Source organism: Coregonus lavaretus, assembly GCF_964263955.1.
Source record: "Coregonus lavaretus genome assembly, chromosome: 32".
NCBI classification, from domain to species: domain Eukaryota; kingdom Metazoa; phylum Chordata; class Actinopteri; order Salmoniformes; family Salmonidae; genus Coregonus; species Coregonus lavaretus.
In genome coordinates this window covers 39,283,183-39,427,361 of record NC_140019.1, presented here as the reverse complement: position 1 = coordinate 39,427,361, position 144,179 = coordinate 39,283,183, and the positions used below count along the sequence as shown (strand labels likewise).

Genomic DNA, 144,179 nt, shown 5'->3' with positions numbered 1-144,179 from the left:
TGTAGTCCAATCGCAAAATAAAGACGAAATCACCTTGTAAAAGGTGATGTTTGTTCCTGTTAAATTGGTACAGTTCACCGCAAACACGGCATTGCACCTTCTCTTTTTTTTCCCTAAGAGTGTGGCGGGAAGTTTGAATGATGAGAAGTCGCTCTGGTGTGATGCGATTGGCTGGTGGTGATACATTGATATCCTACATGTCTGAACTGATGCAAACATAAAGGACAGACAGAGATACATTAATTCGTTAATTCACACAACTCCTGCTGTAGATATTGGTGCGAGTGGTGTTTTCTTTGCCATTTCGTGTGTCCTAGCAAGTGTGACAGTGCATGATGTCAAAATCCATCCATGCGGCTTAGAAATGTGTTTTTGTTCCACAAAAATGCATGAAAGAGACATTTCTACGCATTAGGATGATGAATAAAGATGCATAAAAATATTTACAAGTGTTCTAATGACATTTCCATACTTAAACTATAGAAATGTCTGATAAATGCAATTCAAAATGTCAAAGTAAAATCTAACTCATCAAAGGAATATTGTCCATAAATCAAAACCAACATTTAGGCAGCTTTATGAAACAAAATATAAACCAGTCTAATTACAGGTTGCCTGACAGAAAACAAAAAATTGTTTAGCAACCTAACGGCTAGAATTGTTTACAATTTACCACATCTCTGGTGAGCACATCGGAGAAATGTTATATTGTTTAGAAAAGAGATAGGCCTCTAAATTCGTAGAGTTATTGTACAGCCTACCTGAAAAATACCAACGATTAGCTAGACACATGGAGACTTCCACCGTGTTTTCGCATACATCAAACAAAATACAGAACTATTTGATTGAAGCAGTCAATGACATAAGGATGAACGATTGGACTTCATTTAAAAGTTCAGGTAGGCCTAAATGCATTTTGTTTTGCAATTTGCATGATAATAACTGTTTATTCAAATGTAGGTCTAATCGGTTCGTGTTTTTTTTTTTTTTTTTTTTTTTTTTTTTTTTTTTTTAGTCATTTAGCAGACGCTCTTATCCAGAGCGACTTACAGGAGCAATTAGGGTTAAGTGCCTTGCTCAAGGGCACATCGACAGATTTCACCTAGTCGGCTCGGGGATTAGAACCAGCGACCTTTCGGTTACTGGCACAACGCTCTTAACCACTAAGCTACCTGCCGCCAGTGTTTAACAAACTGTGCCAACAAACCGTCTCCTGGCCTGTACACAAACGGTAAGAATTACAGCCGGTAACAGGGACATGAAAAACACAAGAAGGATGCAATTCTGGCAGAAATATGTTTTCATTTATGGTCACAGATTTTACATGTCCCTGTCACCTGTTACGTTAGGCAGGCGTTCATAGTCCAGCACAGTGGATGCGTCGCAATACCCATAAAAACACTAAATGGTTTTTTCCACCATTTCATTTTTCACATCGTGAATTTTTCAAGTGTGTGTTTGGTGTAGGTTTACCTTGGCGTTTTGATCAACGTGAAATTCTCGCTAGGACAAGGTGAGTTTTATCAATGTATTCGCCTCAATTTACTCTAAATGCTAATTAGCAACAGAGAAAGCCCACACTTGAAATGAACTGAATGAAGTGTTGAAAATCAATGACATAATCATTAACCAGATTACCCCGGATACCAGACTTCGATGAGTGATACCTCAGTTCTAGAATGTTGTCATTGATGAGAAAGAATCTAAAAATCTATTGACATTCAGAATAAGACTTCGTTGAGACATCCAACCTGTATTGTAGTTTCATGACCAGAGACAAATCTTCAAAGGCACAGTATTTATTTATTCGGAGTGGTGCATGCATTCACACAGTCTTGATTTATAGGATCCTTTCCACTATATGATTGATATGTCAAGTGATAAAATACCAAGTTATCAATTAAAAGTTTATGGAAAATTGCACGTCCTCGTAAAAATGACACTTTATTAAATATTTTACAGCTGTAATGTCATCAATCAAATCAAACTTAATTGACAGTGCATTTGGAAAGTATTCAGACCCCTTCACTTTTTCCACATTTTGTTACGTTACAGCCTTATTCTAAAATTGATTAAATTGTTTTTTCCCCCTCATCAATCTACACACAATACCCCATAATGACAAAGCAGAAACAGGTTTCTAGACAAAAGTATTAAAAATAACAAACTGAAATATCACATTTACATAAGTATTCAGACCCTTTACTCAGTACTTTGTTGAAGCACCTTTGGCAGCGATTACAGCCTTGAGTCTTCTTGGGTATGTCGCTACAAGCTTGGTACACCTGTATTTGGGGACTTTCTCCCATTCTTCTCTGCAGATCCTCTCAAGCTCCGTCAGGTTGGATGGGGAGCATCGCTGCACAGCTATTTCCAGGTCTCTCCAGAGAAATTCGATCGGGTTCAAGTCCGGGCTCTGGCTGGGCCACTCAAGGACATTCACAGACTTGTCCCGAAGCCACTCCTGCATTGTCTTGGCTGTGTGCTTAGGGTCGTTGTCCTGTTGGAAGGTGAACCTTCGCCCCAGTCTGAGGTCCTGAGCGCTCTGGAGCAGGTTTTCATCAAGGATGTCACTCTACTTTGGTCCGTTCATCTTTCCCTCGATCCTGACTAGTCTCCCAGTTCCTGCCGCTGGGGGGGTTGATCACCTTTAATATTGCAGATAGATTGTAACTTCCATCAATGTAATTGTCTGCATCACTTCCAATCCCCCATATATATTTTTCTCTCTCGCAAATAAATAAATATATATATATATACACACATTACATTTACATTTTAGTCATTTAGCAGACGCTCTTATCCAGAGCGACTTACAGTTAGTGAATACATACGTATTTTATTTTATGAAAAATAAAAATAAATCATAATGGCCCCCCGTGGGAAACGAACCCACATCCCTGCCGGCCAAACCCTCCCCTACCTTGGACGACGCTGGACCAATTGTGCGCCGCCCATGGGTCTCCCGGTTGCGGCCGGCTGCGACAGAGCCTGGACACGAACCAGGATCTCTAGTGGCACAGCTAGCACTGCGATGCAGTGCCTTAGACCACTGCGCCACTCGGGAATATACATTTATATGTACTGTATGTATGTATATATATATATACATACATGCATACATACATACATACAGTACATATACATACATATATATATACATATCCTTAAAAAAATATATATATCCCTTAATTCCTTTCCAACCCCACCACCCCTCCCCTAATTGGAGTAATGTCACGATCGTCTAAGGAGGAGGACCAATGCGCAGCGTTGAAGGTGAACATATTTATTATATAAATGATCACACGATCAAAAACAACAGACGATAACGTGATGTCTACGGTTGAACACAAACCAAATAAGAACAAGAAACCACAAACACAAAGGGAAAGACAGACAGTTTAAATATGGCTCCCAATCAGAGACAACCAGCTGACACTCGTTGCCTCTGATTGGGAGTCACTCAGGCCAACATAGAAATACAAACTAGAACTCCCAACCTAGAAATAGAATACATAGAACTACACACCCTGGCTCAACATAACAGTGTCCCCAGAGCCAGGGCATGACAAGTAAACTAGTGAACAACAACGCTTAGGCCTCTACTTCCAGCTTATACATACTATATACATTTTATGGACACAGTCAATTTTACAATAATTATTTTTTGTTTGTTTTTACTCCTGAACTTCCTCTACCCTCACTCTCCGATCATTTTGCTTCTATATGCCATATCGTTCTAACTGTGCTCTTTCACAAAAGCTCTCAACCTATAACCTATATACTTATTATGGACACAGTATGCTTTACATTAGTTATCTTGTTGTTATTAGTTGTTGTTATTAGTCCCATCCTTCAGCTCCATTCAACACCTCCCATCTATCTCTTAACACCATCCATATTGGATTTCTATTTGCCATATATTTTTCAACTGTACTGTGATGTTTTACAAAAGTTCTGAACCTTTCAATTCTCATTGTTTCTACAGATTGTAGATTGAAAATAAACATTTTAGCTAAAAGTATTATTATATTATTGATCGATTGACTATGACTTTTCAGGTCACCCAGTAGTGCTATCTGCAGGGTTAGCTCCAGGTAAATATTGCAATCCTTCAGCCATTCCTGGACCTGTGTCCAAAAACAAGCTACAAATGGACAGTACCAAAACAAATGATCTAATGATTCTGTCTCTTCACAGCCAAATCTGCAGAGCTGGGAAGATTGTATCTCCCATATAAATAACATTCTATTGGTAGCAAGAATTTTATATAATAATTTAAATGGAAAAATTCTAAGTTTTGAATCCGGCGTATCAGTTCATAAACACTATGCCATGGAATCGGTACGTCAAAAATCTCTTCCCAACTATTTTGCAATCTATATGGGACGGCTGTCAATCCTTTGGTCCTTAAATGAAACTGGTATACTTTTTTATTTATCACAGTTTTCCTTAACCAATTATGTTCGTTAATGCAAGGCCGACAGACAAGTTCCTTACTTTTTCCTCCTTCCACTTTCCTCTTCCATTTTTGCGGTAATGCTGCAATTATTTGGTTGTAATTTTGGGAAGAGCAGACATTTCCATATGTTTTTGTTAGCTGCATGTGCGACATAACTCCACCAGTCCTACCTATGATATCATTTACGAAGATTATACCTTTTTTAAACATTTTGTCAAAAAATTATGTACTTTTATCAATTAGTATATTTGAGTTTAACCACAACGCAAATTAGTTGTGCGATTGCAAACGTAATAAGATGGTGGTCCGATAGTCCAGGATTATGAGGAAAAACATTTAGATCCACAATATTTATTCCATGGGACAAAACTATATCCAGGGTATGACTGTGGCAATGAGCAGGTCCCGAGACATGTTGGACAAAACCCACTGAGTCGATGATGGCTCCGAAAGCCTTTTGGAATGGGTCTGTGAATATTGAAGTCACCAAAAATGTGAATATTATCTACCATGACTATGAGGTCCGATAGGAATTCAGGGAACTCAGTGAGGATGTTGCCCAGGAGGCCCAGGAGGCCCAGGAGGCCCAGGAGGCCCAGGAGGCCCAGGAGGCCCAGGAGGCCCGTAAACAGTAACTATAGAAAGTGATTGAGTAGACTGCATAGATATGTAATGACTAGAACCTCAAAAAGACGAAAACGCAGTCATTATACATTTTATTATTTATCAATTTACATTTTCTGTCATGAATGTTAGCAACACCTCCGCCTTTGCGGGATGAGCAGGGGATATGGTCACTAGTGTAACCAGGAGGAGAGGCCTCATTTAACACAGTCAATTCATCAGGCTGGAGCCATGTTTCAGTCAGGCCAATCACATCAAGCATTAGTTCATTGACTATGATGCCTTGGAAGTGAGGGATCTAACAATAATATTTTGAGCTGTGAGGTATTATCACAGTCTCTTTAAAAAATGACAGGAATGGAGGAGGTATTTATTCCAGTGAGATTGCTAAGGCGAACACTGCCATGTTTAGTTTTGCCTGACCAAGATCGAGGCACAGACGGTCTCAATGGGGATAGCTGAGCTGACTACACTGACTGTGCTAGGGGCAGACTCCACTAAGCTGTCAGGCTGGCTAACAGCCTGCTGCCTGGCCTGCACCCTGTCTCATTGGGCTGGCTAACAGCCTGCTGCCTGGCCTGCACCCTGTCTCATTGGGCTGGCTAACAGCCTGCTGCCTGGCCTGCACCCTGTCTCATTGTGGAGCTAGAGGAGTTAGAGCCCTGTCTATGTTGGTAGATAAGATGAGAGCACCCCTCCATCTAGGATGGAGTCCATCACTCCTCAGCAGGCCAGGCTTGGTCCTGTAGCACCCCTCCAGCTAGGATGGAGTCCATCACTCCTCAGCAGGCCAGGCTTGGTCCTGTAACACCCCTCCAGCTAGGATGGAGTCCATCACTCCTCAGCAGGCCAGGCTTGGTCCTGTAGCACCCCTCCAGCTAGGATGGAGTCCATCACTCCTCAGCAGGCCAGGCTTGGTCCTGTAACACCCCTCCAGCTAGGATGGAGTCCATCACTCCTCAGCAGGCCAGGCTTGGTCCTGTAACACCCCTCCAGCTAGGATGGAGTCCATCACTCCTCAGCAGGCCAGGCTTGGTCCTGTAGCACCCCTCCAGCTAGGATGGAGTCCATCACTCCTCAGCAGGCCAGGCTTGGTCCTGTAGCACCCCTCCAGCTAGGATGGAGTCCATCACTCCTCAGCAGGCCAGGCTTGGTCCTGTTTGTGGGTGAGTCCCAGAAAGAGGGCCAATTATCTACAAATTCTATCTTTTGGGAGGGGCAGAAAACAGTTTCCAACCTGAGATTTGAAACACTCTCACTAAATGGGAGGAGGCCAGAGACAATTACTCGATGCCGCCACATCTTTCTAGCTAAGTTACACGCTGAAGTTATGTTGCTCTTGGTGACCTCTGACTGTTTCATCCTAACATCGTTGGTGCCGACGTGGATAACAATATCCCTATACTCTCTACACTCACCAGTTTTAGCCTCACCCAGCACCCTCTTCAGATTAGCCTTTATGTCGGTATCCCTGCCCCCTGGTAAACAGTGTATGATCACTTGATGATTCTTTTTAAGTCTAATATTGTGGGTAATGGATTCACCAATGACTAGGGTTTTCAATTTGTCAGAGCTAATGGTGGGAAGCTTCGGCGGCTCAGACCCCGTAACGGAGAGACCTGAGAAGGCTCTGCCTCTGACTTAGTGGGGAAAACCGGTTGAACGTTTCTATTGGTTGAATGAGTGACACCGTTTGAGCATGCCTTCTTTCCAGAAGCCGTGAGAAAACTGTCCGGCTGCGGGGAATGTGCAGGGGGATTTATACTACTATCTGTACTTACTGGGGACACAGACGCTGTTTCATCCTTTCCTACACTTAAATTGCCCTTGCCTAACGATTGCATCTGAAGCTGGGCTTGCAACTCGGCTATCCTCACCATAAGGCGATAGTTCGCCTGCATATTAAGTACAGCGACTGAAGGCATAATGACTGGTGGATCCTGTAGGTCCATGTCCAGATGAAGAGTTCGGGGTGTAAAAGTTGAATGAAAAAAGTTGAGTGAGGAGAAAACTAAGATATTGGTAAATGTGTTAAATACAGAATTAGATTAAGCTGCTATTAAAAGTAAAACATTAGGGAGTGAGAGAGCAGAGCATGTGAGCGGAGTTGAGCGGTTGTAAACCCAGCTCATCGGTCACGGAGGCGCTCCATGTCCTTTCCTCCGCTAAAAACCGCTATGCGCTCCAAATTCACTCCATTCATTAAAATCACAATTTAACCAACACCCATCTATTTGTGTGACTACCTGGACCTACCAACTGGATTTCAAATACTGAAACCAAACCATTGTCATGACTTCGGCCGGGGCTGCCTCCCCTCCTTGTTCGGGCAGGCTTCGGCGTTCGTCGTCACCAGAGTACTAACCACTGCCGCCCCAGTCATCATCACAATTGTCTTGTCTCTGCCCACGTTCACCTCCAGCGCGCAGTGCGTCGTCAGAAGGCCAACGCTGACCGTCACCGCAGTGAGGCCCCGGTCTTCGTACCGGGTGATCGGGTCTGGCTCTTGACCTGGAATCTGCCCCTCCGCCTGCCCTGCCGGAAGCTGAGCCCGCGGTTTGTGGGGCCGTTCAAAGTCCTGAGGAGAATCAACGAGGTTACGTATAGGTTGTTACTTCCCCCTGATTACCGTATTAACTCCTTGTTTCATGTGTCTCTCCTCAGGCCGGTGGTGTTTGGTCCACTCCAGGAGTCTGAGGTGCGGGAGGTTCCTCCACCTCCTCTGGACATCGAAGGGGCCCTGGCGTACTCTGTCAATGCCATCCTGGATTCGAGGCATCGGGTGGGGGGCCTTCAGTACCTCGTGGAGTGGGAGGGGTACGGTCCGGAGGAACGGTGCTGGGTCCCGGTGAGGGATTACCTCGATCCCTCCCTGTTGCAGGATTTCCACCGTCGCCATCTGGCTAGCCCTGCTCCGCGTCCTCCTGGCCGTCCCCGAGGCCGGGGTCGGCGCGCTGCTGGAACTGCGCGTCAAGGGGGGGTACTCTCACAACTTCGGCCGAGGCTGCCTCCCCTCCTTGTTCGGGCAGGCTTCGGCGTTCGTCGTCACCAGCTTACTAACCACTGCCGCCCCAATCATCATCACAATTGTCTTGTCTTGTCAATCACACACACCTGGTTCCTATCCCCTAATTAGTCTGTGTATAAGTGTTCCCTCTGCCCCCCACATACAGGCTGTGACTTATTTAAAATTAAATACAAATTAAACAAAAAATGAATTCATTTTTTAGAATTCATTTTTAGAAACACGAGTTTGTCCAGTCTGTGGCTTCAGGCTGATGCGATGGTGCCTGGAAAGCAGCAGAGAATATCCTCTCCTCCCTTGCAGAGCCACTGGGGTAGGCCTAAAGGTTTTTAGGCAAAATAACCCAATGAGAACAGAAAGCTCCTTGAACGTGGGAATATGCCAGGCCTATTGGGACAAAATCAATGATGGCCTATTGTATAGATAATAGAACGAAAATGAACGAAACGTTTAAGAGATCTGATTTTTTAGTTTATAAATACTTTGCTACAATGACACACTTAGTTATCTACCCACCTCGTTCCTTTCTCTTAGCATGTCCACGTAGTACACCATCATGCTTTCAGGTTACGTGTCTTTTCAGATTCCACAGTGATTCTTTAGTTGTGGACACTACATCACCACACTCCCTCTCTTGCTCTTGGTCCTCATCTTTATAAGTCACCTTGATTTAGCACCTGTGTGTTTTATCCGTTTTCTTTATGAAAATACTTAGCGAACTCCATGACAGCAGCTAAAGCAAGGGGCTATTATCAGCACACAAGTAGACTACAAATGCATGCTGGGACGGGCTCATGGAGGGAGTGCTACTGGGGCTCTGCGAGATTCGCTCCATGCTCCGGTCAAATTGGGCTCTGCTCTGCTCTTTCTCCACTCCAGCTCCTCTCACTCTGGCAGGTAGCCAAGTAGCCACAAGAGACAACGTGGTAGTCAGGTTCAGAGCGTAGTAGGATTAGATCGTAGTCTTATATTAACACTTTGCCTGTTTTGATGGCTCGGCGGAGGTCGTAGCGGGATTTCTTATAAACGACCGGATTTCGTGTCCCGCTCCTTGAAAGTGGCAGCTCTGGCCTTTAGCTCGGTGTGGATGTTGCCTGTAATCCATGGCTTCTGTGTCAGGGATGTAGTAGGTGGGTGTGGTGGTGGAATCAGGCGCAGGACGCAGAAGTATATTCCAAAGACTTTAGTGAATACTCACAGTGCAAACACTAAATAGCCCGAAGGCGAAACTCTGCACGCAGGCGAAACAAATACGCGCGCACAAACAGGTGCGACAAAAACACTCCAAACTATGGAGGAACAGCTCAACCGAGCAAAATGCAAAATACGTCTAGCAACAACCACGACAGTGAAAACAATAACACACAACACTAGACAAAACACAACGAGAACTTATAGGACACTAATTACACTAAACGAGAAACAGGTGTACAACAATCAGACAAAAGCAAACGAACATAGAAACATTCAACGGTGGCAGCTAGTATTCCAGAGACGACGAACGCCGAAGCCTGCCCGAGCAAGGAAGAGAGGCAGCCTCGGCCGAAACCGTGACATTCTGGTTGGGATACGTTACAGTTCCTACGGTCACTGTGGGGAAGACATCGTCGATGCCTTCAGAAAGTATTCACACACCTCAACTTTTTCTTCATTTTGTTGTGTTACAAAGTGGGATTAAATTGTATTTAATTGTCTTTTTTTTCTTCTTTTTTTATCTACACAAAATACCCTGTGATGTCAAAGTGGAAGAAAAAGTCTAACATTTGTAAAAAAATAAATATATATGAAAAAAAGCACTAATATATCTTCATTAGATAAGTAGTCAACCCACTCAGTCAATAAATGTAAGAATTACTTTTGGCAGCGGTTACAGCTGTGAGTCTTTCTGGGTACGTCTCTAAGAGCTTTCCACTCCTGGATTGTGCATCATTTGCCCATTTATTATTTTCTAAATTCTTCAAGCTCTGTCACATTTGTTGTTGATCATTACTAGACAACCATTTTCAGGTCTTGCCATAGATTTTTAAGCAGATTTAAGCACCACAAAACTGTAACTCAGCCACTCAGGAAACATTCACCATCTTCTTGGTAAGCAACTCCAGTGTAGATTTGGCCTTGTGTTTTAGGTTATTGTCCTGCTGAAAGGTGAATTCACCGACTGAACCAGGTTTTCCAATACCATTTTTCCTGTGCTTAGCTCCATTCCGTAAATTGTGGTGGACAGACAGTGGCTATGTGATCCAATCAATGGAAGCAATACTGCTGTTGTGTCAATCCCAGATAGAGACAGTACTCTCTGTACAGGACCAGCGGCCCAAAATGCACCCTACAGTCGTGGTCAAAGGTTTTGAGAATGACACAAGTATTGGTCTTCACAAAGTTCGCTGCTTCAGTGTTATGAGATATTTATGTCAGATGGTATACTGAAGTATAATTACAAACATTCCATAAGTGTCAAAGGCTTTTATTGACAATTACATTAGGTTTATGCAAAGAGTCAATATTTGCAGTGTTGACCCTTCTTTTTCAAGACCTCTGCAATCCGCCCTGGCATGCTGTTAATGAACTTCTGGGCCACATCCTGACTGATGGCAGCCCATTCTTGCATAATCAATGCTTGGAGTTTGTCAGAATTTGTGGGTTTTTGTTTGTCCACCCGCCTCTTGAGGATTGACCACAAGTTCTCAATGGGATTAAGGTCTGGGGAGTTTCCTGGCCATGGACCCAACATTTCAATGTTTTTTCCCGAGCCACTTAGTTATCACTTTTGCCTTATGGCAAGGTGCTCCATCATGCTGGAAAAGGCATTGGTCGTCACCAAACTGTTCTTGGATGGTTGGGAGAAGTTGCTCTCGGAGGATGTGTTGGTACCATTCTTTATTCATGGCTGTGTTCTTAGGCAAAATTGTGAGTGAGCCCACTCCCTTGGCTGAGAAGCAACCCCACACATGAATGGTCTCAGGATGCTTTACTGTTGGCATGACACAGGACTGTGTCACGTTCGTTGTGTAAAGGATCGGACCAAGGTGCAGCGTGGTATGCGTACATAGTCGTTTATTCTAATAAACACTGACAAAATAACAAAATCCAACTGAACGTGAAGTTCAAGAGGATAAACATCCAACAAGCCAAACAGAAATAGAAACAAGATCCCACAACTAAAGGTAGGCAAACTGGCTGCCTAAGTATGATCCCCAATCAGAGAAACGATCGACAGCTGCCTCTGATTGGGAACCACACCCGGCCAACATAGAAATATATAACATAGATCTGTCAACATTCACACGCTGACCAAACTAACTAGACAATAACAGGGTTCTCAAGGTCAGGGCGTGACAGACAGATGGTAGCGCTCACCTTGTCTTCTCCGGACAAGGTGTTTTCCGGATGCCCCAAACAATCGGAAAGGGGATTCATCAGAGAAAATTACTTTACCCCAGTCCTCAGCAGTCCAATCCCTGTACCTTTTGGAGAATTTCAGTCTGTCCCTGATGTTTTTCCTGGAGAGAAGTGGCTTCTTTGCTGCTCTTCTTGACACCAGGCCATCCTCCAAAAGTCTTCGCCTCACTGTGCGTGCAGATGCACTCACACCTGCCTGCTGCCATTCCTGAGCAAGCTCTGCACTGGTGGTGCCCCGAACCCGCATCTGAATCTACTTTAGGAGACGGTCCTGGCGCTTGCTGGACTTTCTTGGGCGCCCTGACGCCTTCTTCACAACAATTGAACCTCTCTCCTTGAAGTTCTTGATGATCCGATAAATGGTTGATTTAGGTGCAATCTTACTAGCAGCAATATCCTTGCCTGTGAAGCCCTTTTTGTGCAAAGCAATGATGACGGCTCGTGTTTCCTTGCAGGTAACCATGGTTAACAGAGGAAGAACAATGATTTCAAGCACCACCCTCCTTTTAAAGCTTCCAGTCTGTTATTCTAACTCAATCAGCATGACAGAGTGATCTCCAGCCTTGTCCTCGTCAACACTCTCACCTGTGTTAACGAGAGAATCACTGACATGATGGCAGCTGGTCCTTTTGTGGCAGGGCTGAAATGCAGTGGAAATGTTTTTTGGGGATTAAGTTCATTATCATAGCGAAGAGGGACTTTGCAATTAATTAGACCTACATCCATCCTGCCTTGCCTTTCGAAAGTATTTGAAAGCCAAGTTAACAAACAGATCACCGACCATTTCAAATCCCACCGTACCTTCTCCGCTATGCAATCCGGTTTCCGAGCTGGTCATGGGTGCACCTCAGTCGCGCTCAAGGTCCTAAACGATATTATAAACGCGATCGATAAAAGACAGTACTGCGCAGCCGTTTTCATCGACCTGGCCAAGGCTTTCGACTCTGTCAACCACCGCATTCTTATTGGCAGACTAAATAGCCTTGGTTTCTCTAATGACTGCCTCGCCTGGTTCACCAACTACTTCTCAAATAGAGTTCAATGTGTCAAATCGGAGGGCCTGTTGTCTGGACCTCTGGCCGTCTCTATGGGCGTGCCACAGGGTTCAATTCTCGGGCCGACTCTATTCTCTGTGTATATCAATGATGTCGCTCTTGCTGCTGGTGACGCTCGGATCCACCTTTATGCGGACGACACCATTTTGTATACATCTGGCCCTTCATTGGACACTGTGTTAACAAACCTCCAAACGAGCTTCAATGCCATACAACACTCCTTCCGTAGCCTCCAACTGCTCTTAAACACTAGTAAAACTAAATGCATGCTCTTCAACCGAACGCTGCTTGCACCCGCCCACCCGACTAGAATCACTACTCTCGGCGGGTCTGACCTAGAGTATGTGGACAACTACAAATACCTAGGTGTCTGGTTAGACTGTAAACTCTCCTTCCAGACTCACATTAAGCATCTCCAATCAAAAGTTAGATCTAGAATCGGCTTCCTATTTCACAACAAAGCCTCCTTCACTCATGCTGCCAAACATGCCCTCGTAAAACTGACTATCCTACCGATCCTTGACTTCGGCGATGTCATTTACAAAATAGCCTCCAACACCCTACTCAGCAAATTGGATGTAGTCTATCACAGTGCCATCCGTTTTGTCACCAAAGCCCCATATACTACCCACCATTGTGACCTGTACGCTCTTGTTGGCTGGCCCTCACTACATATTCGTCGCCAAACCCACTGGCTCCAGGTCATCTATAAATCACTGCTAGGCAAATCCCTGTCTTATCTTAGCACACTGGTCACCATAGCAACACCCACCCGTAGTCTGCACTCCAGCAGGTATATCTCACTGGTCATCCCCAAAGCCAGCACCTCCTTTGGCCGCCATTCCTTCCAGTTCTCTGCTGCCAATGACTGGAACGAACTGCAAAAATCTCTGAAATCAGTTGTCAGAGCACCTTACCGATCACTGTACCTGTACACAGCCCATCTGAAATTAGCCCGCCCAACTACCTCATCCCCATATTGTTATTTATTTTGCTCATTTGCACCCCAGTATCTCTATTTGCACATAATCTCTTGCACATCTATCATTCCAGTATTATGCAAAATTGTAACTATTTTGCACTATGGCCTATTTATTGCCTTACCTCCATAACTTACTACATTTGCACACACTGTATATATATTTTCTGTTGTATTTTTTGACTTTATGTTTTGTTTACCCCATATGTAACTCTGTGTTGTTGTTTTTATCGCACTGCTTTGCTTTATCTTGGCCAGGTCGCAGTTGTAAATGAGAACTTGTTCTCAACTGGCTTACCTGGTTAAATAAAGGTGAAATAAATAATAATAATTGCAATTCATCTGATTCCTCTTCATGACATTCTGGAGTATATGCAAATTGCCATAATCAAAACTGAGGCAGCAGACTTTGTGAAAATTAGTATTTGTGTCATTCTCAAAACGTTTGACCACGACTGTATTTCCTACATAGTGCACTGCTGTAGTTTTGACCAGAGCCCATAGAGGGAGTAGGGTGCTGTAGTTTTGACCAGAGCCCATAGAGGGAGTAGGGTGCTGTAGTTTTGACCAGAGCCCATAGAGGGAGTAGGGTGCTGTAGTTTTGACCAGAGCCCATAGAGGGAGTAGGGTGCTGTAGTTTTGACCAGAGCCCATAGAGGGAGTAGGGAGGCATTTGGGATGCAGTCTTTACACTAAAGGGATCTTAGTACATCTCAGTACACTGGATTCAGCCATGTTTCACGTTGTAATGTAGACAGCAGTCCCAAATGGCACCCTATTCCAGACCCAAATGGCACCCTATTCCAGACCCATTCTGAACAGGTGAAGGTGAGGTGGATAACACCAGCATCTGATGTTTACTGTTTCCCAAATGGCACCCTATTCCTTATGTAGTGCACTACTATTGACCCTATTCCCTATGTAGTGCACTATTTTTGACCCTATTCCCTATGTAGTGCACTACTTTTGACTCTATTCCCTATGTAGTGCACTACTATTGACCCTATTCCCTATGTAGTGCACTACTATTGACCCTATTCCCTATGTAGTGCACTACTATTGACCCTATTCCCTATGTAGTGCACTATGTTTGACCCTATTCCCTATGTAGTGCACTACTTTTGACCCTATTCCCTATGTAGTGCACTACTATTGACCCTATTCCCTATGTAGTGCACTACTATTGACCCTATTCCCTATGTAGTGCACTACTATTGACCCTATTCCCTATGTAGTGCACTACTATTGACCCTATTCCCTATGTATTGCACTATTTTTGACCCTATTCCCTATGTAGTGCACTATTTTTGACCCTATTCCCTATGTAGTGCACTACTTTTGACCAGGATGATCTTCTGAGAGCTCACTATATCTTTATGATCTTGTTATATTACAATGTACTGGTCTAGTGACTAATTTGATCAGAGATCGCAGGGTCAAGATTCCCGAGCTAAAACAGACAATGACCTTCGGTGACACTAACAATTCCAGAAATGATCCTGTTTTGGTGCTAGTTTACACTTTACACAACAAGGTCCATGTTGTAGTAAATGACCAGCAAGGTAAATGACTCCACTAAGGGGCTATTGTGTGGGAAAACACTGTACCCATCTGTGTGCCATAACAATGTGGACCCAGAAACCTGAAGAAGAAGAGTGCCTGCTTGTTAGGTTGAATTATGCATCAACCACAGTAATGGAAAAACTGTTGACCACTTTGGTGATGAAAACACCAGCAAGGTGAACCTGAGGATGAGAGAGAGAGAACTACCATTGAAAGAAGCAGTGGGCATAATTTGATTTGGGTTCTTCTAATTTGACATGGGTTCTTGTTTAAAATCAACAGGAAAATAATGTATTATTGTTATATAGTCAGGGCAATCTATCTACTATATACGGGGTCTGCGTGTGTTCCGTGTGTGGCTCCAGCACTGTGCATGCTTCTATACAGTGGGGTGCGCTGGAATAGCAGAGCGAACATAACTGCTAGAGAGAGAGAAGAGAAGAGAAGAGAAGAGAAGAGAAGAGAAGAGAAGAGAAGAGAAGAGAAGAGAAGAGAAGAGAGAGAGAGAAGTCCACAGGGGAGAGAGAGAGAGAGAGAGAGAGAGAGAGAGAGAGAGAGAGAGAGAGAGAGAGAGAGAGAGAGAGAGAGAGAGAGAGAGAGAGAGAGAGAGAGAGAGAGAGAGAGAGTGTAGTCCACAGGAGAGAGAGAGAGAGAGAGAGAGAGAGAGAGAGTGAGAGTGAGAGTGTAGTCCACAGGAGAGAGAGAGAGAGAGAGAGAGAGAGAGAGTGTGAGAGTGTAGTCCACAGGAGAGAGAGAGAGAGAGAGAGAGAGAGAGAGAGAGTGTGAGAGTGTAGTCCACAGGAGAGAGAGAGAGAGAGAGAGTGTGAGAGTGTAGTCCACAGGAGAGAGAGAGAGAAGAGAAGAGAAGAGAAGAGAAGAGAGAGAGAGAAGTCCACAGGGGAGAGAGAGAGAGAGAGAGAGAGAGAGAGAGAGAGAGAGAGAGAGAGAGAGAGAGAGAGAGAGTGTGTAGTCCACAGGAGAGAGAGAGAGAGAGAGAGAGAGAGAGAGAGAGAGAGAGAGAGAGAGAGAGAGAGAGAGAGTGAGAGTGTAGTCCACAGGAGAGAGAGAGAGAGAGAGAGAGAGAGAGAGAGAGAGAGAGAGAGTGTGAGAGTGTAGTCCACAGGAGAGAGAGAGAGAGAGAGAGAGAGAGAGAGTGTGAGAGTGTAGTCCACAGGAGAGAGAGAGAGAGAGAGTGTGTGAGAGTGTAGTCCACAGGAGAGAGAGAGACAGAGAGAGAGAGAGAGAGCAATATGTGCGCTTCACTTCACTCTGCTCCGCTCTCTGCTTAGGAGGAGCTTCAGGATTTTCACTTGTTCCGTACAACATTTCATTTGAAGACCCGTTTACCAAGGAGCTATAGCCAACCACTAAGGGGGTAAGGGTGAGTATTTGAATGGGTTGATAGGTTACTGAAGATTCACCTGTACATTTAATATGGAACTGATTTGGAGCATGCATTGACATTATTAAAAATGACTTGATTGTCCGGTTCATAATGTGATGATCAAAGTGTGACGGTATATATCATGGGTCATATTTTAATGTGATGATCGAGGTGTGACGGTATATATCATGGGTAATATTTTAATGTGATGATCGAGGTGTGACGGTATATATCATGGGTAATATTTTAATGTGATGATCGAAGTGCGACGGTATATATCATGGGTAATATTTTAATGTGATGATCGAGGTGTGACGGTATATATCATGGGTAATATTTTAATGTGATGATCGAGGTGCGACGGTATATATCATGGGTAATATTTTAATGTGATGATCGAGGTGCGACGGTATATATCATGGGTAATATTTTAATGTGATGATCGAAGTGTGACGGTATATATCATGGGTAATATTTTAATGTGATGATCGAAGTGCGACGGTATATATCATGGGTAATATTTTAATGTGATGATCGAAGTGCGACGGTATATATCATGGGTCATATTTTATGGATCAAAAATTCCATCTGTAGCTTAACACACACACTTTGATCACCTCCTATTTCAGTGATACAGCGTGATGGATTCTGATTAAATGCATTAGCACTGCCTTTGGTAAATATAGGCTACTGAGACATTTACGATGGTGAGTTTACTTTAGTGTCGTATATAAATCATGAGATTTATATATCAATAGTAAAAGTCTACAGCATACAATGCAGTAGTTGTTTTTTGTGTGGGTTCATGGCAGGTTACAGCTTATTGGAGTCAAATGCCTGCTCTTTACAAAGCCCTGGAGACAATCACTAAGCACCTAGTACTTCTGATAAACAGCACCTGTTTTCTATCCTTCTGTCTGTCTGTCTGTCTGTCTGTCTGTCTGTCTGTCTGTCTGTCTGTCTGTCTGTCTGTCTGTCTGTCTGTCTGTCTGTCTGTCTGTCTGTCTGTCTGTCTGTCTGTCTGTCTGTCTGTCTGTCTGTCTGTCTGTCTGTCTGTCTGTCTGTCTGTCTGTCTGTCTGTCTGTCTGTCTGTCTGTCTGTCTGTCTGTCTGTCTGTCTGTCTGTCTGTCTGTCTGTCTGCCTGCCTGCCTGCCTGTCTGTCTGTCTGTCTGCCTGTCTGCCTGTCTGCCTGTCTGCCTGCCTGCCTGCCTGCCTGCCTGCCTGCCTGCCTGCCTGCCTGCCTGTCTGTCTGTCTGTCTGTCTGAATGCTATCACCATATGTCTGCTGACAGCGACACATTGACACAGAGTGATTAGAGCTGAGAACGAAGGAAGGTTGTTTTATAACGCTAAGTGTAGGTAGGCAGTTGTTATAGTCCCAATCTCAGTACAGCCTGATAATAAACACAAAGCCACGAACCCAGATAGATGTATTCATCGACAAGCCTTCTTTCTGTGACCCAGACACATGCAGTATGCTTCTGCTTTCATAGTTCAGTCTGAATTCCTTCTGGCCTTCCATTTGTATCTGTGTTTGGATGAGGTGCTGGGAGGGTTGGAGATGGGGCTAGGAGGGATGAGGTGCTGGGAGGGTTGGAGATGGGGCTAGGAGGGATGAGGTGTTGGGAGGGTTGGAGATGGGGCTAGGAGGGATGAGGTGTTGGGAGGGTTGGAGATGGGGCTAGGAGAGATGAGGTGCTGGGAGGGTTGGAGGCTGAGAATGGGGGGGGGGGTGAGGTGTTGGGAGGGTTGGAGGCTGAGAGGGATGAGGTGTTGGGAGGGTTGGAGATGGGGCTAGGAGGGATGAGGTGCTGGGAGGGTTGGAGATGGGGCTAGGAGAGATGAGGTGCTGGGAGGGTTGGAGGCTGAGAATGGGGGGGGGGTGAGGTGTTGGGAGGGTTGGAGGCTGAGAGGGATGAGGTGTTGGGAGGGTTGGAGATGGGGCTAGGAGGGATGAGGTGCTGGGAGGGTTGGAGATGGGGCTAGGAGGGATGAGGTGCTGGGAGGGTTGGAGATGGGGCTAGGAGGGATGAGGTGCTGGGAGGGTTGGAGATGGGGCTAGGAGGGATGAGGTGCTGGGAGGGTTGGAGATGGGGCTAGGAGGGATGAGGTGCTGGGAGGGTTGGAGATGGGGCTAGGAGGGATGAGGTGCAGGGAGGGTTGGAGATGGGGCTAGGAGGGATGAGGTGCTGGGAGGGTTGGAGATGGGGCTAGGAGGGATGAGGTGCTGGGAGGGTTGGAGATGGGGCTAGGAGGGATGAGGTGTTGGGAGGGTTGGAGGCTGAGAATGGGGGGGATGAGGTGTTGGGAGGGTTGGAGGCTGAGAGGGATGAGGTGTTGGGAGGGTTGGAGATGGGGCTAGGAGGGATGAGGTGCTGGGAGGGTTGGAGGCTGAGAATGGGGGGGATGAGGTGTTGGGAGGGTTGGAGGCTGAGAGGGATGAGGTGTTGGGAGGGTTGGAGATGGGGCTAGGAGGGATGAGGTGCAGGGAGGGTTGGAGATGGGGCTAGGAGGGATGAGGTGCTGGAAGGGTTGGAGGCTGAGAGGGATGAGGTGCTGGGAGGGTTGGAGATGGGGCTAGGAGGGATGAGGTGCTGGGAGGGTTGGAGGCTGAGAGGGATGAGGTGCTGGGAGGGTTGGAGATGGGGCTAGGAGGGATGAGGTGCAGGGAAGGTTGGAGGCTGAGAGGGATGAGGTGCTGGGAGGGTTGGAGGCTGAGAGGGATGAGGTGCTGGGAGGGCAGATAAGTTAGCTCACACCTACAGATAATATATAATCTCACCCCTACATATAATAGATATGGTATTATCAGATAATAGATCATATCAATTAACAGATCATATCAGATAACAGATCATATCAGATAACAGATCATATCAGATAATATATCATATCAGATAACAGATCATATCAGATAATAGATCATATCAGATAACAGATCATATCAGATAATAGATCATATCTAAAGTAGTGCACTGTATGTGGAATAGGGTACCATTTGGGCCTCAACCTTCCTGGATTGTTTTTGAGCCAGTAATGATTCTGTTTTTCCTCAAGCTCACGGTCCAAGAACACCCTCAAATTTGCACAAAATGTAAAGTGTACATTTTCATTTGACATCATCACCTATTGCGCAAGCTAGCTGGCAGGAGGAGGGTGAGTGCACTATCCTGACAGTCTGAATCCTGTATGATCCAGAGCAGCATGCGTGTGGTGTGCACTGAATTTAAATTAATAGATGCTATTTAGCGACCATCTACAGAGTTTTTCTTGTGCAAATAATCAAGGTGCTTTCTTCACACTGTGTTTGTGCATTCCAAATGGCACCCTATCCCCTATGTAGTGCATCGATTTTGACCAGAGACCGTATTTAGGGGATAAGGTGCAATTTGGGATACAGCTTGGGTTCGGCTTAAAGTTACTTTGAAGTGCACAACTGTTTTAGATTGGAAATGTAATCCCAGCCCCCGTCCCTAGTTAAATAAAAGTTCAATAAAAAATACAATAATTAACTCCTCTCCTGGCTAATTTAGTGCTGATCAAGGGGAGGTGTGAAAGTTCTAAAATAGCACCCTACTTGGGCTTGAAAGTAGTGCACTATATAGGGATTAGGGTGTCATTTGGGCTTTCAAAATATCAGTAACTTTCCTAAAATTCCCAGGTTTTCCAGAAATGGGAGTATTCTGGATTTCATGCTTACTCCCTTCTGATTCCGGGGAATCAAGAATCTTCCAAACTAACCAAGATTTCTGGACCTGGGAATTTTGGGAATGTTACCGGAGGAATTTTGCAGCCCTAGTGTCATTTCAGTGTCCTGGTTTTGTGGTGGAGACACAGGACACAGAAACAGTAAACAGTGTTCTGGTTTTGTGGTGGAGACACAGGATACAGAAACAATAACAGTGTTCTGGTTTTGTGGTGGAGGCACAGGATACAGAAACAATAACAGTGTTCTGGTTTTGTGGTGGAGACACAGGACACAGAAACAGTAAACAGTGTTCTGGTTTTGTGGTGGAGGCACAGGACACAGAAACAGTAAACAGTGTTCTGGTTTTGTGGTGGAGACACAGGACACAGAAACAGTAAACAGTGTCCTGGTTTTGTGGTGGAGGCACAGGACACAGAAACAGTAAACAGTGTCCTGGTTTTGTGGTGGAGGCACAGGACACAGAAACAGTAAACAGTGTCTTGGTTTTGTGGTAGAGACACAGGACACAGAAACAGTAAACAGTGTCCTGGTTTTGTGGTGGAGGCACAGGACACAGAAACAGTAAACAGTGTCCTGGTTTTGTGGTGGAGACACAGGATACAGAAACAATAACAGTGTTCTGGTTTTGTGGTGGAGGCACAGGATACAGAAACAATAACAGTGTTCTGGTTTTGTGGTGGAGACACAGGACACAGAAACAGTAAACAGTGTTCTGGTTTTGTGGTGGAGGCACAGGACACAGAAACAGTAAACAGTGTTCTGGTTTTGTGGTGGAGACACAGGACACAGAAACAGTAAAGAGTGTCCTGGTTTTGTGGTGGAGGCACAGGACACAGAAACAGTAAACAGTGTCCTGGTTTTGTGGTGGAGGCACAGGACACAGAAACAGTAAACAGTGTCCTGGTTTTGTGGTAGAGACACAGGACACAGAAACAGTAAACAGTGTCCTGGTTTTGTGGTGGAGGCACAGGACACAGAAACAGTAAACAGTGTCCTGGTTTTGTGGTAGAGACACAGGACACAGAAACAGTAAACAGTGTCCTGGTTTTGTGGTGGAGGCACAGGACACAGAAACAGTAAACAGTGTCCTGGTTTTGTGGTGGAGACACAGGACACAGAAACAGTAAACAGTGTCCTGGTTTTGTGGTGGAGACACAGGACACAGAAACAGTAACAGTGTCCTGGTTTTGTGGTGGAGACACAGGACACAGAAACAGTAAACAGTGTCCTGGTTTTGTGGTGGAGGCACAGGACACAGAAACAGTAAACAGTGTCCTGGTTTTGTGGTGGAGGCACAGGACACAGAAACAGTAAACAGTGTCCTGGTTTTGTGGTGGAGGCACAGGACACAGAAACAGTAAACAGTGTTCTGGTTTTGTGGTGGAGGCACAGGATACAGAAACAGTAAACAGTGTCCTGGTTTTGTGGTGGAGACACAGGATACAGAAACAGTAACAGTGTCCTGGTTTTGTGGTGGAGGCACAGGACACAGAAACAGTAACAGTGTCCTCCATGCAGCAGTATACAGTGGGGGGGAAAAGTATTTAGTCAGCCACCAATTGTGCAAGTTCTCCCACTTAAAAAGATGAGAGAGGCCTGTAATTTTCATCATAGGTACACGTCAACTATGACAGACAAAATGAGATTTTTCTTTTCCTGAAAATCACATTGTAGGATTTTTTATGAATTTATTTGCAAATTATGGTAGAAAATAAGTATTTGGTCAATAACAAAAGTTTCTCAATACTTTGTTATATACCCTTTGTTGGCAATGACACAGGTCAAACTTTTTCTGTAAGTCTTCACAAGGTTTTCACACACTGTTGCTGGTATTTTGGCCCATTCCTCCATGCAGATCTCCTCTAGAGCAGTGATGTTTTGGGGCTGTCGCTGGGCAACACGGACTTTCAACTCCCTCCTCATGCTGAAAGACCCAGCCACGTTTCATCTTCAATGCCCTTGCTGATGGAAGGAGGTTTGCACTCAAAATCTCACGATACATGGCCCCATTCATTCTTTCCTTTACACGGACCAGTCGTCCTGGTCCCTTTGCAGAAAAACAGCCCCAAAGCATGATGTTTCCACCCCCATACTTCACAGTAGGTATGGTGTTCTTTGGATGCAACTCAGCATTCTTTGTCCTCCAAACACGACGAGTTGAGTTTTTACCAAAAAGTTCTATTTTGGTTTCATCTGACCATATGACATTATCCCAATCCTCTTCTGGATCATCCAAATGCACTCTAGCAAACTTCAGACGGGCCTGGACATGTACTGGCTTAAGCAGGGGGACACGTCTGGCACTGCAGGATTTGAGTCCCTGGCGGCGTAGTGTGTTACTGATGGTAGGCTTTGTTACTTTGGTCCCAGCTCTCTGCAGGTCATTCACTAGGTCCCCCCGTGTGGTTCTGGGATTTTTGCTCACCGTTCTTGTGATCATTTTGACCCCACGGGGTGAGATCTTGCCCCGTGGAGCCCCAGATTGAGGGAGATTATCAGTGGTCTTGTATGTCTTCCATTTCCTAATAATTGCTCCCACAGTTGATTTCTTCAAACCAAGCTGCTTACCTATTGCAGATTCAGTCTTCCCAGCCTGGTGCAGGTCTACAATTTTGTTTCTGGTGTCCTTTGACAGCTCTTTGGTCTTGGCCATAGTGGAGTTTGGAGTGTGACTGTTTGAGGTTGTGGACAGGTGTCTTTTATACTGATAACAAGTTCAAACAGGTGCCATTAATACAGGTAACGAGTGGAGGACAGAGGAGCCTCTTAAAGTAGAAGTTACAGGTCTGTGAGAGCCAGAAATCTTGCTTGTTTGTAGGTGACCAAATACTTATTTTCCACCATAATTTGCAAATAAATTCATTAAAAATCCTACAATGTGATTTTCTGGATTTTTTTTTCTCAATTTGTCTGTCATAGTTGACGTGTACCTATGATGAAATTACAGGCCTCTCTCATCTTTTTAAGTGGGAGAACTTGCACAATTGATGGCTGACTAAATACTTTTTTCCCCCCACTGTATCTCTCTCCTCTATCCCTCTTCTATAAACACACAGTAAGGAAGGATAGAAGAGATGCCTACTGATCATGAATTATATAGACTTCCACAAATTACAACCTAGAAACAACAGCACAATATTGGAGGGAGAGAGAGAGAGAGAGAGAGAGAGAGAGAGAGAGAGAGAGAGAGAGAGAGAGAGAGAGAGAGAGAGAGGTTGTATATCAGGGTATATATTGAGAAGCCAGGGTTATCTAGGAACCTCCCTAAGTTATCTGTATCCTCCTCCAGGGTTATCTAGGAACCCCCCTAAGTTATCTGTATCCTCCTCCAGGGTTATCTAGGAACCCCCCTAAGTTATCTGTATCCTCCTCCAGGGTTATCTAGGAACCCCCCTAAGTTATATGTATCCTCCTCCAGGGTTATCTAGGAACCCCCCTAAGTTATCTGTATCCTCCTCCAGGGTTATCTAGGAACCCCCCTAAGTTATCTGTATCCTCCTCCAGGGTTATCTAGGAACCTCCCTAAGTTATCTGTATCCTCCTACAGGGTTATCTAGGAACCTCCCTAAGTTATCTGTATCCTCCTCCAGGGTTATCTAGGAACCTCCCTAAGTTATCTGTATCCTCCTCCGGGGTTATCTAGGAACCCCCCTAAGTTATCTGTATCCTCCTCCAGGGTTATCTAGGAACCCCCCTAAGTTATCTGTATCCTCCTCCAGGGTTATCTAGGAACCCCCCTAAGTTATCTGTATCCTCCTCCAGGGTTATCTAGGAACCCCCCTAAGTTATCTGTATCCTCCTCCAGGGTTATCTAGGAACCCCCCTAAGTTATCTGTATCCTCCTACAGGGTTATCTAGGAACCCCCCTAAGTTATCTGTATCCTCCTCCAGGGTTATCTAGGAACCCCCCTAAGTTATCTGTATCCTCCTACAGGGTTATCTAGGAACCCCCCTAAGTTATCTGTATCCTCCTCCAGACTCAGAGAGCTAACAACCCTTATTAGGCTCTTGTTTTACCCTGACCCCTGACCTCTGCGTTATCACTGAGAATGTTCCATCTGTTGTTTCTCCCACTGCAGGTATCTGGACTTCCCAGCTGACTGACCAGACCAGACAGTGTTGTCTTCCCTACCAGTAGACTGACCAGACCAGACAGTGTTGTCTTCCCTACCAGCAGACTGACCAGACCAGACAGTGTTGTCTTCCCTACCAGCAGACTGACCAGACCAGACAGTGTTGTCTTCCCTACCAGCTGACTGACCAGACCAGGCAGTGTTGTCTTCCCTACCAGCTGACTGACCAGACCAGACAGTGTTGTCTTCCCTACCAGCAGACTGACCAGACCAGACAGTGCTCCCAGTCTATCTGGACTGGACCAGGGACTATTTGGCCTCAGTGACTGGACTCTGCAGTGTTACAATCAGTATTGGACTATATAGACTGTATTTGGACTGACTGACCAGCTCCAGTGATCCTCCCTCCCTCCCAGCAGACAACATGAGCCCCCTGGCCCCCCCAGACCCCTCCAACAGCACGTCCGACCTAGCACCAGGCCTGCCAGTCCACATGGACACCAACACCACCCACATGCAGCAAGACATCCTGGGGAACGACAGTCTCAACCTCCACTTCGACCGGCCGGGGTTCCACTCTGACATCACCAAGCATGTAGGAGTCCAGGCTGCTCTGATCACAGCGTACAGTCTGATCATCCTACTGGGCCTGGTAGGCAACGCCCTAGTCATCTATATGATCATCCACTTCCGGAACATGAGGACAGTCACCAACTTCTTCATAGCTAACCTGGCCCTGGCCGACCTGTTGGTGGATACGTTGTGTTTACCGTTCACACTGGTTTATACATTGCTCGACGAGTGGAAGTTCGGCGCGGTGCTGTGTCACATGGTCCCGTTCGCCCAGGCGCTGAGCGTGCACGTATCGATCCTGACGCTGACCGTCATCGCTCTGGAGCGCTACAGGTGTATCGTGTTTCACCTGGGCCAGCGCCTCACCTGGCGAAGCAGCCTGTTCATCATGGCTCTCACCTGGACGCTGTCCGCCATGCTGGCCGGCCCGCTCGCCATCTTCAGAGAGTACCGTCAGGAGGAGATCCCGTCCATCAACCTGAGCATCTCAGTCTGCTATGAGAAGTGGCCCCACGGCAGCAGCAGAGATGGAGTCATCTACAGCCTGTCTATGTTACTGCTGCAGTACGTGCTGCCACTATCCATCATCAGTTACGCCTACATCTGCATCTGGGTGAAGCTGAAGAACCACGTGAGTCCATCGAGCCGCATCAACGCCGTCCAGCGCAGGAAGAAGACCACCAAGATGCTGGTTATGGTGGTCGTAGTCTTCGCCACATGCTGGCTGCCCTTCCACGTGTTTCAACTGGCCAGCGACCTAGACCTGGTGCTCAGCTTAAGACAATACAAGCTCATCTATACTCTCTTCCACATCATAGCCATGTGCTCCACCTTCGCCAACCCGCTCCTGTACGGCTGGATGAATAAGAACTACAGGAATGGGTTCCTCATGGTGTTCAGGTGTGAGGATAAACCAGACAGTATTCACCCTGAGGGATCCTTCAGGACCCGGTCACTACGGAGGATGTCTCTGAACGGTAGGAACGGCGGACACCCTCCTACTGCCGTCTGATTGATTGACTGAACTGCCATCTGATTGAGGCTGCTGTATGGAGTGATATTAGTACTAATAGAAAGGGAATCTGAGGCTGCTGTAAAAAAAAAAAAAAAAAAGAAATCATTGTCCGAGCCAAAATGGCCCATAGGGCAGGAGTTGATCTCCTGTTTCTGTAGAGTGAACCAGAACGGCCCATAGGGCAGGAGTTGATCTCCTGTTTCTGTAGAGTGAACCAGAACGGCCCATAAGTCGCTTTGGATAAAAGCGTCTGCTATTATAATATATTGATATATAAGTACACCCCCTGGACAGAAAAATATACTGCTGTATGGAGTGATATTAGTGACAACAGAAAGGAAATCTGAATCGCTAGACTTATTATTATTAAAGCAGAACATCAATGATGATGACTAGGACTAGGAGTTTTTCCTGACCTCCCAACCGACCTGAGCAAGAAAAACTCTGGACCCTATAGTTACCAGACCGTATGGTATGACTAGGATAAACACTGGACCGAGTGGCGCAGTGGTCTAAGGCACTGCATTGCAGTGCTAGCTGTGCCACTAGAGATCCTGGTTCGAATCCAGGCTCTGTCGTAGCCGGCCGCGACCGGGAGACCCATGGGGCGGTGCACAATTGGCCCAGCGTCGTCCAGGGTAGGGGAGGAAATGGCCGGCAGGGATGTAGCTCAGTTGGTAGAGCATGGCGTTTGCAACGCCAGGGTTGTGGGTTCGATTCCCACGGGGGGCCAGTATGAATAAAAATAATAATGTATGCACTCACTAACTGTAAGTCGCTCTGGATAAGAGCGTCTGCTAAATGACTAAAATGTAAATGTATGACTAGGATAAACCATGGACCCTGTAGTTACAGTGGGGGAAAAAAGTATTTAGTCAGCCACCAATTGTGCAAGTTCTCCCACTTAAAAAGATGAGAGAGGCCTGTAATTTTCATCATAGGTACACGTCAACTATGACAGACATATTGAGAATTAATTTCTCCAGAAAATCACATTGTAGGATTTTTAATGAATTTATTTGCAAATTATGGTGGAAAATAAGTATTTGGTCACCTACAAACAAGCAAGATTTATGGCTCTCACAGACCTGTAACTTCTTCTTTAAGAGGCTCCTCTGTCCTCCACTCGTTACCTGTATTAATGGCACCTGTTTGAACTTGTTATCAGTATAAAAGACACCTGTCCACAACCTCAAACAGTCACACTCCAAACTCCACTATGGCCAAGACCAAAGAGCTGTCAAAGGACACCAGAAACAAAATTGTAGACCTGCACCAGGCTGGGAAGACTGAATCTGCAATAGGTAAGCAGCTTGGTTTGAAGAAATCAACTGTGGGAGCAATTATTAGGAAATGGAAGACATACAAGACCACTGATAATCTCCCTCGATCTGGGGCTCCACGCAAGATCTCACCCCGTGGGGTCAAAATGATCACAAGAACGGTGAGCAAAAATCCCAGAACCACATGGGGGGACCTAGTGAATGACCTGCAGAGAGCTGGGACCAAAGTAACAAAGCCTACCATCAGTAACACACTACGCCGCCAGGGACTCAAATCCTGCAGTGCCAGACGTGTCCCCCTGCTTAAGCCAGTACATGTCCAGGCCCGTCTGAAGTTTGCTAGAGTGCATTTGGATGATCCAGAAGAGGATTGGGAGAATGTCATATGGTCAGATGAAACCAAAATAGAACTTTTTGGTAAAAACTCAACTCGTCGTGTTTGGAGGACAAAGAATGCTGAGTTGCATCCAAAGAACACCATACCTACTGTGAAGCATGGGGGTGGAAACATCATGCTTTGGGGCTGTTTTTCTGCAAAGGGACCAGGACGACTGATCCGTGTAAAGGAAAGAATGAATGGGGCCATGTATCGTGAGATTTTGAGTGAAAACCTCCTTCCATCAGCAAGGGCATTGAAGATGAAACGTGGCTGGGTCTTTCAGCATGACAATGATCCCAAACACACCGCCCGGGCAACGAAGGAGTGGCTTCGTAAGAAGCATTTCAAGGTCCTGGAGTGGCCTAGCCAGTCTCCAGATCTCAACCCCATAGAAAATCTTTGGAGGGAGTTGAAAGTCCGTGTTGCCCAGCGACAGCCCCAAAACATCACTGCTCTAGAGGAGATCTTCATGGAGGAATGGGCCAAAATACCAGCAACAGTGTGTGAAAACCTTGTGAAGACTTACAGAAAACGTTTGACCTGTGTCATTGCCAACAAAGAGTATATAACAAAGTATTGAGAAACTTTTGTTATTGACCAAATACTTATTTTACACCATAATTTGCAAATAAATTCATAAAAAATCCTACAATGTGATTTTCTGGATTGTTTCCCCTCATTTTGTCTGTCATAGTTGACGTGTACCTATGATGAAAATTACAGGCCTCTCTCATCTTTTTAAGTGGGAGAAGTTGCACAATTGGTGGCTGACTAAATACTTTTTTTCCCCACTGTACCTGACCGTGTGGAATGACTAGAAAAACTATGGGTCCTAGTTATATAGCCTTGGTCAGATCATGTGGTCTGGATCAGGAAAAACTCCTGGCCCTATTTGAGGATTAATATGAGACTTTATAAAGGACCTTAATAAGGTTGTGGTGAAACTGAACTGTCTGGCTTGAATGGCCTTACCTTGAATACCTGGCGTGTACCTTGAGATGAGAAGCCAGGTTAGGAGAAGGCATTGCACCTTGAGATGAGAAGCCAGGTTAGGAGAAGGCATTGCATGTGTAACCGTTTTATGTGTCGCTGCTTCTTCTAACTGTCTATGGTACTTCTGAATAATGAACTACTCTTGTCCAGTGAATTCAAAGACGTGTTGATTGATCAAGCCGTTATCTTTGGTTGTTACAGGATGAGCAGAGAGAAGTCATTTACACGAATGGAAAAAATAGACTTATCAGTGTCTCCGTCCAAAATAGCACCCTATTCACTATATAGTGCACTACTTTGACCAGAGCCTTATGTGCAAAAGTAGTGCACTATATAGAGAGTATGGTGTCATTTGGGAGATAGTCACTGTTCGCTAAGGGACACAAAGTACAGATGTTCACCCCCACTCTAGTTGGAGTGGATCGTTAGACAAACTAATGTAATTGGCAGCATAATGATGTTGATTTGCTATTCACTGTATCACTGTGTCTGCTTCCCAAACTACACCCTATTCCCTATGTAGTGGACTTTAGACCAGAGCCTGGTCATTAGCAGTGCACTATAAAGGGAATAGCGTGTCATTTGAGACAGCGCCAGTGTCAACACTCTAGAACATTCACAACAGGATGTAGCTCATATGTTGGCCAGCGTCGCAACCTTCAGCGTCGTTGGCCTCCAGCGTCGTGGGCCTCCAGCGTCGTGGGGCTCCAGCGTCGTGGGCTCCAGCATCGTGGGCCTCCAGCGTCGTGGGGCTCCAGCGTCGTGGGCTAATAACTCTAATGAACTTATCCTCTGCAGCAGAGGTAACTCTGGGCCTTCCATTCCTGTGGCGGTCCTCATGAGAGCCAGTTTCATCATAGCGCTTGATGGTTTTTGCGACTGCACTTGAAGAAACTTTCAAAGTTTCTTCAAGTTCTCCAGCGTCGTGGGCCTCCAGCGTCGTAGGCCACCAGCGTCGTGGGCTTCTTGCATTGCAAACATTAAGAATTAATTGATATTATTTGAGTAAGTCATCAGGATACAACTAGGTCCTTCATTCATTGAACTCAGTGCTGTGCAGTATCCTCAGCTGGATGTACTGGGAATCTGGAATAATGGAGATCAGCGAACTATCTGTAGCACTAACAGTGCTGGGAGGAACAAGCACGCCAGTAGGACATCTGCAACAGATAAAGAGACATTCTGAGGTGGTTTGGTGGTCAAATGTAGTTGTCCTCTTGAACGTTGCTAGTCACATCAACTCTACAACATACACTACCAGTCAGAAGTTTGGACACACCTACTCATTCAAGGGTTTTTCTTGATTTTTTTAAACAATTTTTTACATTGTAGAATAATAGTGAAGACATCAAAACTATGAAATAACACATATGGAATCATGTAGTAACCAAAAAAGTGTTAAACAAATCAAAATATACTTTATATTTGAGATTCTTCAAAGTAGCCACCCTTTGCCTTGATGACAGCTTTACACAATCTTGGCATTCTCTCAACCAGCTTCATGAGGTAGTCACCTGGAATGCATTTCAATTAACAGGTGTGCCTTCTTAAAAGTTAATGTGTGGAATTTCTTTCCTTCTTAATGCATTTGAGCCAATCAGTTGTGTAGTGACAAGGTAGGGGGGTATACAGAAGATAGCCCTCTTTGGTAAAAGACCAAGTCCATATTATGGCAAGAACAGCTCAAATAAGCAAAGAGAAATGACAGTCCATCATTACTTTAAGACATGAAGGTCAATCAATATTGAACATTTCAAGAACTTTGAAAGTTTCTTCAAGTGCAGTCGCAAAAACCATCAAGCGCTATGATGAAACTGGCTCTCATGAGGACCGCCACAGGAAAGGAAGACCCAGAGTTACCTCTGCTGCAGAGGATAAGTTCATTAGAGTTACCATCCTCAGAAATTGCAGCCCAAATAAATGCTTCACAGAGTTCAAGTAACAGACATATCTCAACATCAACTGTTCAGAGGAGACTGTGTGAATCAGGCCTTCATGGTCGAATTGCTGCAAAGAAACCACTACTAAAGGACACCAATAAGAAGAAGAGACTTGCTTGGGCCAAGAAATACGAGCAATGGACATTAGACCGGTGGAAATCTGTCATTTGGTCTGATGAGTCCAAATTTGATATTTTTGGTTCCAACCGCCTTGTCTTTGTGAGATGCGGTGTGAGTGAACGGATGATCTCCGCGTGTGTAGTTCCCACCGTAAAGCATGGAGGAGGTGTTGTTATGTTGTGGGGGTGCTTTGCTGGTGACACTGTCTGTGATTTATTTAGAATTCAAGGCACACTTAACCAGCATGGCTACCACAGCATTCTGCAGCGATAATACATCCCATCTGGTTTGGGTTTAGTGGGACTATCATATGTTTTTCAACAGGACAATGACCCAACACACCTCCAGGCTGTGTAAGGGCTATTTGACCAAGAAGGAGAGTGATGGAGTGCTGCATCAGATGACCTGGCCTCCACAATCCCCCGACCTCAACCCAATTGAGATGGTTTGGGATGAGTTGGACGGCAGAGTGAAGGAAAAGCAGCCAACAAGTGCTCAGTATATGTGGGAACTCCTTCAAGACTGTTGGAAAAGCATTCCAGGTGAAGCTGGTTGAGAGAATGCCAAGAGTGTGCAAAGCTGTCATCAAGGCAAAGGGTGGCTATTTAAAGAATCTCAAATATAAAATATATTTTGACTTGTTTAACACTTTTTGGGTTACTACATGATTCCATATGTGTTATTTCATAGTTTTGATGTCTTCACTATTATTCTACAATGTAAAAAAATAGTACAAATAAAGAAAAACCCTTGAATTAGTAGATGTCCAAACTTTTGACTGGTACTGTACTTCAACAATAAAGTGATTATGAAATAAACTTTTCTAGCCAACATTCCACACAGTTTGACACAGCAGACAAGGAAGAGGTACATATTTTTTATTCTGAACTGAAGTAGCTATATACAATAAGAGAGATTCGGTTCATTATGGTTGGGAGGATGATCCTGACTTTGATCCTGTCTCATTGTTTTATTGCACAGTCATGGTCATATCTTAAACCTTTAATTAGCCAGGTAAGACAGCTAGGTCACTGAACTCTAGCGCTGGATCTTCCAAACACCTTGAATGATTGATCTGTACACACCCAGGTACTGAAGGTCAAGGCTCATCTATTTTCCTCCAATAAAATGCTTGTTAAGGTCAATTTCAAAACCAAACCATTGTTGGGGTAATAGGGAAATGTTATAATAGTCTGTGAAATTAAATATATTTCCTTACTAGGTATAAACCCCAAATAAACAGAAATTGGTCTACATTTGGATTCACAGCTCAGTCATTCTATAAAAGTGTGGCCGTTCTGAAATGTTAACAGGTCATGTATTTCCACCTGGCGGTCAATATGAGGATACGAGCTGTAAACACGGTCATATACAGCCACCTGGCGGTCAATATGAGGATACACAGGGATGGCTTTTGACACAGGTCATGCATTATATTGACCAGGTAAAAGCATTTTAATGCTGCAATATGTCATTTTTTGGCCGACCGAAAAAATTCGCATGGAAATACCTAAGAAGCAGTAGATCTGTTATTCTCATTGAAAGCCAGTCTAAGAAGCGGTAGATCTGTTATTCTCATTGAAAGCCAGTCTAAGAAGCGGTAGATCTGTTATTCTCATTGAAAGCCAGTCTAAGAAGCGGTAGATCTGTTATTCTCATTGAAAGCCAGTCTAAGAAGCGGTAGATCTGTTATTCTCATTGAAAGCCAGTCTAAGAAGCGGTAGATCTGTTATTCTCATTGAAAGCCAGTCTAAGAAGCGGTAGATCTGTTATTCTCATTGAAAGCCAGTCTAAGAAGCGGTAGATCTGTTATTCTCATTGAAAGCCAGTCTAAGAAGCGGTAGATCTGTTATTCTCATTGAAAGCCAGTCTAAGAAGCGGTAGATCTGTTATTCTCATTGAAAGCCAGTCTAAGAAGCGGTAGATCTGTTATTCTCATTGAAAGCCAGTCTAAGAAGCGGTAGATCTGTTATTCTCATTGAAAGCCAGTCTAAGAAGCGGTAGATCTGTTCTATGTGCTCTATTTCTATACTTCCCGTTTTTAAGTTTCGTTTTTGAGTCTTTTACTTTCGGCTTTGTACACAAGGTTCAAACAGCTGAAAATACAATATTTTTGGTTATGGAAAATATATTTCACAGCGGTTTAGATGGTTCAATGATTCTCTACAACAGAGATGGACAACTTTGATGGGGGTGAGGGCCACAAAAAACGGAACTCATCATTAGGGGCTGCAGTGATTCGTGGGTCTGTGTACCCACATCCATAACCCAGTTACTCAAGTGGCCGCTCTAACCATGAAATGAAATGTCTTCATAAATGGAAGGCAGTCAGGAAGCAAGATGAGGTAGGACCATTCTAGCCAATGAGAGGGCAGACACGCATGTGAATAACAGGCGTAATCAGAGATATTAGCAAAAGGATCTCTGGCTCAACTTCTATATGTGTTTTTTCTCAAAGTTGCCGGGGTGTCACGTGTCCTACTTATATCAGTACACTCGTAACAACTTAAGCATTCCGAAACATTTATTCGATCAAATAAGCCTCACGTAGCACATAAGATATTCATTTTTTTGTTGATAGAATTCAACACTCATTGACCTCCATACAACAACAAAACACCTAGCTTGGTGAACGAAACGAAACAACGCCACCTTCTTCTTCTTCGGGTTTAATGGCGAACTACACGCAAGGTGTAATGTCGCCACCAACTGGACGGGGGTGAAACAATTCACTAAAAGAAAAGTAAATTCCACTACGGGGAAGAGAAAATGAACATTAATCCACACAAACTACGAAAGAATTTCAGTCATTCGAAACCTCGAATCCCCTGTTCAGGCTCTGGGGGCCTGAGAGGGTGGGTCTGCATGAGTCAATAAATGTGTAGCTCAGATGGTAGAGCATGGCGCTTGCAACGCCAGGGTTGTGGGTTCGTTTCCCACGGGAGGCCAGTATGAAAAAATGTATGCACTCACTAACTGTAAGTCGCTCTGGATAAGAGCTTCTGCTAAATGACGTAAATGTAAAAATAAAACAAGTTATTCACTACCATCAGTCCTTCAGCTCCTTCAGCTCCTTAGATAATAGGAGACAGACTGAAATGCCCTGATTTTGGCCACCTCCATCTCTTTCACCCTATTTGGGCATTCCAAAGATGTCGCCTCAGGTTCGCCACCACAGTTACTACACTTTATTCCTCTCTTCTTCTACACAGTCTCCATCAAAGTGATCTTCCTTCACATCTGGGCTCCTTCCGTCTGCAGACACTCTCTACATGACCCAAATGTTCACGTCTTACACCGCAATGGCCTGGATACAAAAGCTCTGACAGGGTAGTACACATATCCCAGCTGTCCTCGGTTTGGGGGGGGGGGGGACGACGACTCCACGTCGAAAAACAGAACAGACGACGAACATCGAAAACAGAACAGACAAACTCTTCTCCTTCCCAGTGTTGCCAACTTAGCGACTTTGTCGCTATATTTAGCGACTATTCAGACCCCTCTAGCGACACATTTTCAAAAAAAATGGACTGCCGACAAATCTATCGACTTTTTCTGGTGTTATTGGAGACTTTTGGAGACTCTGACGTGAAAGCACGTATCGTTCTTACTCTTCTCAACGAGCAGTGGGTGCTGCCGTGGGCATCGGGCCCCACCCCCGTCCCAAAGCACTCACAGGCGGCCCAGTCCCTCCCAGCTGCAGTCAGAGCAGGAGATGTTCACCCCTCCGCGTACAGACTGCAAATGAATCGCGCATGCGGGAAGACGCCGCTGGCTGATCCCACCCTGGCTGATCCCACCCTGGCTGATCCCGCCCTGGCTGATCCCGCCGCTGGCTGATCCCACCCTGGCTGATCCCACCCTGGCTGATCTCTCCCTGGCTGATCCCGCCCTGGCTGATCCCACCCTGGCTGATCCCGCCCTGGCTGAACCCACCCTGGCTGATCCCACCCTGGCTGATCTCTCCCTGGCTGATCCCACCCTGGCTGATCCCTCCCTGGCTGATCCCACCCTGGCTGATCTCTCCCTGGCTGATCCCGACCTGGCTGATCCCGCCCTGGCTGATCCCGCCCTGGCTGATCCCACCCTGGCTGATCCCACCCTGGCTTACATTCAGGGTGGGATGTAAATGTAAAATGTTCTTTGTCTAAAATAAATCACTGCACAAAAATAAATCACTGCATTTGACTCCCACAGCCTCAGTCCACTGTGTGTGTGACTCTCTGTGACATCAGCTAAACACCTAGCTGGCTAGCTCATCATGTCTCAGTCTAAACTGTACACTCAAAAATACAGAAAGGAGTGGGAATCAAACCCTGAATTCAAAGGCTGGTTGAAGCCGTTTATTGGAGATGATACACGGGCATACTGCCTGTATTGTAAGGCTGATTTCTACGCCAAACTTAGTGATGTAAAAAAAACACATGACAACTCAAAAACATACTCAAAAGGCAAAGCCTTATAACAGTTCCACCCAAAACAAGCTGCCATTTATGGTTTAAAAAATTGACTCTGCAAAAAAGACTGAGGCCACCATGGCATTAGCTATCGCTGACCACTGTTCCATGCTGGCATGTGATCACATTGGAGAAGCATGTAGAGCTGCTTTCTCAGACTCCACTGCTGCTACCCACTTCAAAACGCACAGGACAAAGTGCACAGAAATGATTAATGGTGTTCTAGCACCATACTTTCTGAAAAAGTTGGTCGCAGATGTGGGTGACCAGCGTTTCAGCCTCCTCCTCGATGAGTCCACGGATGTAAGTGTTTCTAAGTACCTGGGGGGGTTGTGATAAGGTACTTTAGTGACACCAAGCAGACAATTGTATCAACAAATTTTTTTTTTGACTTCTAGTGACTTTTAGGACAGCCAATAGCTCCTTTCCTTACTGGGGAGTTGTCAAGACTGCCCACTGCTCCTTCCTTCCATTAACCACACGATTCATCCTATGAACGTCGACCACTCCAGGATTTTTTGGGTGCCCTGCTCCGTAGCTCAAAACACAACACAGGATAATAATTAACTAGAGGGAGGCCAACAAACGTTCCTTTTGATCAGCTGAAAAACACGAAATCAATGCAAGCGCACTCCTCTTGTATTTCACTGACTACTGTACCCAAGGCTTTTTTCACCATTTTGGATCCTGTCCACGATCCACCAAATCGGGCCCCGATTCACTGAGGTATAATAAGAACAGCACCAATACTCCCAGAAAACGAACTCTTACCAGATACCATGGGGTAAAACCAACTCTAGACGTTTCCTTTCCCCACAATAATTGTACTTAATTTTCCATCCTTTTTGGACAAAAGTCCATTCATCCTTATTTCCACCGCCATCAGATTCAAGCGCCTTCTCCGCTTCCGCCATCGTCCTTCCCCCGAAACAACGCCACCTGCTGGAGAAGCCAGATGTTGGCCCCAGGTATCCCTCTCGCTACGCCTCTTCCTCTCTGCTTTTTGGTCTACTCGCACCGGATATGACGTTGTTCTTGAACTTCCCATTCAATCGGCCCGAATCAGTCTTTCATGTAGTTGCAAGCTACATTCTTCTAAAAGTAGTAGAAAATGCACTTATCTCCGCTGTAAATGGTATTGCCAACGAGGTAAGTGGCTTTCTTACCGTTTCAGATTCAAGCGGAAAGATGTGTAGATTTTTTTCTCATATGAAAATGGGTCAAGGTAGCTAATAAATACATGGCGTTGACTCCCACGCTATGCTAAGCTAACTAGCTAGCTCGTTACCTTAGCATTCTAGCAAGACTAGAGGGACTGCGTGCAGACGTGACCGTTTCAGTTTTTATCCCATGACCTGTCAAACTGTCACTAACGATGTCGTTAGCAGAACTGGGTTGCACATCGAGCAGTATATGGACATACATATAGCGATATTATGGACAGACAGGTTAACGTTAGCTATGGCTAGTGTGCAGGTTACTGCTTTAATTTCACTGAAGTTGATTGACAGCTGTCATTTAAAGCGCAGCATTCCACTTTCTATGCTTATCTAGGAGTTTCGGTATTTAGTGCAGCCTTCTAATAGGCATGTAATTGATCATATCCTAGCTAATTTGAGCTCACGCACGTGTACTATTCTTCTAACAGGTATTTACCAAAGTGTAACGTTACAGATAAAGTCATCTTTTTACGGGAACAATGGTGAAGTACTTTGCCTGCGTGGGTCTTCTGAAAAGTTCCTGGGACCAAGTCTGCACTGCTTTCTGGGAGCGATATCCCAACCCCTACAGGTAAGAAAGATACCCTTAACCTAGCCCAATACTGGACAAAAGGAGCCTAAAGTTAATCCTTAGTCCAGCGTTTCCCAAACTCGGTCCTGGGGACCACAAGGGGTGCACGTTTTAGTTTTTGCCTTAGCACTGCACAGCTGATTTAAAAATAATCAAAGCTTGATGGTGAGTTAATTATTTGAATCAGCTGTGTAGTGCTAGGGCAAAAACCAAAACGTTCACCCCTTAGGGTTTGGGAAACGCTGCCTATGTCCAAGAACCTTACATGTTCTGTTTATAGGGCGAATTGGCTCTGGAAGCCAAAACAGCCAAATACTCCATCTAAACGTGAATCGATTCTCAACTGCTGTACTGTCCTAGAAACACAAAGCCCTCTACTTTCATATCACATCAAAATTATTTCACAAAAGCAAAATACACATTTACTGTACACAGTTGCTGCCAGCAGTATTTTTCAGTGACAATACGTTTGTGGCGTCTGTCTGTCCATTTACACACAGGAAACGCAGATAGCTAATTAGCACAGGTATTAGCACAGCTAATTAGCACAGGTAGTCCACTCTGTCTTCCATCTGTAAACGAGCGCTGTAACATGGAGAGATGGCCGGGTGGGAACCCTATAATGGTGTGTATCAATTTAGCATTTCGATTTTTGAGAATTATTTCTCGCCGGTATGAAAGATAAGGTCCTTATGGTTCCAAAACCATACCGCAAGCGATGCGTGTTAATGGTCAGACCGAGCATCGCGGCTCTAAACAAAACTCCTCCCTACAGAAGACGCCTTCGTCCAATGACTCTTATGTGTAATGTAATGGAACTTTCCTGTGGATATTCTGTCTAAAATTTTGAGTGAATGAAGGACCAATCGCACAGACAACCGGTAGAGTAAGTTCAAATGTAATTTTATTAAACAGTCTGGCTTGTAAGGAACACTTCAACAATTTTGCAGAGATACGTTTTAGACTGTATATCAAGCATTGCTTGAATAATTAGGCAACCCCTACAGGTAAGAAAGATAGTGTAGACATCACAACGTTGTAGCATAGAGATGGATAGACATCACAACGTTGTAACATAGAGATGGATAGACATCACAACGTTGTAACATAGAGATGGATAGACATCACAACGTTGTAACATAGAGATGGATAGACATCACAACGTTGTAACATAGAGATGGATAGACATCACAACGTTGTAGCATAGAGATGGATAGACATCACAACGTTGTAACATAGAGATGGATAGACATCACAACGTTGTAGCATAGAGATGGATAGACATCACAACGTTGTAACATAGAGATGGATAGACATCACAACGTTGGAGCATAGAGATGGATAGACATCACAACGTTGTAACATAGAGATGGATAGACATCACAACGTTGGAGCATAGAGATGGATAGACATCACAACGTTGTAACATAGAGATGGATAGACATCACAACGTTGTAACATAGAGATGGATAGACATCACAACGTTGTAGCATAGAGATGGATAGACATCACAACGTTGTAACATAGAGATGGATAGACATCACAACGTTGTAGCATAGAGATGGATAGACATCACAACGTTGTAGCATAGAGATGGATAGACATCACAACGTTGTAGCATAGAGATGGATAGACATCACAACGTTGTAGCATAGAGATGGATAGACATCACAACGTTGGAGCATAGAGATGGATAGACATCACAACGTTGGAGCATAGAGATGGATAGACATCACAACGTTGTAGCATAGAGATGGATAGACATCACAACGTTGTAGCATAGAGATGGATAGACATCACAACGTTGGAGCATAGAGATGGATAGACATCACAACGTTGGAGCATAGAGATGGATAGACATCACAACGTTGGAGCATAGAGATGGATAGACATCACAACGTTGGAGCATAGAGATGGATAGACATCACAACGTTGGAGCATAGAGATGGATAGACATCACAACGTTGTAGCATAGAGATGGATAGACATCACAACGTTGGAGCATAGAGATGGATAGACATCACAACGTTGGAGCATAGAGATGGATAGACATCACAACGTTGGAGCATAGAGATGGATAGACATCACAACGTTGGAGCATAGAGATGGATAGACATCACAACGTTGGAGCATAGAGATGGATAGACATCACAACGTTGGAGCATAGAGATGGATAGACATCACAACGTTGGAGCATAGAGATGGATAGACATCGCAACGTTGGAGCATAGAGATGGATAGACATCGCAACGTTGGAGCATAGAGATGGATAGACATCGCAACGTTGGAGCATAGAGATGGATAGACATCGCAACGTTGGAGCATAGAGATGGATAGACATCGCAACGTTGGAGCATAGAGATGGATAGACATCACAACGTTGGAGCATAGAGATGGATAGACATCACAACGTTGGAGCATAGAGATGGATAGACATCACAACGTTGTAGCATAGAGATGTGTAGACATCACAACGTTGGAGCATAGAGATGGATAGACATCACAACGTTGGAGCATAGAGATGGATAGACATCACAACGTTGGAGCATAGAGATGGATAGACATCACAACGTTGTAGCCTAGAGATGGATAGACATCACAACGTTGGAGCATAGAGATGGATAGACATCACAACGTTGGAGCATAGAGATGGATAGACATCACAACGTTGTAGCATAGAGATGGATAGACATCACAACGTTGTAGCAGTCCCGTCACTGCGTCTGTCACGGGGCAGCGCCATTGAGACAGATACAATGTTGCGACCTCTAATCTTGCAGTATCCCTAATCTTGCAATCATACCTAATTCACCCCTTCAGTCTCCTCTTCCCCAGCATGTCTTCACCCCTCCCATCTCCTCTCTTGCTCCAAAGTCTCTGATAGTTTTTCCAATTCAATCATCTCTTCTCTGCCCACAGTAACCATGTCCTAACGGAGGACATCATCTTCAGGGAGGTAACCCCCGGTAACTGTCTGGTCTCTAGACGACTGCTGACCAAAACGAACCGCGCCCCTCGCTGGATGGAGAAGTACCTGCCGGTTACCATGGCGAGGCACGCCTACATCATCGAGGATTCCATCGTGGACCCCCAGAACAGAACCATGACAACGCTGACTTGGAACATCAGCCACGCACGCATGATGGTACGTGTGACCCCACTGGGATTCGAACTGTGACTGTGTTGGCCCGCTGAGCTAAAGCCTAGGCATTAGCTCAGGGAGCCAACGCAAGTCTTCATCTTTGAATTTACACTACGTGGTCAAAAGTATGTGGACACCCGCTCGTCGAACATCTCATTCCAAAATCATGGGTATTAATATGGAGTTGGTCCCCCCCTTTGCTGCTATAATAGCCTCCACTCTTCTGGGAAGGCTTTCCACTAGATGTTGGAACATTGCTGCGGGGACTTGCTTCCATTCAGCCACAAGAGCATTAGTGAGGTCGGGCACTGATGTTGGGCGATTAGGCCCGGCTTGCAGTCGGCGTTCCAATTAATCCCAAAGGTGTTCGACGGGGTTGAGGTCAGGGCTTTGTGCAGACCAGTAAAGTTCTTCCACACCAATCTCGACAAACCATTTCTGTATGGACCTCGCTTTGTGCACGGGGGCATTGTCATGCTGAAACAGGAAAGGGCCTTCCCAAAACAGTTGCCACAAAGTTGGAAGCACAGAATCGTCTAGAATGTAATTGTATGCTGTAGCGTTAAGATTTCCCTTCACTGGAACTAAGGGGCCTAGCTCGAACCATGAAAAACAGCCCCAGACCATTATTCCTCCTCTACCAAACTTTACAGTTGCCACTATGCATTGGGGCAGGTAGCGTTCTCCTGGCGTCCGCCAAACCCAGATTCGTCCGTCGGACTGCCAGATGGTGAAGGGTGATTCATCACTCCAGAGAACGCGTTTCCACTGCTCCAGAGTCCAATGGTGGCGAGCTTTACACCACTCCAGCCAACGCTTGGCATTGTGCATGGTGATCTTAGGCTTGTGTGCGGCTGCTCGGCCATGGAAACCCATTTCATGAAGCTCCCGACGAACAGTTGTTGTGCTGACGTTGCTTCCAGAGGCAGTTTGGAACTCAGTAGTGAGTGTTGCAACCGAGGACAGACGATTTTTACGAGCTACGCGCTTCAGCACTCAGCGGTCCCATTCTATGAGCTTGTGTGGCCTACCACTTCGCGGCTGAGCCGTTGTTGCTCCTAGACGTTTCACTTCATAATAACAGCACTTACAGTTGACCGGGGCAGCTCTAGCAGGGCAGAAATTTGACCAACTGACTTGTTGGAAAGGTGGCATCCTATGACGGTGCCACGTTGAAAGTCACTGAGCTCTTCAGTATGGCCATTCTACTGCCAATGTTTGTCTATGGAGATTGCATGGCTGTGTGCTCGATTTTATACACCTGTCAGCAACGGGTGTGGCTGAAATAGCTGAATCCACTAATGTGAAGGAGTGTCCACATACTTTTGGCCATGTAGTGTATTTGAATTTGAGCAGTATTTCCCTTTCACTATGAAGAACCAGGTCTTTATACTGCTCTGCACTGTATATCTCCTACTGCAGTTCATAAATCACATTATAGACTCCATCGGCTATGTACAGTGCATTCAGAAAGTATTCAGACCCCTTGACTTTTTACACATTTTGTTACGTTACAGCCTTATTCTAAAATGGATTAAAACATTTTTTTCCCTCATCAATCTACACACAATACCCCATAATGACTAAGCAAAAACAGTTTAAAAAATATATATATATATTGAGACATCCAACCTGTATTGTCGTTTCATGACCAGAGACAAATCTTCAAAGGCACAGTATTTATTTATTCGGAGTGGCACATGCATTCACACAGTCTTGATTTATAGGATCCTTTCCACTATATGATTGATATGTCAAGTGGTAAAATACCAAGTTATCAATTAAAAGTTTATGGAAAAACTGCACTTGTCTTTGTGAAAATTACAGTTCATTAAATATTCTACAGCTGTAATGTCATCAATCAAATCAAACTTTATTGATAGTGCATTCGGAAAGTATTCAGACCCCTTCACTTTTCCACATTTTGTTACAGCCTCATTCTAAAATGGATTAAATTGTTTTTTTCCCTCATCAATCTACACACAATACACCATAATGACTGAGCAAAAACAGGTTTTTAGACATTTTTGCAAAAGTATTAAAAATAACAAACTGAAATATCACATTTACATAACTATCCAAACCCTTTACTTTGTTGAAGCACCTTTGGCAGCGATTACAGCCTTGAGTCTTCTTGGGTATGATGCTACAAGCTTGGCACACCTGTATTTGGGGAGTTTCTCCCATCATCTCTGCAGATCCTCTCAAGCTCTGTCAGGTTGGATGGGGAGCGTCGCTGCACAGCTATTTTCAGGTCTCTCCAGAGATGTTCGATCGGGTTCAAGTCCGGGCTCTGGCTGGGCCACTCAAGGACATTCAGAGACTTGTCCCGAAGCCACTCCTGCGTTGTCTTGGCTGTGTGCTTAGGGTTGTTGTCCTTTTGGAAGGTAAATCTTCGCCCCAGTCTGAGGTCCTGAGCGCTCTGGAGCAGGTTTTCATCAATGATCTCTCTGTACTTTGCTCCGTTCATCTTTCCCTCGATCCTGACTAGTCTCCCAGTCCCTTCCGCTGAAAAACATCCCCACAGCATGATGCTGCCACCACCATGCTTCACTGTAGGGATGGTGCCAGGTTTCCTCCAGACGTGACGCTTGACATTCAGGCCACAGAGTTCAATCTTGGTTTCATCAGACCAGAGAATCTTGTTTCTCATTGTCTGAGAGTCTTTAGGTGCCTTTTGGCAAACTCCAAGCGGGCTGTCATGTGCCTTTTACTGAAGAGTGGCTTCCTTCTGGCCACTTTACCATAAAGGCCTGATTGGTGGAGTGCTGCAGAGATGGTTGTCCTTCTGGAAGGTTCTCCTATCTCCACAGAGGAACACTGGAGCTCTGTCAGAGTGACCATCGGCTTCTTGGTCACCTCCCTGACCAAGGCCTTTCTCCCCCAATTGATCAGTTGGGGCCGGGCGGCCAGCTCTAGGAAGAGTCTTGGTGGTTCCAAACTTCTTCCATTTAAGAATGATGGAGGCCACTGTGTTCTTGGGGACCTTCAATGCTGCAGACATTTGTGGTACCCTTCCCCAGATCTGTGCCTCGACACAATCCTGTCTCGGAGCTCTACAGACAATTCCTTCGACCTCATGGCTTGGTTTTTGCTCTGACATGCACTGTCAACTTTGGGACCTTTTATATAGACAGGTGTGTGCCATTCCAAATCATGTCCAATCAATTGAATTTACCACAGGTGGACTCCAATCAACATCTCAAGGATGATCAATGGAAACAGGATGCACCTGAGCTCAATTTCGAGTCTCATAGCAAAGGGTCTGAATATTCATGCAAATAAGGTATTTCTGTTTTATATTTTTAATACATTTGCAAACATTTCTAAAAACCTGTTTTTCACTTTGTCATTATGGGGTATTGTGTGTAGATTGATGAGGAAAACAATTAATTTAATCAATTTTAGAATAAGGCTGTAACACAACAAAATGTGGAAAAAGTCAAGGGGTCTGAATACTTTCCGAATGCGCTATATACACTATACTGTAGTCATAATAAGGTCTTGTTATGTTTTGATTCCCCTGTCAGTCTGTGGAGGAGCGTTGTGAGTACAGAATTAACCCTGACAACACCAGCTGGACGGAGATTAACAGAGAGGCCTGGATCTCGTCCAACGTCTACGGGCTCTCCAGAGCTATACAGGTGTGTGCAGTCCGAAACCCACCCCGCCAGGGGGAAGTGGTACTGGTACTATATAGCTATCCATGTAGATATATGAGTTACAGAAAGACTGTCGTAAAGGAACCACAAGCTGGCCATTTGCCTGTTCAGCCTGTGTAGAAGTTGTTGAATGATTGACTGTCTGGTATCTGACTTTGATAAACCCAGTTGGGTTCTAACTCTGAAAGTTAAGACATGTCCACACTAACTGCCAGCAACTACTAACATCATTCACTGTCTGTCGTTAGATCTGTTTGCGCCGTCAATTGTCAAGCTTGTCCAGGCTATTCTGTCACACCGTAACCACCACATGGTAAGAAATGTGACCGTTCCTGGTGCAAAAACACTGTGCTATCCCGGAGCTCGAGTAAATGACATTACTAAGCTGCTCCAGAATGTTCTCCGCCAGGACATGGACATCGATTCTATCGTAGACCATGTGGGGTTTTAATTACATTATGAAGCGCAGCTCTGAACAGTTGAAACTGGATTTTAAAGAGCTGATTGACTCTCTTCTAGACACTAATAAAAGACCCATCATATCTGGCCCTGTACCCTCTCTGAATCATGGCATCATATCTGGCCCTGTACCCTCTCTGAATCATGGCATCATATCTGGCCCTGTGCCCTCTCTGAATCGTGGTATTTAACGCTTTAGCAGGATTCTTTCTCTTCACAACTGGCTATGTGATTATTGCAGCTCAATGGGTGTAACTTTTGTTGACAATTTCGATACCTTTTGGAAACAAAACACGTTTTATGAGGAGGATGGGATCCACCCAAATAATTTGGGTTCCTGGATCCTTTCAAAGCATTATAAGGCTGCGTTGAGACAATGACTTATCAATGACCCAAGCCCAGCTCAATTAAACCCTACAATTGTGTCACTGAGTTGTCATAATGCTTCAGCAAATGTACATTATCCTAAGGGCGTTGGAAGACATCATGTAACTAACCTAATTTATGTCCCTCTAACTGCCCTGAATGCCTCTGCTGATCCTACAGCTGTTGTATGCAGTAATCATGTGCCTATGAACCAGATTTATGCTGTTAGCACTGAGGCTGTGTGCCCTAGTAGGAAGTCCACTGTGTGCAGCTCACCCTGCACTAACATAAATAACATGAGAATATCTACTTCTGCTAAGCTTCCCAGAAAAGCAATGAAAACAAGCAAGCATCCCAGAAAAGTGCTCAAAATAGCCCACGTTAACATATGTAGATTAAGAAACGAGGTTCATGAAATCAATAACTTGCTAGGATCAGATTACATTCATATTCTGACTATCTCTGAAACTCACTTAGACAATACCTTTGATACAGTGGTAGCAATACAAGGTGATAACATTTACAGAAAAGACAGAAATGCCAGTGGTGTTGCTGTTTATATTCAGAACCACATTCCTGTAAAGCTTAGAGAGGATCTCATGTTAAATACTGTTGAAGTAATATGGCTACAGGTTCATCTGCCTCACCTAAAGCCCATTCTGGTGGGAAGCTGCTATAGACCACCAAGTGATAACAGTCAGTATCTGGATAACGTGTGTGAAATGCTTGATAATGTATGTGATATCAACAGAGAGATATATTATCTGCGTGATTTAAAATATTGACTGGCTTTCATCAAAGCTGCCCACTCAAGAAAAAGCTTCAAACTGTAACCAGTGACTGCAACCTGGTTCAGGTTATCAGTCAACCTACCAGGGTGGTTACAAACAGCACAGGAATGAGATCATCAACATGTATTGATCACATCTTTACTAATGCTGCAGAAATGTGCTTGAAAGCAGAATCCAGATCCATCGGATGTAGTGATCACAATATAGTAGCCATATCTAGGAAAGGAAAGGCTGGGCCTAATATAGTGTATAAGAGGTCATACAATACGTTTTGTAGTGATTCCTGTGTTGTTGATGTAAAGAAATTGTTGTTGTTTTGTTATTGTTTGTAGTGATTCCTATGTTGATGATGTAAAGAATATATGTTGGTCCGTGGTGTGTAATGAGGAGCAACCAGACACTGCACTTGACACATTTATGAAATTGCTTATCCCAGTTACTAATAAGCATGCACCCATTTAAGAAAATGACTGTAAACAATCCCTGTGGATTGATGAGGAATTGAAAAATTGTATGGTTGAGAGGGATGAGGCAAAAGGAATGGCAAATAAGTCTGGCTGCACAACTGATTGGCAAACGTATTGCAAATTGAGAAATCATGTGACTAAACTGAATAAAAAGAAGAAGAAACTACACTATGAAACAAAGATAAATGACATAAAGAATGATAGTAAAAAGCTTTGGAGCTCCTTCAATTACATTTTGGAAAAAAAGGCAAACTCAGCTCCATCATTCATTGAATCAGATGGCTCATTCATCACAAAACCGACTGATATTGCCAACTACTGTAATGCTTTTTTCATTGGCAAGATTATCAAACTTAGGCATGACATGCCAGCAACAAACGCTGACACTACACATCCAAGTATATCTGACCAAATTATGAAAGACAATAATTTTAATTTTGAGTTCCGTAAAGTGATTGTGGAAGAGGTGAAAAGTATTATTGTCGATCAACAATGACAAGCCACAGGGGTCTGACTACTTTGATGGAAAATTACTGAGGATAATAGCAGACGATATTGCCACTCCTATTTGCCATATTTTCAATTTAAGCCTACTAGAATGTGTGTGCCCCCAGGCTTGGAGGGCAGCAAAAGTCATTCCCCTACCTAAGAATAGTAAAGACCCATGGGGCGGCGCACAATTGGCCCAGCGTCGTCCAGGGTAGGGGAGGGAATGGCCGGAAGGGATGTAGCTCAGTTGGTAGAGCATGGCGTTTGCAACGCCAGGGTTGTGGGTTCGATTCCCACGGGGGGCCAGTATGAAAAATAAAAAATGTATTCACTAACTGTAAGTCGCTCTGGATAAGAGCGTCTGCTAAATGACTAAAATGTAAAGCCCTCTTAACTGGCTCAAATGGCTGACCAATCAGCCTGTTACCAACCCTTAGTACGGTTTTGGAATAAATTGTGTTTGACCAGATACAATGCTATTTTACATTAAACAAATTGACAACAGACTTCCAGAACGCTTATAGGGAAGGACATTCAACAAGCACAGCACTTACACAAATGACTGATGATTGGCTGAGAGAAATCGATGATAAAAATATTGTGGGGGCTGTTTTGTTAGACTTCAGTGCGGCTTTTGACATTATCGATCATAGTCTGCTGCTGGAAAAACGTATGTGTTATGGCTTTACACCCCCTGATATGATGTGGATAAAGATTTACCTGTCTAACAGAACACAGAGGGTGTTCTTTAATGGAAGCCTATCCAACATAATCCAGGTAGAATCAGGAATTCCCCAGGGCAGCTGTCTAGGCCCCTTACTTTTATTCAAACTTTACTAACGACATGCCACTGGCTTTGAGTAAAGCCAGTGTGTCTATGTATGTGGATGACTCAACACTATACACGTCAGCTACTACAGCGACTGAAATGACTGCAACATTTAACAAAGAGCTGGAGTTAGTTTCAGAGTGGGTGGCAAGGAATAAGTTAGTCCTAAATATTTCTTAAACTAAAAACATTTTATTTGGGACAAATCATTCACTAAACCCTAAACCTCAACTAAATCTTGTATTATATAATGTGGAAATTGAGCAAGTTGAGGTGACTAAACTGCTTGGAGTAACCCTGGATTGTAAACTGTCATGGTCAAAACATATTGATACAACAGTAGCTAAGATGGGGAGAAGTCTGTCCATAATAAAGCACTGCTCTGCCTTCTATCAACAAGGCAGGTCCTTTTTACATTTACATTACATTTTAGTCATTTAGCAGACGCTCTTTTCCAGAGCGAATTACAGGAGCAATTAGGGTTAAGTGCCTTGCTCAAGGGCACATCGACAGATTTTCACCTAGTCGGCTCGGGGATTAGAACCAGCGACCTTTCGGTTACTGGCACAACGCTCTTAACCACTAAGCTACCTGCTGCCCCATCAACAAGGCAGGTCCTACAGGCTCTAGTTTTGTCGCACCTGGACTACTGTTCAGTCGTGTGGTCAGGTGCCACAGAGGGACTTAGGAAAATTGCAATTGGCTCAGAACAGGGCAGCACGGCTGGCCCTTGGATGTACACAGAGAGCTAATATTAATAATATGCATGTCAATCTCTCCTGGCTCAAAGTGGAGGAGAGATTGACGTCATCACTACTTGTATTTGTTTAAACGACTAGCACACAGCTCAGACACCCATGCATACCCCACAAGACATGCCACCAGAGGTCTCTTCACAGTCCCCAAGTCCAGAACAGACAATGGGAGGCACACAGTACTACATAGAGCCATGACTACATGGAACTCTATTCCACATCAGGTAACTGATGCAAGCAGTAGAATCAGATTTTTTAAAAATAAACCAGATAAAAATACACCTTATGGAACAGCGGGGACTGTGAAGCAACACAAACACAGGCACAGACACATGCATACACACACACGATAACATACGCACTATACACACATACACACGGATTTTGTGTTGTAGATATGTGGTAGTATAGTAGAGGCCTGAGGGCACACACTTAATGTGTTGTGAAATCTGTTATGAAGGTATTGTAATGTTTTAAAATGTATAACTGCCTTAATTTTGCTGGACCCCAGGAAGAGTATTAATGGGGATCCATAATAAATACAAATACAAATACACCACAGGAACTAACGTTACTCAATGTCAGTCATACCACACAACAAGACCAGACCTCCCCATCTGTCATACCCTAACCATCATTCATCTCTGGCCTCACTTTACAGGAATTCGGCCTTGCCCGGTTCAAGACCAGTGTTACAAAGACCATGAAAGGGTTTGAATACGTCCTGGCCAAAATGCAAGGTAAGATGGATGGCAGTAGTTTTATTACGCTGTAAAATAAGGTGGGCCGATCAGTTCAGGTCCTTATTATTAGCGGTACTGTGTTTGTGGTGGAGAGGTAGAAACACTTGGATCAGATGGATGAACTGTTGTAGGAGGGTCGTTTTTATTAGTTCAATACAGAGAGGGACTGGCTATACTATATAGTTTTACAGTTTAATGTGCTATAAAAGGAACGGTCTCTTTGCTTGAATCTTTCATAGCAACAAGACATGCTGGAGTCTAGTCTCATCAGTTACAATCATATTCTACCAAGGACTACATTTAGGTTCAGACTACTGCTGCTTATCTGGTCTAAACCAGTCCCTGATTACAGGGGACCAATGACTGGTGTCCCAGGTCTAAACCAGTCCCTGATTACAGGGGACCAATGACTGGTGTCCCAGGTCTAAACCAGTCCCTGATTACAGGGGACCAATGACTGGTGTCCCAGGTCTAAACCAGTCCCTGATTACAGGGGACCAATGACTGGTGTCCCAGGTCTAAACCAGTCCCTGATTACAGGGGAGTAATGACTGGTGTCCCAGGTCTAAACCAGTCCCTGATTACAGGGGACCAATGACTGGTGTCCCAGGTCTAAACCAGTCCCTGATTACAGGGGAGTAATGACTGGTGTCCCAGGTCTAAACCAGTCCCTGATTACAGGGGACCAATGACTGGTGTCCCAGGTCTAAACCAGTCCCTGATTACAGGGGACCAATGACTGGTGTCCCAGGTCTAAACCAGTCCCTGATTACAGGGGAGTAATGACTGGTGTCCCAGGTCTAAACCAGTCCCTGATTTATAGGGGACCAATGACTGGTGTCCCAGGTCTAAACCAGTCCCTGATTACAGGGGACCAATGACTGGTGTCCCAGGTCTAAACCAGTCCCTGATTACAGGGGACCAATGACTGGTGTCCCAGGTCTAAACCAGTCCCTGATTACAGGGGAGCAATGACTGGTGTCCCAGGTCTAAACCAGTCCCTGATTTATAGGGGAGCAATGACTGGTGTCCCAGGTCTAAACCAGTCCCTGATTACAGGGGACCAATGACTGGTGTCCCAGGTCTAAACCAGTCCCTGATTACAGGGGAGCAATGACTGGTGTCCCAGGTCTAAACCAGTCCCTGATTACAGGGGACCAATGACTGGTGTCCCAGGTCTAAACCAGTCCCTGATTTATAGGGGAGCAATGACTGGTGTCCCAGGTCTAAACCAGTCCCTGATTACAGTGGAGCAATGACTGGTGTCCCAGGTCTAAACCAGTCCCTGATTTATAGGGGACCAATGACTGGTGTCCCAGGTCTAAACCAGTCCCTGATTTATAGGGGAACAGTGGAACAAAGCAGTGGAACTGGCTTCCAGGTTGGGTTTGAATTTGAGGGATCTAAACTCTCCTTCCAAGGAAACCAACCATGTTCTAACCACCATGTTTCCTCTCGCTCTCTTTTCTCTAACCACCATGTTTCCTCTCGCTCTCTTTTCTCTAACCACCATGTTTCCTCTCGCTCTCTCTTCTCTAACCACCATGTTTCCTCTTTCTCTCTTCTCTAACCACCATGTTTCATCTCGCTCTCTCTTCTCTAACCACCATGTTTCCTCTCGCTCTCTCTTCTCTAACCACCATGTTTCCTCTCGCTCTCTCTTCTCTAACCACCATGTTTCCCCTCGCTCTCTTCTCTAACCACCATGTTTCCTCTTTCTCTCTTCTCTAACCACCATGTTGCCTCTCGCTCTCTCTTCTCTAACCACCATGTTGCCTCTTTCTCTCTTCTCTAACCACCATGTTTCCCCGCCTCTCTCTTCTCTAACTGCCACGTTACCTTTCTCTCTCCCCTCTCTCTCTCTCTCTCTCTGTCTCTCTCTCTCTCTCTCTCTCTGTGTCTCCCTCTCCCTCTCTCTCTCTGTGTCTCTGTGTCTCTCTGTCTCTCTGTCTCTCTCTCTCCCTCTCTCTCTCCCTCTCTCTCTCCCTCTCCCTCTCCCTCTCCCTCTCCCTCTCCCTCTCTCTCTCTCTCTCAATTCAATTTAAGGGCTTTATTGGCATGGGAAACGTGTGTTAACATTGCCAAAGCAAGTGAAGTAGATAGTAAACAAAAGTGAAATAAACAATAAATATTAACAGTAAACCTTACACTCAGAAGTTCCAAAAGAATAAAGACATTTCAAATGTCATATTATGTATATATACAGTGTTGTAACAATGTGCAAATAGTTAAAGTACAAATGGGAAAATAAATAAACATAAATATGGGTTGTATTTACAATGGTGTTTGTTCTTCACTGGTTGCCCTTTTCTTGTGGCAACAGGTCACAAATCTTGCTGCTGTGATTTCTCCCAATATATATGGGAGTTTATCAAAATGGGGTTTGTTTTCGAATTCTTTGTGGATCTGTGTAATCTGAGGGAAATATGTCTCTCTAATATGGTCATACATTTGTCAGGAGGTTAGGAAGTGCAGCTCAGTTTCCACCTCATTTTGTGGGCAGTGTGCGCATAGCCTGTCTACTCTTGAGAGCCAGGTCTGCCTACGGCCGCCTTTCTCAATAGCAAGGCTATGCTCACTGAGTCTGTACATAGTCAAAGCTTTCCTTTAAATTTGGGTCAGTCACAGTGGTCCGGTATTCTGCCACTGTGTACTCTCTGTTTAAGGCCAAATAGTATTCTAGTTTGCTCAGTTTTTTTGTTAATTCTTTCCAATGTGTCAAGTAATTCTCTTTTTGTTTTCTCATTATTTGGTTGGGTCTAATTGTGTTGCTGTCCTGGGGCTCTGTGGGCTCTGTGGGGTCTGTTTGTGTTTGTGAACAGAGCCCCAGGACCAGCTTACTTAGGGGACTCTTCTCCAAGTTCATCTCTCTGTAGGTGATGGCTTTGTTATGGAAGGTTTGGGAATCGCTTCCTTTTAAGTGGTTATAGAATTTAACAGCCCTTTTCTGGATTTTGATCATTAGCGGGTATCGGCCTAATTCTGCTCTGGAAATGATTGATTTCCCCCTCCAGGATGGAGAAGCTGTCTTCATTAAAGTATGGGGATTCTAGTGGGGGGATATAGGTAGCACACAGGAGGACATTTTTCTCTGTTGAGATAATTTCCTTTTGAATTTCTACCCAAATGTAAAATGTTCCTGTTTTGATTAATTTAATAGAGTGAGTTAGGTCTGCTCTATACCAAATTAGCATACCCCCTGAGTCCCTTCCCTGTTTCACACCTGGTAGTTTGGTGGATGGGACTACCAGCTCTCTGTAACCTAGAGGGCAACCAGTGGGTCCATCTCCTCTATACCATGTTTCTTGTAGGATGACAATGTCTGTATTTCTGATTTCTTTGGTGAAGTCCAGGTTCCTGCTCTTTAGGCCAAAGGCAGATGACCTCAGGCCTTGGATATTCCAGGATGAGACAGTGAAGGCTTTGTGTTCCATAAAGTGTCCAATGTTGTTAGTCGTGTGGTTTGGCCTCAGGCCAGTAATTGTGAGCAGAGCCTGCTGAGCATCTGGTACATGCCATTGGCTTGGGCTAGTGTAAGAGTGGGGGTTGGGCCTGTTTGCCTGCTCACGGCCTGGGCGTATGTGTGACTTTCATGTTGAGGCCCTCTTTGCGGGAGTGGGGGGCTTGGGGTGGGTAGGAGGGGCATAGGTCTGATCTGATGGGGCCTAAATGGGGTGTGGGCATGGTTGACATGGGGGGGGGGTGTTAATTGGTGGGGGTGGGGGTGTGGATGTGGCTGGTGGTGCTGTGGTCTGGATGTAGGTCCTCTCGGCGGGGATCCTCTGTGTGTGTAGGTCCGGGGGGGGGGGGGGGTCTCGCTGGCCTGGGCGGGGTGTCTGTTAATCTGTTGCTCCTGTGTGAGGTGTTGGGTCTGCGGTTGAGGGCGATATCCTTTAGGGTCCGGGCGAAGGTGGGCACTGCTGCCTTGTATAGGTGGACCTGGTCGTAAAGGCTGTTCAAGTCCAGGGTGGAGTGGAGGGCCAAGTAGACATTAGGGTTTGAGGCACAGTGACGGGAAATGCATTCTCCCGCTGTGTGGTGGCAGGGTGGAAGTATTTTCGTGGTAGCAGGGTGGAGATAACCACTTGGGGAAAGTAGAAGAAGCTTTTTCTATCACTCCCTTGAGTGATGTGGCCACCCTTTCCTGCTGTGTTCTCAGGTCATTTGTGCCTGTGTGTATTATTATGTGGCTGGGTGATCCTAGTCGGTCCTCAGACAGAAGGTCAAGGGCGCGCTGGGTGTTTGGACACCAGAGTTTAGACACTGTGTGTTCGGGAAAAAGTTTATTTTCTTGTATGTATTTCCCGTTTGAGTCCATAAGGAGTACAATCTGTGGCTTGTGTATGTCCTCAGTGGGTGTGGGGGGGTCGTCAGGAGGGCTCTCAGGGTGGCTGACAGGGGGGGTGATCAGAGGGGTTGGGATCCCCTGGGCTTGGGGTTCTTCATTTGTTTGTCTGGCTGTGATTTCGAGACTATGGTCAGGGTCTAGGGTGTACTGTTCTGCTGCGGTGTCGAGACTTTGGTCAGGATCTGAGGTGGGCTGTTCTGCTGGCTTCTCTGCGGGGGTGGCCAGCTCTCTAATGGGTTGTTCTCTGTCACCCGTCATCGTTCTCACCTTCTCCTCCAGCACTCTGATCCTCTCCTCTAGTGCTCTGTTCTTCTCCTGCTCCTGCTCTTTCTCCTGTTGATGTTGTCTCACCACAGTCCAGAGTGCAGACATGTCTCTCTCCACCTCCAGCTCTTCAGGTCTAGTTAAGGGGGTGTTGTTGTGCTGGACTGTTGTCTGGGTCTGTGCTGACTGGAGTGTGTTCACCTGCTGTTCCAGCTCCACCTGCCTTACCTCCAGCTGGGTGAAGTTATCCTTCATTTCAGTGAGGGAGTAGTACTCTGTGCTGGGAAGTTGACTTTCCGCTTGGGGATGCTCTGTGGGGTTATTTAATGAAGAGTTCTGGTCTGACCCGCTCGGGGTAGGGGTATCTTTCTCAAGGGAGAGCTTCTCCTGCTGAGCTATTTCTTTGATTAGGTGAAAGTCCAGCTGGAACTGTTTGGGGTTGCCCTGTACCATTACTGTTCCAGATTTATAGAGATTTATATTAGCTGACTCAGAGTCCTCGTTGTCTAGTATCCTGAGTTTCCACCCATCGCTAACACCCCCCCTCTTAACAGAGGGGTAGTGTGCTAATATAGCACTGTGCCATGCCAGGGGATGGTCTGTGTGGAACATTAAGTTGCTTATGTTCCCATTTTTATAAAAGTCAGCAAAAAGTGTCTCCTGATTTCCCATAAGGAGCTTCATTTTGTACTCTTTTCGTGTCTTATCATTCTTTACATTCAGAGGGTGTATTTTAATGACCTCTGAACAGCGGGGGGGTGCTTCTAAGGCCTCTCCATTTGGTTGGGGTAGACTGTACGACTCTCCTGCCATTGTTGGGCTCAAGGGCTTTGACACCTCTCACTTCACACCTCAGTGCTAATTGAAGTTGTATCTCTTTGTACAAGCAAGCTTAAGCTTGGTAGCCTTCGCATTCAGTCCTTATAAAGTAAAATATATCACTGTAATGTATTTTTCTTCTTGGTTTTTGAAAGTGAAAAATAGCTTCAGACTAAACATTACTCACTCAATTCCAGGTTGGATGGTGTTTTCAGGTTTCAGTTTGTTTGCCAGAGCATTTGCTGTATAGTTTGGGAATAGTCATCCTTGGTAGTAGAAAGCCTTCCAGGTAATTCCGTCCAAAATCAGGGTGTAGGTTTGGAGTGAAGGTTATGTTGTGGAGGGTAGCATCCTGTATATGTCCCTGCCAAAAAATCCTACTTTATCTAACTCTAAATCTATATTTTTTGAAAAAACATCCTAAAAAATGCAAGAGCAATGTCTTTGAGCTCTCTCTCTGTCTGTCTGTCTGTCTGTCTGTCTGTCTGTCTGTCTGTCTGTCTGTCTGTCTGTCTCCCTCTGTCTTCTCTAACCACCATGTTTCCTCTGTCTTCTCTAACCACCATGTTTCCTCTGTCTTCTCTAACCACCATGTTTCCTCTGTCTTCTCTAACCACCATGTTTCCTCTGTCTTCTCTAACCACCATGTTTCCTCTGTCTTCTCTAACCACCATGTTTCCTCTGTCTTCTCTAACCACCATGTCTCCTCTCTCTCTCTTCTCCTCCAGGTGAGATCCCCTCCAGGACCCTGGCTGAGCATGCTACAGAGAGGGCCAGGGAGACTGCTCTGGCAGCTAAAGAGAGAGCCAAAGACCTGGCCTCACAGGCTCACAAGAAACAACAGTATGTCTGAGCTGCCAGCGTAGGGTGAAGTTGTCCCTAGATGCTGATATGGTTAGGATTGGGGCAGGGGAAGCTGATCCATGATCTCTTCCAAGAAAACTTCAACCCGGAGCGCGAGGTGCCAGTGGGAGGAACATTGGCCAGACCTGCCTGGATTCAAAGACTATTTAGAAATAATTTCAAGTACTTTATCTGGGATTGATTAAGCATGCCTGGCATAATGGGAACCAATAGAATACTGCAAACCCATGCTCATCCGGCGCTCCAGACAGGCTCAAGCAAATACAAAAATGGATTTCAAAAATGTTGAATAGTATTTGAACTCAGGTCTGGTTGGCTCTAACTTGCTGGTCCAGAATCAGATTTTATTCAACCCCCCTAATGATTACCTTTGGAGGTAGGGGAATCTGATCTGTGATTAGGGTTGCAAAATTCCGGTAACTTTTCACAAAATTCGCAGGTTTTCCAGAAAAACCAGTTGAAAGATTCCCGGACCAGGAGGGAAGCAGGACGTCTGGAATCCTCCAACCAGGATTTCTGGGTATTTTGTGAATGCTTTAGTAATTTTGCAACCGTAGGTGTGACCGTGAGCTAGGGGATGGACCATTAGTAAAATTTAGCTTGATCTGAAAATGTGGTCGGAGGCTTCGTATGGAGGGTGTGACGCAATTCCGAAGCCTCCGGAGGCATGCAGAGGCCAAATCAAGCTCCGTACCGAATCGCCGTGCGACTCCCAAATTTTGTAACAATGCAGAGGGCTCCGTATAGCTCCGCAGTGACTTGATTGGTTGATTTTAGGTGAGGGAGGGAGGTCCTGTGTAAACACAAACTCACTTCCTGGACATCTTCCCTCACAACAGCTCTGCGAAGCGCCCAAAAAAAAGTATGTTTGCTCTGACTTCTGCAGAGGCTGCAGCGTACTGCTGTCTGGCCTGGGTCTCAATAGCCCTCACTAGCTTCCTTTCCCTGTCTCCTTTCCTTCGGCACAGTACTCTTTTAACAGGTCGGTGAAAGCACTGGACTAGTTTCCATTGTACTCCCTCCACCTGTCATGGTCTTATCAGTTAGTGTGTAGATGCTGATCTCAATGAGACAAACCCTGCATAAATGAAGGCTACATATTAGTAGTGAAAGTGAAAGGAAGCGATGAGGCTAAACGCTATGGAAGTGGTTACTGTACGTCACATCATTTTTAAACTTGAGTAACTAGATTGATCTTGTTATTGTTGGGAGGTATGCGGCGGCATTAGGGATCCCACCCAGCAGGTGATCTACTTACTGCGGCATTAGGGATCCCACCCAGCAGGTGATCTACTTACTGCGGCATTAGGGATCCCACCCAGCAGGTGATCTACTTACTGCGGCATTAGGGATCCCACCCAGCAGGTGATCTACTTACTGCGGCATTAGGGATCCCACCCAGCAGGTGATCTACTTACTGCGGCATTAGGGATCCCACCCAACAGGTGATCTACTTACTGCGGCATTAGGGATCCCACCCAGCAGGTGATCTACTTACTGCGGCATTAGGGATCCCACCCAGCAGGTGATCTACTTACTGCGGCATTAGGGATCCCACCCAGCAGGTGATCTACTGTGATCTACGACGTTGGTGTTTGTCTGTCTTGTCCTTTATGGGAAGCTAGTACAAGAGACTGGTTCATGTCTCCAGAAATGACTTGTGACTCTTGTTAGGTTTCCATCTTGCTGTCCACCTACTGAACACTTTCATAGCCACCATGAGGATGATAAGAGTTTCACGCGGTTGGGTGAAGCTGTCCCTAGACGCTGATATTGGGTCAGTTTAGCATTTCCCCCACTAATGGTTAGGATTGGGGGAGGGGGAGCTGATACTGGATCTGTAAACCTACCCACCATTCCCTCCAACTCAGTGGGTGCGTCCCAAAATTGCACCCTATTCCCTATATAGTGCAACTACTTTTGACAAGAGCCCTATAGACCCTGATCTAAAGTAGTGCCCTAAATAGGGAATGGGGTGACATTTTTGGGAGTCAGCCAGCCTCGGTGCCCTTCTGTCTTTTACCAGTACAAGAGTCAACGGTGTAGTTCCTTTACGTCATATGGTCTGTTTCTCACCCTGTAGATGACTGGCCACATGTCTTTATTTACGTTTTGTGTTTTAGGCTTACTAGTGTAAATGTTTCTGCTAGCTAGACTGCTCAAAAAGCAAATCTCAAAGAAGTCTCACTCAGTCTTGATTCATCACTCTTTGCTATAAGAGTTATGGCGCTTAATTTAATTTTTTGATTCAGAATGATATTTCATTTGCTTAAAATTGAAGTTGTTACTAGTGTGATGATGGGGGTCCACATTGCTTGAACGTGATCGGCCTGGGCTGCTGCTGGGCTTTCTCTTGGCGTTGTGAAAAGACAGGATTGCTGAGGATGTCGTCGTCTGTCTGCTTGAGTCTTTTAAAGACACGCTCTGGAACTGTATCACATCCAGGGTGTGACTGTCGTTTTTCAACCTCCCGTTTTGGGCTGGATGTGTCAGTGTGTAGTTCCTTTAACCAATAATGCTCGAGGGGGTGTGGCATGTGGCCAATATACCGCGGCTAAGGGCTGCTCTTATGCACGACGCAACGCGGAGTCCCTGGATACAGCCCTTAGCCGCGGTATATTGGCCATATACCACAAACCCCTGAGGTGCCTTATTGCTATTATAAACTGGTTACCAACACAATTAGAGCAGTAAAAATGTTTTGTCATACTCGTGGAATACGGTCTGATATACCACAGCTGTCAGCCAATCCGCATTCAGGCTTGAACCACCCAATTTAGAAACATGCATAATCTATGAGCAGAATTACTGTCTCACCTCAATTAGCCATGAGATCCCTAGTTTGAATGAGACTGTTTTTCTAACACTTTTCCCCCCACGTGGGCCAGCCCTCAAGCAATTAGTTCTAGCCAGTGAGCTTCAGCCCCTCGACATTTGAGTGACAGCTAGCAAGATTACAGAGAGAGAGAGGGAGCAATGACATGGTGCACATCTGCACATATGTGACGTAGTACACGATATTCGGGGACCACTTTTGGCTCGTGAGCTCTACTTTCAGAACTACTGGCTAAAAAGTATACAAAAGTACTGGATAATCTCTTTTAAAAAATGAATGAATACAAATTATGAATGTGCTATGTTTGAGCAACAGTATCGGCTTATTGATGAATACCAATAAATATTTTCTGTTTGTTTTCCTCAATCTCATAGTACCTTGTGTCTGCCTTGAATAAGAAGGAAGTGATTATTTTTCAATATTACAAATATGTATTCATATATAAAAGGCCCTAGTATAGAAATGCTACATGAGAGTACTGGGACAGAGAAAGACTGGTGACTGCATACAGACATTTTCTTGTTGCAATGACAAGGTCATAAGGCAGGCAGTCAGTCACCTCAGTGGGTAACATCCTGAAGGCAGTCAGTCACCTCAGTGGGTAACATCCTGAAGGCAGTCAGTCACCTCAGTGGGTAACATCCTGAAGGCAGTCAGTCACCTCCAGTGGGTAACATCCTGAAGGCAGTCAGTCACCTCAGTGGGTAACATCCTGAAGGCAGTCAGTCACCTCAGTGGGTAACATCCTGAAGGCAGTCAGTCACTTCAGTGGGTAACATCCTGAAGGCAGTCAGTCACCTCAGTGGGTAACATCCTGAAGGCAGTCAGTCACCTCAGTGGGTAACATCCTGAAGGCAGGCAGTCAGTCAGTCACCTCAGTGGGTAACATCCTGAAGGCAGGCAGTCACCTCAGTGGGTAACATCCTGAAGGCAGTCAGTCACCTCAGTGGGTAACATCCTGAAGGCAGTCAGTCACCTCAGTGGGTAACATCCTGAAGGCAGTCAGTCACCTCAGTGGGTAACATCCTGAAGGCAGTCAGTCACCTCAGTGGGTAACATCCTGAAGGCAGTCAGTCACCTAAGTGGGTAACATCCTGAAGGCAGTCAGTCACCTCAGTGGGTAACATCCTGAAGGCAGTCAGTCACCTCCAGTGGGTAACATCCTGAAGGCAGTCAGTCACCTCAGTGGGTAACATCCTGAAGGCAGGCAGTCACCTCAGTGGGTAACATCCTGAAGGCAGGCAGTCACCTCAGTGGGTAACATCCTGAAGGCAGTCAGTCACCTCAGTGGGTAACATCCTGAAGGCAGTCAGTCACCTCAGTGGGTAACATCCTGAAGGCAGTCAGTCACCTCAGTGGGTAACATCCTGAAGGCAGTCAGTCACCTCAGTGGGTAACATCCTGAAGGCAGTCAGTCACCTCAGTGGGTAACATCCTGAAGGCAGTCAGTCACCTCAGTGGGTAACATCCTGAAGGCAGTCAGTCACCTCAGTGGGTAACATCCTGAAGGCAGGCAGTCACCTCAGTGGGTAACATCCTGAAGGCAGGCAGTCACCTCAGTGGGTAACATCCTGAAGGCAGGCAGTCAGTCACCTCGGTGGGTAACATCCTGAAGGCAGACAGTCAGTCACCTCAGTGGGTAACATCCTGAAGGCAGTCAGTCACCTCAGTGGGTAACATCCTGAAGGCAGTCAGTCACCTCAGTGGGTAACATCCTGAAGGCAGTCAGTCAGTCAGTCAGTCACCTCAGTGGGTAACATCCTGAAGGCAGTCAGTCACCTCAGTGGGTAACATCCTGAAGGCAGTCAGTCACCTCGGTGGGTAACATCCTGAAGGCAGACAGTCAGTCACCTCAGTGGGTAACATCCTGAAGGCAGACAGTCACCTCGGTGGGTAACATCCTGAAGGTAGTCAGTCAGTCACCTCAGTGGGTAACATCCTGAAGGCAGACAGTCAGTCACCTCAGTGGGTAACATCCTGAAGGCAGTCAGTCACCTCAGTGGGTAACATCCTGAAGGCAGACAGTCAGTCACCTCAGTGGGTAACATCCTGAAGGCAGACAGTCAGTCACCTCAGTGGGTAACATCCTGAAGGCAGACAGTCAGTCACCTCAGTGGGTAACATCCTGAAGGCAGGCAGTCACCTCAGTGGGTAACATCCTGAAGGCAGGCAGTCACCTCAGTGGGTAACATCCTGAAGGCAGTCAGTCACCTCAGTGGGTAACATCCTGAAGTCAGTCAGTCACCTCAGTGGGTAACATCCTGAAGTCAGTCAGTCACCTCAGTGGGTAACATCCTGAAGGCAGACAGTCAGTCACCTCAGTGGGTAACATCCTGAAGGCAGACAGTCAGTCACCTCAGTGGGTAACATCCTGAAGGCAGTCAGTCACCTCAGTGGGTAACATCCTGAAGGCAGGCAGTCACCTCAGTGGGTAACATCCTGAAGGCAGGCAGTCACCTCAGTGGGTAACATCCTGAAGGCAGTCAGTCACCTCAGTGGGTAACATCCTGAAGGCAGGCAGTCACCTCAGTGGGTAACATCCTGAAGGCAGGCAGTCACCTCAGTGGGTAACATCCTGAAGGCAGTCAGTCACCTCAGTGGGTAACATCCTGAAGGCAGGCAGTCACCTCAGTGGGTAACATCCTGAAGGCAGGCAGTCACCTCAGTGGGTAACATCCTGAAGGCAGTCAGTCACCTCAGTGGGTAACATCCTGAAGGCAGGCAGTCACCTCAGTGGGTAACATCCTGAAGGCAGGCAGTCACCTCAGTGGGTAACATCCTGAAGGCAGGCAGTCACCTCAGTGGGTAACATCCTGAAGGCAGTCAGTCACCTCAGTGGGTAACATCCTGAAGGCAGTCAGTCACCTCAGTGGGTAACATCCTGAAGGCAGTCAGTCACCTCAGTGGGTAACATCCTGAAGTCAGTCAGTCACCTCAGTGGGTAACATCCTGAAGTCAGTCAGTCACCTCAGTGGGTAACATCCTGAAGGCAGTCAGTCACCTCAGTGGGTAACATCCTGAAGGCAGTCAGTCACCTCAGTGGGTAACATCCTGAAGTCAGTCAGTCACCTCAGTGGGTAACATCCCGAAGGCAGACAGTCACCTCAGTGGGTAACATCCTGAAGGCAGTCAGTCACCTCAGTGGGTAACATCCTGAAGGCAGTCAGTCACCTCAGTGGGTAACATCCTGAAGGCAGGCAGTCACCTCAGTGGGTAACATCCTGAAGGCAGTCAGTCACCTCAGTGGGTAACATCCTGAAGGCAGGCAGTCACCTCAGTGGGTAACATCCTGAAGGCAGGCAGTCACCTCAGAGGATCAAATCCACAGTGAGTTTAGTTTAGTAGACGGGTACTTGTAAGACAGTTGCATTAGTCTCACAGAGCCATCCTTTCAAATCTAGTCTCATTGGCTAAGCCTGGCATCCAAGGCTACAGTTGCATACATGTAAATGGTAAGTACTGTATTACATATCAAAATAATGCTTTTTGGACAAACATTTTCTACTTTCCTAACCTGGTGGCATATATTGCATGTATAATCAAGATATACTGAGTAATGTACTTTAAATTCATACTAGCAATTGTTAATAAAATGTTTGCAAAATATTCATTATTAAAGCACCCCTATTGGACGCTTAGCAAAGACTACTGCATTTCCTATGAGTTCCATAATGGTTATGTCAGAAACATCAATTGTTCAAACTAATGAAGCACAAAGTATGTTACAATATGACTAGGTAGGTTTAAGCTGTGCAAATATGGTGGTTTCCTGGACACAGATTTAGACAACATGATGGTGGTTTCCTGGACAGATTTAGACAACACGATGGAGGTTTCCTGGACACAGATTTGTGTAGAATGTGTAGAATTGCAGGAAATGTACTTGAAAACTGCTAAATGTTCTCTCCGATGCCAAGAGATGGGCCTTTAAAATGTTCCTTCCCAGGGCCCGAGACTTGGTTCGTCGGGTCATGCACTGCCAAAGTCATAGTAGAACTACTTGTATGCTATAAAAAAAAAAACATCTCTCTCCAGTTGTGTTCTGATTATAAGGGGGTTCCTAATGACATGTGAGAATCTCTGCCCTATATAGTGCACTACTTTGACCGAAGCCCTATGGGTCCTGGTCAACAACAGTGCACTATAAAGGGAATTCTGGTGCCGTTTGGGACACGAAGAAGTGCTGTGTGGATGGTTTTGTGCAACAGAACAAAACAACACATTTATGAAATCAAATAAAGGACAGACTCGTAGTCACATTAACAACAGATCAGACAGACTCGTAGTCACATTAACAACAGATCAGACAGACTCGTAGTCACATTAACAACAGATCAGACAGACTCGTAGTCACATTAACAACAGATCAGATCAGACAGACAGAGTTGGGATATGCAAAAAAAACTATTTCCAATTCACTCATGCGTTTTAAAACACATTTGTACATGTGAGAAATATGACAAATGTAAGCACTCACCAAATTATTATTATTATTATGTTGGACTGTCCTTGGCTGGCTGTTTCAGATGTCAGACTGAGAAAAAAACTGTTAAGATACTTGAGCAAAATATATATTTTTAAACACATTCAGCTCACAGTAAGTCAGAGCTAAATGAGAAGAAGTTATAGAGGGGAAAAAAGTATTTGATCCCCTGCTGATTTTGTACGTTTGCCCACTGACAAAGACATGATCAGTCTATAATTTTAATGGTAGGTTTATTTGAACAGTGAGAGACAGAATAACAAGAAAAAAATCCAGAAAAACGCATGTCAAAAATGTTATAAATTGATTTGCTTTTTAATGAGTGAAATAACTATTTGACCCCATCTCAATCAGAAAGATTTCTGGCTCCCAGGTGTCTTTTATACAGGTAACGAGCTGAGATTAGGAGCACACTCTTAAAGGGAGTGCTCCTAATCTCAGTTTGTTACCTGTATAAAAGACACCTGTCCACAGAAGCAATCAATCAATCAGATTCCAAACTCTCCTCCATGGCCAAGAACAAAGAGCTCTCCAAGGATGTCAGGGACAAGATTGTAGACCTACACAAGGCTGGAATGGGCTACAAGACCATCGCCAAGCAGCTTGGTGAGAAGGTGACAACAGTTGGTGCGATCATCCGCAAATGGAAGAAACACAAAATAACTGTCAATCTCCCTCGGCCTGGGGCTCCATGCAAGATTTGACCTCGTGGAGTTGCAATGATCATGAGAACGGTGATGATCTCAAGGCAGCTGGGACCATAGCCACCAAGAAAATAATTGGTAACACACTACGCCGTGAAGGACTGAAATCCTGCAGCGCCCGCAAGGTCCCCCTGCTCAAGAAAGCACATATACAGGGCCGTCTGAAGTTTGCCAATGAACATCTGAATGATTCAGAGGAGAACTGGGTGAAAGTGTTGTGGTCAGATGAGACCAAAATGGAGCTCTTTGGCATCAACTCAACTCGCTGTGTTTGGAGGAGGAGGAATGCTGCCTATGACCCCAAGAACACCATCCCCACCGTCAAACATGGAGGTGGAAACATTATGCTTTGGGGGTGTTTTTCTGCTAAGGGGACAGGACAACTTCACCGCATCAAGGGGACGATGGACGGGTCCATGTACAGTGGGGGAAAAAAGTATTTAGTCAACCACCAATTGCCAGTCTCCAGACCTAATCTGTGGAGGGAGCTGAAGGTTTGAGTTGCCAAACGTCAGCCTCGAAACCTTAATGACTTGGAGAAGATCTGCAAAGAGGAGTGGAACAAAATCCCTCCTGAGATGTGTGCAAACCTGGTGGCCAACTACAAGAAACGTCTGACCTCTGTGATTGCCAACAAGGGTTTTGCCACCAAGTACTAAGTAATGTTTTGCAGAGGGGGTCAAATACTTATTTCCCTCATTAAAATGCAAATCAATTTATAACATTTTTGACATGCGTTTTTCTGGATTGTTTTGTTGTTATTCTGTCTCTCACTGTTCAAACAAACCTACCATTAAAATTATAGACTGATCATGTCTTTGTCAGTGGACAAACGTACAAAATCAGCAGGGGATCAAAAACTTTTTTCCCTCACTGTACATTACAAAAAAGACCATATTCAAAAGTGATCACTTTGCCATGGTTGTTGTTTGTTCCTCATCCTCTAATTTCCTTATTTTCTTGTCGTTTGTCTTCTTTGGAATGTTTTTCCTCCTGTGTGTCCCCATTGTCTTACGTCAGGTGGCGTCACTTCAACGCGGCGCTCGTCCCTCAACCGACAGCGCAGGTGGAATCGTCTCACTATCTGACGTAAGACAATGGTGTGTCCCTCCAGGGGTGTATCTCGTGTACGGCGGTAGGTAGGTCATAGCCCGGTCCGGTCGGGGCTGCTGGAGTAACAGTGATCTATGCCTGCGTGGGGGACCGTCCCCAGACCATCAGCGTCCAGACACTCAGACACCATACTCTCCACATCAACCTCCACGTCTTCTGCAATAACAAAAACAACACATCGGGTTAGCAAAAGACAAACTACAATCTGTCATATGACTGAAAATAGCAAATCTGTGAAATTGCAGACTCAAAATTTATCCTAAAATCTAATGGTAAAATCAATGTGTCCTTTAGTTCTACATAAGATACTGGATTTCTCTGATATGGTATTTCATATCCCTGATAAGAGAGTGTGAAAACACTGTCAACAAAACCTGAAGATGTCCTCCCTAACAAATGGATATCCCCAGGCGTCGTTACATGTCCTCCCTAACAAATGGATATCCCCAGGTGTCGTTTTGAGAGAGTTACTAAACATGGGTAAGAGAGCTGTGATTGGAGAAGAGCGCTGTGTTTGAGAGACTCAGCGCTGTCAGTCAGACCTCTCTGAAGAGGACATGGCTGCTGATCCCAGACTGTCGTTCCTCATCCTCTCTGAGACCACTCCTGTTCCTCCCAGACCCTGACCAGTCAGACCCCATGGCCCAGACCCTGACCAGTAAGGTGAGACCTCCATGTCCCGGTGGCTGCCAGGTATCCATGTCCCGGTGGCTGCCAGGTCTCCGTGTCCCTGTGGCTGCCAGGTCTCCGTGTCCCGGTGGCTGCCAGGTCTCCGTGTCCCTGTGGCTGCCAGGTCTCCGTGTCCCTGTGGCTGCCAGGTCTCCGTGTCCCGGTGGCTGCCAGGTCTCCGTGTCCCGGTGGCTGCCAGGTCTCCATGTCCCGGTGGCTGCCAGGTCTCCATGTCCCTGTGGCTGCCAGGTCTCCATGTCCCTGTGGCTGCCAGGTCTCCATGTCCCTGTGGCTGCCAGGTCTCCATGTCCCTGTGGCTGCCAGGTCTCCATGTCCCTGTGGCTGCCAGGTCTCCATATCCCTGTAGCTGCCAGGTCTCACCCTCAGCTCTCTCTGCTCCCAACGCAGACGACCCTTCAACTGCTCTGCACGTTCATCCTGCTCCTGCAGCTTCTGATGGGGACAAAGGAGAGAGAGATGAGTACAGTTATACACAGAGAGAGATGAGTACAGTTATACAGAGAGAGATGAGTACAGTTATACACAGAGAGAGATGAGTACAGTTATACAGAGAGAGATGAGTACAGTTATACAGAGAGAGATGAGTACAGTTATACAGAGAGAGATGAGTACAGTTATACACAGAGAGAGAGATGAGTACAGGTAGGCTACCAGCAGTGGTGTAGTCCTAGTAGAGGGTAGGATACTGGTAGTGGTGTAGTCCTAGTAGAGGGTAGGTTACCAGCAGTGGTGTAGTCCTAGTAGAGGGTAGGATACTGGTAGTGGTGTAGTCCTAGTAGAGGGTAGGTTACCAGCAGTGGTGTAGTCCTGGTAGAGGGTAGGTTACTGGTAGTGGTGTAGTCCTAGTGGAGGGTAGGATACTGGTAGTGGTGTAGTCCTGGTAGAGGGTAGGTTACTGGTAGTGGTGTAGTCCTAGTGGAGGGTAGGATACTGGTAGTGGTGTAGTCCTAGTAGAGGGTAGGATACCAGCAGTGGTGTAGTCCTAGTAGAGGGTAGGATACTGGTAGTGGTGTAGTCCTGGTAGAGGGTAGGTTACTGGTAGTGGTGTAGTCCTAGTGGAGGGTAGGATACTGGTAGTGGTGTAGTCCTAGTAGAGGGTAGGTTACCAGCAGTGGTGTAGTCCTAGTAGAGGGTAGGATACTGGTAGTGGTGTAGTCCTAGTAGAGGGTAGGTTACTGGTAGTGGTGTAGTCCTAGTGGAGGGTAGGTTACCAGCAGTGGTGTAGTCCTAGTAGAGGGTAGGTTACTGGTAGTGGTGTAGTCCTAGTGGAGGGTAGGTTACCAGCAGTGGTGTAGTCCTAGTGGAGGGTAGGTTACCAGCAGTGGTGTAGTCCTAGTGGAGGGTAGGTTACTGGTAGTGGTGTAGTCCTAGTAGAGGGTAGGATACTGGTAGTGGTGTAGTCCTAGTGGAGGGTAGGATACTGGTAGTGGTGTAGTCCTAGTGGAGGGTAGGATACTGGTAGTGGTGTAGTCCTAGTAGAGGGTAGGATACTGGTAGTGGTGTAGTCCTAGTGGAGGGTAGGATACTGGCAGTGGTGTAGTCCTAGTGGAGGGTAGGTTACTGGTAGTGGTGTAGTCCTAGTAGAGGGTAGGATACTGGTAGTGGTGTAGTCCTAGTAGAGGGTAGGATACTGGTAGTGGTGTAGTCCTGGTAGAGGGTAGGATACTGGTAGCGGTGTAGTCCTAGTAGAGGGTAGGTTACTGGTAGTGGTGTAGTCCTAGTAGAGGGTAGGATACTGGTAGTGGTGTAGTCCTGGTAGAGGGTAGGATACTGGTAGTGGTGTAGTCCTAGTGGAGGGTAGGATACCAGCAGTGGTGTAGTCCTAGTAGAGGGTAGGTTACCAGCAGTGGTGTAGTCCTAGTGGAGGGTAGGATACTGGTAGTGGTGTAGTCCTAGTAGAGGGTAGGTTACCAGCAGTGGTGTAGTCCTAGTGGAGGGTAGGTTACCAGCAGTGGTGTAGTCCTAGTGGAGGGTAGGTTACCAGCAGTGGTGTAGTCCTAGTGGAGGGTAGGTTACTGGTAGTGGTGTAGTCCTAGTGGAGGGTAGGTTACCAGCAGTGGTGTAGTCCTAGTAGAGGGTAGGATACTGGCAGTGGTGTAGTCCTAGTAGAGGGTAGGATACTGGTAGTGGTGTAGTCCTAGTGGAGGGTAGGATACTGGTAGTGGTGTAGTCCTAGTAGAGGGTAGGATACTGGTAGTGGTGTAGTCCTAGTGGAGGGTAGGTTACTGGCAGTGGTGTAGTCCTAGTAGAGGGTAGGTTACTGGTAGTGGTGTAGTCCTAGTGGAGGGTAGGTTACCAGCAGTGGTGTAGTCCTAGTGGAGGGTAGGTTACCAGCAGTGGTGTAGTCCTAGTGGAGGGTAGGATACTGGTAGTGGTGTAGTCCTAGTGGAGGGTAGGTTACCAGCAGTGGTGTAGTCCTAGTGGAGGGTAGGATACTGGTAGTGGTGTAGTCCTAGTGGAGGGTAGGATACTGGTAGTGGTATAGTCCTAGTGGAGGGTAGGTTACCAGCAGTGGTGTAGTCCTAGTAGAGGGTAGGTTACCAGCAGTGGTGTAGTCCTAGTGGAGGGTAGGCTACTGGTAGTGGTGTAGTCCTAGTGGAGGGTAGGATACTGGTAGTGGTATAGTCCTAGTGGAGGGTAGGTTACCAGCAGTGGTGTAGTCCTAGTAGAGGGTAGGTTACCAGCAGTGGTGTAGTCCTAGTGGAGGGTAGGTTACTGGTAGTGGTGTAGTCCTAGTGGAGGGTAGGATACTGGTAGTGGTGTAGTCCTAGTAGAGGGTAGGTTACTGGTAGTGGTGTAGTCCTGGTAGAGGGTAGGATACTGGCAGTGGTGTAGTCCTAGTAGAGGGTAGGTTACTGGTAGTGGTGTAGTCCTAGTGGAGGGTAGGTTACCAGCAGTGGTGTAGTCCTAGTAGAGGGTAGGTTACTGGTAGTGGTGTAGTCCTAGTGGAGGGTAGGTTACCAGCAGTGGTGTAGTCCTAGTGGAGGGTAGGATACTGGTAGTGGTGTAGTCCTGGTAGAGGGTAGGTTACTGGTAGTGGTGTAGTCCTAGTAGAGGGTAGGTTACCAGCAGTGGTGTAGTCCTAGTGGAGGGTAGGATACTGGTAGTGGTGTAGTCCTGGTAGAGGGTAGGTTACTGGTAGTGGTGTAGTCCTAGTAGAGGGTAGGTTACCAGCAGTGGTGTAGTCCTAGTGGAGGGTAGGATACTGGTAGTGGTGTAGTCCTGGTAGAGGGTAGGTTACTGGTAGTGGTGTAGTCCTAGTGGAGGGTAGGATACTGGTAGTGGTGTAGTCCTAGTGGAGGGTAGGTTACTGGTAGTGGTGTAGTCCTAGTGGAGGGTAGGTTACTGGTAGTGGTGTAGTCCTAGTGGAGGGTAGGATACTGGTAGTGGTGTAGTCCTAGTAGAGGGTAGGATACTGGTAGTGGTGTAGTCCTAGTAGAGGGTAGGATACTGGCAGTGGTGTAGTCCTAGTAGAGGGTAGGATACTGGTAGTGGTGTAGTCCTAGTGGAGGGTAGGATACTGGCAGTGGTGTAGTCCTAGTAGAGGGTAGGATACTGGTAGTGGTGTAGTTCTAGTAGAGGGTAGGATACTGGTAGTGGTGTAGTCCTAGTGGAGGGTAGGATACTGGTAGTGGTGTAGTCCTAGTGGAGGGTAGGATACTGGTAGTGGTGTAGTCCTAGTGGAGGGTAGGATACTGGTAGTGGTGTAGTCCTAGTAGAGGGTAGGATACTGGTAGTGGTGTAGTCCTAGTGGAGGGTAGGATACTGGTAGTGGTGTAGTCCTAGTAGAGGGTAGGTTACTGGTAGTGGTGTAGTCCTAGTAGAGGGTAGGATACTGGTAGTGGTGTAGTCCTAGTGGAGGGTAGGATACTGGTAGTGGTGTAGTCCTAGTAGAGGGTAGGATACTGGTAGTGGTGTAGTCCTAGTAGAGGGTAGGATACTGGTAGTGGTGTAGTCCTAGTAGAGGGTAGGATACTGGTAGTGGTGTAGTCCTGGTAGAGGGTAGGTTACCAGCAGTGGTGTAGTCCTAGTAGAGGGTAGGATACTGGTAGTGGTGTAGTCCTGGTAGAGGGTAGGTTACCAGCAGTGGTGTAGTCCTAGTAGAGGGTAGGATACTGGTAGTGGTGTAGTCCTAGTAGAGGGTAGGATACTGGTAGTGGTGTAGTCCTAGTGGAGGGTAGGATACTGGTAGTGGTGTAGTCCTAGTAGAGGGTAGGTTACTGGTAGTGGTGTAGTCCTAGTAGAGGGTAGGATACTGGTAGTGGTGTAGTCCTAGTAGAGGGTAGGTTACTGGTAGTGGTGTAGTCCTAGTAGAGGGTAGGTTACTGGTAGTGGTGTAGTCCTAGTAGAGGGTAGGATACTGGTAGTGGTGTAGTCCTAGTGGAGGGTAGGATACTGGTAGTGGTGTAGTCCTAGTAGAGGGTAGGTTACTGGTAGTGGTGTAGTCCTAGAGGAGGGTAGGATACTGGTAGTGGTGTAGTCCTAGTGGAGGGTAGGATACTGGTAGTGGTGTAGTCCTAGTGGAGGGTAAATGCAAGGAAACACCTTTTCCAGATAAATGCCTTGACAGTAGAGGGAGTGTTGCTTTTTTCACTGCGACCGGCAATCAGAATGACCCACCTATTTAGTTACCACTACATCACCGGTTACCGGCAGGCCTGTTGGAAGTTCATGGTAATACACATTGCAGCCTAGTCTAGTTAGTTGACTGTGTGTTAGGGTGATCATCCCTTCCCCCAGGACTGTTTCAGACCCATTTCAGGCACACACACAAAATAAAGGTACATTTGTCAGCAAGACGCATCAATTAATGTAAGCCTAATCAATGGCAATCGTAAATGTCATCAGGAACACTTTTTGGTGTTTTGTTAACAGATGCCTATTTCCATTCATCAAATGGTGCTCATGTGCATGCAGTGCACTCAGAAAGACTCACAGCTGTAATCCCTGCCAAAGCTGCTTCTACAAAGTATTGACTCATGGATGTGAATACTTATGTAAATGTAGATATTTCTGTATAAAATAAATGTGCTAACATTTCGAAACGTTTTCACTTTGTCATTATGGGGTATTGTGTGAGATAGATGAGAGAATTGTTTCAATCCATTTAGAATTCAGGCTGTAACACAACAAAATGTGGAATAAGTCAAGGGGTATGAATACTTTCTGAAGGCACGGTGAGTAGTAGGACGTTTCAGATGACAAAGCTACCGGTAGAAGTCCACACAACATAACTGCTACATGGGATATTGAAAAAAACAATCAATAACAAGTAAAGTGAGAGAATAGCTGTGATTGCAAACACAAAGATACATGTTAGGCGGCAGGCTATTGTGCAGAAGAAGAAAGAAAACCGGTTGTAGCCTCTTCTATTCTCCCGTCCAAATGTCAGAAAACAGATGCTGCAGACGTTTTTTCGGGTTTTGGCGCAACCCCAGCAATTTCATCACAGAACAACGTCACAAGCCGTAGACTATTTTGGTTGTTGGTGCCAGTTGGCTACAAAGAACAACAGCTGGAGTTGTTGACTCGCAACATCTGTATTAGCTCATTCATAAAGTGTATCGCTGCAGTGGTAACCTTGTGTACAATGATGATATGAAGCACCGAATAAAACTAGCTAGGCTACTTTAACTGCTTATTGCATCGATCTATTACTAAATAGCAACGATCTTAACGGTAACATCCCACCATTTTCTGTGAAATATTTGCTGTTAATTATTAGATATTCGCTATATGTGTACATTTGGTTATTGTGCTCTAGCTGGTTGACAGACAGAACAGAAACCTACCTCGTTCTCTTCTCTCCAAGAATTCAGCAGCTTGCAGAAGAACCTGAATGTTGCAAGTGTTCGCGTCCATTGTAAATAGTTGAAATAAAGGTACAAATACCAAGCAAGATGTATCTCAACGACAGACTGCTGGAATAGTACATGCTACGTCTTCTGCACTTCAGCAAGAAATCACCTTCTTTGGCGACGTAATTGACGTCAGTCTCCCCGTCCACACTACGGCTCCATGTTTTCCAGCCGCCTCCGTCCGAGTGGGCGAGATTTGGACTTTGACTTAGGAACAGCCTAACAATAGAACAGAACTGATCGACTAATATTTTCCAAATATGACCTTGAACGATAATGTTTAAAAAAAAATCTAGAACATGTTGTATTGACATCAAAAAAAAAAAAGCAGTTTTCAATGTTTTGTTCTTTATAGTGAGACTTTGTACCTAGTATGCATATTGAAACGGAAAACAACTTCAAGAAAGAAATTGTTATTCCCGGTCAGTCGTTTTGTTTTCTTCTGAGTTGGTGTTCAAGAGGATTGTGTCTTTATATCAATAATCATTCCACAATATAGGCTAGGGCAGGGATCATCAACTAGTTTCGGCCGCTGGCATATTTTTAATTAAATAATTACAAATAATTTGTAGACTGCAAATTGACCGCAAGAAGCACAAACAGATATAATGTTTGACTAAAACATTAATCATTTAAAACCTTTCTTACATTTGTATACGATCACGTGTCTCTCTATTATGCGTGGGAATACTTGGGAACAGATTTCTTAAATGAAAATCACTTGGAGCTGATTTTACAGTATTTTGTGTCCAACAGTGAAAATAAAAAGAATATATTTTATTTTATTTATTTTTGCTCAGAAAACTTGGGGGTCCAAATAAAACCGCCAGTTGGGGAACCCTCGTCTAGGGCTACCATGGTCGTCCAAAGGACAAACAAATCTGTGCATTATTGCAAAGAAGATGCAAAGTATGTGATTGTACACTGACGTCAATAGCGTGCTACAAAATGTTCTGCAAATGCAAAATTGAATGACCTTTAGATACACCCAATGTTCCCTCAGCCCGAGGGAACATAGGGCTGAGGGAACATAGACATGGCCCCAACTCTATGGTTTGAACAGCATGTGCAAAATGTATGGCTGCATCAATCAATGCTTCAAAGCACTGTGGTCCTCCGTAGTTCAATTGGTAGAGCATGGCGCTTGTAACGCCAGGGTAGTGGGTTCGCCCCCGGGACCACCCATACGTAAAAATTTATGCGCACATGACTGTAAGTCGCTTTGGATAAAAGCGTCTGCTAAATGGCATATTATTTTTATTATTAATCTGAATTATGTTATTTTTTTGTTTACATTTAGATTTTAGACAACATTTAGATATCTTAGACGTATAATGCAATTAATATAATGAGTGTGTAATAATATGACGTTAAATGATGTGGTAGCCAATCATTGATAGATTCATTATGCCAATAAATACAAAATGTGAAATGCACCAATTTGCGGCTTGTAACCAGAGATTTTGTACAAAATGTTATACTGTGCGAGTTACCTGGAACGGTTGCCCTCACTCAACATGGCGACTGCTTAGCTTCATCACGGTGAAGCCATTTTGCCAGCAATATCTTTGACCTATGAACCCCAGAGTGTGGCAGCGCGCCGCCATATTGACTGTTGTCTTGACTGAAGAAGATAGGGGGAAACATTTGTGATCCTAGAATAATCGAAACCCGTGCTTTTAAACATCTCTAAACTGGTGCAACATTGGCCAAAGGATATCTCCGACACCTGCGTGATGACGAGGAAGAAAAGCAAACAGCAAGGAGTCGGGAGCAAGGAGCTGGTGGCCGTACAACAGAACATACCGAAGAGCCCCGTCTCTCCCGGAGATGCAGCTGGCGGAGATGCAGGGCTGGATAGACTGGCCGCCAGGGCGAACCAGGTAACTAGCCTAGCAAGCAGCGAAAAATAACTAGTGGGCTAGCTAAAAGGTTAGCTCAACTACCAATCAGTTAGGGTCTGCTAATTCCTTGGGGTTTTTTGGATGGTTGATTGGTGATTCTAGCTAGCTAAGTTGCATTAACTAGCTAGTGCTCCAGGTTTGTATTTTCGTTCATTTACAATTTCTGGTCGGGGCGGAGTGATAGCTAGCTCCACTAGCTTAATGCATAATTACATTTTAGCCAGCGTTGTAAATTGTGCAAGCCGGCAATAAATACCCATCCGTTTTAGCCAACCAGGCTAGCTACAGCAACTAACGACATCCAGTCTGCATTTACTGGTAGTAGTTAATGTCAGCCAGCAAGATTAACATTGTTGCAAGCGCATGCCACGGACACGTAAAGTGTTGCCATCGAATTTCTATCTAGCTTGTTAGCTCCTAGCTCACGGTGGTATTGCAAGTTTGCTGACATTTAATCTCACTTGGCAGCTAGTACACAATATACTGTGCACCGGTGCTGTAACTACATGTGTTAGCTAGTTGGCTAACAAACTACATCCCAGGGATAGTCATCTTGCTAACTGTAAATAGTGTTAACGTTTGGCTAGCACCATGCATGGCTTGCTTTGTTATGTTTGCACTTTGCATGCGAGATCAGCGTCTATAGTATTCGTGTACACTTTCTCTGCGCACATTTATACTCTCAAGTGTCATATGCATGTGTCGAAGTTGTTACCTAAACATTACATGGACGCCCTTGTAGGTGTATGGTGTTTTGTGGTCAACAAAGCTTACTTTACCAGCAGACCACTAGTTAGTGTGGACTACAATCACTACAAACTAGCCGCTGTGCATGTGCCAAGCTGCCTCCATGGTCAACTTTTACTTCCTCTTTACAATACAGATGTTGTTGTGATCATTGTCAACATGGTCAGATCTTACTTGTGAAATTCTAATCTCTGTGTTAAAAACCTGAGCTTAGATCAGTATCCAGGGGGCAACTTCATCATGCTCCATGTTCATCTCACTAACCACCTCTCCTCGGATCCCATCCTTTCCTCCTCTCCTCTCCATCCTCCTCCTCTCTTCCTGTCCTTCACCTAGATTGACCTCTCTCTCCTCCTCTCTTCCTGTCCTTCACCTGGATTGACCTCTCTCTCCTCCTCTCTTCCTGTCATTCACCTAGATGATTGACCTCCTCTCTCCTCCTCTCTTCCTGTCCTTCACCTAGATTGACCTCTCTCTCCTCCTCTCTTCCTGTCCTTCACCTGGATTGACCTCTCTCTCCTCCTCTCTTCCTGTCCTTCACCTAGATGATTGACCTCCTCTCTCCTCCTCTCTTCCTGTCCTTCACCTAGATTGACCTCTCTCTCCTCCTCTCTTCCTGTCCTTCACCTAGATTGACCTCTCTCTCCTCCTCTCTTCCTGTCCTTCACCTAGATGATAGACCTCCTCTCTCCTCCTCTCTTCCGGGTTTCACCTAGATGATTGACCTCTCTCTCCTAATGTCACTGACTCACCTCTCTGTCGCTCTCCCCCAGCCGATGCACACCTGCTGCCTCCTGTGTCATCGTGAGTTTAAGGACTGGGGGGCGAGCTCTGCCAACGGTCTGCCTGGGGGCCACGGGGCGAAGCTAGCCGATGCTGTCCCAGCCCTGTCCCAGGCCCTGCTCAGAGAGGTGCCGGGTCGGAAGTTGTCCGACACCGTGCCGTCGCTGAGCCAGTCTCTACTGGGAGAGGTGCCGCTATGGATCTGCCAGAGCTGCCGGAAGAGCGTTGAGGAAGAGGAGCGACAGAGTGCCCAGGAAACGCCTGCACCGGTAAGAAGGGGAGGGGAGGACAGACGGAGCGTCCAGGAAATTCCCACACCCGTAAGAGAGTGAGGGAGGAGGAGGAGGAGTAGGGGGGAGGAGGAGGTGGTAGGGGAGAGTGAGGGAGGAGGAGGAGGAGGAGGAGGAGGAGGAGTAGGGGGGAGGAGGAGGTGGTAGGGGAGAGTGTGGAAGATGAGGAGAGGCAGAGCGCCCAGGAAACGCCTGCACCGGTAGGAGGGGAGGGGAGGTAGGGGAGTGGAAGAGCAGAGAAGGGAGGTGAGGAGATGTCTGCACTGCTGAATATGACGACCATGCACCTCAAGCTATCCAAGCATCAGCACTATCTACAGGTACATTTTACAATAGCCATGTAACAGCTTGCTAGCTATGGCTGTTTTCTAAAGGTCTCAAAAAACCGTTACAATAGGGTGTAGCTACATCTGGTCACCTCGTCCACCAACAAGCTGAAAGGCACTGGATCTGTTGATGATGGTGACGAGCAGCTTTAGGACTGTTATCCTGTGGCAGTTTGTGGTGTCACAGTGCTGTATGGCTAAATTAATACCACATCTAAGGATCCTGTCATAAGATTCGTCTCTCTTTTAAAGCTGTTTGTTCTCTGTCAGTCTTGGCCTTCTCTCGTCACGAGCAGAGGCACTGAGGTAGTCTTATTCGTGTGGATTCTTGAGAAAATATACTTTTCGTCTTAGAGGTGTTTTTATGTAAACTATTTCCGTATTTAAATGCGATGCAAATCCAGGAGATTGCTCTGTGCTCAAGGTGATGTAATGCAAGTCATTCGTTTTGTCAGAGCCAGAACGGCCCGTAGGGTTGGAGTAGAGCTGGGATGATAAACCCAAAATGATCCACACCGACCGATCACTTATCACAGGCATTTAGCGGATATTGTTCATTATGATAAGTAGCCTATACAAGAGAAATGTGAAGTTTGAAATGAAATAAGTTTGCTAATATGGGTGATTTGTTAATGGGACAATTGATGTCTTCAACCATCAAACTAGTAGTAGTGGTTTAAAATATTATATAAAAACAACTGTGGTGCACATGAACGTTATAAACGGTGGAAATAGTCTGGGTAGCCATTTGATTAGCTGTTCAGGAGTCTTATGGACCTAGACTTGGCGCTCCGGTACCGCTTGCCGTGCGGTAGCAGAGAGAACAGTCTATGTCCAGGGTGGCTGGAGTCTTTGACAATTTTTAGGGCCTTCCTCTGACACCGCCTGTTATAGAGGTCCTGGATGGCAGGAAGCTTGGCCCCAGTGATGTACTGGGCCATACGCACAATCAATCAATGACATTTTATTTATAAAGCCCTTTTTACATCAGTAGATGTCACAAAGTGCTATACAGAAACCCAGCCTAAAACCCCAAACAGCAAGCAATGCAGATGTAGAAGCACAGTGGCTAGGAAAAACTCACTAGAAAGGCAGGAACCTAGGAAGAAACCTAGAGAGGAACCAGGCTCTGAGGGGTGGCCAGTCCTCTTCTGGCTGTGCCGGGTGGAGATTATACCAGTACATGGCCATTAAGGCCAGATTGTTCTCCAAGATGTTCAAACGTTCATAGATGACCAGCAGGGTCAAATAATAATAACAGTGGTTGTAGAGGTTGCAACAGGTCAGTACATCAGGAGTAAATGTCACTTGGCTTTTCATAGCCGGGCATTTAGAGGTTGAAATGGCAGGTGCGGTAGAGAGAGAGAGTTGAAAACAGCAGGTCTGGGACAAGGTAGCACGTCCGGTGAACAGGTCAGGGTTCCATAGCCGCAGGCAGAAGAGTTGAAACTGGAGCAGCAGCACAACCAGGTGGACTGGGGACAGCCAGGAGTCATCAGGCCAGGTAGTCCTGAGGCATGGTCCTAGGGCTCAGGTCCTCCGGGAGGGGAGGGAGAGAGGGAGAGGACTGGGGACAGCCAGGAGTCATCAGGCCAGGTAGTCCTGAGGCATGGTCCTAGGGCTCAGGTCCTCCGGGAGGGGAGGGAGAGAGGGAGAGGACTGGGGACAGCCAGGAGTCATCAGGCCAGGTAGTCCTGAGGCATGGTCCTAGGGCTCAGGTCCTCCGGGAGGGGAGAGGGAGAGGACTGGGGACAGCCAGGAGTCATCAGGCCAGGTAGTCCTGAGGCATGGTCCTAGGGCTCAGGTCCTCCGGGAGGGGAGGGAGAGAGGGAGAGGACTGGGGACAGCCAGGAGTCATCAGGCCAGGTAGTCCTGAGGCATGGTCCTAGGGCTCAGGTCCTCCGGGAGGGGAGAGGGAGAGGACTGGGGACAGCCAGGAGTCATCAGGCCAGGTAGTCCTGAGGCTTGGTCCTAGGGCTCAGGTCCTCCGGGAGGGGAGGGAGAGAGGACCAGGTGGACTGGGGACAGCAAGGAGTCATCAGGCCAGGTAGTCCTGAGGCTTGGTCCTAGGGCTCAGGTCCTCCGGGAGGGGAGGGAGAGAGTAGTGCCATGCGGTCGGAGGCCAAGCAGTTGCCATACCAGGCGGTGATGCAACCAGTCAGGATGCTCTCGATGGTGCAGCTGTAGAAGCTTTTGAGGATCTGAGGACCCATGCCAAATCTTTTCAGTCTCCTTAGGGGGAATAGGTTTTGTCGTGCCCTCTTCACGACTGTCTTGGTGTGCTTGGACCATGATAGTTTGTTGGTGATGTGGACACCAAGGAACTTGAAGCTCTCAACCTTTTCCACTACAGCTCCGTCGAAGAGAATGGGGGCGTGCTCGGTCCTCTTCATTTTCCTGTAGTCCACAATCATCTCCTTTGTCTTGATTACGTTGAGGGAGAGGTTGTTGTCCTGGCAACACACGGCCAGGTCTCTGACCTCCTCCCTATAGGCTGTCTCTTTGTTCTCTGTGATCAGGCCTACCACTGTTGTGTCATCGGCAAACTTAATGATGGTGTTTGAGTCGTGCCTGGCCATGCAGTCATGGGTGAACAGGGAGTACAGGAGGGGACTAAGAACGCACCCCTGAGGGGCCCCAGTGTTGAGGATCAGCGTGGCAGATGTGTTGTTGCCTACCCTTACCACCTGGGGGCGGCCCGTCAGGAAGTCCAGGATCCAGTTGCAGAGGGAGGTGTTTGGTCCCAGGATCCTTAGCTTAGTGATGAGCTTTGAGGGCACTATGGTGTTGAACGCTGAGCTGTAGTCAATGAACAGCATTCACACATAGGTGTTCCTTTGTCCAGGTGTGAAAGGGCAGTGTGGAGCGCAATAGAGATTGCATCATCTGTGGATCTGTTGGGGCGGTATGCAAATTGGAGTGGGTCTAGGGTTTCTGGGATGATGGTGTTGATGTGAGCCATGACCAGCCTTTCAAAGCACTTCATGGCTACAGACGTGAGTGCTACGGGCAGGTTATCTTAGTGTCCTTGGGCACAGGGACTATGGTGGTCTGCTTGAAACATGTTGGTATTACAGACAGGGACAGGTTGAAAATGTCAGTGAAGACACTTACCAGTTGGTCAGCGCATGCTCGGAGTACACGTCCTGGTAATCCGTCTGGCCCTGCGGCCTTGTGAATGTTGACCTGTTTATAAAAATCTTACTCACATTGGCTACGGAGAGCGTGATCACACAGTCGTCCGGAACAGCTGGTGCTCTCATGCATGTTTCAGTGTTACTTGCCTCGAAGCGAGCCTAGAAGTGATTTAGCTCGTCTGGTAGGCTTGTGTCACCGGGCAGCTCGCGGCTGTGCTTCCCTTTGTAGTCTGTAATAGTTTGCAAGCCCTGCCACATCCGACGAGCGTCGGAGCCGGTGTAGTACGATTCAATCTTAGTCCTGTATTGACTCTTTGCCTGTTTGATGGTTCGTCTGAGGGCATAGCGGGATTTCTTATATTTCTCTAACATTTACTCAGGTGTTTGCTGTAAAACAGAATGTGTTCTGGTAAAACAAGTGCCATTATTTCCTACGTAGCAGTGTTTTGACCAGAGCCCTATAGGCTTCCCTTTGGGCTCTGGTTAAAAGTAGTGTGCTATACAGAGAAGTGTGTCATTTAGACACAGACATAAATAATGACCGGGCTCTGAACTAGCATCTCTTGTTTCTTCCGGTGTCCTCCTCTCCCAGGTACCAGTCAGACAGCTCCAGTAAATGTCAATTAATACATCGTCTTCCTCCATTTCTGCTCTGTCTACAGCATCAAATGTTTAGTGTGAAAAAAGGCTGTACCTATCAACCATGTCCTGAACCACCATCTTCCCTTTCCCTCCTCCGCCAGGTTCCATTGTCCCACTCATCGTCGTGTAAGGCCCAGAGTTGTGATAACGGTTACCCAGAGCAGAGCTCCGTAGACTGGGACCCATCCTCCTTCCTCTCAGCCCACAAGCTTTCTGGTCTCTGGAACTCGGCTCACAGCAACGGAGGGGTCCACTGCAACCACAGCACTGCCTTGCACGCACAGCAAGGTAAACACACACACACACACACACACACCATGACCTCTCTCTCTCCCACAGCACTGCCTCGCACGCACAGCAAGGTAAACACACACACCATGACCTTGACCCCACACCTCTCTCCCACAGCACTGCCTCGCACGCACAGCAAGGTAAACACACACACACACACCATGACCCCACACCTCTCTCTCACAGCACTGCCTCGCACGCACAGCAAGGTAAACACACACACCATGACCTTGACCCCACACCTCTCTCCCACAGCACTGCCTCGCACGCACAGCAAGGTAAACACACACACACACACCATGACCTTGACCCCACACCTCTCTCTCTCTGCTCAGATCTCTCAAGGTGAAGTCGTACACAGATGCAAACTACTTTAGACATTCATTATTTGTTTTCAATTAATTTACTTTAACAAGATGGTAATATTTGCAGACATTTGCACTGACAAAATTGAGGGAACTGTACTCGTGTGTAGCTAGCTACTGGTTACCTTGAAACAGCAACACAACCTGTTACTCCTCTGAGTAAAACTTTATTCCTTCTCCCTTCCTTCCTTCCTTCCTTCCTTCCTTCCTCCCTCCCTCCCTCCCTCCCTTCCTTCCTTCCTTCCTTCCTTCCTTCCTTCCTTCCTTCCTTCCTTCCTTCCTTCCTTCCTTCCTTCCTTCCTTCCTTCCTTCCCTCCCTCCCTCTGGTCCAATAGGAACAGGGGGACCAGCGTGTCACGAGAAGCGAGGCTCTCACGAGGCTCCTGGGAAATCTGCTAAAACCCCTGGGGCCAAGGTGTGCCCCTACAGTCACCCTTCCCAGAATTCCAGTGGTTCGTCCCCCGGGAACCCGCTCTCTACCTCCGGGGACCTCTGTAAGAACACCCCCAAGCACTTCAAGACCATGTGCCGACGACCAACTCCGCCTGGTGAGGTCTTTTTTTCTCACCCTTTTTAGGACACAGAGAACTCAAGACATACCGGCGTCTAACTTGAATTACTGTTCACATGTCCCATTGACAATAGTGCATTATTAATGGATACACACGTAGAACTCAAGGAAGGATTGTGCCCATAGATTACACCTCTAGAGAGAAGCAGAGATATGTAACCACTGGGAATCACAACTATGTTTGTCAAATATTCCACTCAACACTTTTGTCTCTCCTCCAGGCGAAGCGTTCCACCCCAGCGACCACCACCAACACTCGGACCTGTCTGTCCCCCCCAACAGCCCCACTGGCCTCTCCTCCTCTCAGCATTCCTCTCTCCTGCCCCTCAAGCAGAGCTCTGGAGGGCAGCAGCACGGCCATGTCTCCTCATCCTCCTCCTCTCCCAGTCTAGCTGCTCCCGCTCCCTTCTCCCCGCTGGTACCAAACCTCCACGGCCCCCCGGCAGGGGCCAAGCTGGGGACCCTGGGTGGCACTGACTGCCCAACAGGGGCCCTCCATAAGCCCTTGGCATGTAAGAACTCACACATTCCTCCTGTGAACGGTCAGCACAGCAAACTGGGCCCCTCCCTGATGGGCTGTAATCACCCCTGCAACGGCCACAGTGGGGGGGCACTGCCCTCTTCCAACGTGGGACACCTGACCGCTGGGCAACACCTGACCTCTGGGCAACACCTGACCGCTGGGCAACACCTGACCGCTGGGCAACACCTGAGCGCTGGGCAACACCTGACCGCTGGGCAACACCTGAGCGCTGGGCAACACCTGACCGCTGGCGCCTGCAGGTTGGTAGTTTGGTAGATAGTTTCACAGGAATCTGATGGAGAAGAACAATGTAGGTTCATAACATGTAGTGATAGCTACTATCTAGTGATGAGACGGGTCTATCTAGTGATGAGACGGGTCTATCTAGTGATGAGACGGGTCTATCTAGTGATGAGACGGGTCTATCTAGTGATGAGACGGGTCTATCTAGTGATGAGACGGGTCTATCTAGTGATGAGACGGGTCTATCTAGTGATGAGACGGGTCTATCTAGTGATGAGACGGGTCTATCTAGTGATGAGACGGGTCTATCTAGTGATGAGACGGGTCTATCTAGTGATGAGACGGGTCTATCTAGTGATGAGACGGGTCTATCTAGTGATGAGACGGGTCTGTCTAGTGATGAGACGGGTCTGTCTAGTGATGAGACGGGTCTATCTAGTGATGAGACGGGTCTATCTAGTGATGAGACGGGTCTATCTAGTGATGAGACGGGTCTATCTAGTGATGAGACGGGTCTATCTAGTGATGAGACGGGTCTATCTAGTGATGAGACGGGTCTATCTAGTGATGAGACGGGTCTATCTAGTGATGAGACGGGTCTATCTAGTGATGAGACGGGTCTGTCTAGTGATGAGACGGGTCTGTCTAGTGATGAGACGGGTCTGTCTAGTGATGAGACGGGTCTGTCTAGTGATGAGACGGGTCTATCTAGTGATGAGTCTATCTAGTGATGAGACAGGTCTATCTAGTGATGAGACGGGTCTATCTAGTGATGAGACGGGTCTATCTAGTGATGAGACAGGTCTAGTTTGATGTTTCTACAGTAGTGTTCCGTAGATAGTTTGATGTTTCTACAGTAGTGTTCCGTAGATAGTTTGATGTTTCTACAGTAGTGTTCCGTAGATAGTTTGATGTTTCTACAGTAGTGTTCCGTAGATAGTTTGATGTTTCTACAGTAGTGTTCCATTGATAGTTTGATGTTTCTACAGTAGTGCTCCGTTGATAGTTTGATGTTTCTACAGTAGTGCTCCGTTGATAGTTTGATGTTTCTACAGTAGTGTTCCGTTGATAGTTTGATGTTTCTACAGTAGTGTTCCGTAGATAGTTTGATGTTTCTACAGTAGTGTTCCGTAGATAGTTTGATGTTTCTACAGTAGTGCTCCGTAGATAGTTTGATGTTTCTACAGTAGTGTTCCGTAGATAGTTTGATGTTTCTACAGTAGTGCTCCGTAGATAGTTTGATGTTTCTACAGTAGTGTTCCGTAGATAGTTTGATGTTTCTACAGTAGTGCTCCGTAGATAGTTTGATGTTTCTACAGTAGTGTTCCGTAGATAGTTTGATGTTTCTACAGTAGTGCTCCGTAGATAGTTTGATGTTTCTACAGTAGTGTTCCGTAGATAGTTTGATGTTTCTACAGTAGTGTTCCGTAGATAGTTTGATGTTTCTACAGTAGTGCTCCGTAGATAGTTTGATGTTTCTACAGTAGTGTTCCGTAGATAGTTTGATGTTTCTACAGTAGTGCTCCGTAGATAGTTTGATGTTTCTACAGTAGTGCTCCGTAGATAGTTTGATGTTTCTACAGTAGTGTTCCGTAGATAGTTTGATGTTTCTACAGTAGTGTTCCATTGATAGTTTGATGTTTCTACAGTAGTGTTCCGTAGATAGTTTGATGTTTCTACAGTAGTGTTCCGTAGATAGTTTGATGTTTCTACAGTAGTGTTCCGTAGATAGTTTGATGTTTCTACAGTAGTGTTCCGTAGATAGTTTGATGTTTCTACAGTAGTGTTCCGTAGATAGTTTGATGTTTCTACAGTAGTGTTCCGTAGATAGTTTGATGTTTCTACAGTAGTGTTCCGTAGATAGTTTGATGTTTCTACAGTAGTGTTCCGTAGATAGTTTGATGGTTTCATGGAATGTGCAGTAAACGAGAGTTTTATTATAGAATCTAGTAGGGATGGCGCAAGTACTCAAGTCAAGGTTTGTATTTGATTGCTAATAATCGAATACAAGTACTCCAAATGTCCAAACTATTTAGCAGGTTAAATTGATAAGCACTTACTGTTTTATTTTTTGGGGAGTATGCCAAATGCAGTGACATTGTTTTAATTCCGTTGTAGATTTCAGCCCCATTTCACGCTAACGTGCCAGGACTCAAATTTGCATGAGATACTGGAACACAGACATACTTTCAGATGGAATCAAGTAGTGATAGGACATGGTCGTGGTTCTGTCTGTCATCACATGGTTTCTCTCTGTCTCTGTCTGTTCATCTGTCTGTGCTACCTGTTGTCCCCATCCTGTGTCCACTGTCTGTGCTACCTGTTGTCCCCATCCTGTGTCCACTGTCTGTTCATCTGTCTGTGCTACCTGTTGTCCCCATCCTGTGTCCACTGTCTGTCCATCTGTCTGTGCTACCTGTTGTCCCCATCCTGTGTCCACTGTCTGTCCATCTGTCTGTGCTACCTGTTGTCCCCATCCTGTGTCCACTGTCTGTCCATCTGTCTGTGCTACCTGTTGTCCCCATCCTGTCTCCACTGTCTGTCCATCTGTCTGTGCTACCTGTTGTCCCCATCCTGTGTCCACTGTCTGTTCATCTGTCTGTGCTACCTATTGTCCCCATCCTGTGTCCACTGTCTGTTCATCTGTCTGTGCTACCTGTTGTCCCCGTCCTGTCTCCATGCTCCAGGGACCAGGCGTGTAAAGGACACAAGCTGTCTAACGGGGCGGGGGGGTTGTGTCACCCCCCGTCGGAGCTGGACGAGGGAGAGGATGAGGACTCTAGTTCTGAGAGGAGCTCCTGTGCTTCCTCCTCAAACAACCAGAAGGATGGGAAGTACTGTGACTGCTGCTACTGTGAGTTCTTCGGACACAACGCGGTATGTATAGGAGGGGGGGGGGGGGGGGGGCGCGGTATGTACAGGAGGGGGGGGGGGCGGTATGTACAGGAGGGGGGGGGGGGCGGTATGTATAGGAGGGGGGGGGGACGCGGTATGTATAGGGGGGGGGGGGGGCGGTATGTATAGGAGGGGGGGGGGACGCGGTATGTACAGGAGGGGAGGGGGGGGGCGGTATGTACAGGAGGGGAGGGGGGGGGCGGTATGTACAGGAGGGGAGGGGGGGGGGGGCGGTATGTACAGGAGGGGTGGGGGGGTGGTATGTACAGGGGGGGGCGGTATGTACAGGAGGGGAGGGGGGGCGGTATGTACAGGAGGGGAGGGGGGGCGGTATGTACAGGAGGGGAGGTGGGGGGACGCGGTATGTACAGGAGGGGGGGGGGGAATAGATACAGTTACATATCAGATATTATACAGTTACATATCGGCGCTAGTCTGTATCTACACCAAAACTCCAGTATTTTTCATAACTTGTTCTTCATCTTTTAAATATTGAGCCAATTTGTTTTCAACACTTATTTCCATGACTGATCAAAACTTGCTTTATCATGGCTCTCTTGTTATTTCGCAACTGCTGGTATTGTTTGCATTAAATAATAATTACTAGAACAAATTATTATACTGTACAATAATAGATACATTATCGGAAAGTTTTCAGACACCTTGACTTTTTCCACATTTTGTTTCGTTACAGCCTTATTCTAAAATGGATTAAATTGTTTTTCCCTCATCAATCTACACACAATACCCCCATAAGGACAAAGTGAAAACAGGTTTTTAGAAATTTTTGCAGACGTATAAAATAAATGATAATAAAAATATCTTATTTACATAAGTATTCAGACCCTTTGCTATGAGACTTGAAATTGAGCTCAGGTGCATCCTGTTTCCATTGATCATCCTTGAGATGTTTCTACAACTTGATTGGAGTCCACCTGTGGTAAATTCAATTGATTGGACATGATTTGGAAAGGCACACCTGTCTATAAGATCCCACAGTTGACAGCGCATGTCAGAGCAAAAACCAAGCCATGAGGTCAAAGGAATTGTCCGTAGAGCTCCGAGACAGGATTGTGTTGAGGCACAGGTCTGGTGAAGGGTACCAAAAAATGTCTGCAGCATTGAAGGTCCCCAATAACACTGTGGCCTCCATAATTCTTAAATGAAAGAAGTTTGGAACCACCAAGACTCTTCCTAGAGCTGGCCGCCCGGCCAAACTGAGCAATTGGGGGAGAAGGGCCTTTGGCAGGGAGGTGACCAAGAACCCGATGGTCACTCTGACAGAGCTCCAGAGTTCCTCTGTGGAGATGGGAGAACCTTCCAGAAGGACAACTATCTCTGCAGCACTCCACCAATCAGGCCTTTATGGTAGAGTGGCCAGACGGAAGCCACTCCTCAGTAAAAGGCGCATAACAGTCCCCTTGGAGTTTGCCAAAAGGCACCTAAAGGACTCTCAGACCATGAGAAACAAGATTCTCTGGTCTGATGAAACCAAGATTGAACTCTGTGGCCTGAATGCTAAGCGTCACGTCTGGAGGAATCCTGGCACCATCCCTACGGTGAAGCATGGTGGTGGCAGCATCATGCTGTGGGGATGTTTTTCAGCGGCAGGGACTGGGAGACTGAACGGAGCAAAGTACAGAGAGATCCTGGATGAAAACCTGCTCCAGAGCGCTCAGGACCTCAGACTGGAGCGAAGGTTCACCTTACAACAGGACAACGACCCTAAGCACACAGCCAAGACAACGCAGGAGAGGCTTCGGGACAAGTCTCTGAATGTCCTTGAGAGGCCCAGCCAGAGCCCGGACTTGAACCCGATCGAACATCTCTGGAGAGACCTGAAAATAGCTGTGCAGCGATGCTCCCCATCCAACCTGACGGAGCTTAAGAGGATCTGCAAAGAATGGGAGAAACTCCCCAAATACAGGTGTGCCAAGCTTGTAGCGTCATACCCAAGAAGACTCAAGGCTGTAATCGCTGCCAAAGGTGCTTCAACAAAGTACTGAGTAAAGGGTCTGAATATTTATGTAAATGTGATATTTCAGTTTTTAAAAATGTATATTTAATTTGCTAACATTTCTACAAACGCTTTGTCATTATGGGTAATTGTGTGTAAATTGGTCGGGGGGGAAAAACAATTTAAACCATTTTAGAATAAGGCTGTAAAGTGACAAAGTGGAAAAAGTCAAGGGGTCTGAATACTTTCTGAATGCACTGTATTTGAATTGGAGCGAAAATAATACATTTCAGTGCGATTTATGAACCGTCAACAACAAATCCTTAAAAATGAAAAACATTAAAGAAGGATCTGTTTTGATTTTGCTAAATACAACACTGGATGGCATGAGAGATGAGTTGGTCATGCAACACTACAACACAATACCACGAAACATAAATAACTAGAGAGAGACATCTAAAATAGTACAGTACTATTTGTGCAAAAGCAAATAAAGTCACTTGGTAGTATGGTGTGTTGTCCGCGACCTGGTGTTGTTGAAGGCTCGGCTGGCAATGGGGAAAGAAGGATTTAATTCATATTGATATGAATTAATTTGACACACTCTGACAAACTAACACAGAAATCACTAACACACACACAAACTATTAGGTCATCACCTCTTACCTTAGCTGAGTGCCCCATGGTGACGACCACCTTGGATCCAGCTCTGGAAACCAGATCCACAAGCCTGCCCATTCCCTTCACCATCTAACCCTCAGGGAAGAAACGCATGTTTCAGCACTTTATCGGTCTTATTTATTTGGGTCTACAAATAAAGTCAGTTGTCATGGAGACCTAAATGTTTTTCAAACACACACACACACAAAGAAGGGTTTGTTCTTCATATCTGTCTCTCCCTCAATGAATTAACATTCACTTGCTCATTTAGTTTTGTGGGATACGGGGATGAAGAATAGCTGTCTGGTTAATGTTAGCTATAGCAGCTTGTCTTTTTAAACTTCTCTTCAATAGTACTGTCATTCCAGTAACATTGGCTATAGCCTACCTTGAACAATAGAAAGGACAGGCAGGTTGTGAAGGCTTGAATTTTTAGTTGATCAAGTTTAACTAATGCATTGTGTGACGGGCTTAACAAGAACAACTTCCAAAGGGCTAATTTGAGGTAGAAATGAGTTGGAGCGCTCAACAACAACAAAAAAAGCAGAGCTAGAATGCCTCTTTTTTAGTTAACGTACAATGTCCCCTCCTCTTGGTGAAATGTGGACATCTTCTATGGTTGCAAAGCGCAGGGAGAAAGGTGAGCCATGGTTGGCATCTACAGTGGTGCGCAATAGCATAGTCCGTGTTTCCATGATGTTCTGCGACGCGACGTTTCCATGCTTGTTTAGTTTGACCAGGAGAAGCAGCCCCACAGATGTATATGACGTGGTGTACTTCACTAGCTAGCTGACTTGCGTAACGAACCTTGCTTGTTCCTCGTTGAAGATGCTCTCATCTCTCCATCCATGATGAGGTGACAGACGATCGTAAAATAGTCCTTGATTAGCGGTAATCCAGAGCATACTGTTAACTTTTCACATTGGGCATGCTAGCTAATGTAAAAAAAATCTTCTAAATGAACTATTTTCCTTAAGTAAAAATACAAATATTTTCACATTGCAATAAAGTAAAGGTTTTAAAGTATCCAAAACAACCAAAATCGCAATTTCCACAAAAACAGATTTTCGTTACATTTTGGCAATTTTCCCAACAATTAGTCGGTGCGACATCCCGACGGGTTCTCGTAGGCCGCTTCACATATGGTGAGCAATATGTTTGGAACATCGAATCGCAATAAAATTGCAGTATCGAATTGCAATACATATAGAATCGTGATATCGTGAGGTCCCTGGCAATTCTCAGCCCTAATGTATAGGATGGTACAATTAATCATTTATTGAAATAGCATTAAAAGCATGAACAATATAAACGTTGAGTGACAAAAGTAATTTTTGACTACTGTGAATTCTTCTGACACAACGCAGTACATCTCTTTGACACACTTAGTAATGGCTTGTAATTGTAATAGCATTTATGGAGCACTTTTCACTTGGCCACATTGCGTTCATGTTGGGGCCGAATGTAAACCCCATTGGTTGTTAAATGTGAAATCAGGTGACCTGGGAGTGGTCTAGCGGTCCAAGCCGCCGCCTCTGGAGCACATGTAAGATGTACCGCTGCCAGCATGGGTTGGAATCCCACCCACTGCTCTTTCAGCACTCTCTCTCTCCTACCTTTCATCTTGGTCTCTCTCTAGTCAATGAACATACAACAACAAAAAGAGAAATCAGATTGTGTCTGGGTTTCAATCCACAAAGACGCTCCCTCCATTCTGCCGTCCTTCCCCTAAATCTGAGATGGCTGGATATGCGTAAACTCCCAACTAGTTTCTGCCTCCTGTCCAGCCTTCTCAGATGTCTGAAGGGGAGTGAACAATGGCAAAGGAAGGGAGCAAGTTATTGAAATGAAAATCTCTCCTCTGATCATGTCCTCTCTTCCCTCCAGCCCCCGGCGGCTCCGACCAGCCGCAACTACACAGAGATCCGTGAGAAGCTCCGGTCCCGTCTGACGCGTCGTAAGGAGGAGTGTCTTCCCCAGAGACGGGACTCTGACCCGGCCGTGTCCACCTCCATCGACCACCGAGACGTGGACGAGCTGCTGGACTTCATCAACTCCTCAGAGCACAAACCGACCAACAGTGCTAAGGCTGCCAAGCGGGCGCGACATAAACAGAAGAAGAAGGTGATGTCAAATGACCTGGTGGGAATACTGCAATACAGACAGCTGGATGTACAGTACACCCCCTGGACAGGACACTAGTCTATCTCCTGTTTCTGTAGTGAGACAGCTTGATGTACAGTACACCCCCTGGACAGGACACTAGTCTATCTCCTGTTTCTGTAGTGAGACAGCTGGATGTACAGTACACCCCCTGGACAGGACACTAGTCTATCTCCTGTTTCTGTAGTGAGACAGCTTGATGTACAGTACACCCCCTGGACAGGACACTAGTCTATCTCCTGTTTCTGTAGTGAGACAGCTGGATGTACAGTACACCCCCTGGACAGGACACTAGTCTATCTCCTGTTTCTGTAGTGAGACAGCTTGATGTACAGGACACCCCCTGGACAGGACACTAGTCTATCTCCTGTTTCTGTAGTGAGACAGCTGGATGTACAGGACACCCCCTGGACAGGACACTAGTCTATCTCCTGTTTCTGTAGTGAGACAGCTGGATGTACAGTACACCCCCTGGACAGGACACTAGTCTATCTCCTGTTTCTGTAGTGAGACAGCTTGATGTACAGTACACCCCCTGGACAGGACACTAGTCTATCTCCTGTTTCTGTAGTGAGACAGCAGGACACCCCCTGGACAGGACACTAGCCTATCTCCTGTTTCTGTAGTGAGACAGCAGGACACCCCCTGGACAGGATGCTCTGTGTTCTATATGCTAATAATGAATTAACAATGGAAAGTAACCACATTTCCATAGTTGTAATTAGAAGTATTATCTGTCGGTACTCGTCTGTCTGTCTAACCATCTGGCTGGCTGTCTATCTAACCATCTGGCTGGCTGTCTGTCTAACCATCTGGCTGGCTGGCTGTCTGTCTAACCATCTGGCTGGCTGGCTGTCTAACCATCTCTGTCTAACCATCTGGCTGGCTGGCTGTCTAACCATCTGGCTGGCTGGCTGTCTAACCATCTGGCTGGCTGGCTGTCTAACCATCTGGCTGGCTGGCTGTCTAACCATCTCTGTCTAACCATCTGGCTGGCTGGCTGTCTAACCATCTCTGTCTAACCATCTGGCTGGCTAACCATCTGTCTGTCTAACCATCTGGCTGGCTGTCTGTCTAACCGTCTGTCTGTCTAACCATCTGGCTGGCTGTCTATCTAACCATCTGGCTGGCTGTCTGTCTAACCATCTGGCTGGCTGTCTGTCTAACCGTCTGTCTGTCTAACCATCTGGCTGGCTGTCTGTCTAACCATCTGTCTGTCTAACCATCTGGCTGGCTGTCTGTCTAACCATCTCTGTCTAACCATCTGGCTGGCTGTCTGTCTAACCGTCTGTCTGTCTAACCATCTGGCTGGCTGTCTGTCTAACCATCTGTCTGGCTGTCTGTCTAACCATCTGGCTGGCTGGCTGTCTAACCGTCTGTCTGTCTAACCATCTGGCTGGCTGTCTATCTAACCATCTCTGTCTAACCATCTGGCTGGCTGTCTGTCTAACCGTCTGTCTGTCTAACCATCTGTCTGTCTAACCGTCTGTCTGTCTAACCATCTGGCTGGCTGTCTATCTAACCATCTCTGTCTAACCGTCTGTCTGTCTAACCATCTGGCTGGCTGTCTGTCTAACCGTCTGTCTGTCTAACCATCTGGCTGGCTGGCTGTCTAACCATCTGGCTGGCTGGCTGTCTAACCATCTGGCTGTCTAACCATCTGGCTGGCTGGCTGTCTAACCATCTGTCTGTCTGTCTAACCATCTGGCTGGCTGTCTGTCTAACCATCTGGCTGTCTAACCATCTGGCTGGCTGGCTGTCTAACCATCTGGCTGTCTAACCATCTGGCTGGCTGGCTGTCTAACCATCTGTCTGTCTAACCATCTGGCTGGCTGTCTGTCTAACCATCTGTCTGTCTAACCATCTGGCTGGCTGTCTAACCATCTGTCTGTCTAACCATCTGGCTGGCTGTCTAACCATCTGTCTGTCTAACCATCTGTCTGTCTAACCATCTGTCTGTCTAACCATCTGGCTGGCTGGCTGTCTAACCATCTGTCTGTCTAACCATCTGGCTGGCTGGCTGTCTAACCATCTGTCTGTCTAACCATCTGGCTGGCTGTCTGTCTAACCATCTGTCTGTCTAACCATCTGTCTGTCTAACCATCTGGCTGGCTGTCTAACCATCTGTCTCTGTCTAACCATCTGGCTGGCTGTCTAACCATCTGTCTCTGTCTAACCATCTGTCTCTGTCTAACCATCTGGCTGGCTGTCTAACCATCTGTCTCTGTCTAACCATCTGTCTGTCTCTCCCCACCTCAGGAGAAGCAGACCCAGGCGGGTAGTGGTGATGGTGAGGAAGCTGGCAGCGACCCCCCCTCCACCTCTCCAGACCCAGACCACCCCAGCCAGGAGGAGGGGGATGTGGACGGGGAGGAGGGTGAGGACCCAGACCACCCCAGCCAGGAGGAGGGGGATGTGGACGGGGAGGAGGGTGAGGACCCAGACCTCCCCAGCCAGGAGGAGGGGGATGTGGACGGGGAGGAGGGTGAGGACCCAGAGGCTAGTCGGCTGTTGGAGTGGCCTCAGCTGGAACTAGAGAGGGTCAACTCCTTCCTGACCTCTCGGCTAGAGGAGATCAAAAACACCATCAAGGTAAGGATAGATGCGTCCCAAATGACACCCTATTCCCTAAATAGTGCACTACTAGGGCGGCAGGTAGCTTAGTGGTTAAGAGCGTTGTGCCAGTAACCGAAAGGTCGCTGGTTCTAATCCCCGAGCCGACTAGGTGAAACATCTGTCGATGTGCCCTTGAGCAAGGCACTTAACCCTAATTGCTCTTGTAAGTCGCTCTGGATAAGAGCGTCTGCTAAATGACCAATTATTATTATTATTATATTATTATTATATTATTATTACTTTTAACCAGCGCCCATGGGCAAAAGTAGTGCACTATATAGGGAATAGGGTGCCATCTGGGACTCAAATGATCACTGTCCATATATAGGGCACTATAAAATCCGCGATGCGGAGAAGTTGGACGGAATTCAACAATATACAATTGGGGATCGAATTTTGTAGGAAATCAACTATACTGGTCAAAAATATTAACCGCAACATGTGAAGTGTTGGTCCCATGTTTCATGAGCTGAAATAAAATATCTCAGAAATTCCATATGCACAAAAAGCTTATTTCTCTCAAACTTTGTGAACAAATGTGTTTACCTCCCTGTTAGTGAGCATTTCTCCTTTGTCAAGATAATCCATCCACCTGACAGGTGAGACATATCAAGAAGCTGATTAAACATGATCATTACACAGGTGCACCTTGTGCTGGAGACAATAAAAAGCCACTCTAAAATGTGCAGTTTTGTCACACAACACAATGCCACAGATGTCTCAAGTTTTGAGGGAGCGTGCAATTAGCATGCTGACTGCAGGAATGTCCACCGTAGCTGTTTCCAGAGAATTTAATGTTAATTTCTCTACTATAAGCCACCTCCAACATCGTTTTAGAGAATTTGGCAGTACGTCCAACCGGCCTCACAACCTCAGGCCATGTGTAACCACGCCAGCCCAGGACCTCCACATCAGGCTTCTTCACCTGCGGGATCGTTTGAGGGGGAGGGTGGGGTGCTGAGGAGTATTTCTGTCTGTAATAATGCCCTTTTGTGCAGAAAAACTCATTCTGATTGGCTGGGCCTGGCTCCCCAGTGGGTGGGCCTTTGCCCTCCCAGGCCTACCCATGGCTGTGCCCCTGCCCAGTCAAATGAAATCCATAGATTAGGGCCTAATGCATTCATTTCAACTGACTGATTTCATTATATGAACTGTAACTCAGTAAAATCTTTTTAAATTGTTGCATGTTGCGTTTTATATTTTTGTTCAGTATAAATGTATTGAACTTGTTAGAAAATGTATTAATAATAATAATAATAATAAGCCATTTAGCAGACGCTTTTATCCAAAGCGACTTACAGTCATGCGTGCATACATTTTTTTGTGTATGGGTGGTCCCGGGGATCGAACCCACTACCTTGGCGTCCAAGATTATGATAAGACATGGACAAAATTCATCAGTGATGCGTATTGGCCTTCAGCTTTCCGAAGAGGCAACACAGGAATGTCCGTCTGTCTGTTTCTCTACCACTTTGTGTAGCCGTTAGCAATGATGCTAATTACAACCATCTTCTGGTAGATGGAAAGGCTTTCCCAAAAACCTTCTCAATTAAATGTTAACTACAAAGTAGTCTATGCCAACCTGGCAGAATGACATCATGATTATTTGAATCAATCCAGTGGTGATTTGTTTAGCTAACTCTGCAATCACCACAAAATACAAATGTAGTAGATTTCTCCCAGACCTCAAAAGTGGTCTTCTGATGTTGTTTACGCATTGTTGTGGATTTAGAACATCCAATTTGGTTGTTTTTCTATAAAAAATAAGTGTGATTTTGAGGGACTAAAACCTGAACAGGGAAAAATCTGAACCTGGAAAAACTAAACGGAGAAAAGGGAATTAGGCAAAAAATAAAACCGATTTTAATTGGCCCACTGATAACATGTAGTTATTGCCTAATGGTTGTCTCTTGTTGTATTGTATTAAGTAAAGTAAGTAGTCTTGTCTGAGCCTGAAATGGTATCTCCTGTTTCTGTAGTGAGGAGCTTGACACCCCCTGGACAGGACACTAGTCTATCTCCTGTTTCTGTAGTGAGGAGCTTGATGTACAGGACACCCCCTGGACAGGACACTAGTCTATCTCCTGTTTCTGTAGTGAGGAGCTTGATGTACAGGACACCCCCTGGACAGGACACTAGTCTATCTCCTGTTTCTGTAGTGAGGAGCTTGACACCCCCTGGACAGGACACTAGTCTATCTCCTGTTTCTGTAGTGAGACAGCTTGATGTACCAGAACACCCCCTGGACAGGACACTAGTCTATCTCCTGTTTCTGTAGTGAGGCAGCTTGATGTACCAGTACACCCCCTGGACAGGACACTAGTCTATCTCCTGTTTCTGTAGTGAGGAGCTTGACACCCCCTGGACAGGACACTAGTCTATCGCCTGTTTCTGTAGTGAGGAGCTTGACACCCCCTGGACAGGACACTAGTCTATCTCCTGTTTCTGTAGTGAGGCAGCTTGATGTACAGGACACCCCCTGGACAGGACACTAGTCTATCGCCTGTTTCTGTAGTGAGACAGCTTGATGTACAGTACACCCCCTGGACAGGACACTAGTCTATCTCCTGTTTCTGTAGTGAGGAGCTTGACACCCCCTGGACAGGACACCCCCTGGACAGGACACTAGTCTATCTCCTGTTTCTGTAGTGAGGAGCTTGACACCCCCTGGACAGGACACTAGTCTATCTCCTGTTTCTGTAGTGAGGAGCTTGACACCCCCTGGACAGGACACTAGTCTATCTCCTGTTTCTGTAGTGAGGAGCTTGACACCCCCTGGACAGGACACTAGTCTATCTCCTGTTTCTGTAGTGAGGAGCTTGACACCCCCTGGACAGGACACTAGTCTATCTCCTGTTTCTGTAGTGAGGAGCTTGACACCCCCTGGACAGGACACTAGTCTATCTCCTGTTCATCCTGTCAGAGGAAAGGCCATAAAATTGTCAAAGACTCCAGCCACCCTGGTCATAGACTGTTCTCTCTGCTACCGCACGGCAAGCGGTACCGGAGCGCCAAGTCTAGGTCCATAAGACTCCTGAACAGCTAATCATGGCTACCCAGACTATTTGCATTGTTGGTTAAGGGCTTGAAAGTAAGCATTTTACATTTACATTTTAGTCATTTAGTAGACGCTCTTATCCAGAGCGACTTACAGGAGCAATTAGGGTTAAGTGCCTTGCTCAAGGGCACATCGACAGATTTTTCACCTAGTCGGCTCGGGGATTAGAACCAGCGACCTTTCGGTTACTGGCACAATGCTCTTAACCACTAAGCTACCTGCCACCCTATTTCACTGTAAGGTCTACACCTGTTGTATTCGGCGCATGTGACGAATAAAGTTTGATTTGATTTGTTTTTGTATTGAGGCAGCTTGACACCCCCTGGACAGGACACTAGTCTATCTCCTGTTTCTGTAGTGAGGCAGCTTGATGTACAGGACACCCCCTGGACAGGACACTAGTCTATCTCCTGTTTCTGTAGTGAGACAGCTGGATGTACAGGACACCCCCTGGACAGGACACTAGCCTATCTCCTGTTTCTGTAGTGAGACAGCAGGACACCCCCTGGACAGGGCACCAGTCTATGGCAGGGCCTATTGTATTGATGTTGTTTGTCTATCTATTTGTGTTTATTTGATTTTACATATTATTAGTTGCACATTGTCTAGTGAATATAATCTGGAGGTAGTCTTTTAGGGGTGGTTTCGCTGACATAAATTAAGCATAGTCCTGGACAAAGAAATCTAGCTCAATGGAGCATCTCCATCGAACAAAATGTAGTCCAGGACTCGGCTTAATCTGTCCATGAAACCGGTCCTAAATCTGTTAATATCAGTGTTTCCTCTTTTTTCTAAAATAAAAACGTTGACCTTTGACCTTGCAGGACTCTATCCGGGCCTCGTTCTCCATGTACGACCTCAACCTGGATGTGAATGACTTCCCTAAGAAGGCTGCTACTCTGGAGGGCAACCATCTTCTCTCCCACCTCAACGGCTCCTCCTGCTCTGACCTGCAGCAGATAGACCTAGACCTGGCCCCTCTCTCCCTGGGTACCTTCAAGAGTCATCTGGACCTGGTCAAAGGCTGGGAGGAGGCCCATCCCCGGGACCACTCCCCCATCGGACCCATCTCACCCCTGGCTAGTGATACTGTACCTGGGGTAGGGGGACCAGGGGCTGCGGCTGGTACTGGGGTGAAGGATGTTCAGAGGCTCCACACCACCCCCAGCCTCTCCAAGCTGATCCGGGTGCGCACCCCAGAGAGGTGCCGCTCTGCTAGGCCTGAGAATAAACACCAGGCCCCTGCTTCGACCCAGACCCAGGCCTCCACCACGGCGGCTAAGCCTAAAGAGGAGGCCCCAGCGGAGCCCAACAACATTACTCCTGGGGCTAATGCTGGGGCTGGCAAGAACATTAATACCCCTACTCCTGGGGCTGGGGTTAATGCTGGGGCTGGCAAGAACACTTCTACTCCTGGGGCTGGGGTTAATGCTGGGGCTGGCAAGAACACTTCTACTCCTGGGGCTGGGGTTAATGCTGGGGCTGGCAAGAACACTTCTACTCCTGGGGCTGGGGTTAATGCTGGGGCTGGCAAGAACACTTCTACTCCTGGGGCTGGGGTTAATGCTGGGGCTGGCAAGCTGAAGAAAGGCAAGAAGCAGCAGCAGCAACGGCAGGACCAGCTACCTCCAGAACAGAACCAGACCAGACCCGGATCCAAAGCAGCTGCAGAGTCTCAGAAAACTGGTTCCAACAGTTCTGATGCTGTGGGCTCTAACGGTTCTAAGGCTGGTTCTGGTTCCAAACCACCACCTCACTCAGCTGAGAGCCAGAGAACCGGGCCAAGGAGGGCAGAGGAGACCAGGCCCACCCGGCAGCAGGCCACCAACGGGACAGTGAGTAGCGGGGGTGCTCCCAGCGCCCAAAGAGGGAAGGGGGAGGAGCAAGAGGCCAAAGGTCACTCTGTCACCTCAGCCAATCACAACCAAGCCCAGCAGCAGCAACCCAAGGGGAAGACTAAGAAGAACAAGAACAAGGGGGAGAAAACCAGCCGCAACATCGGTACGTTAGTTTAGATAACCCTCGTTGACTGTTTCTTGTGTTATACATGTTGTAGGATGGGAGACATGTCAGGTACGTTAGTTTAGATAACCCTCTAGTTGACTGTCTCTTGTGTTATACATGTTGTAGGAGGGGAGACTTGTCAGGTACAGTTGAAGTCGGAAGTTTACATACACTTAGGTTGGAGTAATTTAAAACTCATTTTTCAACCACTCCACAAATGTCTTGTTAACAAACTATAGTTTTGGCAAGTCGGTTAGGACATCTACTTTGTGCATGACACAAGTCATTTTTCCAACTATTGTTTACAGACAGATTATTTCACTTATAATTCACTGTATCACAATTCCAGTGGGTCAGAAGTTTACATACAATAAGTTGACTGTGCCTTTAAACAGCTTGGAAAATTCCAGAAAATGATGTCATGGCTTTAGAAGCTTCTGATAGGCTAATTGACATCATTTGAGTCAATTGGAGGTGTACCTGTGGATGTATTTCAAGGCCTACCTTCAAACTCAGTGCCTCTTTGCTTGACATCATGGGAAAATCAAAAGAAATCAGCCAAGACCTCAGAAAAACAATTGTAGACACCTCCACAAGTCTGGTTCATCCTTGGGAGCAATTTCCAAACGCCTGAAGGTACCACGTTCATCTCTACAAACAATAGTACTCAAGTATAAACACCATGGGACCACGCAGCCGTCATTCTGCTCAGGAAGGAGATGCGTTCTGTCTCCTAGAGATGAACGTACTTTGGTGCGAAAAGTGCAAATCAATCCCAGAACAACAGCAAAGGACCTTGTGAAGATGCTGGAGGAAACGGGTACAAAAGTATCTATATCCACAGTAAAACGAGTCTTATATCGACATAACCTGAAAGGCCGCTCAGCAAGGAAGAAGCCACTGCTCCAAAACCGCCATAAAAAAGCCAGACTACGGTTTGCAACGGCACATGGGGACAAAGATGGTACTTTTTGGAGAAATGTCCTCTGGTCTGATGAAACAAAAATAGAACTGTTTGGCCATAATGACCATCGTTATGTTTGGAGGAAAAAGGGGGGCGCTTGCAAGACGAAGAACACCATCCCAACCGTGAAGCACGGGGGTGGCAGCATCATGCTGTGGGGGTGCTTTGCTGCAGGAGGGACTGGTGCACTTCTAGATGGCATCATGAGGAAGGAAAATTATGTGGATATATTGAAGCAAATCTCAAGACATCAATCAGGAAGTTAATGCTTGGTCGCAAATCGGTCTTCCAAATGGACAATGAGCCCAAGCATACTTCCAAAGTTGTGGCAAAATGGCTTAAGGACAACAAAGTCAAGGTATTGGAGTGGCCATCACAAAGCCCTGACCTCAATCCTATAGAAAATGTGTGGGCAGAACTGAAAAAGTGTGTGCGAGCAAGGAGGCCTACAAACCTGACTCAGTTACACCAGCTCTGTCAGGAGGAATGGGCCAAAATTCACCCAACTTATTGTGGAAGGCTACCCAAAACGTTTGACCCACGTTAAACAATTTAAAGGCAATGCTACCAAATACTGATTGAGTATTCTGACCCACTGGGAATGTGATGAAAGAAATAAAAGCTGAAATAAATCATTCTCTCTACTATTATTCTGACATTTCACATTCTTAAAATAAAGTGGTGATCCTAACTGACCTAAGACGGGGACTTTTTACTAGGATTAAAAGTCAGGAATTGTGGAAAAACTGAGTTTAAATGTATTTGGCTAAGGTGTATGTAAACTTCCGACTTCAACTGTACGTCAGTTTAGATAACCCTCTAGTTGACTGTCTCTTGTGTTATACATGTTGTAGGATGGGAGACATGTCAGGTACGTTAGTTTAGATAACCCTCGAGTTGACTGTCTCTTGTGTTATACATGTTGTAGGAGGGGAGACATGTCAGGTATGTTAGTTTAGATAACCCTCTAGTTGACTGTCTCTTGTGTTATACATGTTGTAGGATGGGAGACATGTCAGGTACAGTTGAAGTCGGAAGTTTACATACACCTTAGCCAAATACATTTAAACTCAGTTTTTCACAATTCCTGACTTTTAATCCTAGTAAAAATTCCCTGTCTCTTGTGTTATACATGTTGTAGGAGGGGAGACGTCAGTGTGACTGATAAAGTGACAGTCAGCGTTAGCGTTCTTTGGTTGTGATGTTTCTGTCACGTTTCTTTCTTCCCCAGACGATGTGTTTCTCCCTAAAGACGTAGACCCAAAAGAAATGGATGAGATTGATCGTGAGGTGGAGTACTTCAAAAGGTAACGCTCAGCCTCTGTGACAATCCAAAACATTTAGGGCCGCTTTACCAAACAGACAAAGATTCTCCATTTAAAAGTGATTCTTAATCTAAGACTAGACTTAGTCTTTGTCTGGGAAACTGGCCCTTGTTTTTAGTGATATTTCTCTCTCCCTCCATCTCTCTCCTCTCTGTAGGTTTTGCCTTGACTCTGCTAAACAGACCCGCCAGAAGGTTGCAGTAAACTGGTCCAATTTTAGCCTCAAAAAGGTTCCTTCCAACGCAGCCCAGTAACTGACGGGTTGTAGAATGCAGAACCCCGCCCCCCCCCCCCCCCAACATAACTATGTCCAAAGGCCTGAGGTCTCCTATTTTTCCTCACCAAGCCAAGGGACCCTGGTGCAACACCATTTTCCATTCGTCAGGACTGCAATACTGCGACGCTATTGGCTCACAGCCAGGGATCATTCACACACGGGGCCGACTGAGACTCCTCTCTGCGATCCAGGTTGAAACATGGAGAACCAACACCCTTCTGTCTATCAGATCTGATCTACTGTGTACTTCACAAAACAGTTACCTTATACAATAAAAAGTGTTTTTATTGCAATTGTGGCACATTTTAACATTGTTGAAAACCCTCTTGGATTGTTATTGGTTGGTGCTTCTGTTCTCCAAAGGTACTGACCGATGATCCCACGACTAACTTTTAGTGTCTTTAGTTTACGGTATCTGCCCCCAGCTCTCCCTCAACACACACAACCCTCCGTGGTCCTCTGTAGCTCAGCTGGTAGAGCACGGCGCTTGTAACGCCAAGGTAGTGGGTTCGATCCCCGGGACCACCCATACACAAAAATGTATGCACGCATGACTGTAAGTCGCTTTGGATAAAAGCGTCTGCTAAATGGCATATTATTATTATTATTATGGATAGGCACTGTTTTAGATGATGAATTGGCTCAGAATAGGTGTTTATTACATGTTTAGTCATTTAGCAGACACTCTTATCCAGAGCGACTTACAGGAGCAATTAGGGTTAAGTGCCTTGCTCAAGGGCACATCGACAGATTTTTCACCGAGTCGGCTCGGGGATTAAAACCAGCGACCTTTCGGTTACTGGCACAACGCTCTTTACCACTAAGCTACCTTATGGTTTGGAGGACACAGGCATTAAAAAAAACAACAACAGAAAACAGTTAAAACGCATTATACTGTCAAAGACCACCGTCATGTGGGGGCTGGTTATCTTTACTATGGAGGAATCAACGGCATAAAACCCCATGGATCAATAGATTCAATACCCCGTTGTACAATGCTATTATTTTGTATGAAATTGTGACAAGAAAAGGTTTTGTTTTTTTTAAACAAAATGAACGTTTGCAAAGTAATCAACGACACTAATATATAAACTAGATTTTTTTTTCAACAAAGAAACAAATATTTATCTGACTACTGTGTTTAACACTTCGAATCACATCTTTACAAGTTGTGTTTTAAATGAAACCAGATTGATTTCTCCCCTGTGTAATCTATAAAAGTCATGGTGATCTTCAGTGGTCAGCTTCCCCATGTTTTTAGATATCTGATATCGGGCCATGCTCCATATTTCTCTTTATGCTTCAAAGTTACATTTCCCATCTATGTATCTGCTATCAGAGTTGATGTCTCCCATTGGTTGTTGGTGATGTAACTGCTATCAGAGCAGATACACTACATGAGCAAAAGTATGTGGACACCTGCTCGTCCAACATCTCATTCCAAAATCATGGGTATTAATATGGAGTTGGTCCCCCCCCCTTTGCTGCTATAACAGCCTCCACTCTTCTGGGAAGGCTTTCCACTAGATGTTGGAACATTGCTGTGCTTCCATTCAGCCACAAGAGCATTAGAGGTCGGGCACTGATGTTGGGCGATTAGGCCTGGCTCGCAATGTCATGCTGAAACAGGAAAGTGCCGTCCCCAAACTGTTGCCACAAAGCACAGAATCGTCTAGAATGTAAGATTTCCCTTCACTGGAACTACTGAGCCTAGCCCGAACCATAATTTCTCCTCCACCAAACTTTACAGTTGGCCCTATGCATTGGGGCAGGTAGCGTTCTCCTGGCATCCGCCAAACCCAGATTCGTCCGTCGGACTGCCAGATGGTGAAGCGTGATTCATCACTCCAGAGAACACGTTTCCACTGCTCCAGAGTCCAATGGTGGCGAGCTTTACACAACTCCAGCCGACGCTTGACATTGCTCATGGTGATCCAGGCTTGTGTGCGGCTGCTCGGCCATGGAAACCCATTTCATGTAGCGCCCGACTAACAGTTATTGTGCTGACGTTGCTTCCAGAGGTAGTTTGGAACTCGGTAGTGAGAGTTGCAACTGAGGACAGACGATTTTTACGAGCTACGCGCTTCAGCACTCGGCGGTCCCGTTCTGTGACCTTGTGTGGCCTACCACTTCGCGGCTGAGCCGTTGTTGCTCCTAGACGTTTCCACTTCACAATAACAGCACTTACAGTTGACCGGGGCAGCTTAAGCAGGGCAGAAATTTTACGAACTGACTTGTTGGAAAGGTGGCATCCTATGACGGTGCCACGTTGAAAGTCACTGAGCTCTAAAGTATGGGCCATTCTACTGCCAATGTTTGTATATGGAGCTAAATTATGTGCTCGATTGTATACACCTGCCAGCAACGGGTGTGCCTGAAATAACCGAATCCAGTTGGAGTGTCCACATACCTTTGGCCATTTAGTGTATCTCCAATTGGTTGTTGATGTATCGGCTATCAGAGCTGATATCTCTCATTGGTTGTCGGTGGTGTACCTGCTATCAGAGCTGATATCTCTCATTGGTTGTCGGTGGTGTACCTGCTATCAGAGCTGATATCTCTCATTGGTTGTCGGTGGTGTACCTGCTATCAGAGCTGATATCTCATTGGTTGTCGGTGGTGTACCTGCTATCAGAGCTGATATCTCTCATTGGTTGTCGGTGTACCTGCTATCAGAGCTGATATCTCATTGGTTGTCGGTGGTGTAGCTGCTATCAGAGCTGATATCTCATTTGTTGTCGGTGGTGTACCTGCTATCAGAGCTGATATCTCATTGGTTGTCGGTGGTGTACCTGCTATCAGAGCTGATATCTCATTGGTTGTCGGTGGTGTACCTGCTATCAGAGCTGATATCTCTCATTGGTTGTCGGTGGTGTACCTGCTATCAGAGCTGATATCTCATTGGTTGTCGGTGGTGTACCTGCTATCAGAGCTGATATCTCATTGGTTGTCGGTGGTGTACCTGCTATCAGAGCTGATATCTCATTGGTTGTCGGTGGTGTACCTGCTATCAGAGCTGATATCTCATTGGTTGTCGGTGGTGTACCTGCTATCAGAGCTGATATCTCTCATTGGTTGTCGGTGGTGTACCTGCTATCAGAGCTGATATCTCATTGGTTGTCGGTGGTGTACCTGCTATCAGAGCTGATATCTCATTGGTTGTCTGTGGTGTACCTGCTATCAGAGCTGATATCTCTCATTGGTTGTCGGTGGTGTACCTGCTATCAGAGCTGATATCTCATTGGTTGTCGGTGGTGTACCTGCTATCAGAGCTGATATCTCATTGGTTGTCGGTGGTGTACCTGCTATCAGAGCTGATATCTCATTGGTTGTCGGTGGTGTACCTGCTATCAGAGCTGTACTGTGGCCATGTTCTCAACATTGTTTGCGTCTCAAATGGCTCCTTATTCCCGATGTAGTGCACTACTTTAGACCAGAGAATGGCTCCTTATTCCCGATGTAGTGCACTACTTTAGACCAGAGAATGGCTCCTTATTCCCGATGTAGTGCACTACTTTAGACCAGAGAATGGCTCCTTATTCCCGATGTAGTGCACTACTTTAGACCAGAGAATGGCTCCTTATTCCCGATGTAGTGCACTACTTGGGGAATAGGGTGCCATTAGGGACGTTGCTCAAGGCTGCCTCATACTGTTGTTTTGACCTCTTAACTCCTGCTCATACAGGATTGTATTCATTAGGTATCAAACGGAAGAAAACAGACTAAAACAGGAAGAGACGCCTTGGACTTGTCCAATAAGAACCAACTGGTTTTGTTTTCAGTCGAAAAATGTCCTCAATCATCACCTGATCTCAATGTTGGTACATAAAATTAGTGATTTTAGGGCCTTTTAAAAACATCTGCAATGATGACCTGTCTCTCTGAGGATGGGTGAGGATTTCAACCATAATGATGGCCTGTCTGAGGATTTCAACCATAATGATGGCCTGTCTCTGAGGATGGGTGAGGATTTCAACCATAATGATGGCCTGTCTGAGGATTTCAACCATAATGATGACCCGTCTCTGAGGATGGGTGAGGATTTCAACCATAATGATGGCCTGTCTGAGGATTTCAACCATAATGATGACCTGTCTCTCTGAGGATGGGTGAGGATTTCAACCATAATGATGGCCTGTCTCTCTGAGGATGGGTGAGGATTTCAACCATAATGATAGCATGTCTGAGGATTTCAACCATAATGATGACCTGTCTCTGAGGATTTCAACCATAATGATGACCTGTCTCTCTGAGGATGGGTGAGGATTTCAACCATGGTACAAAACTCACAATACTCTGACCTTCTGGAGTCATACACCTTAAAAATAACCTCTGCTGTCACTCCATATCTGATTCTGCAGTCCTGAACTTAGATGAGTTCCCTTTCTGATCACAAAACAATCGATAGTTTAAGTGATGTAATGAAAGGAGTGGTGCTTCGATGTTTAAAGGGTTTCCGTGAGATGTTCTTTTATTTTTTATTTTTTTATCTGTTCTGAAATGTTGTATCCAGGTTATATTCAACTAGAAGACATTATCTTAATGTGTGGAATGTAGATGTATACTATACCATTCATGTAGACCTAAGCCAAGTTGGCTTCTTTTCTGTTTTGGTTTTTTATTATTAACTTTTGATACTGTGAAAATATTTCATTCAGAAAGATTAAAACATTGCAGTTTTGACAGAATAAAGTGTGGCGTTTTATTTCTGAGTGGTTTCTGCTCCAAAGCTAATGTCTCATGACATGATGCAAATCAGTTTCAGAGTCGTCTAATATCGATAAAGGTTATTTTCAACCACTTCAAGTCTTCTTTCAAGGTCATCGTGTTAAAAGTCCAGACTAGCAGAGGATGGCAGACATAGGAGGGCCAGACTTAGTCTGGCTGACACCAGCTCTTGAAGTCTTCCCGACAGCTCGCTGTGTGGACGTGCATCAGCTAGGCTTGGCCAGACGTTGCCTGGCTACCCACTGGGGTATATTAACAATGGGCTACCCAAACTTCTAGCTCCAGCCATATAGAATGATAGAGGCCTCTTGTGGCCAAAAGGCTGTTTTTTGAGGGCTTCCACCATTTTTAATGTAGTCAACTGAGTGGGACTTCCAACGTTATTGGTTGATCCCTCCTGATGAACCCCGTTGGACATGACTCCAACCGGGTCATCAGGAGGGATCAGCCAATCGTGAAGAAGAAAATGTACTACTTCAAAATGGAGATTGCCTCAATAGAGCTCGCCAGCTTGTAGTCCTAAAACACGGAAATAAGTTACCTCTGGTTCGTTCAGCCAACCCTATGGGGAAAAACTAATGGGGAAAGAATAGGGTTTGGAATAAACGCTGAAAATAAGGTCTGAGGTTAACACAGGCTTAGGAGATCTTTTACTTTCGTTCTATGAGATAATATCAATCAGTTAACATGACCTTTATGAATAATGAAGCCTTTGTGTTTTTTTATTATTACAAAAATTCTTATTTTCAGCGTTTATCCAAAAACCCTACAAAAACGCCAGTCATTTTCCTCATGGCCTTTGTCAAACGAAACATGGCGGAGTTGGTACCTACTCACAGACGCCATAATAGGAACTACTGTATATAGGGATGCCACAGATAGAACAATGAGCCAGATGTTTTTCCGGATGTATAAATCTGAAGCATCCGGTTGGCTTCTCCCCCAAAATATGGTGACGAGAGGAAGCCCAGTGGCCGGCAGTGAGAGAAGATGGAGAATACTGGACTTGGACTGATATTCTGCTCATTGATGAAACATTTGATCTCAATACAGTTTTCTGTTCCCAAAAACTAGAATATGTTACGAACACGGTGGACTACGTTTGGTAGACTTTACCCTTTGCCAAAGTTTCAACAAAATGTGCGTTGTTTAGAAGGAGTGCAAGGGAGAATTTAGTTGTTGCACACACGGAAATATGCAAACACACGCTATAACCTCCTTGCTTGTTCTGCCCACTATGATTCATTTGCTGCCATTAGAAACGACAGGCTGTGGTGGATCTTAGGTTAGTTATAACAAATCTTCGGTGATGCTTTCTCTGTCATTCTTCGGCCGTTCGCTACGCCACGCCTATGGACATTGGCGAACATAGAGCAGCGGAAGAATTTAGTTTCAGTTGTCAGGCAAGGCCAGACCAAAGACAGTACAGTATGAATATAGGTTAAAACTTGTTCTCCAATAGAAATCCCCGATCACACTTGTAGGCGATGTCATGACGACCTTCATCAGGGGTCCAACGTTTATGGATATACTGACGAGATACATGTCTCTCCGCCCTAACAATGGGAGTCGTTGTCCACAAAGGGGCAGTCTATTGGTGGATACGTCTCATTATTGTAAACTTATTTTAAATATTCGATGAGGGTTGTGACGTCAACCGCCTGTATTCAATGTATAGAGATGCTACGCTACAAGTCTCAGAACATGAATATGCATAGCCATATCGAGATATTTAAGTGTTTTTTTTTTCTCGCAAAGTTGCCGGAATGATACGTGTCCTATTTTTATTAGTACACTCGTAACAACTTAAGCATTACGAAACTTATATTCGATCAAATAAACCTCACGTAGCAAATAAGCCATTACATTTTTGTTTTATATTTCGAGAAACAAAAATTATTAAATTTTCATTTCTCTCATTGCCTTCTCAAGCGTTCCCGGAAGTCTGGCGTTGTTGCGCCTCGGTGGCCAGACTGCTCAAAGGGAAGATTTTCGACAACGCCTTTTCACGCTGGTTCGATTTGTCATTCTCTGCTCGCCGTACAGAAACAAACCGACTGCATTTTCAGTGTTTTCGCACAGCGCAAACGCGGGGGGGGTCTTTTTTTCATGGATTTGGGGCAATAAAGTTGTCCAAAACAGCATTTAACAGGCTTACAGTAGCAACCCATAACATAACACAATAAAATGGAGACAGAACACCGGCTTAAAAAGGTAAGTGGTGTTCAATTTGATGGAAAGTAACGCTAGCTAGCATGGGTAGCACACTATCTAGCTTGCTAGCTAGCATAGCTCCCGTTGTAACTAACACATTAATAGACGCTAGGTTCCTTCAGTCCATTATTGGGCTAGTTGTAACGTTAGAGTAGCTATGTTATGTAGTCAAATATATTTATAACTAACTTACCCTATTGATTACATTTTACATTTTAGTCATTTAGTAGACGCTCTTATCCAGAGCGACTTACAGTTAGTGAGTGCATACATTTTTCATACTGTGATGTAGCTATGTATTTTGTTTGCTAACTAGCAAATCGTTTAGTTAGGCACCTGAATAAACCACTTCACTGTCCCTATTGTAATTGTTGTGTACTTTTCTAACCAATTTGTTTCCACAGAGATCCTATGGGAAGGAGGAGAAGTCTGGATCAGATCATCCCTCAGAGGAGGATGACTATGTTCCATACGTACCTGTCAAAATCAGGAAGCATGAAATGGTAAACACACAGTCTCACTCTCTGTTTGTTATTCATCCCCTGTAAGTGTCAGACTGTGTGTCTGTCTGTCTGTCTGTCTGAGCCTGCTGCTGACAGACATGGTTTACCTTCGACAGCTTCAGAATGAGTTGTACTGTAGATCCACCAAACACAATGACCCATAACTCTCCTCCCTGCCTCTCTCTCTCTCTCTCTCTCTCTCTCTCTCTCTCTCTCTCTCTCTCTCTCTCTACCAACCTCCCTCCATCTCTCCCTCCCTTGCAACCAACCTCTTTATCTCTCTCTCTCTCTCCCCCTCTCTCTGTGCCCCCAGCAACTGAAGATGCTGCGTCTGCGAGGGAAGGTGGTAGAGGAGGAGCAGAAGGATAGTGGAGGAGAGCAGAGAGATGAGGACGAGGGGCTGGGACCACGCTCTAACGTCTCCCTGCTGGACCAACACCAGGTCCTCAAGGAAAAGGCTGAAGGTAAGTGGTACAGTGGCAGTTTGAAATGGAAAGATTTGACAGTTAGAATTGGAATGATTTGACAGTTATAATTGGAATGATTTGACAGTTATAATTGGAATGATTTGACAGTTAGAATTGGAATGATTTGACAGTTAGAATTGGAATGATCATTGTTCAGTGTTGGTGAATTATGGGGGATTGTCCATGGGTAGTAGAGAAAACAGAAGGACAAACCAATTATGGATTCCAAAATGTATAATGATCTTGAGTTGTCTTTTGTTAAATGCTAAAATGAGTATTTTTCTGTCCACAGCTCGTAAAGAGTCAGCCAAGGAGAAGCAGCTGAAAGAAGAGCAGAAGATTCTGCAGAGTGTGGCAGAGGGAAGAGGTAAGATATGTTGCTGTACATACTGGCCCTAACCCTGTAGATATGTTGCTGTACATACTGGCCCTAACCCTGTAGATATGTTGCTGTACATACTGGCCCTAACCCTGTAGATATGTTGCTGTACATACTGGCCCTAACCCTGAAGAGGTAAGATATGTTGCTGTACATACTGGCCCTAACCCTGTAGATATGTTACTGTACATACTGGCCCTAACCCTGTAGATATGTTGCTGTACATACTGGCCCTAACCCTGTAGATATGTTACTGTACATACTGACCCTAACCCTGTAGATATGTTGCTGTACATACTGGCCCTAACCCTGAAGAGGTAAGATATGTTGCTGTACATACTGGCCCTAACCCTGTAGATATGTTACTGTACATACTGGCCCTAACCCTGTAGATATGTTGCTGTACATACTGGCCCTAACCCTGTAGATATGTTACTGTACATACTGACCCTAACCCTGTAGATATGTTGCTGTACATACTGGCCCTAACCCTGAAGAGGTAAGATATGTTGCTGTACATACTGGCCCTAACCCTGTAGATATGTTACTGTACATACTGACCCTAACCCTGTAGATATGTTGCTGTACATACTGGCCCTAACCCTGAAGAGGTAAGATATGTTGCTGTACATACTGGCCCTAACCCTGTAGATATGTTGCTGTACATACTGGCCCTAACCCTGAAGAGGTAAGAGATGTTGCTGTACATACTGGCCCTAACCCTGTAGATATGTTGCTGTACATACTGGCCCTAACCCTGAAGAGGTAAGAGATGTTGCTGTACATACTGGCCCTAACCCTGTAGATATGTTACTGTACATACTGACCCTAACCCTGTAGATATGTTGCTGTACATACTGGCCCTAACCCTGAAGAGGTAAGATATGTTGCTGTACATACTGGCCCTAACCCTGTAGATATGTTACTGTACATACTGACCCTAACCCTGTAGATATGTTGCTGTACATACTGGCCCTAACCCTGAAGAGGTAAGATATGTTGCTGTACATACTGGCCCTAACCCTGTAGATATGTTGCTGTACATACTGGCCCTAACCCTGTAGATATGTCGCTGTACATACTGGCCCTAACCCTGTAGAGGTAAGATATGTCGCTGTACATACTGGCCTTAACCCTGTAGAGGTAAGATATGTTGCTGTACATACTGGCCCTAACCCTGCAGAGGTAAGATATGTTGCTGTACATACTGGCCCTAACCCTGCAGAGGTAAGATATGTCGCTGTACATACTGGCCCTATCACTGTCAATGGGCTGCTGTTGTTCTGGTCCAGATTCACTTCAGGGGTGGACAACACGGGCTGAGTGCAGGCTTTTATTCCAGCCCAACTCTAATAGTTTGTTTCTCTTTCAGCTCTCATGTCGGTGAAGGAAATGGCCAAAGGCATCATCTATGACGACCCCATCAAAACAAGGTGAGGGTCCAGATTCTAGAGGGTTACACCGTTTTTCACTGTTCCTACCACACACCAGAATATCAATCAAATGTATTTACAGAGCCCTTTTTACATCAGCAGATGTCACAAAGTGCTATACAGAAACCCAGCCTAAAACCCCAAATAATAAGCTAAATACATTTATACTGAACAAAAATATAAACTTAACATGCAACAATTTCAAAAATGTTACTGAGTTACAGTTCATATAAGAAAAACAGTCAGTTGAAATTAATGCATTAGGCCTTAATCTATGGATTTCATTTGACTGGGCAGGGGCACAGCCATGGGTTGGGCCTGGGAGGGCATAGGCCCACCCACTTGGGAGCCAGGCCCAGCCAATCAGAATGAGTTTTTCTGCACAAAAGGGCATTATTACAGACAGAAATACTCCTCAGCACCCCACCCTCCCCCTCAGACGATCCCGCAGGTGAAGAAGCCTGATGTGGAGGTCCTGGGATGGCGTGGTTACACATGGCCTGAGGTTGTGAGGCCGGTTGGACGTACTGCCAAATTCTCTAAAACGATGTTGGAGGTGGCTTATAGTAGAGAAATTAACATTCAATTCTCTGGAAACAGCTACTGTGGACATTCCTGCAGTCAGCATGCTAATTGCATCTGTGACATTTTAGAGTGGCCTTTTATTGTCCCCAGCACAAGGTGCACCTGTGTAATGATCATGATGTTTAATCAGCTTCTTGATATGTCACACTTGTCAGGTGGATGGATTATCTTGGCAAAGGACAAATGCTCACTAACAGGGATGTAATCCATTTGTGCATAACATTTTGAGAGAATAAGCTTTTTGTGTGTACTGAAAATGTCAGGGATCTTTTAATATGCCATTTAGCAGACGCTTTTATCCAAATGTGTGCATACATTTTTACGTATGGGTGGTCCCGGGGATCGAACCCACTACCCTGGCGTTACAAGCGCCATGCTCTACCAATTGAGCTACAGAGGACCTTTTTTATTTCAGCTCATGAAACATGGGACCAACACTACACGTTGCCTTTATATTGTTGTTCAGTGTAAAATGTACCGTTGTTATTGTTTTAGTTGGTTGGCTCCGCGCTACATCCTGAACATGCCCCCTGCGAGACACGACCGCGTCAGGAAGAAGTACCACATCCTGGTCGACGGTGACGGTATCCCTCCGCCCATCAAGAGCTTCAGGGAGATGAAGTTCCCACAGGGTGAGAGACACACACCACACACACACACACACACCACACACACCACACCACACACACACACACACACACCACACCACACACACACACCACACACACACACACACACACACACACACACACACACACACACACACACACACACACACACACCACACCACACCACACCACACACCACAGACACACAGGGTGAGACCCTGAGGTTCACTAAAGATATGATTAGTTCAAAAGATCACTGAAACCCAAGTTTCTACACGGTGAAACACCAGACAGACATAACTTTTATTGAAAACCTTACCTTCCATTTAGTTTTACACCTTTTTATTCATTTGAAAAGTGGTGATGATATGTTTTTGTAGTAGTCATTCATTCCCCAACCTTCTTTAACCATGTGTTTGCAGCAATCCTGAAAGGTCTGAAAAAGAAGGGAATCGTTCACCCCACACCCATTCAAATCCAGGGAATTCCCACCATGTAAGGACAGTAGTATACCACTGATGATGTGGCCCAAGTTCCTTATTAAATGAACATGATTCCTGGAGATATATAAAGCTATACAATGTTTAACTGGATTCTCATTGGTTGTCTTCGCTTCTCTCTGTTACTGTAAAGCTCTGAAACAATTATAGTAAAAAGGGCTATATCAATACAATATGATTGGTTGGCTATATCAATACAATATGATTGCTTGGCTATATCAATACAATATGATTGGTTGGCTATATCAATACAATATGATTGGTTGGCTATATCAATACAATATGATTGCTTGGCTATATCAATACAATATGATTGCTTGGCTATATCAATACAACATGATTGCTTGGCTATATCAATACAACATGATTGCTTGGCTATATCAATACAACATGATTGCTTGGCTATATCAATACAATATGATTGGTTGGCTATATCAATACAATATGATTGCTTGGCTATATCAATACAATATGATTGCTTGGCTATATCAATACAATATGATTGCTTGGCTATATCAATACAATATGATTGGTTGGCTATATCAATACAACATGATTGGTTGGCTATATCAATACAATATGATTGGTTGGCTATATCAATACAACATGATTGGTTGGCTATATCAATACAATATGATTGGTTGGCTATATCAATACAACATGATTGGTTGGCTATATCAATACAACATGATTGCTTGGCTATATCAATACAACATGATTGCTTGGCTATATCAATACAATATGATTGGTTGGCTATATCAATACAACATGATTGGTTGGCTATATCAATACAATATGATTGATTGGTTGGCTATATCAATACAATATGATTGGTTGGCTATATCAATACAATATGATTGGTTGGCTATATCAATACAACATGATTGGTTGGCTATATCAATACAATATGATTGATTGGTTGGCTATATCAATACAATATGATTGATTGATTGGTTGGCTATATCAATACAATATGATTGATTGATTGGTTGGCTATATCAATACAACATGATTGATTGGTTGGCTGTATCAATACAACATGATTGGTTGGCTATATCAATACAATATGATTGGTTGGCTATATCAATACAATATGATTGATTGATTGGTTGGCTATATCAATACAATATGATTGATTGATTGGTTGGCTATATCAATACAATATGATTGATTGATTGGTTGGCTATATCAATGCAATATGATTGATTGATTGGTTGGCTATATCAATACAATATGATTGATTGGTTTCCTCTGTATCTCTCTGTGTGCAGTCTCTCAGGCCGGGATATGATCGGTATCGCCTTCACAGGTTCAGGAAAGACTCTGGTGTTCACCCTCCCCATCATCATGTTCTCTCTGGAGCAGGAGAAGAAGCTGCCCTTCTGTAAGAGTGAAGGACCCTACGGTCTCATCATCTGTCCCTCAGTAAGTCCTTCACACTGTACTCTGATTCGCTCTTGACCACTTTCTCTTCCATAGATGATAAAATTGACTGATGACAGATCATGTTTCTGATGTTCCTCTCCTCTCCCTACAGAGAGAGTTGGCTAAACAGACCCACACCATCATAGAATACTACTGTAAGCTGCTGGAGGAAGAAGGGGCTCCACATATGAGATCAGTCCTCTGTATAGGAGGCATGTCTGTCAAGGACCAGATGGAGGTGGTCAAACAGTAAGTACTCTGAACCAGTCAGCCAGTCAACCAGTCAGTCAAACAGTAATGACTCTGAACCAGTCAGTCAGTCAACCAACAAGTCAGTTAGCTAGTCAGCCAGCCACTCAGCTAGTCAACCAGTCAGTCAGTCAACCAGTCAAACAGTAAGTACTCTAAACCAGTCAGCCAGTCAACTAGTCAGTCCGTCAGTCAACTAGTCAGCCAGCCAGTCAACCAACAAGTCAGTTAGCTAGTCAGCCAGCCACTCAACTAGTCAGCCAGTCAGCCAGCCAGCCAGTCAGTCAGTCAGCCAGCCGGCCAGTCAGTCAGTCAGTCAGCCAGCCAGTCAGTCAGCCAGCCAGCCAGTCAGTCAGCCAGCCAGCCGGCCAGTCAGCCAGCCAGTCAGTCAGTCAGCCAGCCGGCCAGTCAGTCAGTCAGCCAGCCGGCCAGTCAGTCAGCCAGCCGGCCAGTCAGTCAGTCAGCCAGCCAGTCAGCCAGCCGGCCAGTCAGTCAGCCAGCCAGTCAGCCAGCCGGCCAGTCAGTCAGTCAGCCAGCCAGTCAGCCAGTCAGCCAGCCAGCCAGCCGGCCAGTCAGTCAGCCAGCCGGCCAGCCGGCCAGTCAGCCAGTCAGTCAGCCAGCCGGCCAGTCAGTCAGTCAAACAGTCAGTCAACCAGTCAGCCAGTCCTCTGTATAGGAGGCATAGTCCAGTGGATAAGAACCAAATATACCCAAGATTGTGCATTTGATGATAAAATTATCAAACTTGTACACTAACACTATACACCTTAAAGACATGCTCCGGTACTTTGGCGACTTAGAAAGTATTTATTAACCCTCCTGCTTTGGACTGGATATGTCAATGTGTTGTTCATACATGCATAATCTATGAGCAGAATTACTGTCTTACCTCAATTAGCCAGGAAATCCCTAGTTAGAAAGAGACTGTTTTCTTGTAGCCACTCCCCCTAGCAATAGAGTTCTAACCCCTTTGAGTGACAGCTAGCAAGAGGCATGCCCAGAGTTATCCAATGAGGTTGCAGGGCGGGCCCAAAGGCTCAGTGGACACATTAGAAGGATCAATGACGTGGTACACGTATCTGCACATATGTGACATAGTACGCAATTTCCGGGACCACTTTTGGCTTGTGATTGCTACATTCAGAACTACTGGCTAAAAAGTATACAAAAGTACTGGAGAATCTCTTTAAGGAACATTTTAAATATAGCAGGCAGTCCGGGAAGCCTGTCAGGCAACCAGGGAGGCCGTTTTAGGAAAGTGATTACCTGTTAGATGAAAATATGGTAAAATCATTCCAAATAATATCAAAATGACTTTGTAATTTTTTCTACCCACTAATTAAACCCCATCGATAATATAGACAATAATTCTGATCATAAAGTACTCTTAATACTACCTTCATGGTCAAATTGTGGGCTTTCACACACAGCTAGGGCATGTCTAAAGATGCCATCACAGAAGTTGACCATTACCCCCCCCCCCCTCCCCGGTGGCCATTTCCAATATGGCCACCAACCACGATTCACATTCACATATCTCCATTAATAGTTGGTACATACAGCCAATGATGGCTTCAAATATATAGTGTGATATTCTGTTTTGTGTCAATTTGAAGAAATGTGACAGGAAACCTGCCTTCTACACATCACTTTGGGTACAATTCCATGTGAATGCATTATCTGTGCAGCAGAGACAAGTGACCCATTTTAACAAAATGCTTTTTGTGACAAGCCCGTTCAGCCTTCACACAAAGTACACGTCTAGATCAAGATGTCTAGCTGTAGTACCATTGCTGATGAAACGTGTTATACTCGAAAGGGACCGCCAACCTGCTCCGTAGGGCCATATCAGCCTTGATTCACAGCCAGCCGTGTGAGGACCAGTTTGACGTCTGACCTCTGAACCCTGTGTTTGTAGCGGTGTCCACATGATGGTGGCGACCCCCGGCCGTCTGATGGACCTGCTGCAGAAGAAAATGATCAGTCTGGATATCTGTCGTTATCTGGCTCTGGACGAGGCTGACAGGATGATCGACATGGGCTTCGAGGAAGACATCAGAACTATCTTCTCCTACTTTAAGGTACGGAAGGGGTTTAAAACAGGGTCATTTTAACCCCAGAACGCTCCTGCACACTTTACAACATCATCGCTGTTTCTATTAGGTGACTACTAGTGGTATGTTTTCTAACCGTCAACCAAACAGTGCTTTTAACACCTACGTCCTTCGTGCAGGGCCAGAGACAAACTCTGCTGTTCAGTGCCACCATGCCCAAGAAGATCCAGAACTTTGCCAAGAGTGCCCTGGTCAAACCCATCACCATCAACGTGGGCCGGGCCGGCGCTGCCAGCTTGGACGTCATTCAGGTACAACACACCAGCAGAAAAAAATAATTTCCGCGTCCCAAATGGCACCCTCGTCCGTATATAGTGCACTACCTGGTCAAAAGTAGTGCCCTATATGGGGAATAGGGTACAAATTGGGACGCACTCGCATAGGAATATCGTAAAATGAAATAGGATTGTGTACTTTGGCACGGTGACTGCAAATGGACTTTTGATTATATGTGACTCAATTAATTTAAAATGTTTACATTGATTTGTTTTTACATTGCGTTTAATTCCAGGAAGTGGAGTATGTGAAAGAAGAGGCTAAGATGGTTTACCTGCTGGAATGTCTTCAGAAGACCCCTCCTCCGGTTAGTAACCTGCTGTTCTCTGGTTACCTCTCAGTATTTTTACATTTTAGTCATTTAGCAGACGCTTTTATCCAGAGCGACTTACAGTTCTGTAGGGTGTCCCACTCTGATTGGGTGAAAATGCGCTTTGGTGATGAAATTTCACTTCCTTTTGTTATAAAATACATTTTTACCAAGACAAATATGATTATTCATGTTCTGAATCGTTCAGTGGGGTCTTTCTCTCACATATCATTAACATTTATATACAAGAAGTCGGATTTCGTAACCCAATACATCCAATAATAAGCACCGAGCTCTGTTGACAGAGCTAATGCAGCTTTCTCACACAAACTTTTGAGGATTTTACATGTTGTGGCGGTTGTCTTCAAAGTTGTTTCCGCGGATCGAAAAAAGCAAAATGATCATGACACGAGCTGAATTAAATGTAAAATGCTTTGAAAAGAAAAAGCTTGCGGTACCCTGAGTGCTCTGTTGACATGTCACACAGATACGCTTGTTTCTGGAGAAATCTTCTAAAAAGAAAGTCGTATACTAAAATATGAAAATACTGCATGTCATGTCTCAAAAACGATACAGTGGGGAAAAAAAGTATTTAGTCAGCCACCAATTGTGCAAGTTCTCCCACTTAAAAAGATAAGAGAGGCCTGTAATTTTCATCATAGGTACACGTCAACTATGACAGACAAAATGAGAAAAAAAATTCCAGAAAATCACATTGGAGGATTTTTAATGAATTTATTTGCAAATTATGGTGGAAAATAAGTATTTGGTCAATAACAAAAGTTTCTCAATACTTTGTTATATACCCTTTGTTGGCAATGACACAGGTCAAACGTTTTCTGTATGTCTTCACAAGGTTTTCACACACTGTTGCTGGTATTTTGGCCCATTCCTCCATGCAGATCTCCTCTAGAGCAGTGATGTTTTGGGGCTGTCGCTGGGCAACACAGACTTTCAACTCCCTCCAAAGATTTTCTATGGGGTTGAGATCTGGAGACTGGCTAGGCCACTCCAGGACCTTGAAATGCTTCTTATGAAGCCACTCCTTCGTTGCCCGGGCGGTGTGTTTGGGATCATTGTCATGCTGAAAGACCCAGCCACATTTCATCTTCAATGCCCTTGCTGATGGAAGGAGGTTTTCACTCAAAATCTCACGATACATGGCCCCATTCATTCTTTCCTTTACACGGATCAGTCGTCCTGGTCCCTTTGCAGAAAAACAGCCCCAAAGCATGATGTTTCCACCCCCATGCTTCACAGTAGGTATGGTGTTCTTTGGATGCAACTCAGCATTCTTTGTCCTCCAAACACGACGAGTTGAGTTTTTACCAAAAAGTTATATTTTGGTTTAATCTGACCATATGACATTCTCCCAATCCTCTTCTGGATCATCCAAATGCACTCTAGCAAACTTCAGACGGACCTGGACATGTACTGGCTTAAGCAGGGGGACACGTCTGGCACTGCAGGATTTGAGTCCCTGGCAGCGTAGTGTGTTACTGATGGTAGGCTTTGTTACTTTGGTCCCAGCTCTCTGCAGGTCATTCACTAGGTCCCCCCGTGTGGTTCTGGGATTTTTGCTCACCGTTCTTGTGATCATTTTGACCCCACGGGGTGAGATCTTGCGTGGAGCCCCAGATCGAGGGAGATGATCAGTGGTCTTGTATGTATTCCATTTCCTAATAATTGCTCCCACAGTTGATTTCTTCAAACCAAGCTGCTTACCTATTGCAGATTCAGTCTTCCCAGCCTGGTGCAGGTCTACAATTTTGTTTCTGGTGTCCGTTGACAGCTCTTTGGACTTGGCCATAGTGGAGTTTGGAGTGTGACTGTTTGAGGTTGTGGACAGGTATATTTTACACTGATAACAAGTTCAAACAGGTGCCATTAATACAGGTAACGAGTGGAGGACAGAGGAGCCTCTTAAAGAAGAAGTTACAGGTCTGTGAGAGCCAGAAATCTTGCTTGTTTGTAGGTGACCAAATACTTATTTTCCACCATAATTTGCAAATAAATTCATTAAAAATCCTACAATGTGATTTTCTTGATTTTTTTTCCTCAGTTTGTCTGTCATAGTTGACGTGTACCTATGATGAAAATTACAGGCCTCTCTCATCTTTTTAAGTGGGAGAACTTGCACAATTGGTGGCTGACTAAATACTTTTTTTCCCCACTGTATCTATCTTACCTCTATATTGTTTTATGTCTTGCGGATTCGAGAAGAAAGATGATGAGTTCAACGGGAAAGTCAGCCTGTCAGGTGGTCTTTATTCTCACAGCCTAGTTGAGGTGATGCTGTGTCTGTCAGGTGGTCTTTATTCTCACAGCCTAGTTGAGGTGATGCTGTGTCTGTCAGGTGGTCTTTATTCTCACAGCCTAGTTGAGGTGATGCTGTGTCTGTCAGGTGGTCTTTATTCTCACAGCCTAGTTGAGGTGATGCTGTGTCTGTCAGGTGGTCTTTATTCTCACAGCCTAGTTGAGGTGATGCTGTGTCTGTCAGGTGGTCTTTATTCTCACAGCCTAGTTGAGGTGATGCTGTGTCTGTCAGGTGGTCTTTATTCTCACAGCCTAGTTGAGGTGATGCTGTGTCTGTCAGGTGGTCTTTATTCTCACAGCCTAGTTGAGGTGATGCTGTGTCTGTCAGGTGGTCTTTATTCTCACAGCCTAGTTGAGGTGATGCTGTGTCTGTCAGGTGGTCTTTATTCTCACAGCCTAGTTGAGGTGATGCTGTGTCTGTCAGGTGGTCTTTATTCTCACAGCCTAGTTGAGGTGATGCTGTGCAATTTTCCTTTGTTGTTTTTTCCTCGGTCCTCCATTGATTTAGTCACCCTAACTTTTACCACCCTACAAGGGTAAAAACTACATTATAAACTGGGTGGTTCGAGCCATGAATGCTGATTGGCTGACAGCCGTGGTATATCAGACCGTATTCCACGGGTATGACAAAACATTTATTTTTACTGCTCTAATTAGGTTGGTAACCAGTTTATAATAGCAATAAGGCACCTCGGGGTTTGTGGTATATGGCCAATATACCAGGTGTGGCAGACGAGGGTTGCTCAAGATGTTTACACAGATCAGACACGGACAGAATTGTATTAGCTCGGTTTCAAGGGTGTTTATTTAAATAATAAACAACGAGAAAATAATAGGTCTCCTCCGGGATACTGTCTTCTGGGCTCTGGGGTCTCCTCCAGGAGACCTCCTCCGGGATACTGTCTTCTGGGCTCCGGGGTCTCCTCCGGGATACTGTCTTCTGGGCTCCGGGGTCTCCTCCGGGATACTGTCTTCTGAGCTCTGGGGTCTTGCTGTATCCTGTGGGGAACAAAACCCAGCTCCCTCCGTTATCTCTGGTACTGAGGACGACTGTACGGGAATAATCTCTCGTCCCCGGTCCCCAGTCCCCGGTCCCCAGTCCCCGGTCCCCAGTCCCCAGTCCCCAGTCCCCGGTCCCCGGTCCCCAGTCCCCAGTCCCCAGTCCCCAGTCCCCAGTCCCCGGTCCCGTGTGCTGCCCTTCTGGGACTCGTCCAGCTGGTAAGCAATCAGCCCCTTGATTACTCACCAACCACAATCAGCCCCAATTAGTCCAGGCCCGGAGAGCTCGTCAAGACCTTGCCCGTCCATATACCACACCCCCTCGGGCCTTATTGCTTAAATAACTATTGAACGGATTATGATAGAGACATGAGGTTTGGACCATTGGTTTTCTTAAAGGATTATATACACAATTAACATATATTATTTGTGTTGAACACAATTAACTGTGTTCTCTCTACCACACCACATGGCAGAGGAGGCTCCTGGGAGGAGCTATAGGAGGAAGGGCTCATTGTAATGGCTAGAATGGAATCAATGGAACAGAGTCAAACATGTGGTTTCCATATGTTTGATACTGTTCCATTGATTCCAGCCATTCCAATGAGCCAGTCGTTCCTATAGCTCCTCCCAGCATCCTCCTCTGGTGTACAGGTGTACTCAACCTGGTCTGTGTGTCTAGTTACAGAAGTGACTTACTTCTTTACTTCTGGTTAGTACTGTGTTTTCTCTGCCACATGACATGGTTAGTACTGTGTTTTCTCTGCCACATGACATGGTTAGTACTGTGTTTTCACTCTGCCACATGACATGGTTAGTACTGTGTTTTCACTCTGCCACATGACATGGTTAGTACTGTGTTTTCACTCTGCCACATGACATGGTTAGTACTGTGTTTTCTCTGCCACATGACATGGTTAGTACTGTGTTTTCACTCTACCACATGACATGGTTAGTACTGTTTTCTCTGCCACATGACATGGTTAGTACTGTGTTTTCACTGCCACATGACATGGTTAGTACTGTGTTTTCACTCTGCCACATGACATGGTTAGTACTGTGTTTTCACTCTGCCACATGACATGGTTAGTACTGTGTTTTCTCTGCCACATGACATGGTTAGTACTGTGTTTTCACTCTGCCACATGACATGGTTAGTACTGTGTTTTCACTGCCACATGACATGGTTAGTACTGTGTTTTCACTGCCACATGACATGGTTAGTACTGTGTTTTCACTCTGCCACATGACATGGTTAGTACTGTGTTTTCACTCTGCCACATGACATGGTTAGTACTGTGTTTTCTCTGCCACATGACATGGTTAGTACTGTGTTTTCACTCTACCACATGACATGGTTAGTACTGTTTTCTCTGCCACATGACATGGTTAGTACTGTGTTTTCACTGCCACATGACATGGTTAGTACTGTGTTTTCACTCTGCCACATGACATGGTTAGTACTGTGTTTTCACTCTGCCACATGACATGGTTAGTACTGTGTTTTCTCTGCCACATGACATGGTTAGTACTGTGTTTTCTCTGCCACATGACATGGTTAGTACTGTGTTTTCACTCTGCCACATGACATGGTTAGTACTGTGTTTTCACTCTGCCACATGACATGGTTAGTACTGTGTTTTCACTCTGCCACATGACATGGTTAGTACTGTGTTTTCACTCTGCCACATGACATGGTTAGTACTGTGTTTTCTCTGCCACATGACATGGTTAGTACTGTGTTTTCACTGCCACATGACATGGTTAGTACTGTGTTTTCTCTACCACATGACATGGTTAGTACTGTGTTTTCTCTGCCACATGACATGGTTAGTACTGTGTTTTCTCTGCCACATGACATGGTTAGTACTGTGTTTTCTCTGCCACATGACATGGTTAGTACTGTGTTTTCACTCTGCCACATGACATGGTTAGTACTGTGTTTTCACTCTGCCACATGACATAGTTAGTACTGTGTTTTCTCTGCCACATGACATGGTTAGTACTGTGTTTTCACACTGCCACATGACATGGTTAGTACTGTGTTTTCACTCTGCCACATGACATGGTTAGTACTGTGTTTTCTCTGCCACATGACATGGTTAGTACTGTGTTTTCACTCTGCCACATGACATGGTTAGTACTGTGTTTTCTCTGCCACATGACATGGTTAGTACTGTGTTTTCACTCTGCCACATGACATGGTTAGTACTGTGTTTTCACTCTGCCACATGACATGGTTAGTACTGTGTTTTCTCTGCCACATGACATGGTTAGTACTGTGTTTTCACTCTGCCACATGACATGGTTAGTACTGTGTTTTCACACTGCCACATGACATGGTTAGTACTGTGTTTTCACTCTGCCACATGACATGGTTAGTACTGTGTTTTCACTCTGCCACATGACATGGTTAGTACTGTGTTTTCACTCTGCCACATGACATGGTTAGTACTGTGTTTTCTCTGCCACATGACATGGTTAGTACTGTGTTTTCACTCTGCCACATGACATGGTTAGTACTGTGTTTTCACTCTGCCACATGACATGGTTAGTACTGTGTTTTCTCTGCCACATGACATGGTTAGTACTGTGTTTTCACTCTGCCACATGACATGGTTAGTACTGTGTTTTCTCTGCCACATGACATGGTTAGTACTGTGTTTTCACTCTGCCACATGACATGGTTAGTACTGTGTTTTCTCTGCCACATGACATGGTTAGTACTGTGTTTTCACTCTGCCACATGACATGGTTAGTACTGTGTTTTCACTCTGCCACATGACATGGTTAGTACTATGTTTTCACTCTGCCACATGACATGGTTAGTACTGTGTTTTCACTCTGCCACATGACATGGTTAGTACTGTGTTTTCACTCTGCCACATGACATGGTTAGTACTGTGTTTTCACTCTGCCACATGACATGGTTAGTACTGTGTTTTCACTCTGCCACATGACATGGTTAGTACTGTGTTTTCACTCTGCCACATGACATGGTTAGTACTATGTTTTCACTCTGCCACATGACATGGTTAGTACTGTGTTTTCACACTGCCACATGACATGGTTAGTACTGTGTTTTCACTCTGCCACATGACATGGTTAGTACTGTGTTTTCTCTACCACATGACATGGTTAGTACTGTGTTTTCTCTGCCACATGACATGGTTAGTACTGTGTTTTCTCTGCCACATGACATGGTTAGTACTGTGTTTTCTCTGCCACATGACATGGTTAGTACTGTGTTTTCACTCTGCCACATGACATGGTTAGTACTGTGTTTTCACTCTGCCACATGACATGGTTAGTACTGTGTTTTCACTCTGCCACATGACATGGTTAGTACTATGTTTTCACTGCCACATGACATGGTTAGTACTGTGTTTTCACTCTGCCACATGACATGGTTAGTACTGTGTTTTCACTCTGCCACATGACATGGTTAGTACTGTGTTTTCTCTACCACATGACATGGTTAGTACTGTGTTTTCACTGCCACATGACATGGTTAGTACTGTGTTTTCACTCTACCACATGACATGGTTAGTACTGTGTTGTGGTCCTCTGTAGCTCAGCTGGTAGAGCACGGCGCTTGTAACGCTAAGGTAGTGGGTTCGATCCCCGGGACCACCCATACACAAAAAATGTATGCACGCATGACTGTAAGTCGCTTTGGATAAAAGCGTCTGCTAAATGGCATATTATTATTATTATTACTATGTTTTCACTGCCACATGACATGGTTAGTACTGTGTTTTCACTCTGCCACATGACATGGTTAGTACTGTGTTTTCACTCTGCCACATGACATGGTTAGTACTGTGTTTTCTCTGCCACATGACATGGTTAGTACTGTGTTTTCACTCTGCCACATGACATGGTTAGTACTGTGTTTTCACTCTGCCACATGACATGGTTAGTACTGTGTTTTCACTCTGCCACATGACATGGTTAGTACTGTGTTTTCACTCTGCCACATGACATGGTTAGTACTATGTTTTCACTGCCACATGACATGGTTAGTACTGTGTTTTCACTCTGCCACATGACATGGTTAGTACTGTGTTTTCACTCTGCCACATGACATGGTTAGTACTATGTTTTCACTGCCACATGACATGGTTAGTACTGTGTTTTCACTCTGCCACATGACATGGTTAGTACTGTGTTTTCTCTACCACATGACATGGTTAGTACTGTGTTTTCACTGCCACATGACATGGTTAGTACTGTGTTTTCACTCTACCACATGACATGGTTAGTACTGTGTTTTCACTGCCACATGACATGGTTAGTACTGTGTTTTCACTCTGCCACAGGACATGGTTAGTACTGTGTTTTCACTGCCACATGACATGGTTAGTACTGTGTTTTCACTGCCACATGACATGGGTAGTACTGTGTTTTCACTGCCACATGACATGGTTAGTACTGTGTTTTCACTCTACCACATGACATGGTTAGTACTGTGTTTTCACTGCCACATGACATGGTTAGTACTGTGTTTTCACTCTGCCACATGACATGGTTAGTACTGTGTTTTCACTCTGCCACATGACATGGTTAGTACTGTGTTTTCACTGCCACATGACATGGTTAGTACTGTGTTTTCTCTGCCACATGACATGGTTAGTACTGTGTTTTCTCTGCCACATGACATGGTTAGTACTGTGTTTTCACTCTGCCACATGACATGGTTAGTACTGTGTTTTCACTGCCACATGACATGGTTAGTACTGTGTTTTCACTCTGCCACATGACATGGTTAGTACTGTGTTTTCACTCTGCCACATGACATGGTTAGTACTGTGTTTTCTCTGCCACATGACATGGTTAGTACTGTGTTTTCTCTACCACATGACATGGTTAGTACTGTGTTTTCTCTACCACATGACATGGTTAGTACTGTGTTTTCACTGCCACATGACATGGTTAGTACTGTGTGTTCACTCTACCACATGACATGGTTAGTACTGTGTTTTCTCTGCCACATGACATGGTTAGTACTGTGTTTTCTCTACCACATGACATGGTTAGTACTGTGTTTTCTCTACCACATGACATGGTTAGTACTGTGTTTTCACTGCCACATGACATGGTTAGTACTGTGTTTTCACTCTACCACATGACATGGTTAGTACTGTGTTTTCACTGCCACATGACATGGTTAGTACTGTGTTTTCTCTACCACATGACATGGTTAGTACTGTGTTTTCTCTACCACATGACATGGTTAGTACTGTGTTTTCACTGCCACATGACATGGTTAGTACTGTGTTTTCACTCTACCACATGACATGGTTAGTACTGTGTTTTCACTCTGCCACATGACATGGTTAGTACTGTGTTTTCTCTACCACATGACATGGTTAGTACTGTGTTTTCACTGCCACATGACATGGTTAGTACTGTGTTTTCACTCTACCACATGACATGGTTAGTACTGTGTTTTCTCTACCACATGACATGGTTAGTACTGTGTTTTCACTCTGCCACATGACATGGTTAGTACTGTGTTTTCTCTACCACATGACATGGTTAGTACTGTGTTTTCACTCTGCCACATGACATGGTTAGTACTGTGTTTTCACTCTGCCACATGACATGGTTAGTACTGTGTTTTCTCTACCACATGACATGGTTAGTACTGTGTTTTCACTGCCACATGACATGTTTAGTACTGTGTTTTCACTGCCACATGACATGGTTAGTACTGTGTTTTCTCTGCCACATGACATGGTTAGTACTGTGTTTTCTCTACCACATGACATGGTTAGTACTGTGTTTTCTCTGCCACATGACATGGTTAGTACTGTGTTTTCACTCTGCCACATGACATGGTTAGTACTGTGTTTTCACTCTGCCACATGACATGGTTAGTACTGTGTTTTCACTCTGCCACATGACATGGTTAGTACTGTGTTTTCACTCTGCCACATGACATGGTTAGTACTGTGTTTTCACTGCCACATGACATGGTTAGTACTGTGTTTTCACTCTGCCACATGACATGGTTAGTACTGTGTTTTCACTCTGCCACATGACATGGTTAGTACTGTGTTTTCTCTACCACATGACATGGTTAGTACTGTGTTTTCACTCTGCCACATTACATGGTTAGTACTGTGTTTTCACTCTGCCACATTACATGGTTAGTACTGTGTTTTCACTCTGCCACATGACATGGTTAGTACTGTGTTTTCACTCTGCCACATGACATGGTTAGTACTGTGTTTTCACTCTGCCACATGACATGGTTAGTACTGTGTTTTCTCTACCACATGACATGGTTAGTACTGTGTTTTCACTCTACCACATGACATGGTTAGTACTGTGTTTTCACTCTGCCACATGACATGGTTAGTACTGTGTTTTCACTCTGCCACATGACATGGTTAGTACTGTGTTTTCTCTACCACATGACATGGTTAGTACTGTGTTTTCTCTGCCACATGACATGGTTAGTACTGTGTTTTCACTCTGCCACATGACATGGTTAGTACTGTGTTTTCACTCTGCCACATGACATGGTTAGTACTGTGTTTTCACTCTGCCACATGACATGGTTAGTACTGTGTTTTCACTCTGCCACATGACATGGTTAGTACTGTGTTTTCACTGCCACATGACATGGTTAGTACTGTGTTTTCACTCTGCCACATGACATGGTTAGTACTGTGTTTTCACTCTGCCTCATGACATGGTTAGTACTGTGTTTTCACTCTGCCACATGACATGGTTAGTACTGTGTTTTCACTGCCACATGACATGGTTAGTACTGTGTTTTCACTGCCGCATGACATGGTTAGTACTGTGTTTTCACTCTGCCACATGACATGGTTAGTACTGTGTTTTCACTCTGCCACATGACATGGTTAGTACTGTGTTTTCACTCTGCCACATGACATGGTTAGTACTGTGTTTTCACTCTGCCACATGACATGGTTAGTACTGTGTTTTCTCTACCACATGACATGGTTAGTACTGTGTTTTCTCTGCCACATGACATGGTTAGTACTGTGTTTTCACTCTGCCACATGACATGGTTAGTACTGTGTTTTCACTCTGCCACATGACATGGTTAGTACTGTGTTTTCACTCTGCCACATGACATGGTTAGTACTGTGTTTTCACTCTGCCACATGACATGGTTAGTACTGTGTTTTCACTCTGCCACATGACATGGTTAGTACTGTGTTTTCACTCTGCCACATGACATGGTTAGTACTGTGTTTTCACTCTGCCACATGACATGGTTAGTACTGTGTTTTCACTCTGCCACATGACATGGTAATGACTTATGCTAGTTAACCTTCTGTTTCCATTCTGGTTAGTCAGTAGAGAGGTCAAACACAGTACTAACTATAGGTATAGAGGTCAAAGGTAGAGGTCAAACAGCACTAACTAAAGGTAAAGAGGTCAAAGGTAGAGGTCATGTTAATGCATGCTAAAAGTGTGTGATGTTTAATCAGAACAGAAGGTAAGATGCTAGTGTTGTTTTCTGTCTCCCAGGTGCTGATGTTTGCTGAGAAGAAAGCAGACGTGGACGCCATTCATGAATATCTCCTGCTAAAAGGAGTGGAGGCTGTGGCTATCCACGGAGGAAAAGGTAATATCACTAACCCCTAGTTTTCCTACCTCAACCACTAGTCCCCTACCCTAACACGTGTGCCTAGTGCTGAAAGGAGTGGAGGAAAAGGTCAGATTTAAAACCCCTTCTCTTCCTGCAGTGACTACCTAAATAGGGAACAGGGGGCCATTTCAGACTCAATAACCCTGTTATGTGTGTTTCCAGACCAGGAGGAGCGTACTAAGGCCATCGAGGCTTTTAAGGAAGGGAAGAAGGATGTGTTAGTAGCTACTGATGTGGCGTCTAAAGGTCTGGACTTCCCCGCTATACAACACGTGGTCAACTATGACATGCCAGAGGAGATAGAGAACTATGGTGAGACATCACATCACATCTCGATCAATTTTAATCAATCAATCAAACATTTTTGACATGACATATTTTGGTCATTTAGCAGACAATCTTATCCAGAGCAACTTACAGTCAGAAATCAATCAATCATCCAATCAATCAATCAAAATGATAAAGCCCTTATACATCAGCAGTTACCACAATGTTTTTCACAGTAACCCGGCCTAGAGAGAGAGAGTGTGTTACCACATTTCTTCTCTTGTTAATCTTCTCATATTTCTGCTCATATCTCCCCTAAAGTGCACGTTATTGTCACCCTGTAATCAGACTCTCTCTAATCAGACTCATCCACCGACTGACTAAAAAGTGTTGTTGTTGTTGTGTTCCAGTCCACAGGATTGGTAGAACGGGTCGGTCGGGGAAGACTGGCATCGCCACCACCTTCATCAACAAAGGCTGTGGTGAGAAACAAGCCACCACTTGATTCTCTCTCTAACGTCTAGCCATGGTTTGCTTTCCATTGCATCTTCTGGAGTTTGCATCCAAGACTGTTTTATCAGACGCCCTCTTAAAACAGATCTGTAGAGAGAACACCTGTCTGAAGCCCTGGGTTGTATTCCATTAGGGCACGGAACGGAAAATGTTTTAAAAATTGTTTTGCAACATAATATTTTTAAAAAACGAGGCTTTCTTATTGGATTAAGTTCAGGTAGTCTCTCCCTATTGCAGTCCTTTTTTCTTCCTTTTTTGGTGCCTATTGAACACAACCCCGATGTCTTCCGTCCTGTAGATGAGTCGGTGCTGATGGACCTGAAGGCCCTGCTGATAGAAGCCAAGCAGAAGGTTCCTCCGGTTCTACAGGTCTTACAGACGGGAGACGAGACCATGCTGGATATCGGAGGTAACACACACCATCCTGACCTCTGCCTCTTTCCTCCCTCCTATCTGCACTCTCGCTCTCGCTCTCTGTTATATATTTCTCTCTCTGGAAGTATTCAGACCCCTTGACTTTTCCACATTTTGTTACGTTACAGCCTTATTCTAAAATTGAACACAATACCCCCATAATGACAAAGCAAAACGTTTTTTGTTTTTGTGCTAATTTATAAAAAATATATTTAAAAAAAATCACATTTACATAAGTATTCAGACCCTTTACTCAGTACTTTGCTGAAGCACCTTTGGCAGCGATTACAGCCTCGAGTCTTCTTGGGTATGACGCTACAAGCTTGGCACATCTGTATTTGGGGAGTTTCTCCCATTCTTCTCTGCAGATCCTCTCAAGCTCTGTCAGGTTGGATGGGGAGCATCGCTGCACAGCTATTTCCAGGTCCCTCTAGAGATGTTAGATCGAGTTCAAGTCCGGGCTCTGGATGGGCCACTGCAGGACATTCAGAGACTTGTCCAGAAGCCACTCCTGCGTTGTCTTGGCTGTGTGCTTAGGGTCGTTGTCCTGTTGGAAGGTGAACCTTCGCCCCAGTCTGAGGTCCTGAGCGCTCTGGAGCAGGTTTTCATCAAGGATCTCTCTGTACTTTGCTCCGTTCATCTTTCCCTCGATCCTGACTAGTCTCCCAGTCCCTGCCACTGAAAAACATCCCCACAGCATGATGCTGCCACCACCATGCTTCACCGTAGGGATGGTGCCAGGTTTCCTCCAGATGTGACGCTTGGCATTCAGGCCAAAGAGTTCAATCTTGGTTTCATCAGACCAAAGAATCTACCGTAGTTTCTCATGATCTGAGAGTCCTTTAGGTGCCTTTTGGCAAACTCCAAGCGGGCTGTCATGTGCCTTTTACTGAAGAGTGGCTTCCGTCTGGCCACAATAAAGGCCTGATTGGTGGAGTGCTCTGGAGCTCTGTCAGAGTGACCATCGGGTTCTTGGTCACCTCCCTGACCAAGGCCCTTCTCCCCCGATTGCTCAGTTTGGCCAGGCGGCCAGCTCTAGGAAGAGTCTTGGTGATTCCAAACTTCTTCCATTTAAGAATGGTACCCTTCCCCAGATCTGTGCCTCGACACAATCCTGTCTCGGAGCTCTACGGACAATTCCTTCGACCTCATGGCTTGGTTTTTGCTCTGACATGCACTGTCAACTGTGGGACCTTATATAGACAGGTGTGTGCCTTTCCAAATCATGTCCAATCAATTGAATTGACCACAGGTGGACTCCAATCAAGTTGTAGAAACATCTCAAGGATGATGAATGGAAACAGGATGCACCTGAGCTCAATTTCGAGTCTCAAAGCAAATGGTCTGAATACTTATGTAAATAAGGTATTTCAGTGTTTATTTTTAATACATTTGCAAAATAATCTAAAAACCTGTTTTAGATTTTTCATTATGGGGTATTGTGTGCAGATTGATGAGGTAAAAAAAAATGTTTTAATCCATTTTAGAATAAGGCTGTAACTTAACAAAATGTGTAAAAAGGGGAAGAGGTCTAAATACTTTCCGAATGCACTGTATCCTCTGGTCCTCTGGTCCTCTGTAGCTCAGCTGGTAGAGCACGGCGCTTGGTCTGGTAGTGATATATATGGATATAGTGGTCCTCTGTAGCTCAGCTGGTAGAGCACGGCGCTTGTAACGCCAGGGTAGTGGGTTCAATCCCCGGGACCACCCATATGTAAAAATGTATGCACACATGACTGTAAGTCACTTTGGATAAAAGCGTCTGCTAAATGGCATATTATTTATTATTTATTATTATACAGTGGGGAGAACAAGTATTTGATACACTGCCGATTTTGCAGGTTTTCCTACTTACAAAGCATGTAGAGGTCTGTAATTTGTATCATAGGTACACATCAACTGTGAGAGACGGAATCTAAAACAAAAATCCAGAAAATCACATTGTATGATTTATAAGTAATTAATTTGCATTTAATTGCATGACATAAGTATTTGATACATCAGAAAAGCAGAACTTAATATTTGGTACAGAAACCTTTGTTTGCAATTACAGAGATGATACGTTTCCTGTAGGTCTTGACCAGGTTTGCACACACTGCAGCAGGGATTTTGGCCCACTCCTCCATACAGACCTTCTCCAGATCCTTCAGGTTTCGGGGCTGTCGCTGGGCAATACGGACTTTCAGCTACCTCCAAAGATTTTCTATTGGGTTCCGGTCTGGAGACTGGCTAGGCCACTCCAGGACCTTGAGATGCTTCTTACGGAGCCACTCCTTAGTTGCCCTGGCTGTGTGATTCGGGTCGTTGTCATGCTGGAAGACCCAGCCACGACCCATCTTCAATGCTCTTACTGAGGGAAGGAGGTTGTTGGCCAAGATCTCGCAATACATGGCCCCATCCATCCTCCCCTCAATACGGTGCAGTCGTCCTGTCCCCTTTGCAGAAAAGCATCCCCAAAGAATGATGTTTCCACCTCCATGCTTCATGGTTGGGATGGTGTTCTTGGGGTTGTACTCATCCTTCTTCTTCCTCCAAACACGGCGAGTGGCATTTAGACCAAAAAGCTCTATTTTTGTCTCATCAGACCACATGACCTTCTCCCATTCCTCCTCTGGATCATCCAGATGGTCATTGGGAAACTTCAGACGGGCCTGGACATGCGCTGGCTTGAGCAGGGGGACCTTGCGTGCGCTGCAGGATTTTAATCCATGACGGCGTAGTGTGTTACTAATGGTTTTCTTTGAGACTGTGGTCCCAGCTCTCTTCAGGTCATTGACCAGGTCCTGCCATGTAGTTCTGGGCTGATCCCTCACCTTCCTCATGATCATTGATGCCCCACGAGGTGAGATCTTGCATGGAGCCCCAGACCGAGGGTGATTGACCGTCATCTTGAACTTCTTCCATTTTCTAATAATTGCGCCAACAGTTGTTGCCTTCTCACCAAGCTGCTTGCCTATTGTCCTGTAGCCCATCCCAGCCTTGTGCAGGTCTACAATTTCATCCCTGATTTCCTTACACAGCTCTCTGGTCTTGGCCATTGTGGAGAGGTTGGAGTCTGTTTGAGTGTGTGGACAGGTGTCTTTTATACAGGTAACGAGTTCAAACAGGTGCAGTTAATACAGGTAATGAGTGGAGAACAGGAGGGCTTCTTAAAGAAAAACTAACAGGTCTGTGAGAGCCGGAATTCTTACTGGTTGGTAGGTGATCAAATACTTGTGTCATGCAATAAAATGCAAATTAATTACTTAAAAATCATACAATGTGATTTTCTGGATTTTTGTTTTAGATTCCGTCTCTCACAGTTGAAGTGTACCTATGATAAAAATTACAGACCTCTACATGCTTTGTAAGTAGGAAAACCTGCAAAATCGGCAGTGTATCAAATACTTGTTCTCCCCACTGTATCAACACAGAGAGAGAGTGAGAGAAATGTACACTACCAGTCAAATGTTTGGACACACCTACTCATTCAAGGTTTTTCATTATTTCTACATTGTAGAATAATAGTGAAGACATCAAAACTATGAAATAACACATATGGAATCATGTAGTAACCATAAGTGTTAAACAAATCAAAATACATTTTATATTTGAGATTCTTCAAATAGCCACCCTTTGCCTTGATGACAGCTTTGTACACTCTTGGTATTCTCTCAACCAGCTTCACCTGGGATGCTTTTCCAACAGTCTTGAAGGAGTTCCCACATATGCTGAGCACTTGTTGGCTGCTTTTCCTTCATTCTGCCGTCCGACTCATCCCAAACCATCTCAATTGGGTTGAGGTCGGGGGATTGTAGAGGCCAGGTCATCTGATGCAGCACTCCATCACTCTCCTTCTTGGTAAAATAGCCCTTACACAGCCTGGAGGTGTGTTGGGTCATTGTCCTGTTGAAAAACAAATGATAGTCCCACTAAGCCCAAACCAGATGGGATGGCGTATCGCTGCAGAATGCTGTGGTAGCCATGCTGGTTAAGTGTGCCTTGAATTCTAAATAAATCACAGTGTCACCAGCAAAGCACCCCTACACTATAACACCTCCTCCTCCATGCTTCACGGTGGGAACTACACACGCGGAGATCATCCGTTCACCCACACCGCATCTCACAAAGACACAGCAGTTTGAACCCAAAATCTCCAATTTGGACTCATTAGACCAAAGGACAAATTTCCACCGGTCTGCTCGTGTTTCTTGGCCCAAGCAGGTCAATCTTATTGGTGTTCTTTAGTAGTGGTTTCTTTGCAGCAATTCGACCATGAAGGCCTGATTCACACAGTCCCCTCTGAACAGTTGATGTTGAGATGTCTCTGTGACTCTGTGAAGCATTTATATGGGCTGCAATTTCTGAGGCTGGTAACTCTAATGAACTTATTCTCTGCAGCAGAGGTAACTCTGGGTCTTCCTTTCCTTTGGCGGTCCTCATGAGAGCCAGTTTCATCTTAGCGCATGATGGTTTTTGCGACTGCACTTGAAGAAACTTTCAAAATTCTTGACATTTTCCGTATTGACTGACCTTCCGGAAATAGCCTTCATTTCTCAGAACAAGAATAGACTGACAAGTTTCAGAAGGAAGTTCTTTGTTTCTGGCCATTTTGAGCCTGTAATCGAACCCACATTTGCTGCTAACAATGTCTACACTGTATTTCTGATCAATTTGATGTTATTTTAATGGACAAAAAAATTGCTTTTCTTTCAGCTGCTTCTCTCTCCCTTTGTCTTATTCCCTCTATCTCCTTTTCTAGTCACATAAGTTTTTTATTTATTTTTAATCGTTTATTGCTGTAACTATGACTAGCCCAGATGTCTGTCATGACTTGGCCTGGTTCCTCCCCATTCTAACCTACCTGTTGTGTCTCTGCTTGTGTTCCCCAGGAGAGAGAGGCTGTACGTTCTGTGGTGGTCTTGGTCATCGTATCACAGACTGTCCCAAACTGGAGGCCATGCAGACCAAACAGGTCACCAACATCGGACGCAAAGACTACCTGGCACACAGCTCCATGGACTTCTGAATTTACTTTACAGAATACCAGCACCTACTTGGAGGACTCAGAATACTGTCACCTACTTATGCTGTGCCTGGTGTGGTTTGCCAGGTACAATGGGACCAATTGGGATTGTCCCAAAAGGATTGTCACCTGAAATATGTGTTGACAGATGATTTTGACCCAGCAGCTCTGCTTGATATCCATGGCTCTGTGAGACTGACATGGTTATGATGTGAGACTGACATAGTTCTGATGGCCCAGTTTCTCAGAGCAGTTTTGGAATAGAGGAAGTAACATGTATTTTTTTATTGTTGCCCAACATTGTCCCCAGGGCTGGTAAGATGAAGACAGAAAGGCTCTGTGGGTATAAAAGGCTACAGCTTGGTTGAACTATTTTTGTGCAACTCTGAATTTCTCTTCCATCTGTTTTATTATTTGCTGTTTTGTATTAAAATAAATGTACATTTCTCTGCAACGCTATTGTAATGTTAATAAACCAATTTGACAAACCACATCAGACTTTCACTGTGTTCGTGTTTACGGGCAGTGGAAAGATTTAGTAACATTTCTACTGTAGAAACGTGTGTTGAAATACCAAGGGAAGTGTGTATCTTCCGTAACCATTGTGAACACAATAAGCATTTTTTAGATTGTAACTAAGAACGAGCTTAATCATCCGTGGTGTTGGAGAGGGGAAGGAAGGGGCGGTGAACGTATTGCTACTGCTGAACTAACGGCAGGGTCACTATCGCATCAGAGTACACTGGAACACAGCTGCGGTGGAGAGACTGGGGAAGGGACTGGACTGTCAGTTGGTAGTGGTGGATGTCACCGCATTAAAACACAGGCTGGGAAAGGGTTCAGTACTCTGAGGTGCTGGAGGTTAACTTAACGGAGATTAGAACGAAGACTACGTAGTTGCACTAGAGGATAACCTAACTAACAGACAGACTTAAGAGAGGACGTAGGCTACATTTTTAGGGTGGGGGTCAAGGACTGTTTTTTTGTTTGATTGCCTTAATTACACAGAGGGAGAGGCATGGAGGTTGTTTTCAAGGAGGGGATGATATACCTTAAGGGAAACAAGTTTGGAAAGGTGAGTGTTTTACAAAGATGCTGTGTATTTGCAGGACTTTACTCAACTGAGCTAATAGATGAAAGTCTTCACTAATGTCGGAAGAAATGTTCAAGGCTATTCTCATCTGATTTTATAAATTCAAGTGATGTTTATGACAGTTATTTCAACAGTAAAAAAAAAAAAAAAAGGAATCGTGATTTGATTGCTTCGTTGATTGACCGCTGCATCCCTCCTTCACAGAAAACGTGGAGGAAGACGTGGATGGTTCTCTACCCCCCTAGCATCTTCGGCATCGGTCGAGTCGAACTCTTCGACCTCCTTGACGGAGGCCTTACCACCCCCACCGGCAACGCCTCCAAGCCCAAGTCCCCCCAGGGTAGGAGGGTTGTTCAGCTGTGTGACTGTCTCAGTGTCGTCCCTGCCCCAGAGGAGAGCTGCCCTCCAGCCCTACCTAACGACGGTAATAGTGTTCTATTTATCTCATTGTTATTTATTAGTGCCACAATTTGGTATGTTTACATGCACAAAATAATCTGATTTTATTGCGAATACTCAGGTTTTATTAGTGGCAGAATGTCTAGTTAATCTGGATCTTCTACGGTTTCCAGACCCGTACACAGATTAAACCTAGTTCTTGACTAAAAACCTATTTCAATGGAGACTTTCCTTTTGAGCTTTGTAGTCCAGAACTCGGCTTAATCTGTCCATGAAACCGGTCCTTTATCGGTTCATATCAGTGTATCTGCAATCTGAGAAACTGTTGAAACCCTGATTAAGGCAGTTTAGCTGTTTTGAAAATGTTGTTTTATTAAATGTATTGCCGCTTTTCTTCTCTTTTCTAAAATAAAAACGTTGGACTTTGAACTGCCTCCAGACTGTAGAGCATTCTATCTGAACACCACACAGAGAAGTTACATCCTGGCCTCAGAGACCTACCATGACTGGGTGGAGGCTCTCTGTCAACTAGCCTTCCAGGTAGGGGGGAGTTTTATCTTCCAGGTACACTGGGGGGAGGGGCCTATATAAATAGTGTTTATGTCAGTATCTCCTACCTTCCTGGGGGGAGGGACTATATAAATAGTGTTTATGTCAGTATCTCCTACCTTCCTGGGGGTAGGGACTATATAAATAGTGTTTATGTCAGTATCTCCTACCTTCCTGGGGCGAGGGACTATATAACTAGTGTTTATGTCAGTATCTCCTACCTTCCTGGGGGGAGGGACTATATAAATAGTGTTTATGTCAGTATCTCCTACCTTCCTGGGGGGAGGGACTATATAAATAGTGTTTATGTCAGTATCTCCTACCTTCCTGCGGGGAGGGACTATATAAATAGTGTTTATGTCAGTATCTCCTACCTTCCTGGGGGGAGGGGACTATATAAATAGTGTTTATGTCAGTATCTCCTTCCTTCCTGGGGGGTAGGGGACTATATAAATAGTGTTTATGTCAGTATCTCCTACCTTCCTGGGAGGAGGGGACTATATAAATAGTGTTTATGTCAGTATCTCCTACCTTCCTGGGAGGAGGGGACTATATAAATAGTGTTTATGTCAGTATCTCCTACCTTCCTGGGAGGAGGGGACTATATAAATAGTGTTTATGTCAGTATCTCCTACCTTCCTGGGAGGAGGGGACTATATAAATAGTGTTTATGTCAGTATCTCCTACCTTCCTGGGAGGAGGGGACTATATAAATAGTGTTTATGTCAGTATCTCCTACCTTCCTGGGAGGAGGGGACTATATAAATAGTGTTTATGTCAGTATCTCCTACCTTCCTGGGGGGAGGGGACTATATAAATAGTGTTTATGTCAGTATCTCCTACCTTCCTGGGGGGAGGGACTATATAAATAGTGTTTATGTCAGTATCTCCTACCTTCCTGGGAGGAGGGGACTATATAAATAGTGTTTATGTCAGTATCTCCTACCTTCCTGGGGGGAGGGACTATATAACTAGTGTTTATGTCAGTATCTCCTACCTTCCTGGGGGGAGGGGACTATATAAATAGTGTTTATGTCAGTATCTCCTACCTTCCTGGGGGGTAGGGGACTATATAAATAGTGTTTATGTCAGTATCTCCTACCTTCCTGGGAGGAGGGGACTATATAAATAGTGTTTATGTCAGTATCTCCTACCTTCCTGGGAGGAGGGGACTATATAAATAGTGTTTATGTCAGTATCTCCTACCTTCCTGGGGGGAGGGGACTATATAAATAGTGTTTATGTCAGTATCTCCTACCTTCCTGGGGGGTAGGGGACTATATAAATAGTGTTTATGTCAGTATCTCCTACCTTCCTGGGGGGAGGGGACTATATAAATAGTGTTTATGTCAGTATCTCATACCTTCCTGGGGGGAGGGACTATATAAATAGTGTTTATGTCAGTATCTCCTACCTTCCTGGGAGGAGGGGACTATATAAATAGTGTTTATGTCAGTATCTCCTACCTTCCTGGGAGGAGGGGACTATATAAATAGTGTTTATGTCAGTATCTCCTACCTTCCTGGGAGGAGGGGACTATATAAATAGTGTTTATGTCAGTATCTCCTACCTTCCTGGGAGGAGGGGACTATATAAATAGTGTTTATGTCAGTATCTCCTACCTTCCTGGGGGGAGGGACTATATAAATAGTGTTTATGTCAGTATCTCCTACCTTCCTGGGGGGAGGGGACTATATAAATAGTGTTTATGTCAGTATCTCCTACCTTCCTGGGGGGAGGGGACTATATAAATAGTGTTTATGTCAGTATCTCCTACCTTCCAGGGGGAGGGGACTATATAAATAGTGTTTATGTCAGTATCTCCTACCTTCCTGGGGGGAGGGACTATATAAATAGTGTTTATGTCAGTATCTCCTACCTTCCTGGGAGGAGGGGACTATATAAATAGTGTTTATGTCAGTATCTCCTACCTTCCTGGGAGGAGGGACTATATAAATAGTGTTTATGTCAGTATCTCCTACCTTCCTGGGAGGAGGGGACTATATAAATAGTGTTTATGTCAGTATCTCCTACCTTCCTGGGGGGAGGGGACTATATAAATAGTGTTTATGTCAGTATCTCCTACCTTCCTGGGGGGAGGGACTATATAAATAGCCAGTTTGACATTTATTGCTATTATCACATTTTTATACAGAAGGTGAAAGAACATTAGAAGGGGCTAGTATTCATAAGAAAAGTGTATGCACTCACTAACTGTAAGTCGCTCTGGATAAGAGCGTCTGCTAAATCACTAAAATGTAAATGTAAATAAGACAACATTAGAAGGGGCTAGAATTCATAAGACAACATCAGATGGGGCTAGTATTCATGAGACAACATTAAAGGGTCTTGTAGTGTAGCTCAGCCCGTCCCAAATGCACCCTATTTCCTATAGGGCATCCTTATACTTCACTCATTTTTGACCAGCGCCCAGTAAGCTGCTATTTGCAAGCAAACCCACTGGCAACAATGAGGAAGTAGTCCTGAAAGCAACAGTTCGTCACCTCCTCACTTCTCCTTACTGCTGCTTACTCAAACCCTGTCTCCCCTCCCCCCTAGCCACCTCTCAAACCCTGTCTCCCCTCCCCCCTAGTCACCTCTCAAACCCTGTCTCCCCTCCCCCCTAGTCACCTCTCAAACCCTGTCTCCCCTCCCCCCCAGTCACCTCTCAAACCCTGTCTCCCCTCCCCCCTAGTCACCTCTCAAACCCTGTCTCCCCTCCCCCCTAGCCACCTCTCAAACCCTGTCTCCCCTCCCCCCTAGCCACCTCTCAAACCCTGTCTCCCCTCCCCCCTAGTCACCTCTCAAACCCTGTCTCCCCTCCCCCCTAGTCACCTCTCAAACCCTGTCTCCCCTCCCCCTAGTCACCTCTCAAACCCTGTCTCCCCTCCCCCCTAGCCACCTCTCAAACCCTGTCTCCCCTCCCCCCTAGTCACCTCTCAAACCCTGTCTCCCCTCCCCCCTAGTCACCTCTCAAACCCTGTCTCCCCTCCCCCCTAGTCACCTCTCAAACCCTGTCTCCCCTCCCCCCTAGCCACCTCTCAAACAGTGTTACAGTCATAAAACTAACGGAGATACGAGAGATCACCTCGTTGTTTAACCTTAACGTTTACAGCGCTCTGGGCTCGTATACATAAAATGTCTTAGAGTAGGCGTACTGATCTAGGATCAGCTTTCCATGTAATCATAGAGATTGAATGAATGAGAGGCCCAGACACACAGAGTATTCATTATGATTATAAAGCTAAACTGTAACCTAAAGTTTACAATGCTCTGCCACTTGACCAAGACTTCTGTGAAATCAGAACAATACTCTCTGTCTGGGCCTCATTCATTTATCTCAGCATGATGTTTTATCTCAGCACTGGTATTCTCAAGTTGAGGACGTGTAATATCACCCTCCTTTTCTTCTGCTGCAGAAAGACCCTGGAAACACAGAGAGCAGAGAGAAGGAGAGAGGAGATGGGACGGAGATAGCCATGGAGGAGAATGAGCTGTATGCTACCTGGAAGACAGGTACATAGAATGCACACACCCACACACCCACACACCCACACACCCACACATATACTATATACGGCATACACTATATATACAGCAGTATGTGGACACCCCTTCAAATTAGTGGATTCAGATATTTCAGCCACACTGTTGCTGACAGGTGTATAAAATCGAGCACACAGCCATGCAATCTCCATAGACAAACATTGGCAGTAGGATGGCCTTACTGAAGAGCTCAGTGACTTTCAACGTGGCACAAGTCAGTTCGTCAAATTTCTGCCCCTGCTAGAGCTGCCCCGGTCAACTGTAAGTACTGTTATTGTGAAGTGGAAACGTCTAGGAGCAACAACGGCTCAGCCGCGAAGTGGTAGGCCACACAAGCTCACAGAACGGGACCGCCGTAAAAATTGTCTGTCCTCGGTTGCAACACTCACTACCGAGTTCCAAACTGCCTCTGGAAGCAACGTCAGCACAAGAACTGTTCGTCAGGAGCTTCATGAAATGGGTTTCCATGGCCGAGCAGCCGCACACAAGCCTAAGATCACCATGAGCAATGCCAAGCGTTGGCTGGAGTAGTGTAAAGCTCGCCGCCATTGGACTCTGGAGCAGTGGAAATATATTATATGGAGTGATGAATCACGCTTCAACATCTGGCAGTCCGACAGACTAATCTGGGTTTGGCGGATGCCAGGAGAACGCTACCTGCCCCAATGCATAGTGCCAACTGTAAAGTTTGGTGGAGGAGGAATAATGGTCTGGGGCTGTTTTTCATGGTTCGGGCTAGGCCCCTTAGTTCCAGTGAAGGGAAATCTTTAACGCTACAGCATGGTTTGTCGAGATCAGTGTGAAGGAACTTGACTGGCATGCACAGAGCCCTGACCTAAACCCCATCGAACACCTTTGGGATGAATTGGAGCGCCAACTGCGAGCCAGACCTAATCGCCCAACATCAGTGCCCGACCTCACTAATGCTCTTGTGGCTGAATGGAAGCAAGTCCCCGCAGCAATGTTCCAACATCTAGTGGAAAGCCTTCCCAGAAGAGTGGAGGCTGTTATAGCAGCAAAGGGGGAGGACCAACTCTATATTAATGCCCATGATTTTGGAATGAGATATTGGACGAGCAGGTGTCCACATACTTTTGGTCATGCAGTGTATCTACAGTATGTCTTGGAAATGCGCGCCAGATCTGCCCCACTACTGTTACTGTTGCTATCACAGTGATCTGTCCTGTAAGCGCTGAGGGTTTTGAAACAGGACACAGTATGGCCCAACGGAACAGAGAAGGATGAGACTGCTCTTTTTAGAAGAACCCACGCAGAATGAAAAGGTCCTGTAATTAACCTAAATGGTCTATTTGCAAAGAAAGAATGGATGGTGAATAAATGAATGGGATGGATGTTTTCTAGGGCGCTTTTAATTATCACTGTAGTATGAAACAGTGGTCCTCTGTAGCTCAGCTGGTAGAGCACGGCGCTTGTAACGCCAAGGTAGTGGGTTCGATCCCCGGGACCACCCATACACAAAAATGTATGCACGCATGACTGTAAGTCGCTTTGGATAAAAGCGTCTGCTAAATGGCATATTATTTATTATTATTTAAACAGGATGACATCAGCAGAAAGAAACTGCACCCCAATTGCACCCTATTCCCTACATAGTGCACTACTTTAGATCCCCATAAAGGGAATAGGGTACCGTTTGGGACGCTGGCATCCTCTGAGAGATCTCAGAGGCTCAGACACACAGGAGAGAAAAGGTTCTGGCTTATCCAAATGTCTTTTCATTTCTGTTGACTTCACACCCCACTGACAAGCTGAAGACTGCAGAAAATAATATCTGTGGTGAAAATAATTGGAATATCCTTGTGCCCTTTTGTGTTGAATCTATTTATGTGCTTTTTATTCAAATAAAGAAGTATTTTTGACTAGTCAGCATGTTAGGGTTTTGTGTAGGGACTAATCCTTATGTCCATGTCCATGTAAGAGCTACCTAAATGTCCATGTATGAATGATGAATCTTAATGAATCTCAAGTTAACATCGTGATGTTTAAATATCTTTCCGCCTCCCCCTCCCCTCTTCCTTCTGCTCCTCCCAGCCCGATACCAGGTGACAGTTCAGACCAATGAGGCGTCGAGGAGATGTCAGCTGACAGGAAGTTACCTCCTCTTGCCAGAACAAGACACCATCTTGCTCCAGGACCTCCAGACAGGTGTGACCGTCTACTGCTGGCCCTACCACCTGCTACGACGCTTTGGACAGGTCAAGGTAAGAGGTCAGAGGTCAGACCGTCTACTGCTGGCCCTACCACCTGCTACAACGCTTTGGACAGGTCAAGGTAAGAGGTCAGAGGTCAGACCGTCTACTGCTGGCTCTTCACCTGCTATGACGCTTCGGACAGGTCAAGGTTAGAGGTCAGAGGTCAGTCCGTCTACTGCTGGCCCTACCACCTGCTACGACGCTTTGGACAGGTCAAGGTAAGAGGTCAGAGGTCAGTCCGTCTACTGCTGGCCCTACCACCTGCTACGACGCTTTGGACAGGTCAAGGTAAGAGGTCAGAGGTCAGACCGTCTACTGCTGGCTCTTCACCTGCTATGGCGCTTCGGACAGGTCAAGGTTACAGGTTAGAGGGGCAATCTGCAGTTGCTACATCCATTTTTTGACTTATAAATGAATGATATACACCCATTGGTTCTTGAAGAATATAACTTATAAATGCCTCATCAGCTTAGTTCAACTGTCGTACCTCATCAGAACCCAAAATATAAACTTGTTTTACTCCAATGTTTATAAACATTGCAAATGTAAACAAACACTGTATAGCCGAGACATCATGCTTCAAACTATAATGTTGATATATTGGCTGGTCAGTCATAGCTCTGTGTATGAGCCTGCTTTGTTATTTTTTTCAACGAAGGATTTCCCTTTTAAAGGTCAAAGTAAAGGGTTAAAGGTCGCAGGTTATATGTTAGAGGTCAAACCGTCAAATGCTGGCCCTACCAGCTGCTACAACGCTTCGACAGGTCAATGTAAAGGGTTAGAGGTCAGACCCTCTACTGCTGGTTCTACCAGCTCCTACGACGCTTTGGACAGGTCAATGTAAAGGGTCAGAGGTCAGACCCTCTACTGCTGGTTCTACCAGCTCCTACGACGCTTTGGACAGGTCAAGGTAAGAGGTCAGAGGTCAGACCCTCTACTGCTGGTTCTACCAGCTCCTACGACGCTTTGGACAGGTCAAGGTAAGAGGTCAGAGGTCAGACCCTCTACTGCTGGTTCTACCAGCTCCTACGACGCTTTGGACAGGTCAAGGTAAGAGGTCAGAGGTCAGACCCTCTACTGCTGGTTCTACCAGCTCCTACGACGCTTTGGACAGGTCAAGGTAAGAGGTCAGAGGTCAGACCCTCTACTGCTGGTTCTACCAGCTCCTACGACGCTTTGGACAGGTCAAGGTAAGAGGTCAGAGGTCAGACCCTCTACTGCTGGTTCTACCAGCTCCTACGACGCTTTGGACAGGTCAAGGTAAGAGGTCAGAGGTCAGACCCTCTACTGCTGGTTCTACCAGCTCCTACGACGCTTTGGACAGGTCAAGGTAAGAGGTCAGAGGTCAGACCCTCTACTGCTGGTTCTACCAGCTCCTACGACGCTTTGGACAGGTCAAGGTAAAAGGTCAGAGGTCAGACCCTCTACTGCTGGTTCTACCAGCTCCTACGACGCTTTGGACAGGTCAAGGTAAAAGGTCAGAGGTGAGATTAGTCCGATTATTCAGTGGTAATGTCCAGTAGATATCAGAGTTGTGTTGTGTCTATCATAATCATCAGAACTGAATAACCAGTCCCTCCAGGATTTTGTGGCGGAAATTCTAAAATTTTGCATGGCAATATGCAATGATTTAGTCCAATTTGTCACAAAAATGTGCTGACGAAGAAAAAAGTTTGTTGCCTTGTGGCTTGACTGAACCATATTATGCGGTAGATGTGTGGTGATTGGTTGAAATTGTGAGCCCTCTTTTTGTAGTGCGGTGATCTGTCAATTTTCTGCAATAATATTGTGATGTTTTTACTGTTTTATGTGGTAATAGTGCAGTGATTGGTCAATCCTGGAGTAACCCATTCTTGTGTTGTGTGTGTGTGTGTGATTGACAGGGGGGCTTCAGCTTCGAGGCAGGTCGTCGCTGTACCTCAGGAGAGGGTCAATTCACCTTCCTGTCTAAGCATGCTCCTCAGATCTACAAGGCCATTGTAGATGCACTTACTCTGCACAGCGAAATGGACAATAAAGACACCAAGACCTCTACCCAGCCTCCTGGCAACTCTTCCTCTCCTCAACTTCCTCATTCTTCCTCCTCGCCTAAACTCCCTCACTCCTCCTCTCCTCCCTCTCCTCACACATCTTCCTCCTCTCCTAAACTCCATCACACCTCCTCCTCCTCTTCTCCTCACCCTCCTAACAAACAAAGAGTCCACACCCGCACCCTGACCGACCTATCAGACAGACCCACTGCCCCTCCTCTACCAATGAGAAACAACCTCTTACCCAACACTCCAATCATAACTCCTGTTACTGAACCGATTCCGGGGCCTGAGCCAATGGCTGACTCTGATAGTGATCTGTACGCCACTATAGAGGACCACCGCCCACCAGCCCCACTCAGGGCACAGCACAGCCTGCCCCTCTACGAGGAGGAAGAAGAAGAGAGGTGCCACTCCCTGGATACTGTCGACCTGAACAAACTGGGGCTGGCAGAGGGGTCTCCTCATTACAACCCGAGAAGGGGTGTTATTGGGAGGGCAGGGGAGAGAGAGTGGGAGAAGGAGAGGATGGGGGGTAGTTCAGCGTGTGTCTATGCTTTAGTGAGCAATCCCTCCCAGACCCAGCCACTGTCTCTGGCTTGGCCCATGCCTCAACCCCAAACCCAGTCCCGGTCTATGCCAAACCTGGCCCACCTGCAGTTACAGGCCCAGTTACAGGGGGAAGAGGAGACGGCCTCGGGTGGCTCCACCGGGGTCCCTGTCAGTTTTAAACAGAAGCTCTCTGACATCCTGGGTAAGGATCTGGCTAAGTTTCAGCAACCCCAACCCTCCCTAAATGCCCAGCCCCCATTACCCCCCCTGGCCACAGTGACACCAAGAGGCAGTGAATGCTAATGTCTACTGTTACTAAAAGACAGTGACTTACAGTGGGGGAAAAAAGTATTTAGTCAGCCACCAATTGTGCAAGTTCTCCCACTTAAAAAGGTGAGAGAGGCCTGTAATTTTCATCATAGGTACACGTCATCTATGACAGACAAATTGAGAAAAAAAAATCCAGAAAATCACATTGTAGGATTTTTAATGAATTTATTTGCAAATTATGGTGGAAAATAAGTATTTGGTCACCTACAAACAAGCAAGATTTCTGGCTCTCACAGACCTGTAACTTCTTGTTTAAGAGGCTCCTCTGTCCCCCACTCGTTACCTGTATTAATGGCACCTGTTTGAACTTGTTATCAGTATAAAAGACACCTGTCCACAACCTCAAACAGTCACACTCCAAACTCCACTATGGCCAAGACCAAAGAGCTGTCAAAGGACACCAGAAACAAAATTGTAGACCTGCACCAGGCTGGGAAGACTGAATCTGCAATAGGTAAGCAGCTTGGTTTGAAGAAATCAACTGTGGGAGCAATTATTAGGAAATGGAAGACATACAAGACCACTGATAATCTCCCTCGATCTGGGGCTCCACGCAAGATCTCACCCTGTGGGGTCAAAATGATCACAAGAACGGTGAGCAAAAATCCCAGAACAACACGGGGGGACCTAGTGAATGACCTGCAGAGAGCTGGGACCAAAGTAACAAAGCCTACCATCAGTAACACACTATGCCGCCAGGGACTCAAATCCTGCAGTGCAAGACGTGTCCCCCTGCTTAAGCCAGTACATGTCCAGGCCCGTCTGAAGTTTGCTAGAGTGCATTTGGATGATCCAGAAGAGGATTGGGAGAATGTCATATGGTCAGATGAAACCAAAATATAACTTTTTGGTAAAAACTCAACTTGTCGTGTTTGGAGGACAAAGAATGCTGAGTTGCATCCAAAGAACACCATACCTACTGTGAAGCATGGGGGTGGAAACATCATGCTTTGGGGCTGTTTTTCTGCAAAGGGACCAGGACGACTGATCCGTGTAAAGGAAAGAATGAATGGGGCCATGTATCGTGAGATTTTGAGTGAAAACCTCCTTCCATCAGCAAGGGCATTGAAGATGAAACGTGGCTGGGTCTTTCAGCATGACAATGATCCCAAACACACCGCCCGGGCAACGAAGGAGTGGCTTCGTAAGAAGCATTTCAAGGTCCTGGAGTGGCCTAGCCAGTCTCCAGATCTCAACCCCATAGAAAATCTTTGGAGGGAGTTGAAAGTCTGTGTTGCCCAGCGACAGCCCCAAAACATCACTGCTCTAGAGGAGATCTGCATGGAGGAATGGGCCAAAATACCAGCAACAGTTTGTGAAAACCTTGTGAAGACTTACAGAAAACGTTTGACCTGTGTCATTGCCAACAAAGGGTATATAACAAAGTATTGAGAAACTTTTGTTATTGACCAAATACTTATTTTCCACCATAATTTGCAAATAAATTCATTAAAAATCCTACAATGTGATTTTCTGGATTTTTTTTCCTCAGTTTGTCTGTCATAGTTGACGTGTACCTATGATGAAAATTACAGGCCTCTCTCATCTTTTTAAGTGGGAGAACTTGCACAATTGGTGGCTGACTAAATACTTTTTTTCCCCACTGTATATACCAGCTCTATCAGGTCTATCAGAACTAAAAGACATGGGGAGGTGACTTTGGGTGCCTGAAGAACTGCCAGTATTGAAAGTGCACAGCTGAATCAAAAGTGTATTGTGTACATTTGTAAATTGCATTTATTTCAGCATTTAGTCTGCAAATCCCCCGAACCCCTCTTGCATTTTTATTTCAACATTTACATATTACGGATGTATCTCTTGCATTAAATTAAAATATATTGAAACAACATATTGAGTTGACTAAGAGTAGCATATGATTCCCATGCCAATAAAGCCCTTTGAATATACAGTGTTGAAATTAAAATCAGGCAGAGAGTGAATTATCCTGGAGAAATTAGAAACAACTTTTGAAATATGCATCCACCAAATACAAAATTGTATTTATTGCATCAAAAACTATTCTTGCAAGAATACAAAATAACAATACATAAATATCAAAGTTATGTTTTTATTTTTTGATTATTAGATATAAATGCAGTCAGACAGTGAAACCAAATGTTCCGGACTTATTTAGTCAATAAAGTGCAATAAACGAAGGAAAGGCCCTATGAGAAGTCATATTACAAGGCCTTGTTTAAATACATAATAAAGTCTACAATATCACACAGTAGGCTAGGTCTTTTTTATTTTGCAGTGTCGATATCTAATAAATAAATGTG

General features: G+C 45.4%; 6 protein-coding genes and 1 long non-coding RNA gene across 21 annotated transcripts; 5 read left to right on the top strand and 2 right to left on the bottom strand.

Moving 5' to 3' along the window:
- Positions 1–24,766: 24,766 nt before the first annotated feature.
- Positions 24,767–25,858, top strand: npy7r (neuropeptide Y receptor Y7; the record flags this gene model as incomplete). The annotated part of the gene is made up of 1 exon (XM_084149891.1): positions 24,767–25,858. One exon carries the CDS (start codon positions 24,767–24,769, stop codon positions 25,856–25,858), a length of 1,092 nt encoding a protein of 363 aa, XP_084006017.1.
- A 10,194-nt stretch (positions 25,859–36,052) lies between these two features.
- prelid1a (PRELI domain containing 1a) lies at positions 36,053–58,024 on the top strand. 3 transcript variants are annotated; one of them, XM_084150656.1, is made up of 6 exons: positions 36,053–36,182; positions 36,682–36,824; positions 39,744–39,969; positions 43,497–43,610; positions 48,446–48,524; positions 54,687–58,024. In XM_084150656.1, the coding sequence occupies exons 2-6, from the start codon at positions 36,733–36,735 to the stop codon at positions 54,809–54,811; spliced, it is 636 nt and encodes a 211-aa protein (XP_084006782.1). In that variant the 5' UTR covers positions 36,053–36,182; positions 36,682–36,732; the 3' UTR covers positions 54,812–58,024. The 3 variants fall into 3 exon arrangements, with proteins under 3 accessions (XP_084006782.1, XP_084006784.1, XP_084006783.1); XM_084150657.1 differs by having other exon boundaries at positions 36,076–36,182; positions 36,708–36,824; XM_084150658.1 differs by lacking the exon at positions 43,497–43,610 and having other exon boundaries at positions 36,065–36,182.
- A 311-nt stretch (positions 58,025–58,335) lies between these two features.
- Positions 58,336–62,554, bottom strand: LOC311108022. Of its 13 annotated transcripts, none has more exons than XR_014610468.1 (6): positions 60,116–62,554; positions 59,768–60,047; positions 59,290–59,471; positions 58,840–59,179; positions 58,457–58,736; positions 58,336–58,388 (listed from the first exon to the last, which is right to left on the bottom strand). It is a non-coding gene; the product is annotated as an uncharacterized lncRNA (long non-coding RNA). The 13 variants fall into 13 exon arrangements; XR_014610473.1 differs by lacking the exon at positions 58,336–58,388 and having other exon boundaries at positions 58,423–58,736; positions 58,840–59,145; positions 59,290–59,357; positions 59,404–59,471; XR_014610475.1 differs by lacking the exon at positions 58,336–58,388 and having other exon boundaries at positions 58,423–58,736; positions 60,116–60,353; positions 60,456–62,554.
- An 882-nt stretch (positions 62,555–63,436) lies between these two features.
- On the bottom strand, positions 63,437–72,113 carry LOC311107278 (uncharacterized protein; the record flags this gene model as incomplete). Its single annotated transcript, XM_084149758.1, has 4 exons — positions 63,437–64,114; positions 64,501–65,080; positions 65,930–65,980; positions 72,048–72,113. The coding sequence occupies 3 exons, from the start codon at positions 72,111–72,113 to the stop codon at positions 64,589–64,591; spliced, it is 609 nt and encodes a 202-aa protein (XP_084005884.1). The 3' UTR covers positions 63,437–64,114; positions 64,501–64,588.
- A 1,820-nt stretch (positions 72,114–73,933) lies between these two features.
- On the top strand, positions 73,934–98,540 carry LOC311107942 (protein FAM193B-like; the record flags this gene model as incomplete). The annotated part of the gene is made up of 10 exons (XM_084150566.1): positions 73,934–74,209; positions 78,437–78,623; positions 79,327–79,539; positions 79,784–80,345; positions 83,016–83,205; positions 87,728–87,964; positions 90,263–90,595; positions 94,502–95,678; positions 97,877–97,952; positions 98,128–98,540. The coding sequence occupies 10 exons, from the start codon at positions 73,934–73,936 to the stop codon at positions 98,222–98,224; spliced, it is 3,348 nt and encodes a 1,115-aa protein (XP_084006692.1). The 3' UTR covers positions 98,225–98,540.
- Positions 98,541–104,280: 5,740 nt separating this feature from the next.
- LOC311107418 (putative ATP-dependent RNA helicase DDX41) lies at positions 104,281–131,679 on the top strand. The gene is made up of 17 exons (XM_084149910.1): positions 104,281–105,189; positions 105,594–105,692; positions 106,006–106,156; positions 106,452–106,526; positions 107,911–107,971; positions 109,052–109,188; positions 109,587–109,659; positions 110,936–111,089; positions 111,202–111,338; positions 113,257–113,419; positions 113,572–113,703; positions 113,964–114,035; positions 124,869–124,965; positions 125,152–125,301; positions 125,667–125,738; positions 126,068–126,178; positions 131,055–131,679. Exons 1-17 carry the CDS (start codon positions 105,163–105,165, stop codon positions 131,189–131,191), a joined length of 1,848 nt encoding a protein of 615 aa, XP_084006036.1. The 5' UTR covers positions 104,281–105,162; the 3' UTR covers positions 131,192–131,679.
- A 267-nt stretch (positions 131,680–131,946) lies between these two features.
- On the top strand, positions 131,947–141,908 carry LOC311107338 (uncharacterized protein). The gene is made up of 6 exons (XM_084149822.1): positions 131,947–132,263; positions 132,486–132,705; positions 133,120–133,220; positions 136,649–136,745; positions 138,828–138,997; positions 140,872–141,908. The coding sequence occupies exons 1-6, from the start codon at positions 132,207–132,209 to the stop codon at positions 141,871–141,873; spliced, it is 1,647 nt and encodes a 548-aa protein (XP_084005948.1). The 5' UTR covers positions 131,947–132,206; the 3' UTR covers positions 141,874–141,908.
- The last annotated feature ends 2,271 nt before the right edge of the window (positions 141,909–144,179 follow it).

Excerpts from the sequence above, each read along its gene's own strand:
- LOC311107338 (XM_084149822.1), top strand. The coding sequence starts at position 132,207 with ATGGAGGTTGTTTTCAAGGAGGGGATGATATACCTTAAGGGAAACAAG. Across the intron at positions 132,706-133,119 it reads TCCAGCCCTACCTAACGACG|ACTGTAGAGCATTCTATCTG; the intron begins GTAATAGTGTTC and ends AACTGCCTCCAG. Across the intron at positions 133,221-136,648 it reads TCTGTCAACTAGCCTTCCAG|AAAGACCCTGGAAACACAGA; the intron begins GTAGGGGGGAGT and ends CTTCTGCTGCAG.
- LOC311107418 (XM_084149910.1), top strand. The coding sequence starts at position 105,163 with ATGGAGACAGAACACCGGCTTAAAAAG. Across the intron at positions 105,190-105,593 it reads CAGAACACCGGCTTAAAAAG|AGATCCTATGGGAAGGAGGA; the intron begins GTAAGTGGTGTT and ends TTGTTTCCACAG. Across the intron at positions 105,693-106,005 it reads AAATCAGGAAGCATGAAATG|CAACTGAAGATGCTGCGTCT; the intron begins GTAAACACACAG and ends CTGTGCCCCCAG.
- prelid1a (XM_084150656.1), top strand. The coding sequence starts at position 36,733 with ATGGTGAAGTACTTTGCCTGCGTGGGTCTTCTGAAAAGTTCCTGGGAC. Across the intron at positions 36,825-39,743 it reads CGATATCCCAACCCCTACAG|TAACCATGTCCTAACGGAGG; the intron begins GTAAGAAAGATA and ends CTCTGCCCACAG. Across the intron at positions 43,611-48,445 it reads GGCTCTCCAGAGCTATACAG|GAATTCGGCCTTGCCCGGTT; the intron begins GTGTGTGCAGTC and ends CTCACTTTACAG.